This window comes from Somniosus microcephalus, chromosome 1 (genome assembly GCF_052327205.1).
Source record: "Somniosus microcephalus isolate GS21.2 chromosome 1, FLI_Smic_1.0, whole genome shotgun sequence".
Lineage (NCBI taxonomy): Eukaryota > Metazoa > Chordata > Chondrichthyes > Squaliformes > Somniosidae > Somniosus > Somniosus microcephalus.
In genome coordinates this window covers 426,773,654-426,913,040 of record NC_140987.1, presented here as the reverse complement: position 1 = coordinate 426,913,040, position 139,387 = coordinate 426,773,654, and the positions used below count along the sequence as shown (strand labels likewise).

Below are 139,387 nucleotides of genomic sequence, written 5' to 3'. Positions count from 1 at the left end.
TGGGAATTCTGCGGCGAGTTTCTCACCTCCTGACTCCCCAAAGCCTTTCCACCATCTACAAGGCACAAGTCAGGAGTGTGATGGAATACTCTCCACTTGCCTGGATGAGTGCAGCTCCAACAACACTCAAGAAGCTCGACACCATTCAGGATAAAGCAGCCCGCTTGATTGGCACTCCGTCCACCTTCAACATTCACTCCCTCCACCACCGGCGCACTATGGCTGCAGTGTGTACCATCTACAAGATGCACTGCAGCAACTCGCCAAAGCTCCTTCAACAGCACCTTCCAAACCCGCGACCTCTACCACTTAGAAGGATAAGGACAGCAGACGCATGGGAACATCACCACCTACAAGTTCCCCTCCAAGCCACACACCATCTTGACTTGGACCTGTATCGCCGTTCCTTCACTGTCGCTGGGCCAAAATCCTGGAACTCCCTTCCTAACAGCATTGTGGGTGTACCTACACCATATGGACTGCAGCGGTTCAAGAAGGCGGCTCACCACCATCTTCTCAAGGGCAATTAGGGATGGGCACTAAATGCAGGCCTAGCCAGCCAGCGACGCCCACATCCCATCAATGAATAAAAAAAAAGTCAATTCAGTCACAACAGAACAAAAGACTTGCATTTATTTCGCACCTTTAACACCCTCAGGATGTTATACAGCCAATGAAGTACTTTTGAAGTGCAGTCACTGTTGTAATTTAGGAAACACGGCAGCCAATTTCCATACAAACAACAGTGTGATAACGGCGAGATGATCTGTTTTTAGTATTGTTTGAGGGATAAATATTGGCCAGGACACCGGAAAGAACTCCCTTGCTCTTTGAAATAGTGCCATGGGATCTTTTACGTCCACCAGAGAGGGAAGATAGGACCGACAGAGCTGCAATACAACACCATAAAGCACTTCTACTTGCCAGAATCAAAGGTGAAGACAGACACAAAGATACATCAACTAAAACTATATTTAACAATGATGGTAAGACAATTAATACCATTGTAACAATAGCAAAATACTGTGGATGCTGGAAATCCGAAATAACAACAGAAAACGCTGGAAAAACTCAGCAGGCCAGGCAGCATCCGTGGAGAGAGAAACAGAGTTAACGTTTCAGGTCAATGACCTTTCGTCAGAACTGGAAAAAAGCAGGAAATGGAATAGATTTTAAAGCAAGTTTAGGGGCTGGGAAATGCTGCCTGGCCTGCTGAGTTTTTCCAGCGTTTTCTGTATATAGGATATCTGGAGATGTACGACTAAGTGACAGTCTAAATCATCATAGACAGAAAAATAATTTAAGCACGGGCTCGACGGGCCGAATGGCCTCCTTCTGCGCTATAACCATTCTATGATATAATATCTTGGCATTAGCTGGGTTTTTGCTTAAAACAGTTTACTTGAGGTACATTCTATGTCCAAGATTGCAGTATGACTTAGTAAGGCTAATCTTACCATTTGAATTTAACATACTACTGGTAAGTTTCCACTATCACAGCTGTTCCTCTGTGAGCTGAGCATATTTGGTGGAAGGTTGGTTTCTGTGATGTTGGACAGTGCTGCCTTCCTCTGGGATATTCAGGCTCTTATCTCTGGGGACGCCTGTGGCAAATTGCTGTCTGTGGCCATTGTCTTTTCTCTTTGGTCATCTGATCCTGACTTATCCAACCTTGCATATATGTTATTTCTCTGTTTTGTTATACTTTAGACTCTCTACTGAGAGATTTAAATTAAAAGCTGCACTTTGTAGTATTACGTCTGCTCAATTAAACACTTAACCTTCTAACGTCAATTCTTAATACTTTCATGGCTTTTGAAGATCTTCACAACTTCTTTTGATCATCTAACCTGTCTGAGAACACCTTCTCAGCTTTGGGTGGGCAAAGCATTACCTTAAGTACATAAGTTTATTGCCACAGAGATCCCACCTAATGCAGATAGAACCATTATTTACCAACCAAGATTATCAATGCAGTCAAGTAGATCATTTTCCAAAGTGTTATTCAATTGGACAGGCCTGTGTCCAAAATGATCATGGCCGGATTTGAATGAATCTGAAGAACAGACTTTTCATTAGATACTGCGCTCCTTTTCACTTCGCTAGTTTTGAAATCAGGTGAGGAAGGCAAGTTTCTGATATCGGGGCTGCTCAAGATTCTACTCAATAGTCGTATCTTTTCAAGGACCACAGCGCATTAAGTAGTCCATTGGTCTGCGACCTTGACAGGTCAAGTCCAGCACCAGCTTTTAGTTAGTTGAAAACCCCTGTTGTGCCAAAATGAGTGAATCCTTTGTCTGCTGGAGGATTTCCTGGCATTCAAGGAATAACCCGTTAGTTTTTCCACAGAATGCCTTTCATTTTTCTACAAATGAGTCCAAATTGCCCCTAGTTTTCCTACAAATTCTCCTAAATTTTGTGCGCATCCCTCACCTTGATGAGCAGATAAAAAATATAAAAACTGAAAATGCGAAACTCTATATGCAACAGAGTTCTTGCTTTTTGTTTAAAAATGCAAAAGCTGCGGAATAAAATATGTAGGAACACAACGCAAACAAGCCAAGGAATAGAAGTTTTTCATAGCTTGTGATTTATTGTATAACTGAAAAATCTGAAAGCACAAGGTAGGCTAATACAATTACATCATAAATAATAGATTACATATATTTGTATTACAATACAAAATTGACACCCCATCAGCCTCTCGCCATGCATGGAATTTCAACTGGCCGGTGTTACAGTTGGTCTCCCCACTAACTCCCACAGGATTATTTTTTTGCGTGTTCCTTGAACTTATGCAATAACTAATCTTACAACGGGATTCATTTTCCTGATGTTATCTCATTTGAAGGTGCTTCCACCTAATCCTATAATGTCCTTGCAGCTCTCTCTCTTAAACGAGTAGTTATCTACTGACACTTAATTGTAGTTACTCCTGGGAATGTAATTCCTTTGGGATTTTTTGGCTGTTGACAAATTCAGTGAAAATCCAATGTTGCCTGGAGGGTGTAAAGTTTACAAATGATTCACAGCAAATTATCTGCCCAATGTAAAGTACAAGGGTAGAAAAACATTACAAATAATATTTTTTTGTAATATCATAGCCTTAACAGAATGTTATTTTAAAAAGGGTAGTTCCAAAATAGTATAATGAAATTTCATCAATTATTACACTGAAGTATACAGTTTCACAACCCTGTAGGGTTAAATAGTTTTAAGCGTGTGGGAAAGATAAATACTTCTCAAAATCATACATGTGAGAAATTTAGTATGAATTTATACATCACACCTTTATCACCTTCAGATTATTATCTTCCAATTATGCCCATTCGTTTTCCTGTAATTTTGCACTGTGAGTAAGGAGGCAAATTTTCTGCTTATCAAGTTGTGGAATCTCAGTGCTGGGGGCATTTTGTTTTCTTATTGTACTGATGTGAAGGAATCTTTGGTTCGATACAGATCAGAGCTCTCTCGACTGTGCCCCAACACAGTGTCTTGATGCCAACTTCAGAACTGCACTAGTGTGAAACTTCTGCTTTAAACAGTAAGCTACTTTGGGACTCCTCTGACCAAGATCAGAGATTTAGGCCGGAATCTTACCGGTAGTGCAAGTTGGTAGTGATTGACAGCGGGGCGGAAGACCGCTCTGAATCCACCTCCTTGTTAATTTCCCAAGTGCCGGCTCTGCCTGCAGTTTGCAGACCCGACATTAAGTGGCGGGTCAGGCAATTGAGATACTTAAGAAGCTGCTTAAAGGTATTTAAGCAGCATTTTACCAGGTCCTAACGAGTTTTCCATGTTTTTTACAAGGTTCCCGACACTCGGAGATCACGTCAGCTAAATGTGTTAGGTTCTCAATGACTCTCCATTGCTGTGAATAGGTGACAGCTGCAAAAGTGGTATAAAAGCTACCATTTCACAGCTGTTCACTTTCCAATCTGAGAAGCTGGAGCCTTCAGGATTTGGAATATACTTTTCAGCTTTATGGAGGTTTGAAGTGTTTGGCACAAACTCTCTATCCAGTGTCACCTCCTTGGAGCAACCTCTCTCACCATTGACAGATCGCTTCTGTCATCTCAACTTCAGCTACCATCTATTACATCAGCCTCGGTACCCTCGAAAAAATCTCACCTTGGTCCTCAGAATCATATAAACATAGAAACATAGAAGATAGGAGCAGGAGTAGGCCATTCGGCCCCTCGAGCCCGCTCCACCATTTAATGAGATCATGGCTGATCATCCAAATTCAGTACCCTGTCCCTGCTTTCTCCCCATATCCCTTGATCCCTTTAGCCTCAAGAAATATATCCAACTCCTTCTTGAATATATTTAATGAATTGGCCTCAACTGCCCTGTGTGGCAGAGAATTCCACAGGTTCACCACGCTCTGGGTGAAGAAAATCCTCCCCATCTCAGTCCTAAATGGCTTACCCCTTGTCCTTAGACTGTGACCCCTGGTTCTGGACTCCCCCACCATCGGGAACATCCTTCCTGCATCTAGTCCTGTTAGAATTTTATAAGTTTCAATGAGATCCCCTCTCATTCTTCTAAACTCTAGCGAATATAAGCCTAATCAACCCAATCTCTCCTCATACGTCATTCCTGCCATAGAAACATAGAAGATAGGAGCAGGAGTAGGCCATTTGGCCCCTCGAGCCTGCTCCGCCATTCAGAGATCATGGCTGATCATCCAAATTCAGTACCCTGTTCCTGCCTTCTCTCCATATCCCTTGATCCCTTTAGCCTTAAGAAATATATCCAACTCCTTCTTGAATATATTTAATGAATTGGCCTCTACTGCCTTCTTTGGTAGAGAATTCCACAGGTTCACCACTCTCTGGGTGAAGAAATTCCTCCTCATCTCAGTCCTAAATGGCTTACCCCTTGTCCTTAGACTGTGACCCCTGGTTCTGGACTCCCTGACCATCGGGAACATCCTTCCAGCATCTAGTCTGTCTAGTCCTGTTAGAATTTTATAAGTTTCGATGAGATCCCCTCTCATTCTTCTAAACTCCCTGTACAACTGCAGCAAGACATCCCTGCTCCTGTACTCGAATCCTCTCGGTATGAAGACCAACATACCATTTGCCTTCTTAACCACCTGCTGCACCTGCATGCTTACCTTCAGCGACTGGTGCACAAAGACACCCAGGCCTCGTTGCACTTCCCCTTTTCCCAATCTATTGCCGTTTAGATAATAATCTGTCTTCCTGTTTTTGCCACTGAAGTGGATAACCTCGCATTTACCAACATTATACTGCATTTGCCATGCATCTGCCCAATCACCCAATCTGTCCAAATCATACTGGAGTTTCTCTGCAGCCTTCTCACAGCACACACGCCCACCCAGCTTTGTGTCATCGGCAAACTTGGAGATACTACATCTAGTTCCCTCGTCTAGATCATTTATATATATTGTGAATAGCTGGGGTCCTAGCACCGATCCCTGCGGTACCCCACTAGTCACTGCATGCCACTCGGAAAAAGACCCGTTTATTCCAACTCTTTGCTTCCTGTCTGCCAACCAGTTCTCTATCCAAGACAGTACCTTACCCCCAATCCCATGTGCTTTAACTTTGCACGCTAATCTCTTATGCGGGACCTTATCGAAAGCCTTCTGAAAGTCCAAATACACCACATCGACTGGTTCTCCCTTATCTATTCTACCAGTTACATCCTCAAAAATCCCACCACAATCAGCCCTAACACTAACATCAGCATCAGCACCTGAGCACATTGCTGCCCAGGAGGCCAGGGATGGCCTCACCATGGGCAGATTTACTTCACTTGATGCTGTACACCCTGGCTGCCACATGATGCACCAGATTGGCACCACCCCACACTAATACCATAAAGCATCCCTACAATGTCCAAGCCATTCCTTTCACACTCATCACCATTGCTGGAGGTACCGTTATGTCTCACCATTCACTGCAACTCACTAAGCCACTTCCAAAGGTGTACACAGACCTGTCCAAGAAGGCAAAGTGTTGAAAATAAAGAGCTCAATGTTTAACAACACATTAAAAGAAACTTTACATGAACATTGGTGATAACATCCAACTGCCTACCCTTGTGTGTTGTTAGTTGGTATGATTGGACAAGGATGAGTGTGAGGGGTGGCTAATTAGGTGGGGAAGTGATAATGTAGATAGAGAGGGATGGGTGAAACATAGAAACATAGAAGATAGGAGCAGGAGTAGGCCATTCGGCCCCTCGAGCCTGCTCCGCCATTCAATGAGATCATGGCTGATCGTCTAAATTCAGTACCCTGTTCCTGCATTCTCTCCATATCCCTTGATCCCTTTAGTCTTAAGAAATATATCCAACTCTTTCTTGAATATATTTAATGAATTGGCCTCCACTGCCTTCTGTGGTAGAGAATTCCACAGGTTCACCACTCTCTGGGTGAAGAAATTCCTCCTCATCTCCTCATCTCTGTCCTAAATGGCTTACCCTTTATCCTTAGACTGTGACCCCTGGTTCTGGACTCCCCGAGCATCGGGAACATCCTTCCAGCGTCTAGTCTGTCTAGTCCTGTTAGAATTTTATAAGTTTCGATGAGATCCCCTCTCAATCTTCTAAACTCCAGTGAGTATAAGCCCAATCGACCCAATCTCTCCTCATACGTCATTCCTGCCATCCCAGGTATCAGCCTGGTGAATCTTCGCTGCACTCCTTCCATGGCAAGAACATCCTTCCTCAGATAAGGCGACCAAAACTGCACACAATACTCCAGATGTGGTCTCACCAAGGCCCTGTACAGCTGCAGCAAGACATCCTTGTTCCTGTACTCAAACCCTCTCGCTACGAAGGCCAACATACCATTTGCCTTCTTAACCGCCTGCTGCACCTGCATGCTTACTTTCAGTGACTGGTGCACAAGGACGCCCAGGTCTCGTTGCACTTCCCCTTCTCCCAATCTATTGCCATTCAGAAAATAATCTGCCTTCTTGTTTTTGACACCAAAGTGGATAACCTCGCATTTATCCACGTTATATTGCATCTGCCATGCTTCTGCCCAATCACCCAACCTGTCCAGATCATATTGGAGTTTATTGGTATCCTCCTCACAACACACACGCCCACCCAGCTTTGTGTCATCTGCAAACCTGGAGATATTACATCTAGTGGGGGTGCACGGTAAGTTGGTGTGAGTAAGGATGTAGGGTAGGGAAAGGCAGAATGATGGGGATGTAATGAGTGGCACAGCAGGATGAGGCTGAGTGTGGCTTTGCAGTAACGTTTTGCGATCTACTGAGATCATTGAAAGGTTTGCGCCACTGCAGCCTGGTCCTCCTGACAACATCCCTGCTTGTGCCCTCCTGTGCAATGTGCAACCAGGCTGTGTTGGTCGCCTGGGGAGGTCTCTTCCACCCATTGGAAGGGAAGAGAATCTCCCTGCGTGATGTGACTCATGGGAGACATGCGAGAGCCTGGGTGCAGCCGTGCACCTTTGTGCAGTGCTTGTCAGTGTTTGCAGCACCTTAATGCTGCAGAACACTGACAGCACAACCGTCAAAATTAATGTGGACATGGCCCCTTTAAGGAAATCGGCTGATGACGAATCATCAGATGATGTCATCAGACCCGCTTCCTTTTCATTGGCCGGGAACCTCGCAGGGTGGGCTTAACAAGCCCAATCAGGGCAAAATCATGTCAGAGGCCCGGATCGACACAGCTGTGGGGTCAGGACGCGCCAAAAACATCGCTCGCCCCGAACCCGCTGGTAAAATCCAGCCCTTAGTGTCAAGTCATGGCCATCTTTGTTCTTTGGGTCCATGACCATTAGTAAAATGGATTGAAATTTGCCTGTCAACCTAATTTATTTAGGATCTTTGCAGCTTTCCAAGAGAGGACACTCTCATCTTGTAATTCTGGGGTAGATTAGGAACCAGGCTCCAGAGGTGAAAGGGCAGTGTTTTAACTCACTGTGCCAGTCTTCTTAACATTAATTAAAGAAACTTAATGTTATATGTCTATGCTTCCTAATCACAAACTATCTCTTCACACTTAGTCAACTCACAATGATGTAAAGAGTGCCATTTTATGAGGAACAGCAAGGAAAAAAAGGTACACACCACATTCAATTAAATTTAAGATGCGGCTAGAGATTTTTTTAAACTGAGAGGCGTGATAGACCAATTCATAGGGTACTTAAGAGTCAACCATGTTGGTGTGGTACTGGAGTCACATATAGGGCAGAATGGGTAAGGGTGGCAGCTTTCCTTCCATCAAGATTAGTGAACCAGTTGGGTTTTCATGACAATCCAACAGCTTCATGGTCACTTTTACTGATACCAGCTTTTTCATTTCCAGATTTTTAGAAATTGAATTCAAATTCTCAAACTGCCACAGTGGGATTTAAATTTACATTCACTGGATTATTAAATCCAGGCCTAATCCAGTATCAGAACCATTACACGATCATAAACAATTTATAGATTGCCTTTGGGTTTAGATGCTAATTTAATGAACGTACTCTGGTCTCATCTATAATTCACTCCGTTGTCCATTACTGTATAATAACACACAGCTACAGCAGTGAATACTGACTGTTTACAGGGGGTGGTCAGAGTGAACACTGTAATTGCTTCCTGCAATTTGAAATGAAGTTAAGCAGCCAGTGGAAAATAAGTAAATAAGTAATGTAGCATTACATGATCGGCTCATACAACATCCTCCTCCATGCATAAGGGGAATTGAAATCTACACTACACAACAAAACACAGGAAGAAACAATCACCATTTTCCTAAGCTATTGAAAATAGTTCCGATTTTATTTTGTACCTTTGTTAAACAGTCTAGATCTTTTATAAGCTCACAGTATAACGCTTTACCTGTATTTACAAATATATTACTGCAGTACTTCCAGATGGTTGTGTAAACTATATTTCAGAATAAATGTTGAAACCAGCAGATAACCAGACAGCTTTTGTCTTCGATTTGCACATGTGGCTGTGAGATAGAGCTTTGGGTCACGATATGGTGGAGTTCCAGGGTTGGGGAAGTTTGGCTGGGATGATGCTGGTCAGGAGGATTGAGGTTAAGGGTCACCTCGGTGTTGGACTGTGATGCGGGAAGGAGGAAGGAGTTTTTGCTGTGATAAAGGTAGAATTTCCATCTGTTGAGCTTGTCTATCTTGTACATTTGTCTTTTAAAAGTTGTGGTAACTCAATTCTAAGATCCCACAAGCTTTATTGAAAACTGAAATGATTGCTTACGAGATGATTTGTCTGCCTCAGGTACAGAAATCTTTGATCAAGAATTAGTTAAGATAGTTTTGATGGCTGGAATTCTACTGCTTGTGCACTCACCATCCCACAGTTTCTCCTCATTAATTTTAATGGGCAAGAACATCACAGGCTGGCAAATGCAGATGAACCCTGTTTGAATGCCATTTAAATCTGCAAACTTTCAGAAGCTCGATAAATTTTGACAAGCTCGACAAAGCTGTGCCAATGTATTATTACAAGGGTCGTTTGTCTAACTCCAGCTTAGTTCATGGGATACTGCATTTTAATCTCAGTGGAACTTCGGAGTCTGCATTATTGTCTGAACAATCTGGTTGAAATGCAGGAAGGTAGAAGTGACAATCCCATGCCGTCAACCCATTGTTTACCAGTATGTTGCAATTTTGAACATTCTGTTTCCTTTACCAGTATCAAAGACATTGCTTGTAACTTCAATGGAGAAAGTATCCTGAAAACGCAAAAATCCTCTATTACTCAGCAGTGTTGTTCTTCTTGCTGTTACCCATTCAGGGGGTGCTGAATTCTGTAAGCAAGCTGCGTATGTATTATGACCAAAGACTGCAGGAAACTTGGAGAACTAGAATTTTTTAACAGTCATTCTAGTTGTATGTATTGTAAGTTACCACTTGTTCTATATATTTTACATACATCTTTGCTTCTGTGAAACATTCAATTTGAAAATAAATCTGATCAGCACAAAGTGGTCCGGTAGTGTTGTCCACCTTCTGGATTGACAGGAGACATGGTGGGGGCATGCAATCTACTGCGTGGCCCCATACACTGGAATTCCCCACCGAAGCCTCTCTGCCCCTCCTCCTCCCCCTCCTCCTTTTAAGACTCTCCTTAAAACCAATCTCTTTGACAAACTTTTGGTCACCCCTCCTGGCATCTCCTTCTTTGGCTCGGCATCCGTTTATTTCTGATGATTACTCTGTGAAGGGCCCTGGGACATTTTTCTATTTTGAAGGTGTTATACAACTGCAAGTTGTTATTGTTTGAAGGGGAGCTAAGACAGTAGCACATGAGAAAGAAAGGTGGGACAGCTGGGCTGGCATTAAACGTGTTAATCACAGCCTCAAATTCTTCTGCGGAAATTATCAGCAATTATGTGGCAGGAACTCTTATTTTACAATATTAGGAATAAACAAACCTCACCACAAAGCATGTTTCTAGCCTGACTTTTCAAAATTCTTTATAATTATAGAGGCAAAAATATTATCGAAATGTTTTTGTTGATTCAGTTGCTGTTTGTCACCATAAAGAAGTCTTTTTCCCAACAAAGGAAATTAAATTGTATCACTATGGTGATAGTGAAAGCTGAAAGCTCCTAAACCAATATTCCTTTATGTCATGGTAATAAATACTGGTACTTTATACAAGACCTCTACTTGCTCCTCTTCCAGACACAAAGTCTCCTGTGTTACAACTAGTAAGTTTGATGTCCTTAATCCCCTTGATTTCTTAAGGGAGAAAAGTGGTGCTTTGATTTCCAATCACAGACATCTTAGGTTGGATTTAGGAGCTTTTAAAAATTCATTCTCAGGATGTGAGCACCACTGGAAAGGCTTTTATTGCCCATCCCTAGTTGCCCTGAGAAGGTGGTGGGCCTTCTTCTTGCACCACTGCATGCAGCATACATCTGAATGGTTTACTAGACCACATCAGAGTGGTACCTCATCTTCCGATTAGGCAGTCTGCAGCCTTCCGGACTCAATATCGAGTTCAACAATTTCAGATCATAAGCTCGGCCCCCATTTCATTTTCTCCTGTAATTGTTCCACTCCTTTCCCCCCCCCCCCCCTTTCCTTTTGTTTCTCTCTCACACCTGGCAGCTATCTTTTGCCCTGCCAGTACACTTTACACCTAATCCCAGCCTATTACTATCTCGTCTAGCTTCTAATCTCTTTTACTTCTTTTGTTTCTTTTATTCTTTTGTCCGATCGCAGCCCTGCCTCCGATCTAGTTTCTTTTCTTTCCAGTTTTGAAGAAGGGTCCAACCCGAAACGTCAACTCAAATTTCTCTCCACGGATGTTGCCTGACCTGCTGAGTTTTTCCAGCATTTTCTGTTGTTATTTCAGAGTGGACTGAATTGGACTGGAGTCACATATAGGCCAAACCTTCCATAAAGAAAATGATGAACTAGTTGGGTTTTTATAACAATCCGACAGTCACCTTTATTTCCAGATTTTTAAAACTGAATTCAAATTCCCAAACTGCAATGGTGGGATTTGAACTCACAGTTCTCTGGATTATTAGTCCAGGCTCTGGATTACTAATGCAAAAGCAAAATACTGCAGCTGCTGGAAATCTGAAACAAAAACCTTTCTGCGAAAGGTCATTGACCTGAAACGTTAACTCTGTTTCTCTCTCCACAGATGCTGCCTGGCCTGCTGAGTATTTCCAGCATTTTCTGTTTTGACCTCCAGTAACATAAATACTACGCTATCATACTGAAACTGGTGTGAGAATTTCCTAGAAGGGGTCTCACACTTCCCGCTTTTAGTGCCTTCAGGCATCTTCTGAGTCATATTGCGATGCTTGTGTTGATGTACATCCAAAACCACTTTGTATTGATGCAAAAGTGAGAATATAAATGCAGCCTTTAATATCCATCTTTACCTTACACAATGGAGTGCACAATTATTAGAGGAACATGACATAACCTTGCATAACCACCCTAACATTCTGGCTGCATGTTGGCAGTAGTTCAGCTCTCTCCTCCTAGCTATTTCTGTATAGAGACTTTCCAAATAACGAGTGAAGTTTCAAAAAGGTGCCAACACTCACACTATAACTGGGCTGAATGGAAAACAGAATCTCACTGTGAGCATTACCGTCAAAAACACAGAAAAAGCGTCTTTAGCAGCTTACGGAATTTTTATTTCTTCATGCAAGAAGTTTTACAATAAAAGGAAAAGAACCAGAGGGGAGATGAGGACAATTTATTCCCGCACCAAGTTGTTGTGATCTGGAATGCACTGCCTGAAACGGTGGTGGAAGCAGATTCAATAGTAACTTTCAAAAGTGAATTGGAAATATACTTGAAAAGGAAAAATTTGCAGGGCTATGGGGAAAGAGCAGGGGAGCGGGACTAATTGGATGGCACATTCAAAGAGCTGGCACAGGCATAATGGGCCTCCATCTGAGCTGTAAAATTCTATGAATAGATTCTGGACAAGTGGACTTCAGCAGAGACCTGTGACCTCCACGCACTGCTTTTCTCTGTTTACATTAGTTGGTGCTACTGCTCCTAATCAAGACATGCTGGAGGTCAGAGTCTTGGGAATCCCAGAGCTAAAAGGGAGGGTATTTGGCAAAACACAGGTCTCCAAAACCACCAGTTCTCTAAAACCACCAGGTCTCTAAAAGCAGGTCATTTACACTAGTGCGCTGTCAATGTCAGGGCTGCTGTGCAGCGACTGTTCAGCATTATTTCAATGCAAAGTTGCCCGAAAGAGAAAAATAGCCTAATAGTTTGGTTGGAACCCTTTCTCAGAACCATGAATTCAGATGCTAATAGATTTGATTAACAGTTTAGCTTTTACAGTCCTTCAGTTTTCTAGCATTCTTTTTACCGTTTATAGTTAGCGCTTTTTTTGGGGGGGGGGGGGGAGTTTTCTGCACAGAAGACCTTGATGATAAAAAGGAGCTCTTTAATAGGATTTCTTTGATAAATGCTGCTGTATAACCTGTCTTTACAGGTCTGCCATGTCACATTTGGACTGAGATCATTTTAAATATGACCCATTTGATATATATCACCCTCAAAAATAAACACAGCTGAGTGAGGAAGATTCCCTTTGTGCCTGTACAGAGTGTAGTAAAACTGTAAATGTGTTAATAAAGAATAGGTTAATGATTTTGCTTCATTTGGTGCATAAAGGAATTACTTATATGTTTAAATGAGATTGTGATTTTTCTGATTATTTTCAGCACAAATCCCTCTCTCAGCATTTTCCTGCTGTCCTGAGAAAGCCAAAATCTTTGGCTTGGCCTTTTTACGTTACAATCCTGGAAGTCAGGCTGCTAGTTGTGACATTAGACTATTGAATGTAAACACACCAGCTTCAAAAAGCCCTGAAATCTGATTTGTTTTTTGCGTCTTGACATACATCATTTCAAAGGGCTACTTAACATTACACAGCCGCTTCCACATGCTAAGCTTGATTAATTCAGAAGGAGCAAAAATAGACATCGCCTTCTGAACAGCTCCTGTAGAAATGTTTACATAGGATATATGCACAGAAACAGGCCATTCGGCCCAACCAGTCCATGCCGGTGTTTATGCTCCACTTCCTCCCGTCTTTCCTTATCTAATTCTATCAGCATAACCCTCTATTCCCTTTTCCCTCATATGCTTGTCCAGCCTCCCCTTAAATGCATCTATACTATTCGCTTCAACCACTCCCTGTGGTAGCGAGTTCCACATTCTCACCACTCTTTGGGTAAAGAAGTTTCTTCTGAATTCACTATTTGATTTTGGTGACTATCTTATATTGATGGCCTCTAGTTTTGCTCTTCCCCACAAGTAAAACATTCTCTCTGTATCAACTCTATCAAAACCTTTCATAATTTTAAAGACCTCTATTAAGTCACCCCTCGGCCTTCTTTTTTCAAGAGAAAAGAGACCCAGCCTGTTCATCCTTTCCTGATAGGTAGAGCCTCACACGCTGGATTAAATGAGAGGCACAGAATCACAAGCAGGAGTCACAATATTTTAAAACAATAATTTTCAAAACTATTTTTTACCTTCCTTCAAACATGTTTACTACAGTATTTTGGTGACTCATCTAGTATCCAACATTTGTTTTTTTCCTTTGCCTAGATTTGAACTGTTACAAATCGCCGCTTTCTCTTTCAAGCCACAAACGAAGACACGGCTTCTGATTGAAGCGTTTATATTAAATGTTCGTTCTCCAGGTTGACCCTCTCGCTTTCCTCGCTGTCCTTGTTGCCCGAGTTGGTGGGGTTGGTGTAAGGGCCTTCCTCCGACCTCGCCTTGCGAGAGCGGGTGTAAGCCAGAATCAAGCCTCCCGCTAGAAAGGCGTAAAAGGTCATGATGAGAAGGATGTAGAGGTAGGCGTCCTGGTTGGCGTCCTCGGTGGGAAGTCTCTTTGTGCAAGTGAGGTTTCCAAGATCTGTTGATGTTCTGTTCAACTGGATTAGAAGTCCTTGTAGGAGAGACACCAGCCGGTTATACTGCGAGCAGTTCATGCTCATAGCACTTTAACACAAGTGAATAGGGGGGGGGGGTCCAGATAAGAGGCAGAAAGACTTTATTCTCGCCGGCTCTTTGTTGTTTTTGCCATGGCGTCTACGGTAACTTTGCCCTGGTTGGAGGAGGTAACCTGTACGGATTCTCCAAGTTTACAGGATAGGGGTTCCTTAAAAAGTCCAAGAGCGTTGCATCTGGCTTAAAAACAAAGAATTGAGGTGGTGGCTGCTTCTGATAAACTTTCCTTTTGTGGCTCTGCTCAATGTCTGATCTCTGCGTGACTGGAACAAAATCAGAGGAACAGCGCCACTGCCGGTACGTTGCAGCCGGGAGTGTGATGTGTACCGCATCATATCCAGTAACCAAGAGATTCAACCCCGCTCCGCGCTGCATCTGTCCCAGACACTCAGCAAAACACTGGCCGTCTCCCTGACTAAATTCAAATGCTGTATCAGTCTTTAGAACCAGTTACCAGTCCCGAGCCAAGCAGCGCCTCTCTGGGGAGCTCTGCAGTGAATGTTGAAGGTTGTTGACATCAAGTTCAATGTTATCATAGCTCAGCAATTACCGGGCACCACTCTGAAACAGGCACACTTTAATCCCCACCTCATGAATTGCAATGCTCGTGCCACCTTCTTACTATACCAAACCACTCTAACATCCATATCCCTTGCCTAACAAATATTTATTGGCCTCAGTCTTGAAATTTTCAACGGACCCATCAACCACAGCCTTTTGGCTGAGAGTGCTCCAGATTTCCACCACCTTTTGTGTGGAAAAGGTGTTTCCTGCTTTCACTTCTGAATGGCCTAGCTTGTTCTGAGTTCCCCCACCACAGAACATAGTTTATCTCTATTAACCCTATTGAATATCATTATTATTTAAAACACCTCAATTTGATCACCACCCCCACCCCACCCGCTGTATAAAATCAAGGGAATACAAACCTAGTTTATGCAACCTGTCTTCATAATTTAACCCTTTAAGCCTTCTGGTGAATCTGCATGGTACCCCCTTCAAGGCCAATATATCTTTCCTGAGGTGCGGTGTTCAAAACTGAACGCAGTGCTCCAGATGGGGTCTGCCCAAGGCTCCATACAACTGAAACCTGACTTTCTCCCCTTTGTGTTACAGCCCCCTTGAGCTAAAGGGCAACATTCAATTGGCCTTTTTTGTACCTTTTGCACAAGCTTTTAGTGATCTGTGTACCTGGACACCCAAATCCCTGTGCTCCGCCACAGTTTCAAGTCTCTAATCATTAAGAAAATATTTTAATTTGTCACTCTTGGACCCAAAGTGGATGACCTCGCATTGAACTCCACCTGCCACAGTTCTGCTCACTCAACTAATCTGTCTATGTCCCACTGTAGTTTGCTGCTTCTATCTGCACAATTTACTGTGCCTCCTGGCTTTCTGTCATCTGCAAACTTAGATACACAACTCGCTATTCCTTCATCCAAGTCATTGATATAGATGGTGAAAAGCTGAGGCCCCTATACAGATCTCTGGGGAACACCACTTCTCAGATCCTACCAATCAGAGTATATTCCCTTCATCCCTACTCTCTGTCTCTTACATTCCAACCAATATGACAAGTTACCTCCAATTGATTGCACTTCCATCTTTTCTAATAATCTCTTGTGCAGAACCTTATCAAATGCCTTCTGGGTGTCCATATAGGCAACATCCATAGATACTCCGCTATTTAAGAGTGGTGCGAGAGGGAAACCAGGGAATTATAGACCAGTTAGCCTAACATCTGTTGTCGGGAAATTATTAGAGTCTGTAATTAAGGAAAGGGTGACTGAACACCTTGAAAATTTTCAGCTTATCAGTGAAAGCCAGCATGGATTTATAAAAGGTAGGTCCTGCCTGACAAACCTGATTTAATTTTTTGAAGAGGTGACTAAAGGGGAATGTCTATGGATGTTATTTATATGGACTTCCTTAAGGCATTTAATAAAGTTCCCTCATAGAAGCCTGTTAACTAAGGTAGAGGGAGTGGGCCTTTGGCGTAGCGGTAGCATCCCCGCCCCTGGGCCAGAAGGCGTAGGGTTTCGAACCCCGCTCCAGACAGTCCCGGCAAGTGGAGTCGGAGCTCCGGCTCTAAATTGCGGGTTGACATCCAGCGGGATACTTGCGTCCGTGGGTGTGGGTGGCCCCTCCCCCCCCTCATATGGGTTGTGGGAGCCCGTAAAACCCTCCCGCCATAGGACTAACCTCTAATGGGTGGTATGAAGATGGTTACAGTCACGGAAGGAGCGTTAATCGCGGCCAGAAATCCTTCCACCACTTCATACAGTTCTCCAAAGGGAACAGTGTGAAGACACGTACGATGACGACTAAGGTAGAAGCCCATGGAATTGAAAGCAAATTATTGACCTGGTTAGGAAATTGGCTGAAAGGCAGTAGGGATAATGGGCAGGTACTCTAATTGGCAGGATGTGACTAGTGGTGTCCCGCAGGGATCTATTTTGGGGCCTCAACTATTTACTGTATTTATTAACGACTTAGATGATGATATAGAAAGCCACATATCCAAATTTGCCGATGACACAAAGATAGACAGCATTGTAGGCAGTGTAGATGAAAGCATAAAATTACAAAGAGATATTGATAGATTAAATGAATGGGCAAAACTGTGGCAAATGGATTTCAATGTAGGCAAATGTGAGGTCATCCACTTTGGACCTAAAAAGGATAGAACATTGTACTTTCTAAATGGTGAAAAGCTAAAACCTATTCCCGCTGGTCAGGGTGTCTAGGGCTAGGGGGGCATAGTCTAAAAATTAGAGCCAGACCTTTCAGGAGTGAAATTTGGTCCAAAGAGACTTGGGTGGTCCAGGTACATAGGTCATTAAAATGTCATAAACAGGTAAAGAAAATAATCAAAAAGGCTAATGGAATGCTGGCCTTTATATCTGGGGGACTAGAGTACAAGGGGGTAGAAGTTAAGCTGCAGCTATACAAAACCCTGGTTAGACCACACCTGGAGCACTGTGAGCAGTTCTGGGCACCACACCTTAGGAAGGATATATTGGCCTTGGAGGGAGTGCAGTGTAGGTTTACCAGAATGATACCCGGACTCCAAGGGTTAAATTACGAGCAGCGATTACACAAACTAGGGTTGTATTCCCTGGAATTTAGAAAGTTAAGGGGTGATCTGATCGAAGTTTTCAAGGTATTAAGGGAACAGATAGGGTAGATAGAGAGAAACTATTTCCGCTGGTTGGGGATTCTAGAACTAGGGGCCATAGTCTAAAACTTAGAGTCAGGCCTTTCAGGAGTGAAATTAGGAAACACTTCTACACACAAAGAGTGGTAGAAGTTTGGAACTCTCTTCTGCAAATGGCAGTTGATGCTAGATCAATTATTAATTTTAAGTCGGAGATTGATAGCTTTTTGTTAACCAAAGGTATCGAGGGATATGGAGCAAAGGCGGGTATATGGAGTTAGGTCTCAGGTCAGCCATGATCTCATTGAATTGCGGAACAGGCTCGAGGGGCTCAATGTCCTACTCCTGGTCCTATGTTCCCCTATCCTCAATGTTAGTGACTTTGTCAGAAAATTCATCTAGATTCATCAGACTTGACCTACTCTTCACAAATCCATGCTGACTCTCTTTGATCAGCTCATACTTGTCCAAGTGCTCAGTCACTCTGTCCCTGATGATAGATTCCAGTAACTTCCCCACAACTGGCTTCTCCTCCTCCCCCCATAAAATAATGGAGTGACATTTGTAATTTTGCAATCCAAAGACAAATCCCGAATCTAGAGAGCTTTGAAAAGTTATGATCAACACATCTGCAATTTGCACACCCATTTCTTTTAATACCCTGGGGTGGAAACCAACAATAATCCGGGACAAAATTAATTGGCACTTGGAAAACTACAGGTTAATAAATGAAAGTCAGCACAGAATTGTTAAAGGCAAATGATGTTTTGACTAACTTGATCAAGTTCTTTGATGAAGTAACAGAGAGGGCTGATGAGAGTAGTGCGGTCTATGTTGTGTATATCGACTTTCAGATGGCGTTTGATAATGTACCACATAATAGACTTCTTAGCAAAATTGAAGCCCATTGGATTAATGGGGCAGTGGGTCCATGGATATGAAATTGGCTAAGGGACAGAAAGCATCGAGTTGTTTTTCAAACTGGAAGGAAATGTGCAGTGGTGTCGCCCAGGGGTCGGTGTTGGACTACTGCTCTTTTTGATATATATTAATGACCGGGACTTGGGTATACAGGGCATCATTTTAAAGTTTGCCGGGGACACGAAACTTGGAAATGTAGTAAACAATGAGGAGGATAGTAACATACCTCAGGAGGACATGGACAGATTGGTGAAATGGGCGGACACATGGCAGATGAAATTCAACACAGAGAAGAATCTTCTTTATCCAGAGTGGTGAGAATGTGGAACCCACTACCACAGGGAGCGGTTGGAGCGAAGAGTATAGATGCACTTAAGGGGCGGCTGGACAAGCATATGAGGGAGAAGGGAATAGAGGGCTATGCTGATAGAGTTCGATGAGGAAAGACGGGAGGAGGTTCGAGTGGAGGATAAACACCGGCATGGTCTGGTTGGGCTGAATGACCTGTTTCTGTGCTGTATATCCCATGTGATTCAGTTTGGTAGGAAGAACAAGGAGAGGCAATATAAATGAAATGGTACAATTTTAAAGGGGGTGATGGGGCAGAGACACCTGGGGGTATATTTACACAAGTCTTTGAAGGTAGCAGGACAAGTTGAGAAGGCTGTTAAAAAGGCACCCAGGATCCTTGGCTTTATAAATAGAGGGATAGAGTACAAAAGCAAGGAAGTTATGATAAAGCTTTATAAAACACTGGTTAGGCCCCAACTGAAATTGATGAACACAATGTTGATTCCGGAAGGCTGTAAAGTGTTTTACAGCCCTTTACAACCTCCCGGACTCAACATGGAGTTCAACGATTTCAGATTGTAACCACTGCTCCCATTGTTCAGAAGGCAGTTGCTGGTCAGCTATTGCCATTTACACCTCCTCTAGACCCATCTTTTGTTTCTTTCCTTGCCCCATTACCAGTCCCTTTTGCCTTGCACCATCATCCCTTTGCCATTTAACCACTCCTGCCTTCACAGACCATCCCTTTTCCCTCTCCCCAATTTTCCCTGCCTCTGCACTTGCTTAAAACCCATTACATCTCTTAACATTTTCCAGTTCTGATGAAAGATCATCGACCTGAAATGTTAACTCTGTTTCTCTCTCCCCAGATGCTGCCTGACCCGCTGAGTATCTCCAGCATTTTCTGTTTCTATTTCAGATTTCCAGTATCCACAGTATTTTGATTTTGCATACAATATTAAAATGTGTTATTGTGGGGGGGGGGTTCTGACGCAATTATCACTTTAATAGCATTCTATGTTAATTATAGTGGGAGTAGGAAGTCAAGAGTTTTTTGTCTATGTAGCTTGCACACATTTGCCTACGTGACTTTGTTGCTAGCAAGTTTAGCAATGTATTAATGATAGTGACGTATTTGATGATTTATGACAGTTATTCAGATAGCTTAGAAGTAGAAGGCGTTAGGATATACAAAACTGTTGTGTAGAAAACAATAGACGTGGCAGTAGGTTCTCAGGTAGGTAATGAACTGGCACCCGAGAGAGATCTGGCAAGGTTCTGCTTCCTTGAAATTGTTTAACAGGCATTCATATAGCGCCTTTCACGACCACCGGATGCCCCGAAGTGCTTTACAGCCAATGAAGTAGTTTTTGAAGTGTAGTCACTGTTGTAATGTGGGAAACGCGGCAGTCAATTTGCACACAGCAAGCTCCCACAAACATGTGATAATGACCAGATAATCTGTTTTTAGTGATGTTGGTTGAGGGATAAATATTGGCCAGGACACTGGGGATAACTCCCTTGCTCTTCTTCAAAATAGTGCCATGGGATCTTTTACGTGCACCCGAGAGAGCAGATGGGGCCTCGGTTTAACGTCTCATCCGAAAGACGGCACCTCCGACAGTGCAGCACTCCCTCAGCCCTGCACTGGAGTGTCAGCCTAGCTTTATGTGCTCAAGTGCCTGGAGTGGCATGATCAATGCAAGATCAGCTCCAAGAGATCTCAGAGTGCTTTGGCTTCAGATGAGCTGTAGTATAATGCAACTGGAGCAAAATAACAAACAATCTCTGGCAGTTTTAAAACTTAAAAAATAAAGTTTTACAAAGTGCTAGCAAAGAGCACACACAGAGGCCTATTTGCATGGTCAGAAACTGATGTGGAACCAGCGGTGATAAATCAGCACTGTCTGTTCCGGCGGTACAAATATCAAATTGGTCTCTGAAGTTTAACAGCACCGGAAGTGTTCCTTCCATAGAATAGAAAGTAAAATCAGGTCAGACTAAATATACCAACAGGGAAGCAAGAGTAGAGTGCAACCAGTGTTAGTGGTACAAGAAGGCAGGAACTAACAGAATACAATTTTCCCTCCCAAAAACAAAGTTTTATGATGTAGGTAATGTGATGGTGCAGGTTCTACAATCACCCTCAGCACCTTCGGAGCAGGGAGGGAAAAACCAACAGCCCATAATTTGCAGTCAGCGGCGAAGCAAAGGCGCTCGCTGCTGGCCCCGGAGAAAGCTGCCCACAGAGATCTCACGTGGCGAGAAGTATGCCTTTTTTGATGTTCATTGATTTCAGCGCTCTGTATTGGGAATTCCTAGTGCAATGTTGTAGTGAAGACACCAAGCTGTCTAAGCAGCCAATCACATTGCAGAATTGTCACAGACAGAAAACGAGAAGCTGCTTTTATCCAGACTTTTAAAAAATGTTAGAGAGCGAAATAAACATTGGGACTATCACATGGGGATAAGGTAGAAGCTGAAATATCATGAACAAACTTTTTAAAAAGTTTTTTTTTTTAATTGTAAGTTTTATCATAATGGAGAAATTTGACACTCCACAAATATTAGAATGTTTTTCAGGGCCAGAAAGTTTGCTTAACAATCAACACGCTGTTAAAACCCCAGTTACACCTATTTCAACAAGGCTCAACATTTAATGGGGTATTTAACAGCAGTATTACAACAGAAAAGCCCAAATTTGTGTCAGTTTCACTGATTACACCGATTGCTGGCTATGGGGGTTTGGAGCAGTGAATAACAGACTAACTTCAGGACATTCATGTTTATTTGCGCATGCGCTAAATCCTGAAGTTAGTTAGTTAGTTCGCTGTTATTACCCACCGCAAATTCTGGGCCAACATATCAGCCGGCACATAATTCCCTCCCGCCCTCCACACAGCTGAATAAGCCTCACTGTCTGGGCATACATGAGGGGTGAGCTTAAGAGGAGATATTGGAAGGCAACCAGGTCTGTGGAAGTGTACTCCAGGATACGTCAGTATCTTAAGAGCTGAGAAGAAACCTGGAAAGAAAAAAAAATCATGTTGACCCGGCAGATTCCTTTGTCGCTGTACTGGGTTTAAGTGCAAGCTTTGTTCAAAGTATTTAGGAAGAAAAATTGGATCGCGCCCGCTTTGGGGCAGTAACTTTACCAGGGCACTACTTTGAGCGCCCCCAAAAAAGTTAGCACCACCGCGCCCGAAATTGAATGGTAGAGCCATAAGCAGGAGGCGGGGTGCTACTGGAAGCGCTCCCCCTCCCTCTTGGGGCGCTCCTATTGAATATCGCGGCGAGGTGTGCAGCAGCACCACGGTACTACAGGCTTCCCTCCCCCGATTAAAGGGGAGGGTCCTGGCGCAGCATGCACCAAGGGGCCTTGCCGGTCCACTGGGGAGTGGGGTGCCGGCAAAAGATGGCCATTTCAAGAGAAGTGCCGGGCTGACTGATTGCGGCCGGCACCCCGCAGGAGGCGGCAGGTTCTGGCAGGCGGCCCGGCACCTGTCCTTTAATTTGTGCTGCCCTGGCCACAAACACGGCATCCTGACCGTCGGACATAACGTCCGGTGGTAGGTCGGGGGCGCGAGTCAAGTTTGCGGCCGGGGTGCTGCGCATGGCGATGATGTCATCGCCGGAGGCGCAGCATCGCGTGGCCACGACCGGCTACTGCCGCTGCAAACCTCCCGCTGAATTTCGCAGGTGGTGTTAGCGACGCCAGGAACTTTGCGCCCCATTAGTGCCCCGGCGCCAACGGGAGGCACGAAGCAACCAAATTTTTTCCCCTTAATTTTTAAAAATAGAATTATAAAGCACAAGACACAGCTGGTTCCAAGATCTTTCCCGATTGTAGATGTAGTAAAAGCCAATTGCTAATAGAACCATTGTGGGTTCAACAGATGCACGAGGTTATGCAGCCAAATCTTGTGTTTGCACAGTCGGTTCCAAGGCAGCTACATATAATTACGCCAGAGATTACACACACAATGACAGCAGTAGGAATAGAGATCTGTCAGTTGGCACCTCAGCCACAGTAGCAGCTATTTCAACAAAAAAACTCAATTTGTTTTTCTCACCCACTCTGCTTTTTGGGATTGTACGATATATGACTAAGCCTTGTGGATTGAGACCAACACCAGAGAGGCAGGGTTAGCAGATGGCTGAATGGTTCATAGTGCAAATACACACCAAAACTGGAAAGACAGGGTCAATAGAGTTAGCTGGCTTTAGATTCAACCAACAATTATGCAGACTGTGGAGTATTGGGACTACTGGAGAGATGCCAATATTAGGTAATTTTAAGGAATTAATCAACCATTTGGGCAATCATCAGCAGCACAAAGCAAAGGTGTTGTAACCCAACAAGTAAATGTATCTGGATTTAAAATACCAATGAGATGACAAAACAAAATGCCACAGCCTTTTTTATTTTAAACTCTTTTAAAATTAAGAGTAACATTTTATTATGATTTTATAGAATGACAGGAAAACACTACTGGGTGAGATTTTAATTATTTATTATCTTAGTTATAGGAAAGGTCTAAATAGATCAACCAAATTTTAGACACTTCCACCTCATTATATCCTAAACATCTACTATTGTAGATGCACAGCCTAGTTGTATTGCACATTAGAATAAAATCATACCAATGAATCACTAACTTCACTACAATGGTTGAAGGTGATTGTGTCTGAAAGATATATTTGGAGATATTTGCAAAAGCACAAACTCTACAATAACAACTTAACAGCAGTCAATATGGATTGAAAAGGTGGAAGATCCTGCCTGACTAACCATCTGAAGAGTAGAAAGTGTTGTGTCCGTGTATAATAAGACACAGACTGCAGGAGAATGGTACAAAAGGTGTTTACTCAACGTGGCTCACACGGGAACTGATCTGTACAGATTACTACTCAGTGCTATATACAGGTGTGGTCACTGCCGGTACTGCAGTATACATGAGCTGTAAAACATAGTTCCCCCCTTAAAGGTATATACACATTACAATTCCTCCCCTTTTAGATTAACAGTACCATAACACTTATTTAACAATTAAATATCAAACTAATTACAATTAACACTTTTAACATGCAACATCAGCTGAAAATAGTCTATTTATATATTCAGTCTTTGGGGAGGCTTCCTGATCCTTTCTGGATAGCGCCTTTCCTGAGTGTCTTGCTCTTGGTGCGGAGGCGATTCTGGCCCCCTGTCGTCGGTTGGTTCATCAGCTTCCGATGCTACTGTTTCTGGGGTAGATGCGACCTGTACGTCGGGTTCATCACCAGGTACGTATCGGCGAGGCATGGGGTTGACTTGTTCCTGTGACTCTAGGATCTGGTCAGCATGGCGTCTCACGATGCTCTCCCCAACATCCACTGTGTACATTAGTGAGCCCTGCCGTGTGCATATCGTTCCTGGCTGCCATTTTTCTGTTCGGTAGTCGCGGGCCAAGACTGGTTGCCCTACATTGAAGCTCCTTGTTGGCTTCTCATGGATGTGCTGGAATTGCTTACTCTCAACATCTCTTCGTACGTTTGGTCTGAGCAAATCCAGGCGAGATCTTAACCTTCGGTTAAAGAACATCATGGCTGGGGCCTGTTTGGTGACTGCATGTGTCGCATTCCGGTAGGCGAACAGGAAATTGTCCACCTTGTGCTGCAGCGGAATGTTGTCATTGTACATAGCCTTTATTGCCTTCTTAAAGGTTTGTACGAACCTCTCAGCCAATCCATTTGTGGCTGGATGATACGGGGCAGATGTGTAATGCCTTACCCCATTCTTTTTCAAGAACCTCCGGCACTCTTCGGACACAAACTGTGGTCCTTTGTCAGAGCAAATCTGTTCTGGCAAGCCATTCCTGGCAAAAATGGTCCGTAGGACTGCAATAGTTTTCTCCGTGGTGGTGGAGGACATTTTGATGAACTCAGGCCATTTCGAGTGCGCATCCACGGCTATTAAAAACATTGAGTCCATGAATGGACCAGCAAAATCAATATGCACCCGTTGCCATGGAGATGAGGGCCACTCCCATGGGTGTAGAGGGGCATGTGGTGGTGCATTTTGGACTTTCTGGCATCCTGAGCAGCTCTTGGTCAGGTCCTCGATTTGTTTATCGATTCCCGGCCACCACACATAAGCCCTGGCTAGGCTTTTCATTTTTACCCCTCCCAGATGACCCTCATGAAGCTCATTGAGCACTCTATCCCTTAACTTGGGTGGAATTACCACTCGGGATCCACACATCAAGGTCCCCCGGCACACTGACAGCTGTTCTCTCCTTGTCGAGAATGCTGGCAACAGTGAGTCGCCATGTGCTGGCCATCCCTTCACCGTCAAATCATATACCCGAGACAGTGTCGGGTCATTTCGGGTTTCCTTTTCGATACAAGCGTTAGTTACCGGTAGGTATTCAACTATAATCGAATGGAATATTACGACAGGATCCACTGCTGGTGCTTCCTCCGCAGTAGGCAGTGGCAGGCGTGATAGCCCATCAGCATTTCCATGCTGTTTTGTGCCCTTATATTCAATCTCATAGTGGTGCGCCCCTAGAAAAAGTGACCATCTTTGTAGTCGTTGCGCAGTCATCACCGGAACGCCCTTCTTCAGATTAAAAATGGAGACAAGAGGCTGGTGATCAGTCAGCAAGGTGAATTTCTGCCCGTGCAGATAGTGATTGAACTTTTTCACTCCCCACACTAGGCTGAGGGCCTCCCTGTCAATCTGGGCGTAGTTACGCTCGGCTGAGGTTAGTGATCGTGACGCAAAGGCTATTGGCCTCTCTGAGCCGTCCGAGAATTTGTGCGACAGCACCGCTCCAATGCCGTAGGGTGACGCATCACATGCCAACCGAATTGGTAATGCTGGGTTGTAATGGGCCAATACCTCTTTCGATGTGATTAGTGTTTTGCTCTTCTGGAAAGCTCGTCTACATTCGTCACGCCACTGCCATGGCACCCCAGTTTGCAGTAGAGTGTTCAGTGGGTGTAGTATTGTAGACAAATTTGGCAAGAACTTATGGTAGTAGTTTACCAGCCTGAGGAACGACCTCAGTTGTGACACATTTTCCTGTGCTGGAGCCTTGACTACTGCCTCAATCTTCTCTGGGGAATTATGTAACCCCTCTTTATCGATAACGTGGCCACAATACGAGATCTGTTTTCTAAAAAACTCGCATTTGGGGCGGTTAGCTCAGAGCCCATATTCCTGCAATCTAGTGAGCACCTGCTCCAGGTTGGCAAGGTGATCACTGTCATTTTCGCCAGTGACCAGGATGTCGTCCAAATAACACTGGGTCCCTGGGATCCCTTGCAGGACTTGTTCCATTGCCCTCTGCCAAATAGCCGGAGCTGATGCTACCCCGAATACCAGCCGGTTGTATTGGTAGAGACCTTTATGGGTGTTGATTGTGAGGTATTTTTTTGATGCTTCTTCTACCTCCATTTGCAGATACGCCTGGGCCAGATCAATCTTAGTGAAGCGTTTCCCTCCAGATAGCGAAGCGAAAATATCTTCAATCAGTGGAAGTGGATATTGTACGGTGTGAAGGATCAGGTTCACTGTTACCTTAAAGTCCCCACAGATGCGAACCTTCCTTGGTTCCCCAGGCGTGCTGCTCAACGACTATTTCATCACAGGGACGATGGGTGTAGCCCACTCGCTCCAGTCTACCTTGGACAGTACACCTGAACGTTCCAGACTCTCCAGCTCTGCTTCGACGGCTGGGCGGATCGCATAAGGTACCGGTCTGGCCTTAAAAAATTTTGGGCTTGCGTTTTCTTCAATTTTAATCATAGCTGTCATGCCTTTTAGTGTTCCGAGTCCTTGCTGGAACACTTCTTTCACGTCAGTTAGGATCTTTGACAGTCACCCAGGTGTGACGTCGTCATCCTTTTTGTCAGCCACAGTCAGTGCCTGTATGGAATGCCAATCCAGTTGTATTTTCCGGATCCATTCACGTCCCAGTAATGGTGGTCCTCCATCTTGCAATACATACAGGTCTAGTTTTGGTGTTTCCTTACCGTTATATATAACGGTCACCCTTATTTTTCCTTTGGGGTAGACTTTTTTGCCCCGTGTACGTCTTCAAAATAATTTTTGTGTCTCTCAAGGGTATGTGTGAGAATAGCCACTCGTAGTCCCGTCGGTTTATGAATGTTAGGGCTGATCCTGTGTCCAATTCCATCTTTACCTGGACTCCTGCTAACTTGAAAGTGACCCAAATGGTTCGGTGATCCTCCGTTGTGATCACATTATGTAGTTTCAGACAACTCAGTTCCCTGCTTTCGGAGTTATTATCACTCTTTTGTTCGTCTGAACTATTCTCCGTCATCTTATGTACCTTTTTGTACTTTCCTTTGGTAGGTTTCTTATTGCTGGTTTTCTTTCCCGACCTGCAGACTCGTGCTATGTGTCCTACTTTTCCACACTGTCTGCACACTTTGTCTTTGAACCAGCAATCATTCTGGTCATGTGTTGTTCTGCCGCAGCGATAGCACTTCTCTGTTCCATATGACATTTCGTTTGTGCCATATTCTTGCGGTCTCTGTTGTATCTCTGCAGCGCCCCGTGCTGCTGCTTCATATGATACCGCAATGCTGAAAGCCTTTTCCAGCGTAAGGTCCTTTTCAGATAAAAGCCGTTTCTGGGTTCCTTCACTTTGAAGCCCACACACAAACTTGTCCCTTAAGGTATCTGCCAGACCCGCTCCAAACTGGCAGTGTTTCGATAGTTTGCGCAGTTCTGTTAAATAATCAGCATTGTTTTCATCCTTATGCTGGTTCCGTTTGTGAAACTTGAATCTTTCTGCTATCAGCAGCGGTGTGGGGTTTAAATGTTCCTTTAGTATCGTTACTATGTCTTCAAAACTCTTTTCCATTGGCTTCGTTGGGGTTACTAGATTTCGTAATAAACCATACGTCTTTGCACCCATTAAATTTAACAATACTGACGCTTTCTTGTCATCTGACACCTCATTTGCCTTGCAGTATACCTCTATTTGTTCGACATATGTAGTCCAATCTTCGACTTCATTGTCAAATGCGGTGATACTGCCACTCTTCGGCATTTTGGGTGTGGTTTAAAATGGCATCTCCCAGTGGCTTAAAATGGCATCTCCCGCGCTTTCCTTCCTCCCCCGCTGCTGCCAACGCCGCTCCTGGCGGTCCTCGTGGCAATGGCGGCACCTCGTGGGTTTCTGCGCGTCTCTCTCCCCCTCTCTTCGACGCTGCTCGGCCCCTGAACACCGGCTGCGCCCTGTGCGCTCTGCCCTCTCTCTCCCCCATCAACGCTGCTCGGCCCTTTGCTGTGGTGCTCGGTCGGGCTCTAGCCCGCCGCTGTCCGGGAAGGGTCTGCGCACTACCTGTTGCCAGCCCGTTTCGCTGGACCACCTCGACTGGAAAGCCAAGCTTGGCTCTCGACAGCCTCCCCCGCAATTCTCGAGTCTCTGCTGGATGAGTGGGCGGTTGCCCGTGGTCGACGCCCGAGTCTCTGGCCTTGACCTCAAATCCACTGATCTCCAGGAACGAATCCCCGGGAGGTGATGCAGAGTTGCAGGTAGGTTCGAACTTGCCTTGTCGCCAACGTTGTGTCCGTGTATAATAAGACACAGACTGCAGGAGAACGGTACAACAGGTGTTTACTAAACGTGGCTCACACTGGAATTGATCTGTACAGATTACTACTCAGTGCTATATACAGGTGTGGTCACTGCCGGTACTGCAGTATACGTGAGCTGTAAAAGATAGTTCCCCCCTTAAAGGTATGTATACATTACAGAAAGCAGATATATCTTCGATGAGTTATGCTGGGGTAAGGGGGAAATGCTAAATTGAGTGCCCCAAAAATCAATGTTGGGATCGTTACGGTTTCTAATTTATAACAGTGATTTGGACTTAGAAACCCAATACAAATTGGTCAAATGTGTTGATACCAAACTAGGAGCAGTGGAATCAGAGAAGATAGTTCATAAATTACTGAAATGGCTGTACAAAATATGTAAGTGGGCAGATCAATGCCAGATGAAATTTAATGTCGATAAGTATAAAGTACTGCACATAGGATGAGAAAAATGGACAAATTGTATCAAAGTAGCCAAGGACAAAGATCAAAGACACCTAGGAGTTCAAGAAGAACAAACATTAAAAAGTTCCATCAATGTACAGCAGCAGTGTACAAACCCAGTAGAATGTTGAACTAGAGTGATTAGTACTTTTTTCCCCCCTTCCTTAAATTTATTTCCTCCTCTCCTGAAGATGCTGCTGACTTCTGCTGGGCCACAGTTCCATAGGTGCTCGGCGTCCTTCAGCAGCTTGCCAATCTTCATGTAATGAGCTTAGACAATGAGTGTTGGCAGCCTATTCAACGATGGTCATTGCCACAGCATTAGATATGGTAGGATACTGGACTAATAACCTAGAAATCACGAACTTAAATCCCACCATGGCAAGCTGTGAAAAATGAAATAATTAAATCTAAAATTTGTGGGCGAACACTAGAAAACCTGATCCTGAAGCCTGTCAGATTAGGAATATAGGAACAGGAGTAGGCCATTCAGCTCTTCGACGCTGTTCTGTCAATTAGATCATGGCTAGCAGAGCTGGGACTCAGCAGATAGAAGAATGGTTCATAGTGTACTGTATGTACCTTTAAGAGAGAACTACTTTTACAGCTCCTGTATACTGTAGTACCGGCAGTGACTGCACCTGTATATAAGCCTTGAGCATGCCTCTGTACCCCAGTCTTGAGACTACCCTACTCCAGTAAATACTGTTGATTGTTAAGTTACAGCATCCGTGTAGTTATTGAAAATCATACTCTCAGAATCACGGATCTAACAGTGGCGACGAGTGTCGATTCGAATCTACCTGCAACTCTGCATTTCCCTTCGAGGATTCGCTCCGGGAGGGCGGTGGAAGAAAGTCAAGGCCAGAAACACGGGCGTCGACCATGAGCAACCACCCAGCTGTCCGGCAGAGAGTGAACATCGCAGGGGAGGCTGTGGAGAGCTGGGCTTGGTTCCCCAGCCACGATGATCAGCAATAGACTGATGACAGGTACAGCGCAGACCCTTCATGGACAGCGGCGGCTGGAGCTGACCGACAGTGGAGAGAAAGCCGAGCAGCGTCGACGGGGTAAGACAGAGGGTGAAGCGCACAGGGCGCAGCCAGGGGTTGAAAACCGAGCGGCGTTGAGGAAAAACAAAACAGAGAGAGGGTAAAGCAACAGCCAGGGCTCAAGGGCTGAACAGTGTCCGTGGGGAGAAGGGAGAGCGCAGGAGACGCCATTGAGCTGCGGAGAAGAAGGAAGAGCATGGGAGATGCCATTTTTAGAAGCCGCAGCGGAGAAGAAGGGCGAGCGCGGGAAGGAAGGAAAGCGCGGGAGACACCATTTTGTGCCAGCGGAGAAGAAGGGGAAGCGCGAGAGATGCCATTTTTGACAGTTAAAATCACACCCAGGGATGCAGAAGAGTGGCAGTATCTCTACGTTCGACAATGAAGTCGAAGATTGGGCGACATATGTGGAACGTATTGAGGTGTACTGCAGGGCGAATGAAGTGCCAGATGCTAGGAAAGCACTGGTTTTGTTAAATCCCATGGGTGCAAAAACTTATGGGTTACTGCGAAACCTAATAACCCCAGAGAAGCCTATGAACAAGAATTTCAAAAGCATAGTAGAAATCCTACAGGACCACTTAAACCCCACACCGCTGCTGATAGCAGAACGATTTAAGTTCCATAAAAGGAACCAACACAAAGACGAAAGCAATGCTGAGTACCTAACGGAACTGCGCAAGCTATCGAAACACTGCCAGTTTGGAGCGGGACTAGCAGATACGTTAAGGGACAAGTTTGTGTGTGGGCTGCAAAGTGAAGGAACCCAGAAACGGCTTCTATCAGAAAAGGATCTTACGCTGGACAAGGCTTTCAGTATGGCAGTATCACACAAAGCAGCCGCAAGGGGCGCTGCAGAGGTACAACGGAGACCGCAAGAATATGGCACCAATGAAATGTCCTATGGAACAGGGAAGTGCTATCGCTGCGGCAGAGCAACACATGACCAGAAGGATTGTTGGTTCAAGGACCAAGTGTGCAGACAGTGTGGAAAAGCAGGACACATAGCAAGAGTCTGCAGGTCTGGGAAGAAAACCAACAGTAAGAAATCTCCACAGGAGAAGTACAAAAAGGTATACCAGGTGATGGACAGTAGTTCAGACGAACAGAAAAGTGACACAGACTCCAGAAGCAAGGAGCTGGGTTGTCTGAAACTACATAAGGTAACCAAAATGGAGGATCACCAGACTATCTGGGTTACACTCAAGATAGACGGAGTCCAAATGAAAATGGAATTGGACACAGGATCAGCCCTAACCGTCATAAACCAAAGGGACTACAAGCGGCTATTTTCACATATACCCTTGAAAGCTACAAGAGATTGTCTTGAAGACGTACACGGGGCAAAAAGTCTACCCCAAAGGAAAAATAAGGGTGAAAGTGAATATAAAGGCCAGGAAATACCTAAAATGGATATATATGTATTTCCAGATGGAGGACCACCACTGCTAGGACGTGAATGGGTCCGGAAGATACAATTAGATTGGCATTCCATACAGGCACTGAAGGTTGAGGCCAAAAAGGATGACGACGTCACACCTGGACAACTGTCAAAAATGCTAACTGATGCAAAAGAAGAGTTCCAGGAGGGACTCGGAACACTAAAAGGCATAACAGCAACGATTAAAATAGAGGAAAATGCAAGCCCAAAGTTTCTTAAGGCCAGACCAGTGACTTATGCGATCAGACCAGCTGTCGAAGCAGAGCTGGAAGGGTTGGAACGTTCAGGAGTACTGTCCAAAGTAGACTGGAGCGAGTGGGCTACACCCATCGTTCCTGTAATGAAGAGGGCGTTGAGTAATACACCTGGGGAACCAAAGAAGGTCCGCATCTGTGGGGATTTTAAGGTGACAGTGAACCCAGTCCTTCACACGGTACAATATCCGCTTCCACGAATTGAGGATATTTTCGCCTCGCTATCTGGAGGTAAACGCTTCACCAAAATTGATCTAGCCCAGGCGTACTTGCAAATGGAGGTAGAAGAAGCCTCGAAACAATACCTTACGATTAACACTCAAAAGGTCTTTATCAATACAACTGGCTGGTGTTTGGGGTAGCATCAGCTCCGGCTATTTGGCAAAGGGCGATGGATCAAGTCCTGCAAGGGATTCCAGGGACCCAGTGTTATTTGGATGACATCCTGGTCACGGGCGAAAATGACAGTGATCACCTCGCCAACTTGGAGAAGGTGCTCACCAGATTAAAGGAATATGGGCTCCGAGCTAATCGCCACAAGTGCGAGTTTTTCCAGAAGCAGATCTCGTATTGTGGCCACGTCATCGATGAAGAGGGGTTACATAAATCCCCATAAAAGATTGAGGCAGTAGTCAAGGCTCCAGCACCGGAAAATGTGTCACAACTGAGGTCGTTCCTCAGGCTGGTAAACTACTACCATAAGTTTTTACCAAATTTGTCCACGGTATTACACCCACTGAACACCCTACTGTAAACAGGGGTACCATGGAAGTGGAATGACGAACGTAGACGAGCTTTCCAGAAGTGTAAAGAATTGATCACATCAAAAGAGGTGTTGGCCCATTTCAACCCAGCACTACCAATTAGTTTGGCATGTGATGCATCACCCTATGGTATTAGTGCGGTGCTGTCGCACAAATTCCCAGACGGGTTGGAGAGGCCAGTAGCCTTTGCGTCTCGGTCACTAACCTCAGCCGAGCGCAACTACGCCCAGATTGACAGGGAGGCCCTCAGCTTAGTATGGGGAGTAAAAAAATTCAACCACTATCTGCATGGGCAGAAGTTCACCTTGCTGACTGACCACCAACCACTTGTCTCCATCTTTAATCATAAGAAGGGCGTTCCAGTAATGATGGCATAACGGTTACAAAGATGGTCCCTGTTTCTAGGGGCGAATCAATATGAAATAGAATATAAAGGCACGAAACAGCATGGAAATGCTGATGGGCTATCGCGCCTGCCACTGCCTACTGTGGAGGAAGCACCAGCAGTGGACCCTATCGAGATATTTTATTCGTCAATAATTGAACGATTGCCAGTAACGAACGCGGATATAGAGGAGACCCGCAATGATCCGACGCTGTCTCGGGTATATGATTTGACGGTGAGGGGATGGCCAACACATGGCGACTCACTGTTGCCAGCATTCTCATCCAGAAGAGAACAGCTGTCAGTATGCCAGGGGACAGTGATGTGTGGATCCAGAGTGGTGATTCCACCCAAGTTAAGGGAGCGAGTGCTAAATGAGCTACATGAAGGTCATCTGGGGGGGGGGGGGGGAGAGAAAGTGAAAATGAAAAGCCTTGCTAGGGCTTGTGTGGTGGCCGGGAATCGATCAACAAATCGAAGACCTAACCAAGAGCTGCTCAGGATGCCAGAAGGTCCAAAATGCACCACCACATGCCCTTCTACACCCATGGGAGTGGCCCTCCTCTCTATGGCAACGGGTGCATATTGATTTTGCTGGTCCATTCACGAACTCAATGTTCTTAATAGCAGTGGATGCTCATTCGAAGTGGCAAAAATGTCCTCAACCACTAGAGAAAACGATTGCAGTCCTACGGACCATATTTGCCAGAAACGGCTTGCCAGAGCAGATTTGCTCTAATAATGGACCACAGTTTGTGTCCGAAGAGTTTCGAAAATTTATATGAGAAGGAATGGGGTAAGGCATTACACATCCGCCCCGTATCATCCAGCCACAAATGGATTGGCTGAGAGGTTCGTACAAACCTTTAAGAAGGCGATAAAGGCCATGTGCGACGATGAAATTCCACTACAGCATAAGGTGGACAATTTCTTATTAGCCTACCGACACGCGACACATGCAGTTACCAACCAGACCTCAGCCATGATGTTCTTTAACCGAAGGTTGCGATCTCGTCTGGACTTGCTTAGACCAAATGTGCGAAGAAATGTTGAGGATAAACAATTCCAGCACATCAATGAGAAGCCGACAAGGAGCTTCAATGTAGGACAACCAGTCTTGGCCCGTGACTACCGAACAGAGAAATGGCAACCCGGAACGATATGCACACGGCAGGGGCCATTAATGTACACAGTGGATGTCGGGGAGAACATTGTGAGATGCCACGTTGATCAGATCTTAGCGTCACAGGAACGAGTCAACCCCATGTCTTGCGTACCTGGGGATGAACCCAACATACCGGTAGCATCTACCTCCGAACCAGTAGCAGTGGAACCCGATTAAAAGGGGCCAGAATCGCCTCCGCACCAAGAACAAGAACCTCAGGAAAGGCGCTATCCCGAAAGGATCAGAAAGCCGCCCCAAAGACTGAATCGATAAATGGACTATTGTTGTTTAATGTACATGTTAAAGTGTTAATTGTTATTTGAATATTATGGGTACTACTAATCTAAAAGGGGAGGAAGTGTAGTGTATGTACCTTTAAGAGAGAACTACTTTTACAGCTCCTGTATACTGTAGTACCGGCAGTGGCCACACCTGTATATAAGCCTTGAGCATGCCTCTGTACCCCAGTCTTGAGACTACCCTACTCCAGTAAATACCTGTTGATTGTTAAGTTACAGCATCCGTGTGGTTATTGAAAAACATCATACTCTCAGAATCACAGATCTAACAGTGTCTGCCTTTGCTTCATATCCATGGATACACTTGGCTAACAAAAATCTATTGACCTCGGTCTCTAGATAGAGTTCTAGACTTCCACTACCCTTTGTGTGAAAGTGATTTCACTCCTAAATGGCCCAGTTCTAACTTTAAGATTACGCCCTTGTTCTAGATTCCCTCACAACAGGAAATCGTTTCTCTGTATCTATCCTATCGTTTTATAAAAACACAACTGGTTTACGAATGTCCTTCATGGAAGGAACTGGCCACTTCTACCCAGTCTGGGTTACATGTGACTCCAGTCCCACATGATGGGGTTGATTTTGTGGTCGGCGGTTTACCTAAGGAGTACGCCACTAGCATCCGAATAGAATACGAACCTACCTGATGGGGATCATTCTTCGTGAACTTGCTCTCTGACGCTGCGTACTCGAGGGTAGCGTAAAGGCCCACGGATCCCAGGGGCGCAGTGTGCGGAAGCGTACCTGGGATCATGTAGGCCTGGTGCTCCAATCAACAAACAGAATTAGATTTGAGATCATTTCAGAATCGAACACCGTAAATCAGATTTAATTATAATTACTTTACGGGATTGGAATTTAATTACTAATTTAACTTCATTTCCACCAACTTCACTACATCTTAGTTCGATCAGTAAAAATTTAAATTTGCTGGTAATAATTAACAATTAAAACTCCAATCTTTGCAAAAACAAGAAAAACTCATTTGATACAGATGCAGCAGTATATAACAGAGGAGCAGATTATACTTTGTGTATGTTTAACTAACAAAGTTGAGTTATGAATGGGGTTGGCGATCTATGCATCAAGTCAAACACCTCAAACGGTACACTCGGATCGCACAAGATTAAACAGTCCGATTTCCTAGACAAAAATTATGTTAAAATATGCTAAACGATGCTTCGGATCTTTTGAGGTATCCCTTTACACTGATACAAACAGGCACAGGGTCAGTTTGCATCAGCCGTAAAATTTCCATACGTAATTGCTGGGCAGTTGGTGGGCAATTAGCCCAAATCTGCACCAGCAATTGAAATTTCCAAGGCAGTGCGGATTTAGCGCATGCACAAATCCTGGACTTGCGGTCCATTTCAAAGGCGGTATGATGTCGTACTTTCAGAGTATGTCATCATACCCACTGCAAATTCTGGCCCAGTGTGATTGACTCTTAATATCCCCAGAAGTTGTCCAGCAAGCCATTCAGTTGTTAAAGACACCTTCACGGACAACTTGGAATGGGCAATAAATGCAGCCGCACCAGTATTGCTCAATCCGAGAACAAAGAAAGACTCTATCCTATTCTAACCTGATGTTTGTGCATGTAACTTTTCTAGCAGGCGGCAACCAGAAGCGGAGCCTGTGGGTAATTTACCCCTTCCCTAGTCTGATGGTGCTTAAGCCAATTGAGAAGAGCTAACTCTATACAGAGGAGGCACCACACCTGGTATCTTCTGGTCTGTACTGTCAGTTACACACAATCTTTCCCAACATAGCCACTGCAGGGGGGGGGGGGGGGGAAGGGGTAAGAACCTCCATCAATGTAAGGGGCATCCTACAATGAGTACAGCAAATTAATACACAAATGAGTACTTTCAACAAGAACCTCTGAATAAAATGAAACAGCAACTACCAGTGATTGCGCTGAGAATCTGGTTTTATTTACACATATCCATGTGGATAAGGTTCACCCTTTAATTCCACAGGAACATTTTACATATTTGGCTGCCATAATGCAGGTTTAAAATAAGGAAAATGGCCATCAGCAACTGAAATACTTGAATGATAATCAACCTAGCTTTATATATCTGTAACAGATGTTTTTATACAACGACAATTCAATAGCCAAAGACATATTACAATAAGACAATCAATATTGAGCAACATGTCCAAAGACAACTGCAATTACTAGCAGAATTGTTTAAATGGTAATGAGAAATCATTTCAAATGGATAGAAAGATTCTGGCATAGCATTTTCCTTGATTGAATTACAGGTAGAACAAAGGCCATTTCTGAACCCTCAAATCTTTAGCAACAGAGATGAAATATTCTGCCTCTTCCCATTGATGGCATCTCATTGTAGGCACCAAGGTACCCACAATCAAAAAGAAATAGATCCCATCTGCAACAATGTCTTTCTGTAACATTTTCTTTTCCGAATAGATACTAGGGCACCACCCATGACTAAAAATATTTAAGCTTCATTTGCTTATTCCTCTCCAATCAGTTGTTTCATGCACAGAATTCCTCCAAGAAGCCCCTCGCTATCGCTCAACCACCTAGGTAAAGCTCGGGAACCTGAGCAGGAGGAAATCGCATGCGATCTCAGAGCAAGTTCGATGACATGCAGAGAGAGGAGAGATGCTATTTAAATAAATGGTCACCGTAAAAATCTATGTTGCCAAAGGAAAGTGAAGGATTGAAATTCCCTCTGAACACCGCCACCCCCCCCCCCCCACTGATGAATAAGAGTTTAATTTAAGGATTAGATGCAGAGCAGATATTTAAAGTACAGTTTATAATTTGAAGTGGCAATGCCCATTATTTCAAATCATTGGTGCGACAAATGGTACTCGCAGTCCAAAACATAGTTGCAATGTTCTTTAACACAACAGCGGATGGAACAATGGATTTTCATCCCCATCGGGTATTTAAAAATTGTCTACTGTAAAACACAGGGTTAAAACCAACTTCAGAAATAAAAGTTCTTTCTGGAAACCCAAGGACATTACAGTGACTTTCCAGTAGATGGCGTGCTAGATACCATCATATGGCTTTGTATCTTAATGCTAGAAGCATTACGAACAAGGTGGATGAATTAGTTGTGGAAATAGAGGTAAACAAGTATGATTTGATTGGGATTACAGAAACGTGGCTGCAGGGTGGGCAAGGCTGGGAACTTAACATCCAGGGATATACAATATTTAGGAAGGATCGGCAAAAAGGTAGGGGAGGTGGGGTAGCATTGCTGGTAAAGGAGGGGATTAATGCAATGGAAAGGAAGGATATTAACTCGGATGAAACGGAATCTGTATGGGTAGAAATGAGAAATAGCAAGGGGAGGAAAACGTTAGTGGGTGTGATATATAGGCCTCCAAATAGTAATATGGAGGTGAGGGAAGGCATAAAAAGGGAAATTAGAGAAGCGTGCGATAAGAGCACAGCTGTCATCATGGGTGACTTTAATTTACATATTGATTGGACTACCCAAATTAGTAAAAATTCTGAGGAGGAGGAATTCCTGGAATGTTTTCGGGACGGTTATCTGGACCAATATGTCGAGGAGCCGACTCGAGATCAGGCCATTTTAGACTGGGTATTGTGCAATGAGAAGGGACTTATCACCAATCTTCTTGTACGAGGCCCCTTGGGTCAGAGCGATCATAATATGATCGAGCTCTCAGTCGAGATGGAGTGAGGAAATTGAATCAGAGACTAAGGTCCAGAACTTAAATAAAGGGAATTACGAGGGTATGAGACGGGAATTGGGTAAGATTGATTGGGTGGTGTTTCTGGGGGGATTGACAGTGGATAGACAATGGCAAGCATTCAAAGATAGAATGGAAGAATTCCAGAACATGTTTATACCGGTTTGGCATAAAAATAAACCTAAAAAGGTGACTCAACCGTGGATAACGAGGGAAATTAGGGACAGCATAAAATCAAAAAAAAGGGCATATCAACTGGCAAAAAAAAGCACCAGACCGGAAGATTGGGGGCAGTACAGGATACAGCAGAAGAGGACAAAGGGATTAATCAGGAAGGGGAAAATAGAATACGAAAGTAAACTTGCAGCAAAAATAAAGACAGACTGCAAAAGCTTTTATCGGTATATCAGGAGGAAAAGACTGGTAAAATCCCAAGTCGGTCCCCTGCAGTCCGATTCGGGAGAATATATAATGGAGAATAAGGAAATGGCAGACCAATTAAACTGATACTTTGGTTCTGTATTCACAAAGGAGGACACAAATAACCTCCCAGGAATATCGGCAAACATAGGGACTAATGAGAGGGAGGAGCTGACAGAAATTAGTATCTCTAGGGATATGGTGTTGGGTAAGTTGAGGGGACTGAAGGCCGACAAATCCCCGGGGCCTGATAAACTACATCCTAGGGTACTTAAGGAGGTGGCCCTGGAGATAGCAGATGCTCTAAGGATCATCTTCCGGAACTCCATTGACTCGGGAACAGTACCCGTGGATTGGAGGGTAGCTAATGTTACCCCAATATTTAAAAAGGGGGGTAGAGAGAAAGCAGGGAATTATAGACCAGTAAGCCTTACATCGGTTGTGGGCAAAATGCTAGAGTCCATTATTAAGGATAAAATAGCGGAGCACTTGACAAATGGGGAAAGGATCGGACAGAGTCAACATGGATTTACAAAGGGTAAATCGTGTTTGACTAATCTGCTGGAATTTTTTGAGGAAGTAACTGGTAAAATAGATGGGGGAGAGCCAGTGGATGTGGTGTACCTTGACTTCCAGAAAGCCTTCGATAAGGTTCCACACAAAAGATTGTCATGCAAAATTAAGGCTCATGGGATTGGGGGCAAAGTATTAACGTGGATAGAGAACTGGCTGGCGGATAGAAAACAGAGAGTTGGAATAAACGGCTCGTTTTCGGAGTGGCAGGCAGTGACCAGCGGGGTGCCGCAAGGATCTGTCCTGGGACCCCAGCTGTTCACAATATATATAAATGATCTGGATCAGGGAATTGGATGCAATATTTCCAAATTCGCTGACGACACTAAACTAGGAGGAGGGGTGGGCTCTGATGAGGATGTCAGGAGGCTACAGTGCGATTTGGACAGGTTGGGGGAATGGGCGGATACGTGGCAGATGCACTATAATGTGGATAAATGCGAGGTTATCCACTTTGGGGGTAAAAACAGGAGGGTAGATTATCTAAATGGCAATAGATTGGGAGATGGGGAAGTGCAGAGGGACCTGGGTGTTCTTGTGCACCAGTCACTGAAGGAGAGCATGCAGGTGCAACAGGCGATTAAGAAGGCAAATGGTATGTTGGCCTTCATATCAAGGGGGTTCGAGTATAGGAATAGGGATACCTTACTACAGCTGTACAAGGTGCTGGTGAGACCGCATCTGGAGTATTGTGTACAGTTTTGGTCGCCCCATCTGCGGAAGGATGTTCTTGCCATGGAAAGAGTGCAACGGCGATTCACCAGGCTGATACCTGGAATGGCGGGAATGACCTACGAAGAGAGATTAAATAGTTTGGGCTTGTACTCACTGGAGTTTAGAAGATTGAGAGGGGATCTCATCGAAACATATAAAATTATGGCAGGCCTGGACAGGCTGAATTCAGAGAGAATGTTTCCAATGGCCGGGGAGCACAGAACCAGGGGCCACAGTCTAAAAATAGCGGGCAAATCATTTAAAACAGAGATGAGGAAGAATTTCTTCACTCAAAGAGTGGTGAGCCTGTGGAATTCCCTGCCACAGAGGGCTGTGAAGGCTAATTCAATAAATATTTTCAAGAGAGAATTGGATATATTTCTGAAGGCTAAGGGGATTAAGGGTTACGGAGAAAAGGCGGGGACGGGGTACTGAACTGGTAAGATCAGCTATGATCTCAGACGAGGATCAGCCATGATCTCATTGAATGGCGGAGCAGGCTCGAAGGGCCGAATGGCCTACTCCTGTTCCTATCTCTATGTTACTATGTTATATGGCTTCATGGATACCGTATCTCCTGGCCTGAAGAATATTACTTCTGCACATTCTTGGGATATTTGTCAATTTTCTTACCCTCCTCCCATTTCCTCTCCTGAAGGCACAGATGCAAGCTGGGGTATGGCGCCATAGGTGCTGGCAATGCTCTTAAGCACCCCCCCCCCCCCCCCAAAGCAGCCATTCGTGAGCCTTGATGGCGAGTAGCAGGAGTCAGTTCAACTGTTGTGAAGGGTATCACAGCCGAGTTTAAGTTTGATCCTGCCCTTGCCCAGCATCTCCGCACACACACTTTTCAGCAGGGATCACTGGATAGCAATCAAGAGCAGGAACCCCGGCTGATGATTTTTTTTTCTTTTTCGCTCTCCAACACAAATGCGGTCAATTGTATGGTTTGCCCATCACGCCAGGCAATGTCAGCACAGTTTAGGAAACAAACCTGGGAGGGCTCCTGATGTGTACAGCTCAGTGCCACACCTTTATCCATTAAACCTGATGTGTCTGTACTTCTTAAGAATGCGGTGAAACCCTGCATCAAGGTGCTTGGATAACATAACTGTCAGTTTGGAAATGCAACACAAATGACTGAATCCCACTGCTCTAACTTTAGGACTGAGCAGTTTAAAACTGGAAACCACAAAACATTCACTACAACATCACATTGAATTCTATGTTTACTCCTCCCAGTTACACACACAATAAATATATATAAGACTATTCACAGTAAATACAGGCGTTTACAGTCTTGCGTAAAAGTGATTCTCCACATAAGCATTTTTGCTATAAACTGTATGAATGTTTAGAATGTTGCTCTAAAGAACCAGCTTTCAGAAAGTCACAACCCCAAATATTTTTATATCTAGATATATAAAAAGACAGTAATTTAAAAATCATACAATTGTTTGTACTAGGCCTTGACCCGTTTCATTCCAAATCTGCAATTAAAAATGTACAATATTTAAATTTCACTCAACCTTTTACATCAGCTACCTGTTATCTTCTTAAGGGGGCAGGTTTCACTGATACACCAAACTGTATTAAAATAAGTTAAAGGAAAAGGCCTTTAATGGACACAGCCTGGGTGGAGTTTTAAAAAAAAAAACTCAATTAGGATTACAGTGGTTAAAATCTGATTTAAGTGCTCTTCACATCCATGACTTACTAATCAAACATTAACTGGATGCCGAATGCAGTGTTATTTTTCGGTATGAACTGCCTCTGGCACAGCCTCCTCAGTGAAAACCTGCAGCTGGTGAATGAGCTTTAATCGATACTGAAACAGCAAAAACTATATACTGTACAGGAATGATGACCACAAACTAACCCAGTCCAAAACTGGATAGTGTCAGGTGGCGTTTCAGAAAGGCTGTGCAAAACCAGAGAGGGCAGGTCATATACATGTGTAAAACATGCTTTTACATGCGCAAATGACGACTTAGAGGTAATAGGCCATTTGACATGCAAGTTTTCTCCCCCTTCCCCCCACACCCATGCGCGCATCATTTTTTTTTAAACAAACCAAACATTGGGAAACTAGTTGTTTTTCTGTCAGATTTTCACTTTAGAATTACCAGGTGGCCTCCCGAACCACCACAACACTCCCCGTTAATGATATGCTAACAGTGTAAGTTGGCTTGGAATGACGGAGGTGCGAGAATCTCCCTTACAGGCTTCCACATGGATAGGAACAGAATAGGCAAAATTCACAGTAGGGTAGGGAAGTAAATAGCTGCCAAAACATTTTAGACCCAAGGAGTGAAGATTTATTGTGACAACCAAAGTGTTCCCCCCATGGATATTATTACAAGTGGTTTGCTACAGCAAGGCTACCTGAAATGGACAATTAAATAGGTTAACTATCTTGGAGGTATTTCTCCTCTTCTTCTCAAGATGCTGACTCATACTTGGATAATGCTGCACAGGCGATAGTTGCTCTCCAGTATGTCTCTCAAGTGGTCTTTGTAAGCGAGAGTCTGGACAGGGTGTTCGCATCAGTGCACGTCAGTCATTACGGCCAAGTCAAGTTCTGTCCTCACTGAGCACCCACGCAAGTGCACTGTCTACAGGAGTCACTGCAATGTGACCAAAAGCAGAAACCCCAATTATTGTCCTTCCAAACCCAGAGGTGTTCTCCGTATCTGTGGCCCGCTAGCCACCAGCTCAGCCAAGTTCCGCTAACCCTCTTGTTTTCTAATAGGGTAATTAGCTGCAGAAAAGAGGATCACTGGGTGAGGAGTTGGTGCAAAGCTTATTTACAAAATGAATAATTGAGGGACTCAAGTGACACATTTGAACAAAGTGTGGGCTTTTGCCAATGCATTAAACCCAGAGATTGCAGTACAGGCTATAAACTCATTCCAACACAACACTTAGTGGCTTGATTACTTATGTCTTCAAGTAATTATGACCACCACAGGGTCTTCTGAAGACCAGAAGGATTGTTGTGCTACAAGAAGTTAAGTGGATACCACAGCATCTAGGACACAATGTCAAATGCATTCCTACAGGAGAAAGGCCAGTGAGTATTTTATTACTGCAGTATTGGCAAACTACACAGCCACTAGTTATCATGAGGACAATTAAAGTTGTCTACTTTTATATAATAACTTTCAGCAGGTTCATGTTTTAAAAAACAATATCCATCTGTGATCATGACATTTAAACAATGTTGACTGTGGTACAAATAGGAACAAATGTTCTATGCATTTAAGAACCAAAATATTTTCAGCAATTTTCTATACAAACATGAAATAGTTCTAGTGCAAACATCACATCAAAAACTGGTGCCATCTGATTGGGGATTTGAATGGATCAAGTGCATTGGAAACATCGTTTTTTCTTTGTTAAAGAATGTAGGAAAGAAAGCGGGTGGGTGGGGTTTTTTACACTTATTTACATCAACAACAAATTCAGTTCTTGCTCCCCAGCACTTCCTGTATAACCAGCCAGTGGTTCTCACACAAAGAAACACACAAAAACACAATGGTGAAAACACAGTCCAAAAACCAACATGCAAAAGGACAATGGTCATTAGCAGAAGGTGGGTACATGGTGCAACCTTCAAGAAAATGTCCAATTGCTTGTTTTCAGTTCAAGAGTGAATAGAATGGAGAATAACCATTAGGTAGAACATTGACCTTTTGGTTGCTTAATTTAATGTTTAAAATGAGTCACTCATTCACTGTCCTTTTAATTTACAGATGCACTACTTCTCTGCAGGCACCCGAAAAAATCATCCAGGGCTTTGAAGGGTCTACTTTCCTCCATACATCCTCTCAATGTCAGTGAGGTAGTGGTTCTTCAGTTCTTTCCGCTTCAGCTTGAAGGCGTCTGTTACCAAACCTGTCTCTGGAGTCCATGGCTCTGGGCTCAAACGCACCTTCACAGGGACTTCAAACTTCTCTAATTTACCTGTTACCAAAAAGTGTGTCAAATCAGTAACATCAATGTATGTGCTACTTATACTGTATAGCAAACTTATTATCTAAATGGAGAGAAACTGCAAAGTGCTACAGTACAAAGGGATCTGGGGGTCCTGGTGCATGAAACACAGAAGGTTAGTATGCAGGTACAGCAGGTGATCAGGAAGGCCAATGGAATCTTGGCTTTTATTGCAAGGGGGATGGAGTATAAAAACAGGGAAGTCTTGCTGCAGTTATACAGGGTACTGGTGAGGCCACACCTGGAATATTGCGTGCAGTTTTGGTTTCCATATTTAAGAAAAGATATACTTGCTCTCGAGGCGGTTCAGAGAAGGTTCACTCGGTTGATTCCAGAGATGAGGGGGTTGACTTATGAGGAAAGGTTGAGCCTCTACCCATTGGAGTTCAGAAGAATGAGAGGCGATCTTATTGAAACATATAAGATTGTGAGGGGGCTTGATCGGGTGGATGCGGTGAGGATGTTTCCACTGATGGGTGAGACTAGAACTAGGGGGCATAATCTTAGAATAAGGGACTGCCCTTTCAAAACTGAGATGAGGAGAAACTTCTTCACTCAGAGGGTAGTAAATCTATGGAATTTGCTACCCCAGAGAGCTGTGGAAGCTGCGGAAGCTGCGACATTAAATAGATTTAAAACGGAGATAGACTGTTTCCTAGCAGATAAGGGAATTGGGGGTTACGGGGAGCGGGCAGGGAAGTGGACGTGAGTCTAGGTTCGGATCAGCCATGATCCTATTGAATGGCGGAGCAGGCCCGAGGGGCCGTATGGCCTACTCCTGCTCCAACTTATGTTCTTATGTACCAGGTTTTTAATTATCTCTTCCCCCTTAGACTCTCTCTCCAACAAGCATATCTCAAACTTGCTCTCAATTACTTTCTACCCTAGAGGAAAGAGGCTGACCCACCCGTCCCACCCTTCTCTCACCCTTTTTGAAATGACTCATGAAAATCAGGAACATCGAATGTCATGTCTACACCCCTCCCCTTCCCTGCTTTAGCAGCTTCATAGCAAGGCACTGACACACCAACTTGCTGTGCCAAGAAGCCACCAAACATTGTGTTCTACATCTTAATTGAGACATTACGCACCCCAGTAGTTTGAAGAAAATGGTATTCAATTAAAGTTAGAACACGTCATTTGGACTGTCATATGCATTTTAAAAAGAGCAGTAACTGATGACCAAGATGTTGAACAAATTTTTCTCCTAGTTTTGCACAGTTGTCTATTTTCCAGCACTGATCATATGTTCCAATTAAAAGCAAATTGAAATACACATGTACATTGGACGTTCAAATCTGCTCCATTTTTAAGCAAGCTGATTGGTCAGCTGTACTCACTGGTCGCCGATTGGTCAGCTATACTCACTGGTCGCTGATGCTTCTTTGATCTCCCGCAGCACCTCGGCCTCCATCTTGGTATCGTTACAAATTTCCTCCCACGTTCCCTGAACTCGTTTCTGCTCCGCGAGGGCAGTCAGTTTCTTCTGATTGGGTACCACAAAACTAATCACATAAGATTGCTCACTGTGAAGGGAACATGAAAGTGGGTTTAGGTTCAACCACAAGGCGTGTGCTAGAAATCAGGATCTGATTCTTAATTTGGTTTCCTATTGCACACATTAACATTTTTTTTCCTTTACGCTTTCTGTAATTTCATCAGAGAGACTGACAAGCTTGCAAAATTTCTACCAACTGACAGAAATATAATTGTCTTGTAGCCTGTGATCATTCAAATTTGTAATACTTTTTTCCCCTTCCCGAACTGGTGACTGGAGCTCACCAGGCTTTAAATCATCCCTCAGTCGAGATGATAAATGGCCAGCAACCAGACTTCCTCCAATGCCACTCTAAAAATAGGCTACTAGAGTGCAAACATTCTCAATCTCCTGTGTTGAGCTATAGATCAATAAATAAGTCATGAGTGTGAGTGAATGGCACCTTATACTGGTACTCTACCCCTGTAAGGGCGCAGGGAGTTGATGATAAGACAGATGATGATGTGGGAACCTTTTAAATCCTAACTCAGAATGCATTTATATAGCTAGAAATGTGCAAAGTGTCCCAAAAAAAACTGTAAAGTGGTATTTGGGTTTAGTAACCACAACCTTTAAGAGACATGCCAAAAGCTGCAGAAATCCTGTTACATACTGGCATTTACTAGATCACTCATGTCCAGCTGACTCAATACAAGAAGAGTTAATGCCTCTTTTAAAGATTCTTGTTAATGAAAACATATACCAAAGGCAGACTAGTTGTGTACACAACTGTAAGCAAACTGTACAAGGCCAGCTTGCACTTTACCCATCTCTGGAACCTCCTCCAGCCCTCCGAGATCTCTGTGCTTTTCCAATTCTGGCCTCTTGTGCGTCCTCGATTTTAAACACTCCACCATTGGCGGCCGTGCCTTCAGCTGCCTAGGTCCTAAACTCTGGAATCCCCTCCCTAAGCCTCTCCGTCTCCTTAAAGATGGTCCTTAAAACCTACCTCTTTTTGGTCATCTGTGCTAATATTTCCTAATGTGGCTTCGTGTCAAATTTTGTTTGATAACACTCCTGTGATGCACCTTGGGACGTTTTACTATGTTAAAGGGGCTATATAAATGCAAGTTGTTGCTGTTGCTTCAATGGCCTTCCTGGCTAACTTACTTCAAATGTCTATTCCCTTGCATTAGGAACATAGGAACAGGAGTAGGCCATTAAGCCCCTTGAGCCTGTTCCGCCATTCAATGTGACCATGGCGGATCTGCCACCTAATTCCATATACAGTACTAACATGGGTTAACAGTACTAGTCAAATTTTCTATTTACTCAGTTTTAAAAATAATTGTGTACTTTAGCTTTTTAATCTTTGCCAACTTTAATCAAACCCCTTCATAATTTTGCTAACTTCTCTTGGCCACCAGTCTTGTTGCTCTCCCTCTCACCCCCAATCAGAACAATCTCAATTTCCTTAGCCTTTCTTCAATTTAAGAGTCGTGAGACTGGATATCATTTTTCCTGCCCAATTCTGCACCCCACCAAGGACAATATTATCCTTCCTGTGTTATGATGGCCAACACTGCACACAGCGCTCCAAATGAGGTCTAAACACTGCCATACAATAATATTATTTGCCTCTTCACTGCACTGAACCCGTAACTTCTTCCCTGGTCAGGATGGTGCATGACTGTTCCATTCAACACAAGTTCCTTACTCTCATTAAAATTATTTTATATTTATGCCCATTGATTACATTTGCCTTTGGCTGGCCCGGTTTCCTAAAAAAAAAATCCAAAATTTACTTAACACCTTTGGACACCGGACAAATGGAAAAACATTGTAACATTGCAGATTTTAGATCATAGTTACGGGATTGTGGTAGAAATTTGATCCTTACCTGTTTGCATATGCACAGATGTTATCAATGAGGGAACAACTCTTTAAGGCAGACTCAACCTTGCCCAAAGACACATATTCTCCAGCTTGTAGCTTAACTAAATCTTTCTTGCGATCTACAGAACAAACAGTTACATCGTCACAAAGTGAGTTCAAACTCATGAAAACCTACATAGGGAATGATGGATAAGTGATTAATACTGTAGCTCCAAACACTAAGCTAAAATGAAAAACACAGCCAAAAGGAGATTTCAAGGCAGTAATCACATCCAGGTGTTCAAATGAGATCAAACCACAAGAGCAAAACCCAGGCAGTGTATAACTAACAGAACCCTAGGGCAAGATTGCAGCCTTGAAAAAACTTTTCAAGTACCTCATGGTAAGGAGCCCACTGGCAGTCAAATTTGGCAGTCAAATGAAACTGGATAGTTCTTATACCATTAAGAGTAAAGTAATTTGAATAATGCGCTCTCGGTGTAAAGTATGCCAAAATCCAGCAAATCTTCCCACTGAAATCACGATTTTCTTCCCTTCAGCCAGCACCTTCAGGAGAACAGAAATGGGAGTGCCAATCCACCAGGGATTCAAAGTGACCACCTAGACAATGACCATTCTTCTTCAGCTAGTCTAGACAACAGTTGGCATGGTGTGCAACAGGGAGGGGCATCAGCACTAACCCAGCTTGTATATTCACCCAAAACCCCCAAAAACAAAAAATAAAAACCCAAAGCAATACAGCACGGGGTAGTGATCAGCAGCAGACACCCATGGCTGACCCCCTGGCCACAGGGGTCAATTGTAGCTGCTCATTGCCACCCTGGGAAAATCAGCTAACTCAGCAGAGCCCAGGGATGGATCCCAGGGCTGCCTTGGTCTGTATATACCAGTGTGTGACACTGAAACATTCAGTCCAGGGCTAGCAAGGGAACCACAAAAGCAACAGATATTTTGCGAAATTCAAAGTTAAAAAAGGTGTCCCGTACTCAGTCTTGGGGCTTCCTCTTCCCAAACTCAAACCCAGTTCTCCCATTCAGGTTATACCCTCCCGTTGTGAACTTACCAATTATCTGTAAGCAGCCATCTGGGTGGAATTCGCCAACATCTCCTGTGCAAAACCAACGCTGGCCATTGTTGTCCTCAAAAAAGTCATCATTTGAATGATTTGTTTTGAAGTATCCCATAGCCACATTTGGTCCACCAATCAGAATTTCTCCTCTTGGATTGGGCTGGTCACGAGTGGTATATCCACCTACAGTTTAACAATGAGGATCAGCAAGTACTCAACTCTTTCTGAACCTTTCAGAAGTTCATTGTGGATCATTCAAAAAACACCCAGGCTGTTCACTAATGTACATGTGCAATTCCTCATAATATAGTCTTACTCAGTGTTTCTATAAACTGCAGCTAAAAAACTAAAATGGCAAGTTAGCATCACAATCCATTTCATTATTTACTGTACATATATAAAAAATTCTTCTGATGACTCACTTGGAAAATGCACAGCAAACCGTAGTACTGACTGTACCGACCCAGAATGGCCCAGTTCATCCCTAGCCTGTGCCATGTTTGCTGATCTCAGCCTGGTGGTGGTAGGGGGTACAAGAGGCTTCATAGCCCCTGGCCATGACAAGGGAAAGGCAGGCAAAGTTCCTGCACCTGATCATTAACCAGTGACGCCAGCCAGAAACACAGGGGATCTTGTGAAGCGAGGCATCGGATTCCACTGCGATATCTTTTCTTGCCCCACTCCTACATGGTTGAATAATCATAGACTCATATAGCACGAGGAGACCACCATTCGGCCCATCGTGCCTGTGCTGGCTCTTGGAAAGTCCCAATTGGCCCCACTCCCTTGCTCTTTCCCCATAGCCCTGCTGTTACCGGCACTTGGGCAAGGTACTAGAGGCTGCCACTTCTCATGGCACCATACTCTGTACCTTCAGAAGAGGAGGGAACAACACTGGATTTATAAACATGATGATCGACTATGGAAGTCATCACCCACACAGAGCTTCTGTACGACTGTCACGATATCTTTCTATCATTCCCTTCACAAGTTCTGCATCTAATATGGAAAAATACACAGGCTAATGTCGATCAAGGGGCTTCAATTCTTGCCGCTAATGATAGTGCCAAGACATTTATGCTTATTCCAGATGAATTGCACAGTCGACCCACGATAAGTTCACAGGTAGATTTTGTATAAGCACCTTCTTCCCAGTCTCTCAGCTTGATTTCACAACAGATCAGTGGGGCTCCAACTTTGCCTGTGCTGTAGTCCAATACTAAAAATTACAAAAATACCATGGTTAGATTTTGGAATCCTTTCAGAAGTGCGAGCCACAAATTGAATAAATGGCGCCTGAAGCTACGTACATTTGCACCCAATCACAGAGTCAGTGGTGCTGATAAATTGTGCAATCTCTATGCATGCCTGTACACCACCAGGTTTCCAAGCTAAGGCCTGCATTATGCCCATGAATATCAGTTTCCTCTTTCCACTTGAATGGATTGGTATTTAACAATGCATTCCTCTTGTTAAAGCAGGTAAGAATTTCCTAACGATAATTAACAAGCACCGTCAATTCACTGGAAAGGTTGAAGCTTGTAGCAGCAGGATGATGGTTTAGTGCAATCTAGTTATTATGGCAATTGCGTTTAAACAATACATTTGTGTAAAAAGACTAATTTCTTTTTTAAAAAGACTTCAAAAAACAGTTACTGAAAAGACGCTGAAGCTCAGTTTAATAGCTTCATTTTCAGAAGTTCTCCTTGGCCCAACCATTCCATAGACGGAAGGCATGGAAAAGGGAAAGATGCTAAATACAACGGCAGCTCTTGGAAAAGTCAGTGGGAAATCCAAAGTACTTGGAACAAATCTGTGCTAACTGCATAATAATTATTGCTTGTGTGTGTTACCCATGGTAGAAAGTCTGAACACCAATACAAGTATTCAAACCCCTTCACCAAATACTCTATGGTGGGACCACTCGTCAGCATTGGCCAGCTCGACGTGAATTGATCAAAATGTTAGGCTGTCTTTCTTTCAGACGTCGACTGACCTGCTGGGCGTTTCCAGTGTTTTCATATCTGCTCTGTTTAAACACTGAAAAGCCGTGAGGTAGAAACTTAAGTTTCCAAATCATTATGGCATTTTGCTCAGCACATTTAAGTTTAACACAACCACTAGAAGAATGATAATTATTTAAAAGAAAAAGTTAGAAAAAATAGCTCTGATTAATCAGGCTAATAGCTTCAGCCAGTTCCCTCCAATTCCACTTTATTCCCTGAAGTATATTAAATCTCCCCAATTAGCTCCCTCGGGTCACTTCTCTTGCCCTCCTAGAAGCAGCTGCCACTCCTCACAGAGCATGATTTTCTTCGATAGCTCAAGCACTCACCTTCAGTGATTGATCCAGCCCCACATGTTTCAGTCAGGCCATAACCTTGACTTACTGGACAGCAGAAACACACATTCATAAACCTTTGCGTTTGTGAGGAAAGAGGTGCCCCTCCAGAAAGCATCATTCGAACGTTTCCTCCCAACAGGGATTTCACTTTTTTAAATAATATCCTATTATAAACACAAGAAAAACCCTTAAAAATTGGTGTCTCAAATGTTATTTAGTATTGCGATTCCAAATACCCAAAACTGTAGTACACAACACACACATCGACAGGCACGTATACTTTTTTCCCCCCCTAGCACATCTATAAAGTTTTATGAAGTACGGTTTCATGAAATACTTCTGGGGGAAAGAAATTGGTATTTTAGACAAAATGGTGACGTGTGTATTTGGAATAGGTAGCTGACAACACATTACAAAGCTCTCTTGGCCAGAGACCCACTTTGCACCCTCTGTAAACCTGAGCTCACCCAAAAGTCTGCTGCCTGTATCTTGACTCCTGAGTTCTGTTCACCCATCATCCCTGTGCTCGCTGATCTACAGTGGCTCCTGGTCCGGCAATGCCTCAATTTTAAAATAGTCATCCTGGTTTTCAAATCTCTCCATAGCCTCGCCCCTGCCCATCACTGTAACCTCCTCCAACACTGCAAACCTCCGAGATCTCTGCGCTCCTCCAATTCTGGCCTCTTGAGCATCCCCAATTTTCTTCGCTCCACCATTGGTGGCCATGCCTTCAGCTGCCTAGGAATTCCCTCCTGAAACCTCTCCGACTCTCTCTCCTCCTGTAAGACGCTCCTTAAAACCTACCTTTGACCACCTGCCCTAATTTCTCCTTATGCGGCTCGGTGTCAAGTTTTGTCTGATAACGCTCCTGTGAAGCGCCTTGGGACGTTTTACTACATTAAAGGCGCTATATAAATACAAGCTGTTGTTGTATAAATTAAAAACCTGACAATCAGAATACAGCGATTCCATTAAACTATAAACATATTTCCAAACAGCTCCTTATAATCTATCATCCACTTTTGTTAGTATAATTATATTAAAATACACAAGATGTAGATGACTGGAAAAGTGAGCAACATTTGCAGAATTAGATTCCCTCACGAAAATAGTTGACGGGTGCTATCGTATTCAAAAGCAGCCATGAAATGATACTGCATTCAGATTTATTACTGAAAAAGCACAAGTTTGTATACTCAGTAGAGAGCCCCATAGTGGGTTAGTACGCTCACCCACAACAGTCTGGGTATGAAAGTAGCAGAAATAACAGAAAATGCTGGAAAAACTCAGCAGGCCAGGCAACATCCGTGGAGAGAGAAATAGAGTCAACGTTTCAGGTCGAAACCCTTCGTCAAGACTGAAAAAACGCAGGAAATGAAACAGATTAAAAGGCCAGTTTGGGGGTTGGGAAATGGGGATGAGAGAACAAAAGAGAAGTGAAGAGACATTAAGAGGTATTCAAAACCAGACGAGATGGTGAGAGGACTAGTGGAGACAAAAGACGGCTCTAGATTAGGTGTGAAATGCGCTGGCAGAATGAGAGACAGCTGCCATGTGGGAGAGAAAAAAAGGGTGGGGGGGGGGAAGGGCCAAAACAAAGGTGTGGATAAAAAAAATGTAAAAATGTAATGGGGGCCGAGGTTATGATCTGAAATTGTTGGAACTCGATATTGAGTCCGGAAGGCTGTAAAGAGCTTAATCGGAAGATGAGGTGCTGTTCCTCGAGCTTACGCTGAGCTTCCATGGAACAATGCAAGAGCTCGAGTACGGTGAGGTCTGAGTGGGAATGGGGCGGTGAATTAAAATGACAGGCGACCGGAAGCTCGGGGTCACCCTTACGGACTGAACAGAGGTGTTCCGCAAAGCAGTCACCCAATCTGCGTTTGGTCTCCCCAATGTAGAGGAGACCACATCGTGAGCAGCGAATCGTGTGCATTCTGCCAGCGCATTTCACACCTAATCTAGAGCCATCTTTTGTCTCCACTAGTCCTCTCGCCATCTCGTCTGGTTTTGAATACCTCTTAATGTCTCTTCGCTTCTCTTTTGTTCTCTCAGCCCCATTTCCCAGCCCCCAAACTGGCCTTTTAATCTGTTTCATTTCCTGTGCTTTTTCAGTCCTGATGAAGGGTTCCGACCCGAAACGTTGACTCTATTTCTCTCTCTCCACGGATGTTGCCTGGCCTGCTGAGTTTTTCCAGCATTTTCTGTTGTTATTTCGGATTTCCAGCATCCACAGTATTTTGCTATCATATGAAAGTAGCAGTCTTGGAGTGGCACTGGAAGAGGCCTGGGAGCAGCATGCCCGGGGGTACATGGTTTGAAGATATCAAAATTTAAATTAATGTAAAAAAATGAAGAAAATAACAAAAGGTAAATTCCATTAGAAATAGGTACATTGTAAAGTGAAAAGCAGAGGGGTTCCAGTGAAAACTCAGAGAGGACAACTTAAGTTTGTGGCAGTCACCAGAGTAAAGCGCATTCAGACATTGAACAAAAATGAGGTCTGAAATGAGTTGGTCCTGTTTAAGGCTAGGCACTGCGCAAGTTAGGCCCTGGTCAGCTTCCCTAACTGATTGTATTCGTTTTACTTTGCCCAGGCTAGTGTTTCCACTTAACGGAAAAAATCACTTGCCAACAAAAGTCAAGCAGAAACAGAATGCGTCATTTGCTTGTGGGTAGAGATGGAACAGCATATTGTGTGTAGTGTGGCTGAACTTTCCTCACATGAACACAACTATAAACCCCTCTCCACATCTGGCACAGGATCATTAAAAATGGTAAGAGTAGTCAGGGCATGGAAGCCCTCCGTTTTCATCCCAGTCCCTCAGTCTCCCCATGCAGCAAGAGTGTGAACATCTCTAGGTCTCTGCCCAGGCTGGTGCGAGTCAATGGCCAGAAAGTTTGTCTAATGGAAAGCACCCGACCTCCAACAACGCCACATCAGAAACTTAGCACCAGTGGAACAGGGGTGATGGTGGGGTGCCAATGGGGACCAAAAGGGTGAAATCTATTTGCATCTCACCACCACAATGGCATCCAGCTCCAGTTTGGCATCAAACTTTAAAAAAAAAGGGCAAAGGAAGATGTTCTAGTTTTGGTGATATTTAGCCTACTCAAAGCAATGAATGGCGATGAAGTTTTCGCGAGATCCCACGGTGAATTGCCCTGTTTCCTTACATGTTACAGAGGGGTGCATCGTAACCTCGCTTGATCTGTTCCAATTTGTAATCATAACCTAGTTTGAACATAGTTCTCTGTATGTAGTTCATCTCCTGCACCTTGCTCATGACGTTCTTATAGATTCGGTCCATGATTTCCTAAAAGATAAAAGCAGACGGTTATCAAGGTGGTGAAACATCCAATGGCATAATGGTTTTCGCCTCCTCTTCCCCACACCCGTGGTCTGTAACTATAACATTGGATCAATTATTTCCATGTTCGGTCAGCAAACCTTCAATTAAGTTTCCTTTCCCTAACATGTTATGAATGAAATATGAAACCAAATGTGAAAATGAACAGTAATTAGAGATCGCCGATATTTTCTAGACCACCTATTGGATTACGATTCTGCACGCCAAACTGGTAAATCAGAGCCTACTTAAAGTAAACTAAAGCTTTTGAATCCACACATCCCTGTTCCCTCAAGCCCCGATTATTCTTTTTGTGCATAAATACAACTGGAGCTGGGTTTACTAAAAATTACAGTCCAGGTTGAAAGGGTTAAGGTACATGTAAAAATTTAGACTATTTACTCACCGGAACTGCTGCCATCAGTGTTGGCTTCAGGATGGAACAATCGCCTTTACTGCCCTTTTTGATTTTAGTTGACTGCGAAACAATAGAAAACAAAATTAAAACAATGGTGCACTGGCGACACACCCACTTGTTCAACACTACATTCAGCCAAAGCACAAACTGAAGCAGTCAGTAAATTAAATAAATGCAGTAACATACCAGCTCAGAAAGAGTGCAGAGCAAGTGTACGGGTACCCTTTAATGGGTATTGTGATCAGTGAAACAGAACCTCCCACTTTAAATAAAAGTCATTTACGCTGTTTGAATAGTATGCGATTCCATTTATTATGTGCAAGCAAAGTTGTTCATTCTCCCTTAACGCTGTTCAACGAGAAACGTATGAAGCGATCTGTAGCTTTATAAAACCGTTTTCTACCAGGAACTTTATGGTATAGTCTTACAAAAAAACCTCTTCTCCAGAGTGGTTGAGAAGCCCTTTAGAAAGTCCGAAACATTGCTCACCTGGTCAGACAGGGTTTGGGGGGACGAATAACCAACTCGACAGCCATAAGCAACACAGGAGATTTCTGCAGTGAGCTCCAGCACGTGAGCTAATGGCAGATATCCAATATACGTATCTTTGGGTCTAGAAAAACATATTAATTTGGCATATTTAGTAAACTCGACAAAGGATTGCTGCTGAAACATTCAATTTGTTCAGCATAAGAAATTAGTTTTAGCCCCAAGCAATTTTGGATTTATACAATGCAAGACTTAAGTAATAATTCATGAAATTTGTTGAAGCTTGGGGGCTTTAGGTCTCAAAATTTCTGAGAGCTTTTTTCTTTTCTTTTTAAAAAAAGGAACACATCTAAAAAACTTGAGGATAGCACTCCCTCAGTACAATAGCGTCAGCCTAGATTTTGTGCTCATGTCTCCGGAGTGGGACTTGAACCCACAACCTTCTGACTCAGAGGTGAGGGTGCTACCCATGAGCCACAGCTGACAACATAGATACAGTTACACAATGAGTTCCAGAAATAATCAGAGAGCATGTTTTTATATCTGAATGTTATGGACTTAAAAAAAAAAACCAACAGGTGTTTAGGTGATGTATTGAAGTGAATGGAAGGTCAAGTCTAGACTTTAAAGATTTATTTTTTGAAAAGGAACAAACCTGCATTCATTATCTGCAAAAATAAATGATACATTTCTCGAATTTTAAACTACACAAATTGGAAACAAGCACAGAAGACTGGTGTAGTGAGTCAGTGTTCAGCACAATGTTCCATGCAATAGCAGGACATTTGGTCACTCGTGATTTCAGCCAAACCCAAAGGAAAGGCACAGAATTGAAGCCAAACGCTTTGGCTTTTTCCTCCACCCCTGCCCCCTCGGCCATCCTGCCATTTGGGCGTAACACTTCCTCCCAAACAGGAAATTCCACATTCACGCTTCAAACCTGCCTGTCCCTTCGAATTACCAGCCACTGTGGAATAACTCTGGGCTTATGCAAGTTCTCTTTATTAAATTAAAAAAGGGAAAATTAAAAATTGCCTATTTTTTGACAGTGACATAGTTTACCCAGCGAGACTGATTGTTCTTGGCTCAACAATAAGCAGGGAGCCCCTGAAAATTTAGTAAAGCAGTATAAGCACGAAGATTACCACTCACCCCAGCTCAGGTATCCTCTGACACTGGCCCGTCATACCCGCTATTAAGTTACTGTGTATTATCATCACTCCCTTTGGACGACCTGTAGAACCACTCGTATACATCACCACTGCCAAGTCGGATGGAACAGGCCGGGATGGAGTTATGTTCACTGTGCAGGAGATACCATAATCAGTGCTACGCAACAGAATTATATCAATATAAAATATCCTCTACATGGTTACATTTCTCAGTTCTAAATGTGCACACGAGTCAGAGGATAGGCTGTTTAATGCTAGGTAGCATACAATTAACGGAATAATTGAAATCACATTTTTATTACAAAGTATTATGGGAGCACTAGAAATATATTGAGGATAAATTGTGATTTGGGCCAGATTTTCCATGGAGACTGTAAACCAGTGACCTTGTTTATTCTAGGTTTGTTTAGCCATGCACTGAATTCTGTGGCGTTTTGTTTTCATCCAGAGGAAGATTGCTGCAGGTTGGTGCGTAGAAGTATTGAGGTGTTGGTGGGAGAAAATATGGTTTTAGTAATGTTGGGAGGGTTGTCTAGGAGTGTGAAAGCAGTGGGAGGGGAATGGTGCAGGAAGCAGAGGGATGTGGAAGTATTAGAGGGAGGGTGTTTGGAGGTATAGGTAGGGGTTTTGCAGGCTCTGGGAATGGTGTTGAGAGTGTGAAGTGGTGGAAGGGTGGTCTTATGATGAGCCAGCACCAGGATAGTGGTCATGAGGTTGGGAGCATTGGCGTGAGTCGGTAGAGAGCACTGGGAACGGAGTTACAGGGCACCAAAAGGAGCTAAGTTCGGGGCCATGATCTGCAAACTTCATTTATTTCCATCCCTCCCCAGAAGGTTAAAAAGTTAAAAAAAAACCCTCCTGAGGAAGCTCCATTATTTACATATTACACAGATTTATACAGCACAGAAACAGGCCATTCGGCCCAACTGGTCTGTGCCGGTTCATGCTCCAGATGAGCCTCCTCCCACCCCCTCTTCATCTAACCCTATCAGCATCACCTTCTATTCCTTTCTCCCTCGTACACTTATCTTGCTTCCCCTTAAATGCATCTGTGCTACTTGCCTCAACCACTCCTTATGGTAGTGAACTCTACATTCCAACCACTCTCTGGGTAAAGCGGTTTCTCCTGAATTCCCTACTGGATTTATTAGTGACTATCTTATTTAAAGCTCAAACAACACGTATACTGTAATATAACGCAAGTGGCGTTTGTCAGAAGTGCATGCTACTTAAAACCTGTTCTTGGTCATGACCAGCAATGTGACGTTTGGCCTGCAGGAGCCAAACAGCAAGGCAGGCGAAAGTTGCAGCAGGGAGGATTGGTCGGTTCCCCACAAGCCGTGCACAGCAGGGAAGGTTGGTCGGTCCCCACAAGCCGTGCACAGCAGGGAGGGTTGGTCGGTTCCTCACAAGCCGTGCACAGCAGGGAGGGTTGGTTGGTCCCCACAAGCCGTGCACAGCAGGGAAGGTTGGTCGGTCCCCACAAGCCGTGCACAGCTGGGAGGGTTGGTTGGTTCCCCACAAGCCGTGCACAGCAGGGAGGGTTGGTTGGTCCCCACAAGCCGTGCACAGCAGGGAAGGTTGGTCGGTCCCCACAAGCCGTGCACAGCTGAGAAGGTTGGTTGGTTCCCCACAAGCCGTGCACAGCAGGGAGAGTTGGTCGGTTCCCCACAAGCCGTGCAAAGCAGGGAAGGGTGGTGGAAAGGGCCAGCTTGAAAATTGAGAAAGGCAAATGTCTTTGGGCAGTGGGAAAGGCAACAGGGAGGAGAGGGGGTGAGAAACTATTAGGAAACAGGTCTGATTTTAGTAGGCCTACCTTGAAGTTGGAGCTGGGAAGATGCAGAAGTATAATACATCTGCAAGTTTAAGCGTGCCAAGTCAATACGATGGAAATAGGTTACAGGAAGCAAGTGCAACACTTGTGAAGTGCATGTTTTATGCAAGACTTTTAATATGTAGATATATATATATTTAATATAAAAAATCCTTAAAACGGTTGCTCAACTTGATGCACTAAGGATAGGTTTGTTCAGCAGGGCGAGGGTTAAATTACAATTACAACCTCAATTTTCTCAAATGCAAACATCTTCAGAACACTTCCTGAAGTAGCTGGAATGGAGGAGAATTAGAGATTTTTCCACTTCCAATAGTAGGAGAGAGAGAGCAGCAATAGTTACTTTGAAAATTGCTACATGCAGCGATGGACAAGATAAATTCCCTTTCTACGTACGGTTCTCTGGTTTAGCTCCAAGCTCTTCCACAGAAAGCATACTGTGAATCCGAAGGACTTCTGGGTATCCTGAAGTATTGATGGTCTTCTTGTCAACATAGATGATATGTTTCAGCTTATGAATTTTTGGCAGCACACTCTGTCAAAAAAGAAGTGAATAAAAGGAGATTACTGATGCACAAACCATTACAGGATTCATAGGTTGCAGTTTTGTAGGTCCACACAGAACCACATACATTTACAGCATAGGAGGCCGCCATTTGGCCCATTGTGCTGTGCCAACTCTTTTGTTAGAGCGATCCAAAACTAATCCCACTGCCCTGTTCTCCACATAATAGCCTTGTATCTTTCTCTGACCAGAGCACATGGTTTTTGACCAAAATATAACTAGCAACAACTTGTAAGCTACTGCCAAGATGTTCATATCACTACTGCATCAATGTTGATTCAACTGAAAATGGAAACTATTTTATATAAACTTATTCTTAATTTTATCAACCAAATTCTGAACTCGGAGTTAGGATGCTTCATTAGCATCCTTAATAAAAACCAGAGAATGGAATATAGAACCGAGAATCAAAACAGGCAGGTTTCTATTCGCATTAAACACTTTTCTAATCGATGCTCTACTATGATAACATTCTGCACTTTTGCAGGCAGGTTTCTGCGTGTTCCTCACTCCAGCATCCAGACATAATTCCAAACTAAAAGGCTAGGACTTTTTTTTTTTTTTTTTTTTTTAAAAAGGCTATATGGGGAAAAAGCCATGAGGGAAACATTATGCAAGAATGACCCCCCCACCCCACAAAAAAAATTCAGAAGACTGCGGTGACTACACGATGAATTCCTAATTCGAAGTCCTTCATGACTCCTTTATGTAAAAGTTCTCATTAAGGTGCTGAATCTTTAAAGCTCACCTTCAACTTTGTGTCGAGGAGTTCCACACTAGTGATGAGATGAGTTACTTCAGATTCATTCAGCCCATAAGCTACAGCATCTTCTCCAAGAGTGGCGTAAATTGTTACAACTGGGGGGAGAAACAACAATGATCAAACTACACTTACACTGAAATATATGCAAATACACAGTACGTACACAGATCAAATTCAACATCCCAAAGTTTCACATTATACATAAAAAGGGCAAAATAGGTCACCTCCCAATGGTAGCTTTAAAAACAAAAATCAGTATGTTTTTGGTTGAGTTCTTTCAGTCCATTTTGGTGGATTATTTCAATGGGTCATAGGTTCAAGCTCCACTTCATGACGTGAGCCCATGATCTCGATTGATACTTTAGTGCAGTACCAAGTGTTGCATTGTTGGAGGTGCCGTCTTTGAGATGAGACATTAAGGCAAGGGCCTGTCTGCCTCTTCATGAGACGTAAAACGACCCAGTCTCACTATCTGAAGAGCAGCAGGTGGTCAGCATTTACTCTTCAATCAAAACAGATCAACTGGTCATTTACCTGGTGTACTGTTTGCGGGACCTAAATGTGTGCAAATTGGTGTTACGTACACTTCAAAAGTAATTCACTGTCTGAAGCGCTTATGGGACGCGAGAGGTGTGATATGAATGCAAGTTCCTTCTGTCAATACTCCTAACTTAGGAGTGCCGATGACATTCAGCAAAGTTGAGAGTGAAAGTGGTGGAGGAGAAATTGTAAAAGAAAATCACTTGCTCAGAAGGGTTACTTAGGAAGGGTGAATGAACTGAAATCAAAACACACGCTCAAACTATGAGGGGAATCGACAATAACTACTGACTGAGGTCAACTGAACCCTTGCATAGCGATGGGCTCCAACCTGTTCTCCAAGGTAATGGTCAGGATTCACTGTTTATTTCTGGTGATTTAATTAAAATTAGTCTGAACAGGCATGAAAAGGATATTAAAAATGAATTGCCACTCATTTCAATAGTAACCAAATTGTTGGATCTCATCATTACTACTAACTGATGCCAATGAATACGCAGAATTGTACTAATTGATGCCAATGAATACACAGAATTGTACAACAATGTGGAAAAGCGCTCAACATATTTTAAAACTGAGCAAAGTAGTGGCTGTAGTGCACCGGAAATTGACATTTTCTAACAATTGCTTTAGCCATTGCCCAAAGATGAGCATCTATGCCAAGTTATTGCACACGTCTCAATGCTATTGTATACACATGGACATTATGACCCAGCACTATTTTTCAGCAGAACTCTCCAATTCTATATAATCAAATGAAAATAGGACAGTGTGCAAAGTTCCAAAATATCTCAGATGTTCAGACATGCACCACCACCAAAATAGCACGGATCGTTAATACAGTGGAAGATCGGGATAAGCTACAGGGGGAGGTGGGCAGACAATTGGCAGATGCAGTTTAATATTGAGAGTATGAAGTCATGCACTTAGAAATGCAGAACAGGCAGAGGGATTATAGGATTAATGAGAAAATAGTGACAAGGGGGGGGCAGATCAGGAAAGAATCTAGGAATCCTGTTAGATAGATCCTCAAGACATGTCAATGCTTGGCGACTGTCAATGGATGTTATGTTGTATAAGAGGAGGAACAGATTGTACATCAAGTGAAGTAATTCTGTTCCAATGTAAAGCATTAGTTAGTCCACATCTGGAGTAATGTATGTAATGCAGGAAGGAGGCAGCGGAGTTGGAAAAAGAGGCAGAGAAGAGCTACTAAAATGGGCGAGAATAAAAAATGCAGATAGCCAAGCTAGATCCTGTCCTCATTGATGTCCGAGAAATTATAACAGCCCAACTATCATTCCAGTCAAGATCAGCCATCTCAACATAGACCACAAATCAAACTTATGCCAATGGGGGAGGTTAATTTTAACCCCATTAATGAGTTTATCTGGGCTACATCTTCGCAAGGTTACAACCCAAGCACTTCTGTTCACGCCTGCACCTTTTCTGCCAAAAGTGGGTAATATTGCCCTGCCCTTTACATCTCACCAGTACGAGCCATTTATTTTTGGGGGGTTGGGGAAGAGGAAAAGGGCCTGAAAACTTAAGTTCTAACTCATCGCCAGAAAAGTTTTTTTTTTTTTGTTTTTTTTTTTTTAAAACTTATTTATGGGTAACATATTTTTCTAGTCAAATTGTTGAACTAAATTACTCCTCTTTTTTCACTACTACCAGAATTTAAATACTTAATTAAGTTCTGGACTTGGGTAACAGAAGGTTAAATAAAGCAGAATCAGATTGAATCAGAGCTCTTGTGTAATCTAACTCCAGCCCAGGGTTTGTTTTTTTTAAATGACGTGTTTGTACCAACTTCACAGATGTTTGAGCCAAAAGTTACTCCATAAAAAAAAAATTCACATTGTGGAATGACGGTGCAGAAGATCTTTCAACATTCAGAACTTCAAATTGTTGACTGACACAGGCAAGCACATTCAAGCAGAGGAATGAAATGAACAGTCTGCATGCGTCATTATATGAGGGATGAGAAAGTCTAACATATAGATCACATTTCTTGTTAAAGAGTGATCAAAGTTAACAAACCCTAAAACATCAAATGCAAATCTGCAAAATGTTTTCCTGCTTTGCCAACTTTCTCCCCTCCCAAAGGCTTTAACTCCTTGTAGAGGTACAGTTCTATAGATGGTCTGTAGATGACACTTGCCCTCTAATACCGTGTACAAATGACCATTATTCATGCACAAGGATCGACAGGAAGTATCAGAAGGCTATTTGACTGCAGTGAGCTCAAGTTTCTCCTCATTTATCTTCCATTGCCATGGTGATTTTGAGGCGTGGTTGAGGGGATGGGGGTGGGGGGGGGGGGGGGTGAAGAGAGTGGGACATAGGGAGGGGAAAAGCAGTTGCTGGGAAGCAATTAGGATTTAGGGGATCGGAGGGTATTAAAACTGGCTCCAGCAGCCCTACTGCCACCCGAATACCTTAATTGACATCATTGTGGAAATGTTAACAGTTGTGCTCTTTGTAATGGAGGCAAAGGTGCAGGAATCATTGCTTCACATTCCATTGACATCTGATCCACTTGGTAAATGAGTGTGCACTTTCCCCACAAGGTTTGATTTACCCAATCGATTACTCAGCTCCCGAAGACGCACACAAACCACATGTTTATTTCTACAATTGAACATCATCTAGTCAGGAAATACAAGTGTTACTGAAAGACTTCTTTGGCAAGCATCAGTGCTGTCAAAGCTATTCTTTGGCTTCTACCCAAGTTAGAAGTTGCCAACAGAATCCACTGGAAAAAGAGTGTTTATGGAAAAAGTCTCCCAGTGCTTCTTTTGTTTTTAAATGATGTACTGTAATAACTATGTTTGCTCGGTTACTTGTCGTCTTGTTCAAACGACAAATGTTAATGACTGAAATATGTTACGGAGTCAATGTTTTTTGTATTCGTTCATGGGATGTGGGCGCCGCTGGCAAGGCCAGCATTTATTGCCCATCTCTAATTGCCCTTGAGAAGGTGGTGGTGAGCCGCCTTCTTGAACCACAGCAGTCCGTGTGGTGAAGGTACTCCCACAGTGCTGTTAGGGAGGGAGTTCCCGGATTTTGACCCAACGACGATGTACTTCCAAGTCAGGATGGTGAGTGAGTTGGAGGGGAACTTGGAGGTGGTGGTGTTCCCATGCACCTGCTGCCCTTGTCCTTCTAGGGGGTAGGGGTCGCGGGTCTGGGAGATGCTGCCGAAGAAGCGTTGGCAAGTGCAAGAAAGCTAATGCGGGGTGGCAGCACACTGCAAGCTCATGTCATGGAATGATCAGAAACAAACTGGGGCTCATGATCTCAGCAATTTACTCAGCAGTTACAGATTATTCTCCTCTCTGTTTCTCTTCAAACACAGTCATCGCATAACCAATAATTATCCCTCAACCGACATCCCTAAAAAAGATTATCTGGTCATCACATTGCTGTTTGAGGGCGCTTGCTGTGGGCAGATTAGCTGCCGCGTTTCCTACATTACAACAGTGACTACACTTCAAAAGTACTTGACCGGCTGTCAAGCGCTTTGGGATGTCCTGAGGTCATGAAAGATGCTATATAAATGCAAGTTCTTTCTTTATAATGCATTATGACAAGTTTGATAATGGACATTCAAGATCTCTTTCAAATCTTCATCCACTGTTGGCTCTTTCCCTCCATTTATTTTTGTATGTGTATTTAAGATTTCCCTTTTTGGGAGGTGAAGACTCTTCCAAATAGTTTCCCCCCCCTTGCCCCTACCCAAAAAGCTCAGCAATTTCCCCTCCAACGCCAACCTCGAACACAGGTCAGATCGCAAACGCAGCCCAGGGTGACAGGCCCTCCAGTTATTCCTACCGGTAAAGAAGCTCCCGTTTCTGTTCTGCATCCTTCCGCAGCTGCACAGTTGAGATAGAGAACCGTGTGTGGAAGATTGTAAGCACAAACCTGCACTCCAGCACTCTTGAATTGGGGTTCCCATGTACTGCGTCGCCTTTCCTTTCAAGTTCGACACTGAACTTTTTGTAACCTTTTAAACCCAATACTTGCCCTTTGCTTCAATTTGTGAAAATCTGATGTTAAACCAGATGGTTTCTTTTAAACAGACAGACTACTTGGACACTAGTAAAATCCTCTTCACAGGCACCCGACTCTGTTTGATTCCATTAAGCTACTTCTCTCTCACTTTGTAGGATAATCTGTAAACTACTTACGTGGGAAATTGTACTTGAAGCAGGCTTGTGCTGCAATCATCCACTCAGCCCTGGTTTCACAGAAGATGCCAATCATATGCTTTGCCTCCAGTCCCAAGGCAGTCAGGCCACTGCCAAAAAGGTTTACACGCTCACTGACCTCCTCGTAGTTTGTCCATTTATATTCCCCCAGGATTAGCTGCGGGCAAGTCAAAATACATTGGCTGTCAATCAAGCAAGAGCGTGCCGACAAACACACATCCTTATCATAGGTGTAGATATGAAAAGTGGACTCACTTTCAGAAATTATGTAATCCATATGAGCAACACTTGGCATTGTACCTCAGTTTCAAGTGAACAGCCAAGCTATCAGAAGGACTCTGGGTTTAAGCAACTGATGCAGTCATGCAGTGAAAGGTGGCTGCAATGATGGAAAAGCATTTTGTGCACACCCTAGGAATGCATGGAAGATCCTTATACTGAAACCTGTCCCTGACATGGTCACACCCGAATAGGCATCTGCAAGATCAATTGCATTACATGCTCTTCCTTTTCCTCTCCTTTGAATTAGACTGCCACAACATTCCCAAGGTGAAGTGGTGAGAACCGGGCAGAGACTCCGCAGTTTCCTTGGTGGAAGGGTTTTTTTTTGGGGGGGGGGGAAAGAGAAAGAGAGGAGCAGTAAAATGGGAAAATGATGCAACAGGGGATAAGAAATACTTTGCAACAGTGCATGAATGGCACTAATTAAAGTGATTCTTGGCTATTTTCTCCATCTTGGTGTTGAAAGGGAACCTCTATTTCCCTGGTCTCGGTGGAATCAGGGTGAACACAAGAGGCTGCAGAAACTTGAATGGGAGGGGAAAAATGTTCAGAGAAGAACCAACACTTTGACTTCAAGCCCTGAAGAGGAAGTTTGAGATCTTCTTGATGCCAGCCAGAGGCCCAATGTTTGACATGATCAACAGTGGCTCATGAACGGCCCATAATTAGGCTAACGGAAGGGCATACACTGTTTTCTTCCTTGGGGGGTGGGGGGGCAAGGGATAGTGGCTAAGTCTACCTTTTAACCATATAGGAATAGGGGATGAGAGTCAATGTGGATGAATCTTCAAATGTTTAGACAAAGGAGGTCTTGTGCTCTCTTTAACCTCCCCCCCACCCCGCTCCGATCATGAGGTTTGCTCGAGCAATATGTGGAGGATGGAAAAAAAGAATAAAATAGACCAAGACAAGTCGCATAGACACTTCGATCTGAACCTCCAGTTTGCCACACAAGTCTCATCTCAGACTGGCTATACACATACACAAAATGCTGTTACAGCAGAAACTTAAAACCTCCTCCCCTCCCGCCGTGGATATCTCGTATGTCATTTGTAACCAACAAGTAATCAGCAGCGCAATAAGTTGCTCACCTTTTTAAATACTTTTCCATTCGCCTGGACCTCGTTTTCTTCACTCAACATCTCTCGCGTGCCCAAACAATCCTTCTTCTGAAATTTCTTCATGGCTGCTTCAAAGAGTTTGTCCAGGGTGTCCAGCCCAGGGAAGTCCATTTTGGCGAGGCAGTCAAAGTGGTCAACGGAACGGAATGGGCTGCCTGGCTTATCGGACATGGGCTTTGCCTTTATTCGTTTCGCCATGGCTTTTTTCTTCTTTGCATCGGAGAGGAAATACCATGGGATAAAGGTGAGGGTTGTGTAAAGCCACATCAAAAGGTAGATAGGAAGCAAGAAAATGCAATGCACTTCTCGTTTAAGATGCATCGTGGATTCTTTTGCCCCTAGGTATAGAGAATCCCAGAGACCAGATACTTTCTGGGATCGGCTTGACGTCTCTCTCTCTCTCTCAACTGACTATGCTTTGGGGTCCTGGTGAGTTTGGCTCAGTTCCCAGAAGTTGGCGATAGAAGCGACAGTATGACTAAAGCAATGCTGGAGAGTGCCGAGATTGATAAAACGAGAGAGAAAAAGAAGCTACAGCAAAGGCCTACACCGTCGTTGTAAAAGCCAACAGTAGACACCGGGTCAGGTCACAGTAAACGGAGTGTAGGAGAGAGAAAAAAAGAAATTGGACAAGTTAGTACTGTGGTTAGCACACTAACTAACCTTAAAAGCAACACATTTAGCAGTGAAAAGATTAAAGTAATGCAATGCAGTGAATCTACCGGTTAAGAAACTAGTGTTTGCGTGGGTTTCCTCCGGGTGCTCCAGTTTCCTCCCACAGTCCAAAGATGTGCGGGTTAGGTTGATTGGCCATGATAAAAATTGGCCCTTAGTGTTAGGGGGGATTAAATACGTGGGGTTATGGGGATAGGGCTTGGGTGGGATGGCTGTCGGTGTAGGGACCGGGTGCTAAGGTTTGGATGATCAGCCATGATCTCGTTGAATGGCGGAGCAGGCTCGAGGGGCCGAATGGCCTGCTCCTGCTCCTATCTTCTATGTTTCTAGTGCCGATGGTACATGAGAAAATTCCATCATCACTCTGGTCAAGCAGAATGCAGCCGAAACAAGATGGTTATTTAATGCATGTTGGCTTGCAGCAGTATTTCAAAGGTCCCTTTAAAAACAGAATCAGAATGGGATGGCCTGCTTTGTTGGGCAGTGTCTTTTCTTTTAGCACATTTATTTGCACAAAATCAGTTTTGCAGCTTCACATCACGTACACTGCATACAAGGGAAAATAAAGTACAGGGATAAAAGTAATTGCTCATCATCCAGAATAACTTATTTTATTTGTTCGGAGTTTTCTTTCTTTAAAAAGGTGAGTTTAACGCTCTCACCATAGCCCCACGAGAATAACACAACTAGTGGTCAGTATGTTTGCAACAAGAGAATTGCATTCCTGGGATCCTGGAGTTTAGTGGCCAAAAAAGAAAAAGGGGGTGCGGGGACAGAAGAGAGGGAACAGAATAAACGCACAGTTATCCCCAGTGCGATACTCCTCCTCAGGTCTTACCCAACCTCATTTGGGTACAGAATAGGTACAGAATAGCAAAGCATAACCTCCTTAACATTGCATGCCATAATTTGATTATGGAAATAAAACTTTTACTCAATGTACCTGGAAAGTAAGCAATAATCCAGGCCAAAGCCAAGAGTCCACCACCCATTTACACAGCAGCTTTATCAAAAACATCCCCAAGGCGCTTCACAGAATAAGCGTACGAGAAAACCCAGAATCTCTACTGGTGTGTGTAGTGCAATTTGCTGCTTGAGCACGGCAACTTCTACACGTCTCAAAAGGCAGTGAAATTAGTGGTTTTGAGTGGGTCTGTGCGACAGCAAATCACTTCCCCCGACTGGTGGTCTGAAATAAAATAATAAATAATTTGTTTCTGCTACTTACATAGGATTACCTCGGATAAACGGCACAGAAATAGGCCATTCGGCCCAACCAGTCCATGCCGGTGTTTATGCTCCACCGGAGCCTCCTCTTGTCTTTTCTCATCTAACTCTGTCAGCATAACCCTCTATTCCCTTCTCCCTCATATGCTCATCTAGCCGTCCCTTAAATGCATCTATACTATTCACTTCAACCACTCCCTGTGGTAGCGAGTTCCTCATTCTCACCACTCTCTGGGTAAAGAAGTTTCTCCTGAATTCCCTATTTGATTTCTTGGTGACTATCTTATATTGATGGCCTCTAGTTTTGCTCTTCCCCACACACTTTCTGCATCCACTCTATCAAAACCCTTCATAATTTTAAAGACCTCTATTAGGTCACCCCTCAGCCTTCTCTACCAAACTGCATCTTCATTTTCAATTAAGTGCTTCTTTTGCAATATTTAAACATACAATAAATGCTTTTTGATGTAAACTTGCATGAGATCATCCATGTGCACCTCAGAAAATGGTAACAATCCCCCTTTAAATGAGAGATACTGGCGCACAAAACATTGGACGCAATTTCTATTTACCAGTTAAGACGGCTAATGACTGTACTTACAACAGGTCCAGTTTCAGTAAGACTTCAGGTTCTTTTGGAGTTCCTGTTCTTTTGGATTGAGTTCAACCTGCCAAAAACAGAAGCAAAAAACGAGAAGTTGATGTTAACGGGCACAGAAACTGTATTCACTATATACACTTTATTAAATACCATACATTTCCTCTGAATAACAGGTGTCAGCTTTGGCTCATTGGTGGCACTCTTGCCTCAGAGTTACAAGGTTGTGGGCTGAAGTCCCACTCCAGACACATGAGCACATAATCTAAGCTGACATTCAGTCCTACACGCCCTCAGTACGGCACCGGTTGGAGGTTGCCATCCATCAGGTGAGATGTTAAACCAAGGCCCTGTTTGCCCTCTCACGTGGCGGTAAGGGATCCCATGGCATGATTCGAAGAGCAGAGGAGCTCTCCCAGTGCCCTGGCTAACACTGATCCCTCAACCAACATCACCAGAAACAGGTCATGTAGTTCTTCATCTAGTTGGTGGGATCTTGCTATGCATAAATTGGTTGCCGCATTTCCTAACGTTACAACCACGACTACACTTCAAAATTACTTCATTAGCTCTGAAGCGCAATGAGGATTTGTTAGGCGCTATGTAAGTGCAACTTTCCTTTCAGCACTATTTGAACTGGCGCAGAGATAAACTTCGTACACCACTCGTACCTGTCTAGCTCATGTGTCCCAAACCAGGGCATGGGAGAGAGAAAAGATAGATAGTACACACCAGAAAAGTGGGAGAATATTCAGATTTCTCCAAAAGTGGTCAACAGTTCTGGCAAGGCATAGTGTTCATAAATTAAAATGTTGGAATTTTTTTTGGCGGGTAGGGCGGAATAACAGAGGGAAGAGCAGCCAGAATGTTGTCATGGGCAAGTGACGCAAGGCTTGCAAACAAAGGAAGACTTTAAAAAAAATAAAACAACTGCTCAGCAGAAACCAGTGACAGCAACTGGCTCTGTAGGTATTAATACATTGGGACAGATTGTCTCAATATAAAATGTGAAACAATTAAAAGACTTTATACAAGACCTGGGTGTCCTTGTGCACCAGTCGCTGAAGGTAAGCATGCAGGTGCAACAGGCGGTTAAGAAGGCAAATGGTATGTTGGCCTTCATAGCGAGGATTCGAGTACAGGAGCAAGGATGTCTTGCTGCAGTTGTACAGGGCCTTGGTGAGACCACACCTTGAGTACTGTGTGCAGTTTTGGTCACTTTATCTGAGGAAGGGTGTCCTTGCCATGGAGGGAGTGCAGCGAAGATTCACCAGACTGATGCCTGGGATGGCAGGAATGACGTATGAGGAGAGATTGGGCTTATATTCGCTGGAGTTTATAAGAATGAGGGGGGATCTCATTGAAACTTATAAAATTGTAACAGGACTAGACAGACTAGATGCAGGAAGGATGGTCCCAATGGCGTGGGAGTCCAGAACCAGGGGTCACAGTCTAAGGATAAGGGGTAAGCCATTTAGGACAGAGAGGAGGAGGAATTTCTTCACCCAGAGTGGCGAACCTGTGGAATTCTCTACCACAAAAGGCAGTTGAGGCCAATTCATTAAATATATTCAAGAAGGAGTTAGATATATTTCTCAAGACTAAAGTGATCAAGGGATATGGGGAGAAAGCAGGGACAGGGTACTGAATTTGGATGATCAGCCATGATCTCATTAAATGGTGGAGCAGGCTCGAGGGGCCGAATGGCCTACTCCTGCTCCTATCTTCTATGCACAAGTTCAAACTTACCATGAGTAGCGCCACGATACAGATCTGTGTTTACACACACTTCACAGCTGGCGAGGGCAATTTTAGGCTATTTTTCTGGTAGTCAATATTATGGTAGGGAATGACAATCAGGACACTTTTTGTCCAGTTACCGTTCACACTGAAGGATGGCTATCGGCTAGTAAGAGTACTTAAATAATGCCACTGCACAATAACCAGACATATAAATAGTAATTTTATCATCCTTTCACCCGTTAGGTCTCACCATGGCACAGATACATACCCAGTTTGCAGATCCCTCGTGTCACACCATTACTGCAACTAAATGTTTTTGCCCTTTGTGAAGCATCTTACTTCCAATCTCCTCGATAGCCCAGAGGATCAGGAGTGTGCCATGCAGGAAATTACTGGCACAAATATGTAACCCAAAGACTCCCCGGTTGTGGTGTGCGTCCACCCAATGATTTTATTAATATCTGAACACATTAATTGTGAATGTCACAGCAGACTAGTTTTCACTGCTATTCTTTAAAATCCACCAGTCAAATTTAACAATTAAAAAAAAAAAAAAAAAAAAATTGTTCCTGGGATGTGGGCGTCGCTGGCAAGGCCAGCATTGATTGCCCATCCCTAATTGCCCCTGGGAAGGTGGTGGTGAGCCGCCACCTTGAACCGCTGCAGTCGTGTGGTGAAGGTACTCCCAGTGCGGTTGCAACTTCCATCTTGGATAGAAGCCAAGTAACAGGATCCACTGGAGAAAAAGAGTGTTTATGGAAAAAAAGTCTCCCCGTGTTACTTTTTTTTTAAATGATGCAATATCTATGTTTGCTCAGTTACTTTTTTTTTTGTTCAAATGACAAATGTTAATGACTGGAATATGTTAGAGTCATAGATATTTTAAAATTAGTTCCTGGGATGTGGGCATCGCTGGCAAGGCCCACATCCCGGGAACCACATATTGCCCATCCCTAATTGCCCTCGAGAAGGTGGTGGTGAGCCGCCTTCTTGAAATGCTGCAGTCCGTGCGGTGAAGGTGCTCCCACAGTGCTGTTACGGAGGGAGTTCCAGGATTTTGACCCAGCGATGATGAAGGAACAGCGATATATTTCCAAGTCAGGATGGTGTGTAATTTGGAAGTGGTGGCGTTCCCATGCTCCTGCTGCCCGTCCTTCTAGGTGGTAGAGGTCGCGGGTTTGGGAGATGCTGTCGGAGAAGCCTTGGCAAGTTACTGCAGTGCATCTTGTAGATGGTACACACTGCAGCCACGGTACACCGGTGGTGGAGGGAGTGAATGTTTAAGGTGGTGGATGTGGTGCCAATCAAGCGGGCTGCGTTGTCCTGGATGGTGTCAAGCTTCGAGTGTTGTTGGAGCTGCACTCATCCAGGCAAGTGGAGAGTATTCCATCACACTCCTGACTTGTGCCTTGTAGATGGTGGAAAGGCTTTGGGGAGTCAGGAGACGAGACACTCGCCGCAGAATACCCAGCCTCTGACCTGCTCTTGTAGCCACAGTATTTATGCGACTGGTCCAGTTAAGTTTCTGGTCAATGGTGACCCCCAGGACATTGATGGTGGGGGATTCGGCGATGGTAATGCCGTTGAATATCAAGGGGAAGTGTAGACACTCTCTTGTTGAAAACGGTCATTGCCTGGCACTTGTGTGACGCAAATGTTACTTACCACTTATCAGTCTGAATGTCGTCCAGGTCTTGCTGCATACGAGCATAGAGTGCTTCATTATCGGAGGAGTTGTGAATGGTGCTGAACACTGTGCAGTCATCAGTGAACATTCCCACTTCTGAGCTTATGTTGGAGGGAAGGTCATTGATGAAGCAGCTAAAGATGGTTGAGCCTAGGACACTGCCCCGAGGGACTCCTGCAGCGATGTCCTGGGGCTGAGATGATTGGCCTCCAACAACCACAACTATCTTCCCTTGTGCTACATATGACTCCAGCCAGTGGAGAGTGTCCATCCTCCCCACCCCCACCATGATTCCCAATGACTTGAATTTTACTTGGGTTCCTTGATGTCACACTTGGTCAGATGCTGCCTTGATGTCAAGGGCAGTCATTCTCAACTCACCTCTGAAATTCCGCTCTTTTGTCCATGTTTGGACCAAGGCTGTAATGAGGTCTGGAGCCGAGTAGGCATCGGTGAGCAGGTTATTGGTGAGTAAGTGCCGCTTGATAGCACTGTCGATGACACTTTCCATCACTTTGCTAATGATTGAGAGTAGACTGATGGGGTGGTAATTGGCCAGATTAGATTTGGCCTGCTTTTTGTGGACAGGACATACTTGGGCAATTTTCCACATTGTCAGGTAGATACCAGTTGTAGCTGTACTGGAACAGCTTGGTTAGAGGCACGGCTAGTTCTGGAGCACAAGTCTTCAGCACGATAGCCGGGATGTTGTCAGGGCCCATAGCCTTTGCTGTATCCAGTGCGCTCAGCCGTTTCTTGATATCACGTGGAGTGAATCGAATTGGCTGAAGAGTGACTTCTGAGATGGTGGGGACCTCAGGAGGAGGCCAATAAGGATCATCCGCTCTGCACTTCTAGCTGAAGATGGTTGGAAACGCTTCAGCCTTGTCTTCTGCACTCATGTGCTGGGCTTCGCCATCATTGAGGATGGGGATATTCATGGAGCCTCCTCCTCCTGCTAGCTGTTTAATGGTCCACCACCATTCACGACTGGATGTGGCAGGACTGCAGAGCTTTGATCTGAGCCGTTGATTGTGGGATTACTTAGCCCTGCCTATAGCATGCTGCTTTCGCTGTTTAGCATGCATGTAGTCCTGTGTTGCAGCTTCCCCAGGTTGGCACCGCATTTTTTGGTACGCCTGTTGCTGCTCCTGGCATGCTCTTCTGCACTCCTCACTTGAAGCAGAGTTGGTCTCCTGGCTTGATGGCAATGGTAGAGTGAGGGATATGCCGGGCCATGAAGTTACAGATTGTGGTGGAATACAATTCTGCTGCTGATGGCCCACAGTGCTTCATGGATGTCCAGTTTTGAGCTGCTAGATCTATTCTGAATCTATCCCATTTAGCACGGTGGTAGTGCCAAACACGATGGAGGGTGTTCTCCGTAAAGACGGGACTTCCTCTCCGTAAGGACTGTGGTGGTCACTGCTACCAATACTGTCATGGGCATTTTAAAGACACAAATGAATAAAGAGCCAACTTCCTGCTTCTGCAATGTTTAATTCTGCATTCTGCAAGAGTATTTAATAATGTACCACAAATTCAAATACCCAGTTACTGTGTTTGAAGACAAATATTGGTAAAGCGCAAATATGAGGGGGCGAGAAGGTAAACAAAAGAGAGTCAGCCGAGGTCACTGAGCTAATAAAACAGGCTACCAAATGCTGGCTTGGTGCTCGATTGCTATCTGCTAACCTAAAGCATCAGATAACAGAGCTGAAAAAGATGACATGCATTAATTTGAAAACGTAGAGCTGGACTTCATTTTCGTGTGAGTGGCTGAAGCAGGAATAGTTTGATTTAACATTTTCATTACACGGCGAGATAATCCCTAATTCAAGGGCAATTACGGATGGGCAATAAACGCTGGCCTCGTCAGCGACGCCCACATCCCATGAACGAATGAAAATAAAAAGTTCAGTTGGCAAGCACGTGATGAGAGTGATTAAGCTGAGCCAGAGGATAAACAAGAAAGCCGTAAGTACTCCTTCCAAGCCCCGGTGTTGCAATTGTATTCATTGCAAAAGCCTACCGGAGCTCCAGCTGGATTATACAACATTGAAAGCTCCAATGCATGGTGGCGAATCATGGAGTGTGCCACAGGGCATCAGAAAGCAAGTCTGCTGTCACAACCCCCCACCCCCACAAACAGCTCTCCGTTATGGTTCAGGCTTTCTCCCAACGCCAGCGTGTTTACAGCAAAAGACAGCTTTCAAAAGCAGACAGAGTCTCCTATGAACTGAAATCTGCACCTTTGTGCATGCTGTGAGTGGGATAGAATGTTACAGGGCCTTTTAACAACAGTAAACTGCACCCGAGAGCGCATGGGACACTCGCCACATTCTCCGGTCTACTCCTAAAAGGTGGCAAGTACCACTCAGTTGGACCAATGCATCCAGGTTAAAGCTATTAGATTTATTTACCGAGACACACACAAACAGGAAGACGTAGCAAGTTATTGATGGCATAAATACTTAGAGAACAAATCGAATCAGCCCACAACGGAGTACGGTTTTCATCAAGGTCCAACGGAGCCTTTCTGTACACTGGAGAGATGGAGAATATCAAGTAATGTTCTACCCTCACATCTAATTTCTTGTCGATAAGATCGCATCCTTTTTGGTTTTCTTAGAAGTAGAATTTTTTTTTAATTATCAGTAAATCCAATTTTTTTTCTGCTAAGTTACAAATGACCTCAACTTGTCTCGATGCAATTGGAAAGTTTCAAAGATTTGAAGAGCTGGCTGGAACACTGACATACCTGTATCTTGATTTGCATGGCGCATGTGCTATCTATCTATAGAAATCCAGGCAATTACAACAATTTCCTTTTCTCGTCGGTATGCAATGCTGGGTATTAGTAGAATGTTAAGCATGTTAGAGTTTGATAGCTGCACTGCCCATTAACAGGTGCATTAATGTAGTGAGGAATCATGTAGATTATGTCACGATCCAGTCACCATGTGCTTCAATTTAAATAGCTACCTTTTTGGTACTTTTGGCCTCCACAGCTAAACCTTTTTAAAAAAAAAAACATCGCCACTTTTCTATACAGAAACATCAATGGACAGCAAGTCACAGGCTGTGATCTGTACTGCTCGCGTGCACCAGGAGTGCAGAAGCAGAGTTTTTACCCTAGCATCTATAAATAGGGACAAGTTACCAGACAAAATACCAGCAACTAGTCTTAAGTATGTCTAATTTACAAGATACAGGGGCAGGACTGCACAAATCAGCTGCTTTAAACGATATTCAAATGAGGACAAATTTGATTTAGGTTTGGTTGCACCTTCAAAGGAAGTGAGTTAGATCTGGTTGGGAGCTGGATTGGAGGTCATAGGGATAGGTACAGCCCAAGATACTTACAGATGAAGGTCATTTGGTCCATTTTAATTCATCCACCCAGAACCCCATAGTAACCTTCCCTCCCCTCCACATGAAGAACCACCTCCTTATACCAGTCCTATCATTACCATTTACTCGTTTGAATCCATTTCTCTTTCTTCCACAGTTTACTGCTTTTCAGATCAACTCTTTCCCTACTGTCTTATAAAAAGTGACCTCTCAGATGCCTCATTTGCAGGTTCAAAAGCCCAAAAGTCTTCTCCAGTCTTTCCTCATAACCCAGACCCCTGACACTTGGGGCAAGGGGGGGGGAAATCAGCCAAAAAGAAACACTTGCATTTATATAGCGCCTTTCACGACCTCGGAACGTCCCAAAGCGCTCAACAGCCAATGAAATACTTTAGAAGTGCATTCACTGTTATAATGTAGGAAACGGTCTGGGTCACCGTTCCGTGTCTCCAGTGCTTGGAATGTCTTCCTTGCAACCTGGTGACCAGAACTGGACACATGCTCGAGCAGTGGTCTGACCAGAGCACGGCACAGTTTGATCACTTAGTTCAACATTCTATTAGTTTCATTGATTTCTGCTCGGCACTGGTTGGACATGTTGAATCTACCAAGACTCCCAAGTTTCACCCTTAGCGATTTCAACACCATTCATGAGGCACGCATGTCGTCCATTTTCCTTTCCTATTGTTTGAGCCACCCATATTCTGTAATTTATAGGCTGTCTACTTCAATTCCACTGTTTCTCCTAGGTTGGTTATCATCTACAAATTTGGACAATTTGCAAGGAGTTTCTGAATCCAGGTCATTGATATCAATTAGAAATAAGATCCCTCAATCAGCAAAAAAAAGAATTCTTAATCTGTTGTTGGTAGTGTTGGATGAGGGAGGAATGTTGACAAGAACTCCCTGCTCTCTCTCAAATAGTGTCATGGTATCTTTTATATCCACTTGAACGGTCAGGATGGGCCTCTAACGTCTCATCCAAAAGATGGCACCAACAATGTAGCACTCCTTCAGTGCTGTACTGAAGTGTCAATCTAGGATTACAAACTCAAGCTCTGGTGTGTGGGGCTTGATCACACAACATACTGACTTACGAGGCGAGAGTGCTGCCAACTGAGGCAAGCTGACATTTAGCGGCCATGTAGTTGATAGTATTCCATTGACATTGTTCGATTTGTTGAAGAAAATCAAATTATTTTGCTGGCTACTGGATGGAGACAAAAAAGAGAGTTATGTTGGTTACACTGGATGGTAAAGGTTCCATGTGATTCCAATCTAAAGGCTGGGATTCATTTCTGTGCGGACCAGCAAATAGATGTAAAGCCAGACACAAGAGGATTAATGTGGATCAGTAAGCGTTTCATTGACCATCATCAAAAAAACGTTCCTAATTAAATCAATATGTTGGATAAACGCTCACAACGGAGTCTTCATTTGGCATTCAGACACTTCAGTCCCGAAACAGAAGTCAGAGTGCCTTCCGTTCAAACCTGAGCGGAGTTTACATTTAATTGAGGTAAGCTGCAAGTTTGCATCGAAAGCAGTTTTGAATCTGAAGAATTTGCGGAGCTCGGGGAGGATTCGAAAGGATTACAGGGAGGAGCAATAATCAAGCAGCTGAGGATCCAATCTATCTGCATATGCAGGTTCCAGTCATGTTTTCACATCAGCTACCTGCAAAATTACTGACTGGGAAGCTTCAGCTCAATGCCTAAACAGCTGAATATCTGGGAGAAGGGGAGCCGAGCATGGCGGCCAGAGGCCGGACTGGAAGCACGAGAAGCAGGCCCGGGCCGTCGGTCCATGGAGCCGGTGACGGTGAGGCCGCAGCGACCGGAGGATGTGTTCGGCGAGTCGGGCAGAGGCAGCACAGCGCATCCACGACGACTCGCAGTCCGACTGGGAGGAGGGGAGCCGGGAATGGTGGCCAGAGGGTGAGCGGGAGAAGCAGGCCACCACACATGGAGCCGAGCCGGCAACAGTGAGGAGGAGGCCGCGGTGACGAGGAGGACGGAGTGGCTGAGGGACATCGTGCTCCCACTGCCACTGGATGCCAAAGAATTGACTTTCTGAACACGGCGCTGTAAAAATAGCTGACGTGTCCCCACGGGGAGTAAGCATTCCATTGTACTAGTACATATGGCAAATAAAATTGAATTGAATTGAAATAGCATTCAGCTTCCCATACACTGTTTTGAAGCATCATTCCCCTTCAAAGTATTTTAAAGAATCAATATCAAGCAGATTCTTTGCTAACTTAATCACTACTTTGCCAAGTAGTGACTGTTAATCTACTTGAAGGGAAAAAAACTTACGGGGCTTTGAGGACAGAGTTGGGGAGTGGGACTAATTGGACAGCTCTTTCTAAGGGCCGAATGGCCTCCTTCTCTGCTGTATCATTCCATGATTCTAAGTTGTGACGAATGCTACACACAGAACAGACCCCAGTGAAAGTTAGGAGCGTGGAGCCCTGATGCTGATGGATACTGGGTAGCACGGGATGTTAATAGCCTTTTCTATGTAGCCATCCATCCAGAGTTTCGCTCTCATTTCATTACCCCTTTTAAACCTTATGTGGCAGCAGTGTTGGGACTCGGACATTAGAGACCTGCAATCTCGGAGCACGGTTCCCTTTTACTGCATCGGTTTGCCACCAGACCAAGTTAGAGGCAGAGAGAGAGAGGCAGAGAGAGAGAGAGAGAGAGGCAGAGAGAGAGAGAGGCAGAGAGAGAGAGAGAGAGAGAGGCAGAGAGAGAGAGAGAGAGGCAGAGAGAGAGAGAGAGAGGCAGAGAGAGAGAGAGGCAGAGAGAGAGAGGCAGAGAGAGAGGTGTTTTCCATTCCTCCAACCTCCATTCTTGGGATCCACAAGGGGAGTCCGGTCCGAGGCGAAGTCAAAGGGAGGGAGTTTGCCTAGTTTATCATCTTTGACATAGGTGGCTAGAGTACCACATACCTGCTGTTGATGGCACACTACCTGTAGAAAAGTGTCTATGAAAAGCTATTGTTGAGCTCCTATCTGCTGACTAATAGCAAATGCCAATTTAGATTATAGTCAGAGTGCAACTCAAAGACACTGCAATGCTGTTCTAGAAACGGTTGTGTTCTGAACAAGAAGCATGGTCAGCAATGAACCTACATTTTCTCCAATTGTTTGTAACCATTGGAAACAGTGCTTGGCGAAAGGCCAATTTATGTTATATATTTATATTATATTAAAATGCTGATGTTACACAGATTTTGGCGAATTTCATTTAAAACCCTTACAACAGATCCAAGTTAAGAGCTTGTGTAGTCATTTACTGGATATGCTTCATAATATAAAATAGCTCCCAATTTAGTACGAGATTAGGTGACCGCTTTACGGAACACCTCCGTTCAGTCCGTAAGGGTGACCCCGAGCTTCCAGTCGCCTGTCACTTTGATTCTCCGCTCCACTCCCACTCTGACCTCTCCGTCCTCGGCCTCTTGCACTATTCCAATGAAGCTCGAGGAGCAGCACCTTATCTTTCGATTAGACACTTTACATATCAACTCAATATAGAATTCAACAATTTCAGACCATAACCTCTGCCCCAATCTTTTTTTCCTCTCTCACGTGACAGCTGTCGATCAGTCTGCCATCGCCATTTACACTTCATCCATGTTTGAAGGTCGAGAGCTGGAGAGACAGTTTGAAAGACGAGAGCTGGAGCGGAACCCGGTTACCAGGACGCCAAGTTGGACAGCCAGGGGTAATGTGCAGGCCAGGTGTGTGGAAGAAACCGAGGGGAAACATCAAGAAAAACTGAGAGGAAACATCGAGAAAGACCAAGATGGAAACATCAAGAAAGACTGAGGGGGCACTTTATTTATTTAATTTGATTAATTAATTATTAATTAATTTAATTTATTTAATTATAAGTTGCGAGTTCCTCACGATGCTCTCCCAGTGTGGCCACCCTGTAACCAGAGATTATTCTAGAAGCCTGGGTAGAAATATCAATGTAATTACTGTAGAAATTACTTTTTTTTTACATTATTGCTTGTTCATTTTATGTGCTGTCTTTTTTATGTCTTTTATTTATTTTATGTCTGCTTTATTTATATTTATTAAAGTATGTATGCGTGTATATGTCGGTATGTGTTTTTTTGTGATGGCGCCGATGAAGATGGCTGCCGTCCTTGCGAGCTCCGTGCGTACCAGGCAGCTAAGTGTTCTTGCTGCTTGGTGCTCTCGGCTCATCAAGAAAAAAGCATTTCACTGACTAGATTACACTTCTTGTATTTAGTTATGTGACCAATAAAATTGAAATTGAAATTGGAATTGAATCTAGTCATCTTTTGTTTAACTTGTCCCATTACCATCTCCTTTTGCCTCGCACCATCATCCCTTTTGTCTTTTAATCTCTCCTACCTTCCATCCTATCACAGACCTTCCCTTTTGTTCTTTCCTCCCCTCCCCCCTTTCCCTGCCCCTACACTTGCTTAAAAACCTGTTCCATCTCTAACTTTTTCCAGTTCTGACGAAGGGTCATCGACCTGAAACGTTAACTCTGTTTCTCTCTCCACAGATGCTGTCTGACCTGCTGAGTATTTCCAGCATTTTCTGTTTTTATTTCAGATTTCCAGCATCCGCAGTATTTTGCTTTTGTATTAGTACGAAATGGAGTTTTTAAAACTCAAAAGTCTGGAAGTCTGTGAAAGCCTATCATAAGGCCCATTTGTAGGGACAGTGTAGATAGAGCTTTACATTGCAATAACCCACAGCTTCACTTGACCTGTCCTGGCACAGTGCAAACAAATTCTACTTTCCAGCAGAGACTTCAGGAAGTAGGCAAAACACAATTTTAAAAACTTGGAATCGGATACAAGCAAGAAAGCTGGTCCATAGGCAATTATAAAACATGCTTCGAGTTAGGAGGAGGAAAAGAGAGAAAGAAGAACCTTGCATAATTATCTTTCACACTTTAAAAAAAGATTTAAATTTTTTTTTTTAAATCTGTATATTTGTAAAAATATATGCAGGTCCCATGCAGCTGGTGAGCTGGCTTTTAAATAGAAAAATTGTGCACGCACGGAATTTTGAATGGCCTGCGCAGCCTGTTAAACAGGCCGTGTGGGCCAACAAATAAAGAGAACACAATGGCTGGCATATAAACAGAATTATATTAACAATTTTATACAATTTATGTAATGACAGTTTGAAAAATCATTTGCCAACGAGAGAAAATCAAAGCATTTGCTGTGTATTTTCCAAAGAACTGGCTCAACTAATTTCTGTCCCATTCCTAAGGCAGGATTTAATTATCTGTGGAAAAATTGCTGAGTTTTCAAACACTGTTCTGAAGCAGTGGTCCCCTCAAAACTGTTCTCTTTCTTGTTAAAAAAACTAGCAGGTTCTCAAAGTAGCAACAAATTTTCGTGACTCGTTTTTCTTGTCAAAAACAGAACAAACCTCAATCTCTTGAATTAAAAAAAAGACCAATGATGATAGCGTTACTTTTTTGATCCAAAGAGCGCGTCCTCCCCAACTTTTCTCTTCAAAGGAATGGGGGACTTGGATTGCCATCTTTAATATTAATAAAACAGCTGCATTTTCACTGGCTATGCTGTATGAGAGTGCACAAGGAATTCATACTTGCGAGACAGAAATTTAACAGAGCGCAAAGTCTTCCAGGGATGGCAGTAACACAAAGGTGTGGAAATATGGCCGGTTTGACTCAATAGCTTACTTACTCACCTAATTTCCCTCAGACAGACAGATGCAAAATCCCATCCGTAGATCCAAATTCAACTCCGATTAGAAGCACCTGTCCTGCAAGCAAAGACAAATAAAGGTTTGTTAATAAACGCCCAAATTTATTCAGTTTAACAGTCAGACCGTTAACCATCACATGCTTATCAAGATCTTAAAAAGCACACACACAAGATTGAGAGGGGGAGCTAAACATAATGTACATTTAATTGATTTGAACCAACTTGCATCAGCACAAAATACGCACGATTTATTGCGCCATTTGCAGATTTCTGTTTTGCCTTTTTCAAAAATGAGGCTTCAATCAGCTAGGTCAGACAGACCATTAACAACAGTGGAGATAGGAGGCTTTTTGCAAGAAAAAAAAGTAGGTCAACCACTAAAACATGGAAGTAAACAATCTTAATTCTGTTTCGACGTTTCATGCAGGAATACCCCTATTAGAGAAAAATCAGAGTTCTAGGTGAAAATCATCAGACTAAATTTCTGAAAAGACTTGCATTGTTATAGCGCCTTTCACGACCACCAGCCGCCCCAAAGCGCTTTACAGCCAATGAAGTACTTTTTGAAGTGTCGTCACTGTTGTAATGTAGGACATGCGGCAGTCAATCTTTAAAAAGATATATAATTCCCGGGATGTGGGCGTCGCCGACAAGGCCAGCATTTATTGCCCATCCCAACTTGCCCTCGAGGTGGCGGTGGTGAGCCGCCTTCTTGAACCGCCTTCTTGAACCGCTGCAGTCCGCGTGGTGAAGGTACTCCCAACAGTGCTGTTAGGGAGGGAGTTCCAGGACTTTGACCCAGCGACGATGAAGGAACAGCGACATATTTCCAAGTGAGGATGGTGTGCACCTTGGGGGGGGAAATCATGAAATCTTACAGCACAGAAGGGGGCGATTCGGCCTGTTGGCTCTTTGAAAGAGCTGTCCAATTTAGACCCACACCTCAGTTTTTTACCCCATAATAACACTGCAAATTAGTCCTCTTCAAGTACATGTCCAATTGTCTGTTGTAAGTTCCTATGGAATCGGATTCCACCACCCTTTCAGGTAGTGCAGTCCAGATCATACCAACCCTCTGAAAATATCTCTCATTTCTCCTCTGATTCTTTTGCCAATTATTTTAAATCTATGACCTCTGGTTACCGACCCACTTGCCAGAGGAAAGTGTTTCTCCTTATCGACTCCATCAAAACCCCTCAATTGTGAATGCCTCTATTACGTCTGCCCTTAACCTTCGCTGCCCGGAGAACAATCCCAGCTTCTCCAATCTCGCCACATAACTGAAGTCCCCAATCCCTGGTAAACCTCCTCTGTACCCTCTCCAAGGCCGTGACATCCTTCCTAAAGTGTGGTGCCCAGAATTGTACACAATACTCCAGCGGAGGTCTAACCAGCGATTTGTAAAGTTTTAGCATGATTTCCTGGTTTTTGTATTCCATGCCGCCATTTACGAAGCCAAGTATCCCATAAGCATCCTTAACCACATCAACAACTTGCCCTGCAACCTGCAAAGATTTGTGAATATGCACCCCCAGGTCCCCCTGTTCTTACAGCCCCCTCAAAATTGTCCCATTTAGATTATACTGCCTCTCCATGTTGTTTCACCCAAAGTGCATCACTAACTATCCTTTTACTTTTTGGGAACTTGGAGGTGGTGTCGTTTCCATGTGCCTGCTGCCCTTGTCGTTTTAAGTGGTGGAGCTCATGCGTTTGGGAGGTGCTGTCGAAGAAGCCTTGGCGAGTTGCTGCAGTGCATCTTGTAGATGGTACACACTGCAGCCACAGCGCGCCGGTGGTGGAGGGAGTGAGTGTTGAAGGTGGTGGAGCAGCTTCTGATCAAGTCCTGCTTTGTCCTGGCTTGTGTCGAGCCTTGAGCACTGTTGCAGCTGCACCCACCCGGGCAACTGGGGAGTATTCCACCACACTCCTGACTTGTGCTTGTAGGTGCGGTGAAGAGGCTTTGGGGAGTCAGGAGGCGAGACACTCTGACACAGAATACCCAGCCTCTGACCTGCTCTAGTAGCCCTGGTATTTATGTGGCTGGTCCAGTTAAGTTTCTGGTCAATGGTGACCCTCAGGATATTGATGGCGGGGGATTACACAATGGTAATGCCACTGAATGTCAAGCAGAGGTGGTTAAGACCTTGTTGAAGACCGTCATTGTCTGGTATTTATGTGGTTTGAATGTTATTCGCCTCTTATCAGCCCAAGCCTGGTTCCATTTGTGGTAGGACACACCTATGGGTTCGTGCATTAAAAACAATATCCTGAAAATTGTGTTTCTGCAAACTCTGAAAGACAAACTTGAACTTAAAATGTCTCCAGGCTCCCTCTCCCAGCCCCAGGGCATTGAGCACACAAAAATCCAATCTTCTACAGACAGGAAACTCTCTTAACCAGAAATCTCTCTTAACCGGCAAAATTCAGGAGTAGGTTCAGGTAAGTTTTACTTCATATTAGTGGACGTGTAACCGGGGTTCCTGGATTTGTGGCCGTGTACGGGGCTCTCGTACCTTGGTAAGTATACCTCTCTGTAATCCGGACTTTTTGATCAACCGGCACCACACCGGTCCTGGATGAAAATAAGTTTCCTGTACATAAAAAAGGCAGCTCCTGAACAGCGAGTTAAATCCCATGCATTGCGAGCCACAAATCTCAGGCAGCCGAAACCCCAGTTTCCAAATAGCTTCAGCTAAAAGGCCAGGATGTGCAAGTGAAGGTTATCCTCCATTAGTTAGTAAAACCTCAAGTTATATTTTCCACACTGGATTTGAATTTTGACTGCACCAGAATGTTCAGGATTTCAGGCGCCACTTGCCAATAAATGCATTCAATCTTCAGCCGGTTGAACGCGCCCAGTCCTGCCCTCTTAACTTTACTTTGAAGAATCCAGGTACTCTGGAGGCAGCTGCAAGCCTGCAGTTGCAATCAAGAGGCCTAAATGAGAACAGACCACAAGAATGCACTTCGAGTGGTTTAGGAAATCAGAACTTTATAGGAATGATGAATCACAGATCATCCCACTCACATGAAGGTTATGCCTCAATTAAACAAAAAAGCAACTGAATCCCAGTTGCAGCAGGCAGACACGGTTCTGACTTCTGAAGAGAATCAGGGCAATCAGATAAAGATCGAGTATGACGCAAGAACCATGCGATTAGGACAAGTACAAAAGGAAACAAACCGTAAGGTCAAGGAAATCAGATTGTGGCGAGCACACACAGCACCGGAGTGAATGTTGTGTGGCTGGGAGCAGGAAGTTACAAAGGAGCATAGACAGACTATGAGTGGGCAAAACTGTGACAGATGGGAGTTCAATGTGGGGAAGGAAGGGTTAGGTCATCCATGTCAGATCGGAGAAAGACAAATCGGAATGTTTTCTTAATGGCAAGAGACTAGGAGCTGTGGAGGTGCAACGGGATTTGTGTCAGTGTACACAAATCACTATAATCTAGTGCACAGGTACAAAAAGGAATCAAAAAGGCTAATGGAATGTTGGCCTTTATCTCCGGGAGGTTAGAATACATAAAAGGTGATGCTTCAGTTGTACAGAGGCTTGATCAGAGCCCATCTGGAGCACTGCATTCAGTTTTGTGCAGTGAACCTCAGGAAAGATATATTGGCCTTGCAACGGGTACAGCACGGATCCACCAGAGCTTAAAGGGTCAAATTATGAAGACGAGTTTCATAAACTTGCCTTATGTTCCCTGGAGATTGGACGGTTGAGGGGTGACCATAGAATAATACAGCGCAGAAGGAAGCCATTCGACCCATCGTGCCTGGTAGAGTTATCCAATTAAACCCACTTCCCTGCTCTTTCCACACAGCTCTCATTTTTTTCCTTCATGTATTTATCAAATTGAGGTATTTAAAACAATTAAGGGATTGGACTGGATAGGGTAGATACAGAGAAACTATTTCATCTGGTGGGGGGGTGGGAGTCCAGAACAAGGGGGCATAATCTTAACATTAGAGTTAGGCCATTTAGGAGGGAAATCAGGAAGCACTTTTTCTACACAAAGGATAACAGAATGCTGGAACTAATTCTCTCTCCCAAAAGGCTGTGGATGCCGGGTTAATTGAAATGTTCAAGACCAAGACTGATAGGGTTTTGTTGGACAAGGGCATCAAGAGATACGGAAATAATGAAGTTGAGGTACAGATCAGCCAAAATCGAATTGAATGGTGGAACAGGCCCGGGGGGGGGGGGGGGGGGAGCTGAATGTCTTCCTCCTGTTCCTAAATGTCAATGTATTACTTGTAATAGAAACCAGACGAGGAATTTCTCAACAGTTAACTTCAGAATGACTACTGTTGAAAAGGTATCAGACAGTTAATCCACCAGTATGATGGTCATGAATAAAACAGGCAGCATAGAAAAGAGAACATATCCCCACATGACAAAACATTCTCAAGAAAGATTAGTGCGTGACCTCATCGCTGTAACCCAATCCCTGGAATCAGGTGTGTGTAATAAGCCACTTTACTCTCGCAGTTTAGGATATCAGCTGAATTGTAATCGCTCCCGAATATCCATGACTCTCCGTACTTTCCATGACCACTACCCAGTGACTCCACTGGAAGGCGGACTAGTCCCACCTTCACCAGGGAACACCACATTTAGGCTGATACACGAAGAAAGCTGCCAATCGCTGACCTTCCCTGTCCTGAACGGCACACAGTGAACGCACAGTTCGACTATAGGTGTGAAGCTAACTTCATATTTCACCCAGGCTGAACAAAAACCACAGGCTCAACACAGTTAAAAGTGCTTACATGTTCAGCAGCATCTTTGTACGGATAGATTGCTGGACATTGTTAACAAATGCCCTGCCAAAAGGATCTCGGGCTGAGCTGTGCTCAGATTGTTGCTGGTATCCAATATGATATTTATAGAATTACTATGGTTCGAAAATCCAGGTTATGTAAAGAAGTCAAAAATCTATCAAGACACATCAAGCTGCAATTATTCAGGAAGATTGTGTTATTTTAACAGAAGAATAATAAGCACACCTTCTAAAAAAATATAGCGCCTTACGTTTTATTTGGCACAGGATTATGCTTCGCCTTGAAGTACTTCACGTTTAAAATGTATTTAGCATTCTTTTTCTAACAAGTCACACAGAAAAGTAAAATGATTAACCTTACCAGCAGGATACAAGTATTATACACCCACTAACTCCTTAGCTTAACAGCTAATGCTTTTGGCCAGCTGCGAGGGTCTGGAGTGCAGCGTGGAGACAGAGAGCAGAACTTTTTATAAGCGATGCACTCAATGAACCCCCTAGAGTGAACTCACTACCCTCATTGAGCACTGGTTGAAAGGGAAGAAAGTTTAGACAGGATGTGATTCAGAACGTTGATTGGAATATGGCGTCACTGGAGACTTTTCCCCTGAAACACAAGTTCAACGTAGGCAGATATATTACGTCAGACTTTGTGAATGGCAACAAGCCAGCAGTTAGGTCAGTTTAATTTTACACATGCGTGTTTTATACACAATCGCAGCAAAAAACAAATCAGCATGACTTTGAGCTGGCAAAGAGTTTAAAGGGCCTTTTTAAGTGTCAGCCTTGGCTCAGTGATAGCACGCTCACCTGAGTCAGAAGGTTGTGGGTTTAAGGTCCCACTCCAGAGATTTGAGCACATAAATCTAGGCTGACACTCCAGTGCAGTGCTGAGGGAGTGCTGCACTGTTGGAGGTGCCAGCTTTCAGATGAGACGTTAAACCGAGGCCCCGTTTTCCCTCTCAGGTGGACCCAAGAGATCCTATGGCACAATTTTGAAGAGCAGGGGTGTACTCCCTGGTGTCCTGGCCAATATTTATCCCCGACTATCACTAAAACAGATTATCTGGTCGTTATCTCACTGCTGTTTGTGGGAGCTTGCTGTGCGTAAATTGGCTGCCGGGCTTCTACATTACAACAGTGACTACACTTCAAAAGTACTTTGTTGGCCGTGAAGAGCTTTGGGGCGTCCGGTGGTCGTGAAATAAAACTTATTTAATCTAAGGGAGCCAAGAAAAGTTACCACTAGAGAGCAGGGCCACACCACGGAATGGGAACTGGTTATTTAAATAAAGGTCATTTGAGGCACTGGGCTCAACACAGCGAGTTGGTTTGTACTTCAACCAGCAAGTCATGGAGGGCAGCAGGATATGGATTTGGCCATAATTCCCAGTGAGTTCCTGATCTTGGCTGGGCTGTAGGCACCATTTTATTTAGACCAGGGACTTCATTGCAGCACCTTTCGCACGTATAGTAACCGGCTCGAAAGCAGAATCATCACGGGATGGATTTTAACCCTACCCGCAGCAACCAGGCGGGAAAGCAGTTAAACTTCACCGGCTGACCTAACAGCCGGCACCCCGCCCCGGATCCTGCCATTTCCAATCTGGACCATCGCCTCTGGACAGGCGGCTACAGCGGCCTACCCAAAGCCAGTGAGGTCCTTCTTCAAACGTGCAGATTGGAGCCCGATGATGTAATCGGGCCTCGACTTCAGTTTTAACTCCAGCCCGAGCCTGCTGAGCCTTTCCCTTCAGGTGAAAGGCCTGTCCGAAGAGGCTCAGGAGCAGAAAAGGTCAGTCAAGGCAAGGTTTTTTTAAAACATTTCCTTTTATGGGGCTGGACGGAACGCGGGTTCCGGGTGGGAGGTTGGCCGGCAGCCTGTTAATGAGGCCTGGCGATTCAAATTGACATGGCCTCGTTCTGCCATGGGTTGGCAGAACGTTAACCGGCCAGCACGGAATCCCACGGAGTTAAAATCCGCCCCCAGGTCCTTATCAGCTCAACCAGCTGGTCAGGTTGTGGCGCTCATAGGCGGAGAGGAGGAAGGGAGAAAGCTAACCAGGAAGGAGTAAAATAAGTTTTAAAAAAAACTAGATTGCAGTGAAACAAACCATACAGACTCAACTCAAAAGGAGGCAGATTCAGAAAAATGGCAAGAGGGGAATGGAAGACATATGAACATAGACAGACAGCTAAAGACCATCTGGTCCATTGAGCCTGTCCCACACAATTGTGATACCTTGTGTATCACAGCATATACACTCCACCCCACCCGACAACCGCAATGGAACTTGTTCTTGCCCACAGTAGCAATGAGCATGGTGATTAAACAACTCTCTACAATGACTTCGTTTTTGAAGTCTTTATTTCCTCCACAGTCTTGCTCAAGGCAAGCAATGTTAATGTGATCAAAACTGAATATTTTCCACTTTTCTCCACCTACCATCACAGTGTAATGAAGCAGCACTCCCAAACACGACAGCGTATAGGACATGAACACAATGGATTGAGGTACACTGATGGACCGAGGTGGAGGATGTGGGTCTGAGGAGGTTGTGGCAGGCCAACAGCAGGCAATGCCCCGTGCAACTAATAAAGCCACTCTACGATACGTAGCTGAGCAGAACAGTGAAACCAAAATTAATATCGGCAAGTTTAAAGTAATACGTACAGGAGCCAAAAATGGGCAACACAAGCACTCTTTGAATGGTGTAAAAATAGCCAAGAATGAAATTGAAAGACTTGGGGATTCAGTAAACTTATTGCTCACGTGTTCACTGTGCTGCAATCAGCAAAGCAGAGTGCAGCACGACAATCGCTAAAAAAGTAGAGCAAGAGGAAGTAATGTTCAAACCGTATAATGCTCTGGTTAGATCCCTTCTTGATTACTGTGTTCAGTCATGGTTCTTGGCACAAGAGGAATGTTAAAGCCCCGGCGAGGGCAGTTGTGAGGAAAGAGGAAGCAAATCTGGACTGTTCCGACTTGAACAGGCGACAACCGATCTTTGACGTACATAAAAAGTAGATTTTATAGCAAAGATAGAGTCGGAACACTGATTAAAACTAAACCGTGAGGTTAGGACAAGGGCCACAGGTTGAAACTAGTAAAAATGCATATCTAGGATTGACGGTAGGAATTTCATCCTAGTGATTAACACGTGGAGTGAACATTTAGGCAGAGTCATGCAGAAGCAAACCATGGAATCGTTTTATCAGCTAGCGCTTTTGATGGGGGGGGGGGAAAAGAGGGGGGGGGCAAGGAGACCACAGGGTTTGACGTTGAGCTGAGATTGGCCACATTGACTTCATCACCGGTTATCTATCTTGTGGTCGTGTTGTTGCTTTTGATGCTGTGGAATCGGTTACATTAGCAATAACCTGCTAACTGACGCCCAGTTTGGGTTCCGCCAGGGCCACTCAGCTCCTGACCTCATTACAGCCTCGGTCCAAACATGGATAAAAGAGCTGAACTCAAGAGGGGAGGTGAGAGTGACTGCCCTTGACACCAAGGCAGCATTTGATCGAGTGTGGCATCAAGGAGCCCTAGCAAAACTGAAGTCAATGGGAATCAAGGGGAAAACTCTCCATTGGTTGGAATCATACCTAGCACAAAGGAAGTTGGCTGTGGTTGTTGGAGGTCATTCATCTCAATCACATGACATCACTGCAGGAGTTCCTCAGGGCAATGTCCTAGGCCCAACCATCTTCAGCTGTTTCATCAATGACCTTCCCTCCATCATAAGGTCAGAAGTGGGGATGTTCGCTGATGATTGCACACTGTTCAGCACCATTCGAGACTCGTCAGATACTGACGCAGTCCGTGTCCATATGCAGCAAGACCTGGACAACATTCAGACTTGGGCTGACAAGTGGCAAGTAACATTCACACCACACAAGTGCCAGGCAATGACCATCTCCAACAAGCGAGACTCTAACCATCTCCCCTTGACATTCAATGGCATTACCATCGCTGAATCCCCCACTATCAACGTCCTGGGGGGTTACCATTGATCAGAAACTGAACTGGACCAGCCATATAAATACTGTGGCTACAAGAGCAGGCCAGAGGCTGGGAATTCTGCGGCGAGTGTCTCACCTCCTGACTCCCCAAAGCCTTTCCACCATCTACAAGGTACAAGTCAGGAGTGTGATGGAATACTCTCCACTTGCCTGGATGAGTGCAGCTCCAACAACACTCAAGAAGCTCGACACCATTCAGGATAAAGCAGCCCGCTTGATTGGCACTCCATCCACCACCTTCAACATTCACTCCCTCCACCACCGGCGCACCGTGGCTGCAGTGTGTACCATCTACAAGATGCACTGCAGCAACTCGCCAAAGCTCCTTCATCAGCACCTTCCAAACCCCCGACCTCTACCACTTAGAAGGACAAGGGCAGCAGACGCATGGGAACATCACCACCTACAAGTTCCCCTCCAAGCCACACACCATCCTGACTTGGACCTGTATTGCCGTTCCTTCACTGTCACTGGGCCAAAATCCTGGAACTCCCTTCCTAACAGCATTGTGGGTGTACCTACACCATATGGACTGCAGCGGTTCAAGGCGGCGGTTCACCACCATCTTCTCAAGGGCAATTAGGGATGGGCACTAAATGCAGGCCTAGCCAGCGACACTCACATCCCATCAATGAATTAAAAAAAAAATTTACTTCATGGCTGGATTCTACAGCAATGAAGAAACAACTGGAAATAGTTATTGAAAAATCCTGATTAAAATTGATTTTCTGGCCATGGATTTTCCTCACGGTTGTGAGGGTTTGTACAGGTCCACAATGTGAAAGGGCACTACTGGCCAGTCGAGCAGGCCCAACATTCAATCTACCTCTTCTGCCTATGGAAAAAGCATCTTTCAAAGTGGTTCTTAGATCCTCCCGTCTGGAAGCTATTTAAAAATTCACACGACAATAATTGAAGAGGAGCAGGGAATTTTCCTGGAATCCTGGCCAACATTCTTCCCTCAATCATGACTACAAAAATCAGGCAGTCATTCATCTGATTTGGTGTTTGTGACACTCTGGCTGCCATACTTTGCTTCTACAACAGTGACTCTGCTTCAAAAGCAATTCATTGGTCGTCAAGGTGCGGGGGCCAAAGTGGTTGAAAGCACGGCCGACAATGGTGGGATGAAGCGGAAGCATGGGGCTGGAGTCAGAGAAATGGAAAGTTCAGGTTGCTGGGGGGGGGGGGGTTTGGTTGTAGGGCTGGAGGATGTTAGAGATAGGGAAGGATAAGGCCACAAAGGGGCCAGCAAGGACAGGGTAACAGGTGAACAGGGCTTGGTGCAGGATAGGACAAGGACAGTTTTGGATCAGCTCAAGTTTAATAACGAGTGGTGGATGTGAGGGCGATCAGGAGAGTATCAGAACAGTCAAGTCTGGAGGTGACAAAGGCACAGATGAAGACCGTAGCAGCAAATGGGCAGAGGTAGGCAGGCGAGGTGGAAATAGGCGGTCTTTGTGATGGAGAAGACATGGGCTCGGAACCTCAGCTCTGGATTGATTCGAATATTGAGGTTGCAAAGTCTGGTTCAGCCCGAGACAGTGAAAGAAAGAAAGGCTTGCATTTATATAGCGCCTTTCACGGCCAACCGGACGTCTCAAAGCGCTTTACAGCCAATGAAGTACTTTTGGAGCGTAGTCATTGTTGTAATGTGAGAAACGCGGCAGCCAATTTGCGCACAGCAAGCTCCCACAAACAGCAACGTGATAATGACCAGATAATGTTTTTATTATGTTGATTGAGGGATAAATTGAATGCAAACCAAGGTATTCACAATAGAGGAATCTCTTGCAGCTCAGCTCCCCATTAGAGGTGGCCCTCAGCAGCCTTGCTGTGTACTGTGCCTCTGGGCCTACATTTACAGTCCACTCAACTTTGAAATGTGCCGATTCTCAGATAGCAACTCTCTTTCTTGCTCTCCAACGAGGCAATACTATTAAGAAGCATTGATCAAGTAAAAGGTCACCAATAAATCCATCCGGTTGTCTCAAGCAGCGTGCAGAGTACTGGCACTGCACTGCTCTCAACATCCTGGGTGAAGAGCGGAACGAGGCGAAGAATAAAAGACCAAGATAGATTCTTCTTTAAAAAATAGACCCATGTCTCGTCATTTCCATATCCAGTATGTTGCTGCAGTAAGGAGAGTGGCCCTGGAGCACACCACTGCTTAAGATCGTGGCCTTAAACAAAAGTAACTAGCTCTGGGCTAGTACAGCTGCACTTAAGATGATAACATGGAGATTTATTTTTGTCCGATCCAAGTACTGGGTAGCAACTAGCACAAGATATAACTTTAACCTATTTGGATTTTCTCTTAGCAAAGCCGTTTCTGCGTTCTCTCAATTAGTGGTTTGTTTCGGTATTTTTCCTCCTTAAACTAGAAGTGAAAAATGACACATCGAATAGTACAGCACAGAAGGAGGCCATTCAGCCCATCGAGTCTGTGCCGGTTCTTTCGAAGAGCAATCCAGTTAGTCCCACTCCCCCGCTCTTTCCCCATAACCCTGCACATTTTTTTCCTCCTTCAAATATTTATCCAATTCCCTTTTGAAGGCTACTATTGAATCTGCATCCACCGCCCCGGAATCTGCATCCACCGCCCCGGAATCTGCATCCACCGCCCCGGAATCTGCATCCACCGCCCCGGAATCTGCATCCACCGCCCCGGAATCTGCATCCACCGCCCCGGAATCTGCATCCACCGCCCCGGAATCTGCATCCACCGCCACTGAATCTGCATCCACCGCCACTGAATCTGCATCCACTCCATCAGGCAGTGAATTCCAAATCCTAACCACTCGTTGTGTAAAAAGGTTTTCCTCACATCGCCTCTGGTTCTTTCACCAATCACCTTAAACCTGTGCCCTCTGGTTATCGACCCTTCAGCCATTGGAAACAGTTTCGCTTTATTTACTCTATCTAAACCGTTAATGATTTTAAGCATCTCCTGTACATTGTACGGCCGATTAAAATGATCTGTTTCAGGGATTTCTCGACCTGTGCCATGCAAGATTTCTGAACTTTTACCTCAACTGACTTGGCCAGGCTAGTTCGGAACCGACAGCAGGGCAGTGAATTCACTCGGCCCCATCGTCAGCTGACGGGACGTGAGTTTTGTAGCAGTGATGACCCTGCAGCAATGTAAATTAGACCCAGTGCATGTTTGGGCCAGGGCCAGACAACTAATGAGAGCCACTTCAAAAGAGATTTACTGTGAATGACTAATCCGGCATCCATGTACACAGACACAAGTGCAAAATTGGGCAGTTTAAAGCTATCTTGTGTAGGTGGAACGTTTACGATACAATATAATTGCATGGGATACGCACAGAAAGGGGGAGAAAGCTGTCTCGGCCCTAAGCGCTGGAATTCCCTCCCTAAACCTTCTAAGGATAAGGGGTAAGCCATTTAGGACAGAGATGAGGAGGAATTGCTTCACCCAGAGAGTGGTGAACCTGTGGAATTCTCTACCACAGAAGGCAGTAGAGGCCAATTCATTAAATATATTCAAGAAGGAGTTGGATATATTTCTTAAGACTAAAGGGATCAAGGGATATGGGGAGAAAGCAGGGACAGGGTACCGAGTTTGGATGATCAGCCATGATCTCATTACAGGAAACTTTGGTTTATCCGGAGGTGTATGTCTGGAATACTCGAGCTAACGGCAAAAATCAGGGGCCGTTTTCTGCAAGTTTTTTTAGATCTTGTTTTTTTCCCCCCAGTCAGCCACTGCAAGGTCTGTAGCTATAGCAACAGCTTCAGCTACAGACGCTTGCAGCTGCCTCTTTAGAAGCTGTTGCTAAGCAACAGTGTTTGTTGTCAGATACAGAGATGAAAACCTCCGTATGCTTCAACATTAACTTTGTGTGTCCAGCAGTTTTGATAGATCGGCAACACGCCGGTCCCGTCGGTGCTGGATATCACAAAGTTTCTTGTAAATGGCGGAGCAGGCTCAAGGGGCCGAATGGCCTACTCCTGCTCCTATCTTCGATGTTTCTATGTAAACCTCTCCGCCTCTCTGTCCTCCCTTAAGACACTCCTCAAAACCTACCTCTTTGACCAAGCTTTTGGTCATCTGCCTTAATATCTCCTTATGTGGCTCAGTGTCAAATTTTATTTGATAACGCTCCTGTGAGGCATCTTGGGATGTTGTAATACGTTAAAGGCGCTACATAAATGCAAGTTGTTGTTGTTGTTGCGGGGCAATACTGGCCAAACTCTCCAGTGTAGATTCAGACCCATTACACTGTACGTATCTGCTGTGAATCATTAATTCATCTCCCCGACTTTCCCATCCCGGCTCTCCCCAGTGTAAATACACTCTGGATTCAAATTTTAAAGAAAACTGGTAGTTCAATGTTTCCTTGCTCCTAAAAATGTAATCTAATCCCTCGAGTTTCAAACCATGTCGTCACTTGGAAGAACATAGTGTGAACCAAGTTAATGAACTGTGCCGTGGAGCGACATTCCCTCCACAATTGCCTCCCCCCACACAGATTTAATTTAAAATACTTGTTAAGGTCGGCCAGTAAGAAACTATCCCGGTTCCTCACTAACTTTATGCAGGCTGAGTCAGCTATAGCGGCAGAACATTCAGTGAGTCAACTGGAAATGTTCCGTTTCTCCCCCACCCCCCCGCCCCCCCCAAGAGCTCATCAACTTCAGAAACGTTACTAGAAGGGGATGTATGCAGATTCAAAACCACTCAGCCAGATTGCTCACTTCAAATTATGGTCAAACGTCTCATTTCAATACTTCCTCTGTGGCAATGTAGCGAGACTAACTTTAGAACACCGTTGAAACTGCAGTGTTGAAAATATAAAATTCTAACAGAAGATTGGACGTTCAGACACAAAAAATAGATTATTGCAACAATTAAAAAAAAAATTAAGTTGATTAAACTTAGGAATTTTCTTTTTTCCAAAGATAAATTGATTAGAAATGAGAAAACTAAACCATTGACCGCACCCCATTATACAACAGTGGGCTCAGGGCAAAGAGCTGGACTCGGAGTCAGTGTTGGGAGTTAGGATAAGTTACTTAGGGGAAACGATGTAGATCATGGGCCTCGCAACAGATTAGAGACATTTTAAAAAAGAAATACTTTTAATTTTTAACATTCTGAAATATCTCTAATCTGTTGAGAGGCCCATGATCTACAAAGTTTTGATTGCACACCCATGTCTATATGCCTGCAGTAGTACTGTAAATTTAAGAAAAGTAGGGGGAAAAGATTGGAGGGGAGAGAAGGGTTTAAGAATATAAAACCATTGAATAATGTGTGAATGCTGTCACATTCCAAACTTGCATGAAATCAGGGAATGGTTCCAGCACAGAAGGAGGCCATTCGGCCCCTCAAGCCCCTGCTGGCTCTCTGCAAGAGCACTTCAGCTAGTCCCACGCCCCCGTCCTTTCCCCATAGCCCTGCAAATTTTTTTCCTTCAAAATGTACAGGAAACTTTCGATTTACCGGCACCTAAATAACCGGAAATCTCGGTTAACCGGCAAAATTCAGGAGTAGGTTCAGGTAACTTTTGTTACTTGCCTTCCTCCATTTGTTGCTGTGTAATTGGGTGTGGCTGCAGCTGTTGCTAAGCTACAGAGACGCTTGCAACTTGTGGCCATTGTTCTGAAGCTGTTGCTAAGCAACAGGGTTTGTTGCTTCTTTTACTATAGCGTTCGGTTATCCGGAATTTTTGATGAACCGGCACCATGTCGGTCCCGTCGGTGCCGGATAAAAAAAAGTTTCCTGTATTTTGTTTTTTTTTTGTTGCAACGCCACACTTTATTCATCAATACCAATACCATGACCCTCGGCTGTAAACCCTACTTGAAAATGAATTCAGTTAAGAAGAACAGGATCTTGCTGCAGCTCTACAATCGTGACCATCTCTCGGAGCAGAGGGAACATTTCTCGTTAAAACTGCTTGTGGACGAGTTTATGGAAGGGTACAAAGAGACGGAACTACTTCGTTTACAGTAAGTAACTAAACAAGGCCTCATCGTTGGAATAAAGACAAATTCTTCAGGAGGCGCTTACCAAGGGTCACTTCTGAATTTTTCTGGTTGTATTTATGACTCGCATTTATATAGCGCCTTTAAATGTAGAAAAAGGCCCCACTTTGCTTCACAGAAACACAATCAGACAAAAACTGAGCTCCAACCCAAAGAGAGAGTGATTAGGAGGGATGACAAAAGCTTGGTCGAAGGGGTGGGGATTAAGGAGGGTCTTAAAAGGAGAAGAGGATTCTACACAACTTTAAGTCACGGAGTACAATGTGTCTTCAGGTCAAACTTGGATAGATCAAGAGGTATTATGAAAGACAAGCTTGCACAATATTTTATTAACTTCCCTCAATTCAGCCATCAATCCGATTTTGTGAAGAGGACAGCATTGGACTGGTGTCTCCCTCCTTATACAACTGTCAAGCTGAGAACAGTCCCTCGAGAAGAGCTATACTTCAGAGTATTGTACACACTCGAAGGGCAGGATTTTCACTGGGCCGTGGAGGCAGGAGGGGGGTTAAAATCTCAAAATCGGGGGGCACGAACCCATCCCGCCCCCAACCCGCCTCCATGCCAGTTTCAAAGGAGGCGGATATCCGACCTGTGCTGGGAGCCGCCTCCCCGAGGCGGGAAGGGGATTAGTGCCAATTAACAGGTAGTTAACGGGCAGTTTTTAGCCTAATCCCTATTTTTATTACTGAAGTGTGGGATTCCCAATGGCTCCAAACCACGCCAAGTTAGCAAGGCGGGCCGTCGGGCTGAAGGGCTTGGAGGGTTCGAGATGTCCGTTGTTCAGGTGAGTGATGGGTGCATGAGTTCAGAGGTAAGTGTGTTTGGTGTGTGTAAAGTGTTTAAAGAAGTTTTACTTCCCTTTACAGCCTTCCTTCCTTCAGGTCTCGGGAGTCCCTCATCTCACCGGCACAGAAAGCAGAATGGCCGCGAGCTGTCAAAAGTTGCAGCATTCAGCTTTCTGTTCTGGAGAGATCTCTAAATCAGCCTGAGAGGAAGGAATTAACCTGGAGTGCAGATTGTCAGTGTTTGACAGCTTCAAACAGCTGTCAAACGCTGATATTTCATCTGTCAAAAGCTCTTGACAGATGAAATGTCAATCTGTGACGTCACCTGTTGCCGGGTGGCCCTTAATTGGCCTGCTGAGCCCGCTGGGCGGGCTCAACAAGGTCAATCAAGTGAAAATCGCGTGGGGTGGCCACAACTCGATGGAGGCGGGACTCAACCCCGAAAGTTGTAGTCCCGCCTCCTACACACCTCCAGTATCAAAATCCAGCCTTAAATGTCATTAGAACCCTAGTTATGGCCCAGGTATTGCACAATTTAGAAAGCGGTTTGAATGTAAAAGATATCCATGGTTATAACGGGATATACTTTTGCAGTTCACATAGAACTCTATTTCAACAAAGTCTTCAGAATGGCTTTAAAACTTGTACCCTCCCAAGATATAATTATTTCCAAAGTATAATTAACTTTCAGTGTCAATTGTCATACAATGTTGAGACATGGGAAGGAAGGAGTTAAGTTGAAAACCAGCAGAAAGGACAGTTGGGACGTACGATTAAATTAGAAGACACAGGCCCTGATCACCTCAGCAATTGATTAGCAGCTTGAAAACTCATTTACGACAGGCCGAAACTGGGAGTGGTTGAGACTACTGAGGGTGGTGCACCATATAAGGAAATGCTAAAACTTCAAACCAATTAGAGTTCAGGGAAATTTGAATGTATAAAAGGGATGATTCGATGAAATCTATGGTACTGTCTGAAGAGCTCGTGCCGAAGCTTGACTACAACATTACAACAGTGACTACATTTCAAAAAGTAATTCATTGGTTGTAAAGCACTCTGGGACGTCCGGAGGTCGTGAAAGACGCTATATAAATGCAGGTCTTTCTTTTTTATCCTGCTTATCACACTAACATTGACATAAAGGCAAGACGAGAAACAAAGGCCGAGTCTGCCTATCCTTTTACCCGACGGATTTAACTTCATACGACACCAGATTTTGTTTTAAAAATTGTAACACGTTTGCTCTGTTGGGAGAGTGCGCGCTTGTAAATTTAGGTTGCGTCCATATGCAACACAAGTGGGTGGGATCAGATTTCTGATTGGTCCCCTTGGAGGATAAGACACACCAATCAGTTTGTCAGGAATGTGTAATTTGATCCTGCTGGCAATAGAGGAATTCAAGGTCTCTGCAATGTGCATTTTGATCCAGTTATTGCCAGACAGGCTACAGAGTTCTTCGTGCTAACACTACTGCTTTCAGAGAACACACGGCGCTCGTCCGAGTCCAGAGAACGCACGGCGCTCGCCTCCCCGAGTCCAGAGAACGCACGGCGCTCGCCTCCCCGAGTCCAGAGAACGCACGGCGCTCCCGTACCAGAGTCCAGGGAACGCACGGCGCTCCCGTACCAGAGTCCAGAGAACGCACGGCGCTCGCGTACCAGAGTCCAGAGAACGCACGGCGCTCGCCTCCCCGAGTCCAGAGAACGCACGGCGCGCGCCTCCCCGAGTCCAGAGAACGCACGGCGCTCGCCTCCCCCGAGTCCAGAGAACGCATGGCGCTCGTCCCAGAGTCCAGGGAACGCACGGCGCTCCCGTACCAGAGTCCAGAGAACGCACGGCGCTCCCGTACCCGAGTCCAGAGAACGCACGGCTCTCCTGTACCAGAGTCCAGAGAACGCACGGCTCTCCTGTACCAGAGTCCAGAGAACGCACGGCGCTCACCTCCCCGAGTCCAGAGAACGCACTGCTCTCCCGTACCAGAGTCCAGAGAACGCACGGCGCTCGCCTCCCCGAGTCCAGAGAACGCACGGCGCTCGCCTCCCCGAGTCCAGAGAACGCACGGCGCTCGCCTCCCCGAGTCCAGAGAACGCACGGCGCTCGCCTCCCCGAGTCCAGAGAACGCACGGCGCTCGCCTCCCCCGAGTCCAGAGAACGCATGGCGCTCGTCCCAGAGTCCAGGGAACGCACGGCGCTCCCGTACCAGAGTCCAGAGAACGCACGGCGCTCCCGTACCCGAGTCCAGAGAACGCACGGCTCTCCTGTACCAGAGTCCAGAGAACGCACGGCTCTCCTGTACCAGAGTCCAGAGAACGCACAGCGCTCACCTCCCCGAGTCCAGAGAACGCACTGCTCTCCCGTACCAGAGTCCAGAGAACGCACGGCGCTCGTCTCCCCGAGTCTGGAGAACGCACGGCGCTCCCGTACCAGAGTCCAGAGGTGGCACGACTCTCCCGTACCAGAGTCCAGAGAAGGCACGACTCTCCCGTACCAGAGTCCAGAGAAGGCACGGCTCTCCCGTACCAGAGTCCAGAGAAGGCACGGCGCTCCCGTACCAGAGTCCAGAGAACGCACGGCGCTCATCTCCCCGAGTCTGGAGAACGCACGGCGCTCGTCCCAGAGTCCAGAGAACGCACGGCGCTCGCGTCCCCGAGTCCACAGAACGCACGGCGCTCGTCCCAGAGTCCAGAGAACGCACGGCGCTCGCGTCCCTGAGTCCAGAGAACGCACGACGCTCCCGTACCAGAGTCCAGAGAACGCACAGCGCTCACACTGAAAACGGCTGGCAACAGGGAGGAAACGTGGTTCAGGCCGCAGGCTTGAACTAGGCGCATGCATCGGGTGCACATGTGCGGCTCCTGTAAGGGGGGGGGCCCGAGACAGTATTTAGGCTCAGCCCCCAGACACCATGCCAGTAGTCACAGCGTAGTTTTAAATAACTTCCATATAAAAAGACATAATATTCACCAGTTCAGCAAGCAAACAGCAGTTTATTAGTAGTTCACAGGTCAAATCTCCCAACGAGAAAAGACTTCCCTGGATTATCCTGGTCAGTACTCAAACATAAATAGCTCTGAATTAAGACTTCCATTTTCTAATATAAACTTCCTGAATCAAGTGAACAGTATGTAAACGAAGACTTTTTCGTGCAACACCCATGTGATTATAAGCTAGCCAACGTGCAGACAGAATCTCCATTTTATGACTTTATGACAGCGTGCACCTCACATTAAAACAAGGTGGAATATACTGATAATGCATTTAAAAAGGGAACAAGTAACATTTCCCCTTTACTTGTAGGCCTGGATTCCTTGTAGAACCCAACTGATTACAGTCCAACAGCATAAACTGTGGTCAGCTAGACCCAATGTTTCTCACGACAAGTCTTTTGCTAAAGTGGAAATTTAACCGAAGCCCAAAACCACCAAGTGTAAATTAGTACAATGTGACATCTTATCTGGCGCACCAAGAGGTTAGTCACCATGCCCAAAATAACCCTACCACCAATTCAGTCTTGAAGAAAGTTGAATGGATTTCAATTAACAATCTCTTTTGAGCTTTAAATTGTATTAAGTGCTTGGGGAAGAGGGGAAAAGGAAGGCCCATTTCCGCAACGTTGACCTAGAATAGTAAAAAGAAATGTGATCCAATGAAAAAGGTTGTGCATTCCACCCCGCCCCCAAGTCTGTGCACAGTGGCATGCTCTCGGACTTGATCAGTGACCACATTGCCATTTATTTCTCCATGGCCAACACAATAAACAATCACAGCAACTTCCTACATCATCAATTCCAATGTTCAACAGAGCCAACTCCAACATTTTTGCCTGCCGTGCCTTAGACCAGCCGAGCCGTAGCTCGTTTTGGGAGTCAAGTGTTCTCCATTTCCCATGATCATGGAGCTCCGCACTCCTGTTTTATACTCCAGCTCTATTCTTTCACTAAAATTAGGAAAATACAGGAAACTTTCGATTTACCGGCACCTAAATAACCAGAAATCTCAGTTAACCGGCAAAATTCAGGAGCAGGTTCATGTAAGTTTTATTACTTGCCTTCCTCCATCTGTTGCTGTGCAAGGGTGTGGCTGCAGCTGTTGCTAAGCTACAGAGACGCTTGCAACTTGTGCCCATTGTTCTGAAGCTGGGTTTGTTGCTTTATACGGAGCTCTTAGCTCCGTATCTTTTACTATAGCGTTTGGTTATCCAGAATTTTTGATGAACCGGCACCACGTCGGTCCCGACCGTGCCGGATAAAAGAAAGTTTCCTGTACAGCTCCTGGTTACACTGGTACAGCCTCTAGAAGGGACCACAAGCCACACTACACAAGATGAAATGTTACTGTGCAATTGATAAAGGAGGCTTTAATTATCCACTTCGGTAGGTAAAACAGAAAGGCAGAGTATTATTTAAATGGTGATAGATTGGGAAATGTTGATGTACAGAGGGACCCGGGTGTCCTTGTACACCAGTCATTGAAAACAAACATACAGGTGCAGCAAGCAGTTAGGAAGGCAAATGGTATGCTGGCCTTCATTGCAAGAGGATTCGAGTACAGGAGCAAGGATGTCTTGCTACAGTTATACAGGGCTTTGGTGAGACCACACCTGGAGTACTGTGTGCAGTTTTGGTCTCCTTACCTAAGAAAGGATATACTTGCCATAGAGGGAGTGCAGCGAAGGTTCACCAGACTGATTCCTGGGATGGCAGGACTGTCGTATGAGGAGAGATTGGCTCGACCAGGCCTGTATTCACTAGAGTTCAGAAGAATTAAAGGGGATCTCATTGAAACGTATAAAATTCTGACAGGGCTAGACACACTGGATGCAGGGAGGATGTTTCCCCTGGCTTTGGGGGGGGGGGGGGGGGGCGCGCTAGAACAAGGGGTCACAGTCTCAGGATAGGACATTTAGGACTGAGATGGAGGAGAAATTTCTTCACTCAGAGGGTGGTGAACCTGTGGAATTCTCTACCACAAAAGGCTGTGGAGGCAAAGTCACTGAATATATTTAAGAAGGAGATAGATGATAGATTTCTAGACACAAAAGGCATCAAGGGGTATGGGGAGAGAGCGGGAATATGGTATTGAGATAGAGGATCAGCCATAATCATATTGAATGGTGGAGCAGGCTCGAAGGGCCGAATGGCCGACTCCTGCTCCTATTTTTCTATGTTTCTAATTGGCAAAAAATACAAGCGTAGCCCGAAATCAGATCAGACCAAGTGTGTTAGATTAGGTTGGGACAACTCCAATGGAGAATAGGCCAAGACTCTCTATAATCCACCCCAGCCACAGTTTGTTCGCCCCCCTGCCATCTGGGAGACGCACCTGAACGACCAGATTTAGGAACAGCTTCTTTCCCAGGGCTGTCATCCTATTGAACTCTACAAATAAACTCTAAAGCTTGCACATCTGCCAATGCACTTTATTATGTTTATGTTTATGTTACAAGTCAAATGAATGTTAAATGTCTTAATCAAAATGTACACTCAGGAGCCGCAAGCTTACATTTCGTTGTACTGCACTTGTGCACTAACAATGACAATAAAGTTGATTATTATTATTACATTGTCCAGGGGTCCAAATTATTCTTTCCGTTTGACATGCTTGCTCCGTTGTATTACAGGAAACTTTTTTTTAATCCGGGACCGACATGGTGCCGGTTCATCAAAAATTCCAGATAACCGAGAGCTATAGTAAAAGATACGGAGCTGAGAGCTCCATATAAAGCAACAAACCCTGTTGCTTAGCAACAGGTGCAGAACAATGGCCACAAGTTCCAAGCGTCTCTGTAGCTTAGCAACAGCTGCAGCCACACCCAATTGCACAGCAACAGATCAAGGAAGGCAAGTAATATGAAGTAAAACTTACCGGAACCTACTCCTGAATTTTGCCGGTTAACCGAGATTTCCAGTTATTTAGGTGCCGGTAAATCAAAAGTTTCCTGTAACTTGGTCTACCACTCTGCTGGTAATCGCTAGGAATTAAAACATGTTGAATTCTGGTTTGCCAAGACTTCGCCGAGCTCCAGATCAATGTCACTTAACACAAACGTACATTTGGAGGATGGATAAGTTGTTGATCTCAAGCTCAAAGCTTTTCCGGTATACCATCAACACTAACAAGCTTTGTCAATGACTAGCAATTCTTCCATGACACTGCCCACAGATAGTCCAGGACATGGAACACAGTTTGTCGTGTACTGCAGCCCCGAACACATTCCACCAATCTAGCACATATACTGAAGCCGAGCATCTCATGACTCAGTTTAAAGATCACTCAAATTTATTGATACTGAAAGATATTATGCATTAGTGCCTACATTACAAAACATTGTACACAAGTTTGTTCTCTCCCCAAAGATTCTCATCCCTAGTTAGTTACATATTTTTTGAACTCTGGTGGATTTGCTGTATTTGTTCTCTATTCTTCCCCCTTCTGTCACCAAAATAACATTCTCTCTCCCACCTCACTTCTTTAGTTTATAAAAGATTTATACCTCCCATAATGGATTAGTAGTTTTTTCCAAAACTGTCAGTGTAGCACTACCCAGGGAGGACTCACACCACCCTCCTCCCCCCACCAGTGTAGCATTCCCCAGGGACTCCCCCTCCCCAATCAGTGTAGCATTCCCCAGGGACCCCCCCCCTCCCCTCCCTAGTCAGTGTAGCATTACCCAGGGACTCCCCCCATCATTGAGACTCCAATAACCAGCAATGGAACAGAGCCACAATGTCAATGATCAGTATTGAACAGTCTCAGTAGCATCCAATGCACAAACATCAGTCCTCCTCAACAATAAAAAAAACTCATCCCAAACACCATGAGCTCGGAATTCTTCTTCAATGAACGCAACATCGCCTATCTTCGCCTTTGCCTCACCTCATCCGCACCTTTGTTACCTCTAGACTTGACTATTCCAACGCACTCCTGGCTGGCCTCCCACATTCTATCCTACGTAAACTAGGTCATCCAAGACTCGGCTGCCCGTGTCCTAACTCTCACCAAGTCCCGTTCACCCATAACCCCTGCGCTCGCTGACCTACATTGGCTCCCGGTTAAGCAGCGCCTCGATTTCAAAATTCTCATCTTTATTTTCAAATTCCTCCATGGCCTCACCCCTCCCTATCTCTGTAATCTCCTTCAGCCCCACAACGCGCCCCCCCCCCCACCCAAGATATCTGCGCTCCTCTAAGTCTGCCCCCTTGAGCATCCCCGATTATAAATCGCTCAACCTTTGGTGGTCGTGCCTTCTATTGCCTAAGCCCCAAGCTCTGGAATTCCCTGCCTAAACTCTCCGCCTCACTACCTCTCTTGCCTCCCTTAAGACGCTCCTGCAAACCTACCTCTTTGACCAAGCTTTTGGTCACCTGCCCTAATTTATCCTTGTGGCTCGGTGTCATACTTTTCGTCTTAAAATACTCCTGTGAAGCGCCTTGGGACGTTTTACTACGTTAAAAAGGTGCTATATAAATACAAGTTGTTAAAACTGTACAAAAAACCAAAAAATCATGTTTCTTCTCTCCAGCTCTCTTCCCCTAGGCACTCACTGTAAATTTTCTTCCTGGCTATCACAGTTCACCACATTGTTGCTTCACAGGAGCAAGATGAAAACTACAACTCCCATCGTGCATCCCACAGACTTTGCCAGAACTCCCTGCTCCTTCTCTAGCAGGTTGTGCCTGATGTGGTTGTGGCGCACTCTGGACATTGTAGTTCAACAGGAGCAGAGCGGCAAACCGGCTGCCAGAATGCTTCGCTCAGGCAGAAATCACCAGCACCCAATGCAAAATTTGGGAATGTGAAATGACCAATCTTATTTTATTAATTATTTTTCTTTCCACAACTGTGACAATTTTGAACTTGTCTTTTTATCGATAAGCAGGATACACTGAAGAGATAATCACAGCGCCGTCTAACCGAAGAGTTGTAGACTCCCATTAATCTACTTTGGAACTGCAAAACCTCCCTCAAAGTCTGCTTGTGAATTGGGTCATTACCCTGCAGCAGTGACATCTATAATTTCACACTTTTCAAGCAAAGTTTGCATCAGCAACTTTTTAACGTCATTAGGAAGATTCTTGCTTTGGCACAGTGAGCGTGTAAAAAACCCTGCAATTCAATCTTTGGGGGGGGGGGGGGGCAGGGGAGGAGAATATTCAGAAGATATCTGAAAACCAGTTCTCTGACTTTCTTCCTGTGATTTATGTAGTATTGTAATCTGAACCCGGAGCCCATAGAATAGTTTTAGCATCACCCACAGTCTGCACGATGCGATTGGTTGATTAAAGCACACGTCCTGCTGTTTAACATTGGGGTGGTGTGAAGAGGGAGAAAGGACGCCACGGGGGAGTAAAAGCATCCCGCACTTCATTCTACACTTACTACAGAACCCTGAACTGACACAGGCAGCTGGCCTGCAGAGGTCACAGCATCCAACTCAAGGATACGTGGCATGAAGTGTCTTTTCACAGGGCAAGCTGTGGAAGCGAAGAGGAATCTAAGATAGCAAATTTCTTTTTTAATGAAATCTTGTCGAGGTTATGAACGAGATTCCAAGGTGACAATTCAAAAGGCTCAAGCTAAGAATAAAAAAACCCAACTCGGGCACTTTCCATGTACGTCAGATTACACCGCTAAATTGTGATCAGTGTTTGCACTCGAGGGGTTTGCATTTATTTCGTTCTCGGTCCTTAAATATGCTTCAATGCATTCAGCAAACGTGACAGCCCAGGCCCGTCATCCCTTTATAATTCAGGACACCTGGAGTGACAGCGCTGCTGCTACAGCGATACTTCATAGGTCAACATTGACAGTAATTTTTAAATATTTGCATTTATATTTTAAATATATAAACATACAGACGCACACACACACAGGGTCCCTGGCAGAAATGTATAGCATGCAGCGAAAGAGATATTCTGGCATGGAATATGGCAGGAGATGGGGATTTAAATGTACAACGTTGTTTCTGGATGAACAAACTAAGATGAGCTGAATGGCTTTCCTCATCCGGAATTATCTTGTGATATCGTCGAAGAACATCTTTCATGACTTATTAAAATACTGGGCTATGACAGCAGTCGTTCATTGCTCAGCTAACGGCAGTGAATAGAGAGTTTTATTTTTCTTCATGAATCTGCCTAATGCTGGTCGACAGCCGATTCCTGCTCAATATCTGATTTCCCTGCTTGGAGATAAGGCTGCTTCCTCCCCCCCCCCGTCTCCTCTGCTCCCTCCCCCCAGCGACCGAGTGCTGCCTGCCCAGCCAATCGGCAGGCAGCTTACCGCTCACCCCACTCTGTACGACACACATCATCCCACCCAGTGCCGGCAGGTGCAGATCGCAGACACCACTCTTCCCACTTGCTAACTGCGTCAAGCAGTCAGTGAGCATGCAAATTCAATTCGCTGCAGTAGCAACACGCAACTCCGTGCTCTTTACATATTTTAAGTGATCAAATATGCCGTTGGAAAATAACTTTTGCCGTAGTACATTTAAACCCTTCCCTCTCCGCGTCCTCCGCTGCCAAGACAATCCTTGTGCTACATATCTAACCAAGACACTAGATTGAACCAATATTCAAAAATCCCATAAATTGTAATCGATTTAAAACAATATGAAACGCAAGTTTTATTTTTAAATCTCCCTGCGGGCTAAACATAGTTCAAGAAAACTTGTTTGTGGCTTGGAACTGTGGCCTTTAAACGTCTCCAAAGAAAGAGTTCGGGGTTTTGCAAAAAGCAAGTTCTGCTCCAAGAATAGCTGACTTTATATAACCCCTTTTGAAAGCAGACATGCTTTTCCAAGCTGGAAATTACACACAGCTTTTCTATCTCTTGACAAGTTAAAAAGCAGACCTGCCAAACCTATTGAGGAAAATTAAAGATGCACACAACCCGTTGGCTCGAACACAAGCAGCTCACAATCTTCCTACAAGTTTGCTCTCAAACTGCAATATGGGAATTAATCGAATTGCATCCGATGCTGCAGCAGTATTCCTCGGTTTGACTGTTTCAGCTCATTCTGCTTTGTCAATCAGCATCAGCCTTGTGCTTTTCACTGACCACAGTCACAATCTCAAAACCTATGCCAATATTCCATATCCACATTAAAACTGATGGCGTGGAGAGCGGTGTACATTTTCAGGGTAAAGATGACATTCGCAAACCGCTCAAAGACATCATCACCCCATCTTCATCAACACACACTCCCTTCCAAATTATTCCAACTCAACAACTTTTTTTGGGGGGCATTAGCATCTCAACACAGTACAGTACTTTGAGTTTGTCAAGAAAGCCTAGGAAGCAGAAAATGCAAACTGTGCAAAGCCAATACCCTATCCTAGATACACATCATTTTACAAAGGGGAGGGGGAGGATAATGTAAACACGCAAAAGAGACATTGTGTAAAAAAAACTGACTTGAGTTGCCAACTTCTCTTCTGAATATACCACCTGTAAAATCCCGTGCAGTCTGCACATCACACCTTTTATAACCCGAACACCTGTAGGTACGAATTTCACTAGCCGATATTAAAAACTGCATCTATAACTTACACATGTATGACCAAAGTAATTAAAAGTGCAGCCTTGTCATAATATTCCTCGCACACCTTGTCCGGCAAGGAGCCCTCCCACTTCAACCCTGACAGCAACAATTTCATCAAAATCTAAAAGGAACGCTCAACAAATCATTCTACCACATCACACTCCACTGGCCACTCAAAATCTCAGGCAAATACTGCATACATTTCTCAATAAATTACTCACTTTACCACATGTGTCTCATAGCGGATACAAGACACAAACTGGCAGCTCTCCCTGTCTGAATCATCAGTGCAGTGAATGACCGATGATAACCCTCCCACCCCCTGCTACTGCCTGGAGAGATAGGCAGTAAGAATGTCAGGCAGATGCCTCCTTCAGACCATCAACTGATGGGCAAGGATTAAGAAAGCAAGCAGCACACCCACTCGGGCATCATTCTTCATATATCACGGATATGATTTCCCGTGCATTGCAAAGGTCTAGATTAATGGTATACATGCAACAAGGGTTGGCTGGCAGTGAGCTACAAAGGAGCAATTCTATCGGATGGTTTAACAGCTTAATTACAAAGTAAGCAAACCACAAGCCAACTGCAGAAATATCAGCATCCCTTTCTTTGCCTGCCCCCTTATTTACTGTTAGCCACTTAATATTCCTGGCATTACCATTTTTAGGGAAGTTTCCCCTCCCCCCCCCCCACACACTTTTAGCAGAAAGGTCTATAGGGACGTAGGAACAATTGGTTACACTGCAGCATTACCAGTAAGTAAGCTATTCACTATATGTATCGACAAACAATTAACAACTCTTGGTCTATTCTATTTTAAGCTTCACATTAAACACTTCAGAAAAATATTCGAGAGAAAGAGCAAAGAAATGGAACTGAAGAAGGATCTTCCAAAATGGAGCATGCACTAGTACAGGAACAATGGGCCAAATGGCCACCTCCTGTACTGAAATCTCAGATTGTGGTTTGCAGGTCAACTGGTACAACTTTTGCAATATGAATATCCAGCTACCATACTAGAAATATTTTTCGACCTTATATCCCATAAAATCAATCTATGGAGGCAGCTCTTCCCCACTCCCCCGTCAAGTTTCTCCCTTTACCGCTCTGCTCTCCGTAGCAACTCAGAGGAGGCAGCAGCCCTCCATTACCTCATCCAAGTGACCATGCTTCAGGCGGAATGCAGAGTACCATTAGGCTATTCGATTGTGGAAAGCAGCACAGCTAATCCTGCCCTCACCTGCACCTTGACAGTTGAAAGCACAATTTCTCACCTCCCTCTCGGGTCTCGGGCCATCGAGTCCAAATGTTGCACCTCCGCTGGCTACCTCAGCAGAGACTCGGAATAAGAATTGTACCACACCCTGCAGCAGGACATTTGCCCAACAACTGAGTGCTCATTTTACCAACAATAGTTACACAAAAGGTAACGTAATTTGATAACTGCAGGTAAACAAGCAGCACAATGAGTGATCAAGTACCGGGTCCAGAATGAGGACATATGCCGGGAGCAGTATTCAATGCCTGCACATTTTTAAAACTACAAGCAGTTCAAATTAAACAGCAGCCACAGTTACTTCGCCTCTGAAAGGGAGCTGAACAAGTTGACTGCTGTCAATTCAAATCAGCTGAAGCCGCTACCAAACGTATAAGACGGGGTTGATTGGGGAGGTGAAGGAGATAGAATTGGCCACGCAAATACTAAACTGAAGTTAATATGCTATTCACTAAGTTGCAAGACTGAACAAACATACATAGGATAAACAGCACAGAAACAGGCCATTCGGCCCAACCAGTCCAGGCTCCACTCGAGCCTCCTCCCTAACTCGATCAGCCTAACTCATCGGGTTAGCATGGAGAGAGGATTGGTTAACAGACAGAAAACCGAGAGTAGGGATAAACGAGTCAGTTGGCAGGCTGTAACTACTGGGGTGCCGCAAGGATCAGTGCTTAGGCTGAACAAGACTTAATCTTGTGTATCTGGTGTATTAGGTAAATTAGAAAGATGACCAACATTTCGGGAAATGTTAAACTCTCTAACTTCACCAGCTGACAATGGATTTCAAAAATGCTGCATCACCTCCTGTTGAAGTGGGCGGTGAACAGCTCCAAGTACCACACAGATGAGCGACAGTTTGGCCAACTACTCCGATATAAAACTAATACGATTCAAGCAATAACGTGAACAGACTTAATTTTCCTGCTGAAAAGGAATGTCTTAAGTCCATGAAACGTGTGCACCATATCATACAGTTTCCATATGCCAAAAATGTTCTAAGTAAGTGATTCATCTGCACACATTTCCATGTTTTAAATGGGGGGGGGGGGGGGAATTCAAAACAGGAAATAAAATTGCAGTTTTTCCTTCTTCACCCCACCAGATCCACAAGAACAAGGATGTTTTTTTCTACCAAATTCCAAAGTGTAAAATGGCCTGCAAGTTACACGTATCAAATTACATCACAGGCTAGTCAAATAATTGGGACATTCGATATCCACGAGTTCAGCACAATAAAGCAAATGCTCTTTTCACACATATCTTGGGCCACGAATGAAAAAAAGCACCAAGGCGCCACGGATGGGCGGGCAGGCGGGGGTGGGGAAATACCAGGTCATGATTTCGAAGCACTGAGTGATGCGAATCTAAGAGAGTTTGGGGTTATTCAGCAGATTAGCAACTTGCATCTATATAGCATCTTTACTGGGCAACGACACTGAAAGTAAGGATGCACAACACCAGCCGAAAACGAGGGGACTAGTCAAACTCTGTGGTGGAGTCTACAGCCTAGAGAAACGTGCGAGGCAGTGCAAAACCCGGGAAAGGACATCTGTTCTACGGCCCTGTTGTCACAGTAACAGCATCATCTAATGCACTCACTGCATTCAAATCCCACTGGGGCCACACTTTCACTAAACCTTCCTTCCATTGTAAAAGTCAAATGTTACTGAAAGACATTATTCAGGAATTAATTGGGTCAGCCCTGCCACAGAGACACTTTTCTAACTGAATCAAGCTGCTTAAAACCACTTGCTAATTATTACAAACAGTAACTTTCCCCACATGAGAGAATGTCTCTAAGTCTGCCTCATGACAACTCATACAAGATGGCTGATGTGGCCAAGCGAGAGCAGACTTTTCATCCCCAACAATGCCAACTCATGCCGGGTATGGTTCCAAAGGAGTCACTGCCAGCTCACTGGTACCTCTCCTTCATGGGAGCCTAGATTATTTACTATATAGAGAGCAAAGGTGAATCCAAGGACTCCCACACTCTCAGCAGAGGGTCACTGGATAGCCATCAGGAGTGGGGCCTTCTGGTTCATTTTCCTTTTCTTCCTCTACCTTGCCCAAGGGAGGCAAGATCAATTGTAGCACCTCAAACCCTGCTCCAAGCGAGATCAACTACTTCAGCACAGACGGGGAATGGAACCTAGGACCTGTCCTTGTGTCTGTCTGAGTAGTACACCAGGTCGTGCCTCTACCCATTAGGCCATTGGGGGGGGGGGGGGGGGGAAGCGATTCATTATTTGCTTAACTGTGGGTTAATCCAGACTTTATGAAATGAGCCGCACCACTTTTTGGGAATAGCTTCCAAAATAGGTTCAAGGTTCCAGTTCTCGGAACAACGGATAAGTTTCCAGGACCGTCTGGACATAACGTCAGCCTTCTAGCCTCAACCAGGCAATTTTTAAACAAAGAAAGGGTTGTTTACATTTTTTTTTTTTTTTTTTTGGAGAGAAGACAGAACTGAATGTTTTTTATATAATGCACGCTGCTGCATAAACTCGTTAGGCAGACTTATCCTGAAGGGGATTTTTCTTTGGGGGAGGGAAGAGGCGCAAATCCTCACCACCACAAGCATTCTTTTCCCACTCTTGCCTACGTGTCCATGGTTCTCCACCCCAGTCATGGGGCAGGGGGTTTCCCAATGCTGCTCTGAAGCTGGAGGTCCAAGAGACAGAGGAACAGCCCAGAGCCACACCCTCGCTGAAACTGTCCCTCGCCAGGTGGCGGGAAGCACAGCATGTAGAAGCTCCAACACCATGTTTCTCTTGGGCGTATTCATTCAAAAACTACAGTAACCTCCGCTGATTAACAAAATGAGTAACCTAACTGAACAGAAAACACAAAGCAAAACAAGATAGAGGCAGCGTGAACGCAACACATCCGGGCTTGCTGCAGGAAGTACACGCGAGCAACTGGAACATCGTCAGCGTTCCACCAAGCCCGTTAATCCCACCGTCGGTTGCTCGCAGTTAAAAATATGGTCTTAACAGAGTCCTGTATAAATTATCTCAAAGCCTTCTCCAAACTGGTGTCAGCCGTGGCTCAGCTGGCAGCACGCTCACCTCGGAGTCGGAAGGTTGTGGGTTCAAGTCCCACTCCAGAGAATTGAGCACAAAAATCTAGGCTGACGCTCCATGCAGTGCTGCACTGATGGGGGTGCAGCCTTTTGGATGAGGCAATAAACCAAGAGCTCCGTCTGCTCGCTCAGGTGGACATAAAAGATCCCACAGCACTATAAATCTAAAGAAGAGCAGGGGAGCTATCCCCGGTGTCCTGGCCAATATTTATCCATCAACGAACATCAATAACCAGGTTATCTGGTCGTCACATCGCTATTTGTGGGAGCTTGCTGTGCGCAAATTGGCTGCCGCATTTCCTACATTTGAAGTGTAGTCACTGTTGTAAAGTACTTAATTGGCTGTAAAGCACTTTGGGACATCTCAAGGTGGTGAAAGGCGCTATATAAATGCAAGTCTTCCTTTTTTTTCTAAACTTGTGGTTGTTTTATTAACGAAAACCACCAACAACTTGTATTTATATAGCGCCTTTAACATAGTAAAATGTCCCACGGTGCTTCACAGGAGTATTAGAAGACAAAAAATTTGACACCGAGCCACATAAGGAGAAATGAGGGCAGATGACCAAAAGCTTGGTCAAAGAGGTAGGTTTTAAGGAGCGTCTTAAAAGGAGGAGAGGTGGAGAGGTTTAGGCAGGGAATTCCAGAGCTTAGGGCCGAGGCAACAGAAGGCACAGCCACCGATGGTTGAGCGATTATAATCAGGGATGCTCTAGAGGGCAGAATTAGAGGAGCGCAGATATCTTTGGTGGGGGGGGGGGTGGAGGTTGTGGGGCTGAAGGAGATTAGAGAGATAGGGAGGGGCGAAGCCATGGAGGGATTTGAAAACAAGGATGAGAATTTTGAGATCGAGGCGCTGCTTAACTGGGAGCCAATGTCGGTCAGCGAGCACAGGGGTGATGGGTGAACAGGATTTGGTGCGAGTTAGGACACGGGCAGCTGAATTTTGGATGACCTCAAGTTTATGTAGGGTAGAATGTGGGAGGCTAGCCAGGAGTGCATGGGAATAGTCCAGTCTAGAGTTAACAAAGGCATGGATGAGGGTTTCAGCAGCGGATGAGCTGAGGCAAGGACAGAGACGGGTGATGTTACGGAGCTGGAAATAGGCGGTCTTAGTTACGCCGCAGATATGTGGTCGGAAGCTCATTTTAGGGTCAAATATGACGCCAAGGTTGTGAACAGTGTGGTTGAGCCTCAGACAGATGTTAGGGAGAGGGATGGAGTCAGTGGCTCGGGAATGGAGTTTGTGGCGGGGACTGAAAACAATGGCTTCGGTCTTCCCAATATTTAATTGGAGAAAATTTCTGCTCATCCAGAACTGGATGTCTGACAATTTAGAGACCGCGGAGGGGTCGAGAGAAGTGGTGGCAAGGTAGAGCTGGGTGTCGTCAGCGTACATGGGGAAACTGACGCTGTGTTTTCGGATGATGTCGCCAAGGGGCAGCATGTAGATGAGAAATAGGAGGGGACCAAGGATAGATCCTTGGGGGACACAAGAGGTAACGATGTGAGAGCAGGAAGAGAAGCCATTGCAGGTGAACCAGAAGAAAAAGATGAAGCATCAGTGATGTACTTCCAAGTCAGGATGGTGTGTGACTTGGAGGTGGTGGTGTTCCCATGTGCTTGCTGCCCTTGTCCTTCAAGGTGAAAGAGTTCACGGGTTTGGGAGGTGCTGCCGAAGAAGCCTTGGCGAGTTGCTGCAGTGCATCTTGTAGATGGTACACACTGCAGCCATGGTACGCCGGTGGTGGAGGGAGTGAATGTTTAAGATGGTGGATGGAGTGCCAATCAAGCGGGCTGCTTTGTCCTGAATAGTGTCGAGCTTCTGGGGTGTTGTTGGGGCTGCACTCATCCAGGCAAGAGGAGAGTATTCCATCACACTCCTTACGCTTGTAGATGGTGGAAAGGCTTTGGGGAGTCAGAAGGCGAGACACTCACCGCAGAATACCCAGCCTCTGACCTGCTCTTGTTGCCACAGTATTTACGTGGCTGGTCCAGTTAAGCTTCTGGTCAAGGTGACCCCCAGGATGTTGATGGTGGGGGATTCAACGATGGTAATGCCATTGAATGTCAAGGGGCGGCGGTTACGACTCTCGCTTGTTGGAGATAGTCATTGCCTGGCACTTCCAACATCACAGCATGCCCTTACTAGCCATCAAAGTCGTTTTCACTTCACCACACTGTACAGATTGTCACACAATGATAGAATTGTTTAGCTCAGAATGGGTGAATGTATTTTGCAATAATTCACCATGGCGATTTAAAAAAACAGGATCTTCAAGTAGCTACGATCTGAAGTACAAAATAGTTGGGCAGGCACGCTACATCAATGCAACCAAGCAGGGTGGCTGCCCAGAAATATGACAAGAATTCCCTTTGGCGCAACACATTTAAAATGCTAATTAATGCTATTTGTCAGACGAAACTATAATGTCAGACTGTGAAAACAGGTATGCAATGATGCTACCATATGGGTAGATGCTGAGAAGATGTTTCCCATGACTGGGAAGTCTAGTACTAGGAATCAGTATCTCAGGATAAGGGGGTCGGCCATTTAGGACTGAGATGAGGAGAAATTTCTTCACATCTTTGGAATTCTCTACCCCAGAGGGCTGGGATGCTCAGTCATTGAGTATATTCAAGACTGAGATCGATAGGTTTTGGGACACTAAGGGAATCAAGGGATAGGGCAGGAAAGTGGAGTTGAGGTAGAAGATCAGCCAGGATCTGATTGAACGGCGGAGCAGGCTCCAGGGGCTGTATGGCCTACTCCTGCTCCTAATTCTTATGTTATGAGGAGGAAATTGGCAGTCAGAAGTCAGTTAGTCAAAGTGTGATCCTCTGGCATGTTGTTTGCTTGCCCATTCTAAAAGTAGCTCCGTGGGATAAATATCCCAGTTCTGGCCACCAGTCGTTAGTTCTGGCAGAAACACACCCGACTCCGAGAATGCCCATGGCTCGTATTCTACTTGTAACACCACAGCCCAAAAGGTTACAGGCGGCTTACCAGGATACCAAAGAGAAAGTCGATTCTTCCAATGGCACTCTACATTCCAAGCAGCTGAAAACGCACAGCTTTCTGAAAGAGGAATATTGACTCCTCGTGGGCTGAATCCGGTTCTTGTATTCTGTCTGTTAAAGTGGCCCGGTTGTGCAATCGTTTTCCCTTCATCAAGAAGCCAATAGATGTGATGGACATCCAACGTGCTCCAGTAAACAATTCACTATTGGGGTTAATCGTTAGACCTGGGTTGAGCAAACTCAAATATGCCAGAGAATAACATTGCAGGTTTCAGTTCAGAGAGTGTGTCTGCTCGTGGAAATTACCATCTAGCAATTTACACAACTTGCGTGTGGTACGGAAATCGCCAGATCCGGACACAAATCATTTGCAGCTTCCTTAGAGATTGCAGATTTAGGAAGGGGAGGATTTTCAAAAAGGCAAATATTTAAAAAAAAAGGGGGAATGTAACAACAGCAAAGTGCAGATTCACGTTAAAAGAAGATGCAATGACATGGTCAGTAATGCAGTATGTAATCATAGTACCAATTAAGTCCTGTGCTACAGTTAAAAAATCTCATTAAAATAGTTTGTGCTGCAACAAATCCAGTCCCTTCAGGGTGAACTTTTGCCTACTACAGCCAACGTAGCAATATCCAGCTAAAACGTTGGAAGCAATTTGATCCAAGAAGCAGTAAAGAGCCCCGCCTCCCAGATCCTTACTCCCCATTTATTCTAGGTCTTCACATTTTATTTGGGTACCTGTTTGAAGTAGACTAAGTAACGCTTTCTCATGCTTTTAAATTAAATTTCTGGCGCATAAACTAAAGCAAGACAAATTGGGCTCATTCAATACGTCATTAACATTGTTGTTCAAAGCATGGAGTTCACACCCATTCAACAAGTTTGCTTAGGTATAAATATATAAATGATTATTGGATGCAAATTTTCAGAAGCGGTCACTAGGTATAAATTGATGACACACAGGCAGGCACACACCTCACTTATCCTAGACCTTTTCAATGATTGTGCCTTGAATTCTGCAACACTGAAGCATAAATTTACAAAATAGATTTTGCCTTGAAAGCCAACTCTAACCTCCAGAGTGACAGACCGACAGATTAGAGCTTCAGCTAGCCTTGAACAGCTGGACTTAAGTTTCAGTATCAGTTGTCCTCGATACTGTAGCACGTGCCAAAAATTTAGAAAGCGCTAACACTGACTAAATCATCCGAAATTTATTGGTTTGCAGTGGGCTATATTGTGAAAGACAAAAATATATGAACATTTAGATTTACTGCAAGGAGCTCAGAGTTGTTCCGGTAACGCGAGGTGCCACAGAGCCAGTCCTGCCCTCTCTGGCTATGCAAAGCTTTCACACACTGGTGAAGGATATGCATAAAGCTCTGAAACCAGATAATGCTCATTTGAAGAGTCTAGATTTCTGCTTGTTCGCAAGAACTTGCATGGATGTAACTATTACAACAAATAAAAACTCCTCTATTAAAAGGCAGCAGAGTGGATCCAGGAGGAGTCTGCTGCTTCATAGTTCGGATGGTATAGTTTCACAACGCGTGTCCCCTCACATTACAGATTGTCTATAGTCTGCTTGGGGAGGAGTCCCAAGTCAGATGGAGGAACATAAGAAATAGGAGCAGGAATAGGCCACTTGGCCTCTCGAGCCTGCTCCGCCATTCAGGAAGATCATGGCTGATCTTGGGCTCAAAGCCACTTCCCTGCCCGCTCCCCATAAATCTTCACTCCCTTATCTTGCAAAAATCTGTATCTCCAGCTTAAAATGTATTTAATGACCCAGCCTCCATGGCTCTCTGGGGCAGAGAATTCCACAGATCTACGACCCTCGGAAGAAATTCCTCCTCATCTCAGTTCGAAAAGAGCGACCCTTTATTCTGAAACTACGCCCCCGAGTTCTAGATTCCCCCACGAGGGGAAACATCCTCTCTGCATCTACCCTGTCAAGCCCCCTCAGTATCATATGTTTCAATAAGATCACCTCTTGTTCTTCTAAATTCCAATGAGTATAGGCCCAACCTGCTCAGCCTTTCCTCATAAGTCAAACCCCTTCATCTCTGGGAGGGGGGGGGGGGGGATGAAAGTTAAAATGTCTTCAAGAACAATGTTAATAGTAACAGAACTAGTCAATTTGTACCAATCGAAAAACTCACAAAATGGTGCATGATGTGCATGGCAAGAGAAGGAAAGGGGGAAGAATCCGAAAGAATAAACACTCCCACATCACAGAACCTCACAGGGCCCTTGAATACATTCATCGGTTATAAACAAATTCATGCTGTAGCACACAATATCGAAGTACTGTATCAAATTACCAATGTTTGTGGGCCGTTTGTATACACACATTGCAGGAGCCTCATTTACTTAAGAGGCATTGGCCCAGAACTTCGGGTCTCCACGGGTGAGTACGCACAGGGTACTCACCCGTAGGCCCAATGGAAGTGCCGGTTTCGTGCATGCGCGGGAAACCAGAATTCCGTTCCCCTGAAAGAAGGGGTTCAGAAGTCGAATGCATGCGCAGGAGAGGCAGCGCGTGCGCATCGAACTTACGTTTTTTTTGCAGGTTTTCCCGGGAAGGTAAGTCTCCAGGATTTAGACATGTAAAAAGCAGTCGCAAGGCCTGCTTTTCACAAGGTAAGTGGTGAATTAATTAAAATTAAAACATTTTTTCCACAGGTTTATTATTTTTAAATACTTTAAAGAAAGGTAAGTTTATTTTTAGCCCCGTAAGAAAATGTAATTAATTTTTTCAAAAATTTTAATTGTTTAAAATAGTTATAGTTATTTTAAAAATGTGATTTTTTTTTTATTTTTTTTTTTATTTGAAGATTTAGTGATGTTTTGGGGCTTATAGTATTTATAGGTTTGACAGCTCTTCCTGTCAAACTTATGAATGAAGAATTCCCTGCTACCATTGGCTCTCCATGGCCCACGTGATCCCAGGGGACATATCGAACTAACTGCGCCCCCGGGATACGCAAGCACTGCGCGCCGGCAGTTGGAGCAGGCCCAGGATTGGAATCCCACGCGGGCCCACAGCTCAACGGCCGGCGCGCTAGGTAAGTGCAGGTCGGAGGCTTACACCCGCGGGAAGCCTCCGACCCGAAATTCTGGGCCATTAATCTTCGATACATTTGCCTAACATGTCACAATTATGAGTGATGGTGAGTGAGTCACCTCAAGTCATATTGCTCAAAAGGTTTACTCAACCATTGCTATTCTCTGGTACTGATGGATGGTTTTAACACATTAGCAGCAAATCCAGTTCAAGCAAATGCATAACCGGGTGAAGCAAGGTTCAACCGATTCAAAACAAATCAAGAGCTGACGAATCAAATAAGGTACGAGGTTAGACAATATGCAAGAATTTTTTTTTTTTTTTTTAATTCATTGATGGGATGTGGGCGTCGCTGGCTAGGCCTGCATTTAGTGCCCATCCCTAATCGCCCTTGAGAAGATGGTGGTGAGCCGCCTTCTTGAACCGCTGCAGTCCATATGGTGTAGGTACACCCACAATGCTGTTAGGAAGGGAGTTCCAGGATTTTGGCCCAGCGACAGTGAAGGAACGGCGATACAGGTCCAAGTCAGGATGGTGTGTGGCTTGGAGGGGAACTTGTAGGTGGTGATGTTCCCATGCGTCTGCTGCCCTTGTCCTTCTAAGTGGTAGAGGTCGCGGGTTTGGAAGGTGCTGTTGAAGGAGCTTTGGCGAGTTGCTGCAGTGCATCTTGCAGATGGTACACACTGCAGCCACAGTGCGTCAGTGGTGGAGGGAGTGAATGTTGAAGGTGGTGGATGGAGTGCCAATCAAGCGGGCTGCTTTATCCTGAATGGTGTCGAGCTGCACTCATCCAGGCAAGTGGAGAGTATTCCATCACACTCCTGACTTGTGCCTTGTAGATGGTGGAAAGGCTTTGGGGAGTCAGGAGGTGAGACACTCGTCACAGAATTCCCAGCCTCTGGCCTGCCCTTGTAGCCACAGTATTTATATGGCTGGTCCAGTTCAGTTTCTGATCAATGGTAACCCCCAGGATGTTGATAGTGGGGGATTCAGTGATGGTAATGCCATTGAATGTCAAGGGGAGATGCCTGTCACCACACCAACATTAAACTGGTGCCGGATAGTCAGAAAGCTAACCGAGGGGCAGAAAGTCCATTTACTGTAAGCAAACAACTGGTCAAAGAGTAAATGAACAACAGCGCCGTAAAATAAGATTGAATTTTTCACAGGACCACCATCACAAAATATGAGAAACAAGTCCAACTGTGAATAAGACACTCAGAAATGCAACACTCCAAAGAGCCAGCACATCAGGCTTTGGTCCTGAAATGGCTGTTCATTCTGTTTAAACGGCTCTTGAATTAAAGTGACAAACACCTTTACAAGCCTGACAGAGTCACAAAATCTTTGCTGCACCATTTACTTCAAGCTTTGTGGTAATGTACAAATGATGAACACTGTAACTGTACAAGGGCAACTGTAAGGTACCAATGGCTTACAAACTAATTACAACCTCAACTCTTGCACAGTGAACATTACTGACATGAAAAACTCGAGCACCAAGAGCTGCATTGCTGACAACCAAAATGGCAGGAGAATCCATTCGTGGCAACTTGAAGCAGAGCTATGTGGAAACGAGACAAACATGACAAGACCCAGATTATGATGTCTGTGATAAAAGAACCGCGTGTTCTGAGGATAGGGTTTTACTGAGCACTCTTCATAATCCTCCTGATTCCTCAGTGGGGAAAGACCCCACCCGTCGTCAGCCATGCGGATCAGGAAAGTCCTAGGTTGAAGTTAGCTCCGTTAGGGGGCCTACAAATTGCCTCTGCACTCCTGGGATTGGGAACGACTTCCATTTGTACAACGCCTTTAAATGTAGAAAAACATCCCAAGCTGTTTAACAGAGGCGTAGCAAAGAAATGGACACTGAACCGAAGAAGGATATTAGAAGGGGTGACCAAAATCTTGTTCAAAGGATTGCAAGGAGGGTCTGAAAGGATAAATGCGAGGCAGAGAGATTTAAGCAGGGCGTTCCAAAGTGTGATGCCGAGACAGCTGATGACACAATGACCAACGGTGGAGGGGATGGCAGAAAGGGAAATTGCACCAGTACCCAGAGGCAGAGGAATGGAGAAGCTGGGTTGGAGAAGGTTAGCGATCAGGAGGGGCATGGCCTCAAAAGGTTTTATACACTAAAGATGAGATTTTGAAATCTGAGGTTTTTGAGAAACAGAAGGCACTGTAGGTCAGCGAGGACAGGGTGATGAAGGAGTAGCACTTGGTGCAGGACAGGATACGGGCAGAGTTTTGGATGAGCTGAAGGTTACAGAGGGTGGAGAATGGGACGCCAGCCAGAGGAGCACCGGAAAAGTTGAATCTGGAGGCACAGACGAAGGTTTCATCAGCACATGGGCTGAAGTATTACACACAATGTACAGCACAGAAACAGGCCATGCAGCCCAACTGGTCTGTGCTGGTGTTTCTGCTCCACCAGAGCCTCCTCCCACCATCTCAGTCTAACCTTCTATTCCTTTCTCCCTCGTGCATCCCCTTAAATGCATCTATACTATTCACCTCAACCACTCCCTGTGGTAGTGAGTTCCACATTCTCACCACTCTCTGGGTAAAGAAGTTTCTCCTGAATTCCCGACTGGATTTATTGGTAACTATCTTACATTCCCGCCCCCTAGTTCTGGTCTCCACTACAAGTACAGGCAGAGCTGGGCAATCTTATGAAGGTGGAAATAGGCAGCCGTCATGATGGAAAAGATACAAAGAAAAGAAAGACTTGCATTTATATAGCGCCTTTTACAACCACCGGACTTCTCAAAGCGCTTTACAGCCAATGAAGTACTATTTGAAGTGTAGTCACAGCTGTAATGTAGGAAACACAGCAGCCAATTTGCACACAGCAAGATCCCACAACAGCAATGTGATAATGACCAGATAATCTGTTTTTTTATGTCGATTAGGGATAAATATTGGCCAGAACACCGGGGATATCTCCCCTGCTCTTCTTCGAAATAGTGCCATGGGATCCTTTACCTCCACCCGAGAGCGCAAACGGGGCCTTGGTTTAACATCTCCTCCGAAAGACAGCACCTCCGACAGTGCAGCACTCCCTCAGCACTGTACTAGAGTGTCAGCCTAGCTTTATGTGCTCAAGTACCTGGAATGGGACTTGAACCCACAACCTTTTGACTTAGAGGCAAGTGCGCTACCCAGAGCCACAGCTGAGACAGGGTCAGAACCTCAGCTGTAGGTTGGAATAATCTGGTTCAGCCTGAGACAGTGGCCAGGGAGGGGGGTGGGATCAATGGCTGGCAAGGGTACGGCGTTGGTGGCAGGAGCGGCAGACAATGGAGTCAGTCTTTCCAATCTTTAATGAAGAAAATTGCAGCTGCCTCAAGACGTGATGTCAAATCAGCAGTCTGACAACACAGAGGCAGTGGAGAGGGCGAGTGAGGTAGAGCTTGATGTTACTGATGTACAAGTGGATGTTGACCCCATGTCTGTGAATGATGTCGCCAATGGACAGCATGTAGATAAGGAAGATCCCTCGGGAACTAATTGTGCAGTCCTGAGAAGAGGAGCTACTGTAAAGATACCCTGGCTATGAACGAGGGCAACCCAACTGAGTTGAAGAAGAAAGGCGATGCTATGGAGGATGATGGAGTGCTCAACGATGTCAAAGGCTGCAGGTAGTTTCACATGGGATAATGCACCACAGACACAGAGCATGTCAGTTGTCTATAGATTAGGCCCATTTCGGCACATGGCAGGGCAGAATGCTGATTGGGCAGATTCAAATGGAGTTGCGGGAAGAGGGGCATGGACTTTGGAGGGAAGAGACGTTGGAGATGGGGTGGCAGTTTGCAAGGACAGAGGTGTCAAGGGTGCGCTTTTTTGAAGGGGTGAGGTGAAGACAGCGGTTTTGAAAGGGAGGGCATAGCACCTGAGGAGAGGCAACCATTTACATTGTCAGCTAGCATGGAGGCCAGGCAGGGAAGTTGGGTGATCAACACTTTACTAGGAATGGGGGTCTAGGAAGCAGGAAGTGGGTCTCGTAGACAAGATGATCTCCGAGAGGGCATGAGGGGAGAGAGAGAAACCAGAGAACGCACGGAGTCAAGACTAGGGCAGGAAGGTAGATTTGACTTGCTGGGCAGTGGGGGGTTAGGGCTAGCAGAGGCAGCTAAACAGATGGTCTCAACAAGGAAGAAGTTCATGAGCTCCTCACACATGCTGGAGAGAAGGGAGTGGTTGGTTGTAAGGAACAGAAGGTGGGGGGTTTCTTTGCTCTCCAGGAGGAGCCCTGGAGTAGTGGGTGGCTTTGACGGAGAACAGCGAGATTGCGCTGGATGTGGTTCAGCCAGACCTAGTAGTGGACCGTTAAATCAGTTGCGTGCTAGATATCCTCAAGTTTGTGCTGCTTGGGACTTGAGACACCAAAGATGGGGGCCATACTCGGAGGAATGATGAGGGCGAGATAGAGTACAGGTTTCACTGGGGTCCAGGACATGAAAGGTGATGGTGAGGAAGTGACTGAGGAGAGAGCTGCAGAAGTATTGTGGAAGGCCAAAAGGCGAGGCAATTGGGACTTGGAAAACATTCCTGATTATTGTTGGAAAGGATGTGTGTGAATGTTGGGCGAGGGCAACACTGCACTCAGCGGTGATGTCCCCCAGACTTAAATTACCCGCCAAGCCGCAGTGTTGGCTTACACCCAAAAATGGGATTTGGATGAAGTAGCAGAGAATGGGCAGCACCTGTGGAACCACAGCCCTCAACCGAGTCAGCACCTTCAGTAAAACTGCTTGGAGTAGAAAGTTGTAGTTGAATCTTGAAGCCTAGATGAAGACCCACAAACTCGAGCTGCACACTTGCTGATTACTCAGTCACCCTTTGACAAAATTGCATATTGTTCAGATCACAGCTGTTCATTTTCAGGAAGAATGCCCGGGACAGATGATCAGGAAGACTTGTTGCAGGTCCCATATTGCTGAATAGAGCTAATCGAGCTGGCTGAGCCTTCTAATATTACACTTGGCACCTCAAGATGTCCACAAAGACCCAAACCCGAGCCAAATAATAAACTACCAACTCTAGAGGGGAATTCTCCCCGGTGTCCTGGGGCCAATATTTATCCCTCAAACCAACATAACAAAAACAGATTATCTGGTCAATCATCACATTGCTGTTTGTGGGACTTTGCTGTGCGCAAATTGGCTGCCGCGTTTCCCACATTACAACAGTGACTATGCTTCAAAAGTACTGCATTGGCTGTAAAGCGCTTTGAGACGTCCGGTGCTCGTGAAAGGCGCTATAGAAATGCAAGTCTTTCTTTTCATAGGTTGATTTTAAGGCCATCAGCTCAGCCATTGACCTTTTGCTCTCAGTTTATATTATTGGAGAAACATATAACACACAAAGAATACCTAGAAATTACAACACAGAAACAGGCCATTCAGCCCAACGTTAGCATTTACCCTCCACACCAGCAAATACTTCGAACATTTACCCAGCCTATTCCTCCTATATCCTTTCAATCCCTTTTCCTTCATCCACCTACCCAATCTAATCTTGACTGTCGGCATTGCTTCTGCTTCAACCACGGAGCATGGAAGTGAATTCCACAGCCTCACAACTCTGTGCAAAGAAGATTTTCTATTCTAAATCTCATTTAATCTTGAGTCCCTTGTTCTTTCCCCCCTCAACGACTGGAAGCAGTCTTCTATCTACTGTCCCCGCCTTTCATAACTTTAAACACTTCTATCATAATCGCCCTATAATCTGCATTCTTCTAATGAAAAAAGACCAAGTTTTTCTTCATACCTGGCAATATTCTAAGTTGTGGAATTCATCCCACGCCTTTCTCCTCCTTTAAGACGCTCCTTAAAACCTACCTCTGCCTTCCTGTGCCAACGTCGTCTTCTTTGGCTGGGTGTCAATGTTTGTCTGATTCCTGTGAAGCGCCTTGGGGCGTTTTACTACACAAATGCAAGTTGTTAATGTGGCGAATTTTCATTGCACTCTCTCGAAACTGTGTCTCTAGCTAGTGAGTCGGTAACCAGAAGTCACAGATTTAAAATAACCGACAAAAAAACTAGAGGGGAAATTAGGAGAATGTTTTGCTTCCCCCACCCCTCGGGTTGTTAAGATCTGGAATGCATCACCTGTAAGAGTGGCGGAAGCAGATTCCACAGGAATGTTCAAGCAATTGGACATGTACTCGATCAGTGAGAATGGCGATTAAAAACTCTACCTACCCAAAATGCAAATTAAAAAGTGCAAAGGACATCTTCAAACTATGTCCAGCAGCTCGAATGTTGTTATTTCAGTCCAGTTTCCAATCCATAAATCCACACTAATTTGGACGAAGGACTAATTTTCAGTTATTGGGGGGAAAAAGCTGGGGTGTGGGACTAACTGGACAGCTCTTGCAAAGAGCCGGCACAGGCACGACGGGCTGAATGGCCTCCTCCTGTACCGTAAGATTCTATGATACTAAAGGCTAATATCAGTCTTATTTGAAGTTTTATATCGGATCATCACTATCGCCTGCCTAAAACTAATGAATTCTAGATTTTTACAGCCTTATCAACCTGATTAGAAGCAACAATCATACACACATCCAATATTCCCAATGCTGCTCTGACTGACCACCATAGACAGAAGAATATATACGAATAGGCCAAAATAAAAGGGTAAATTTAAAGTGCAGAGGATTTTTTTTTGGGGTGGGGGGGGGGGGCGGTGGTGAAGAGGAGAGGCGGAAAAGGGAAAATGTAATTTAACCTTTTCAATTTAAAATGGCTTTTGAAACCCCAACTACAAAAACTACAAGGGAGAGGAAACTACAAAAACTACAAGGGAGAGGAAACAATGAACACTTCTCAAAAATGTCAAATAATGTGCTCATCAGCCAATGATGACTCAATGGGAGTCTTCAACAGGAACCATCATCCTGTTTCTATGCTCACGAGCACGTAGCACTGGGAGTAATAGTGAGATCACTATCCTTGGGGTCCTGTTTTTCCTAGCTCCTGAAACTCTGCCTGAAGGACCTCAACATTTTTTCGACCTAGGTCATTGGTTCCAATATGGACCACGACTTCTGGCTGTTCCCCTTCTCCTCACAGAATATCCTGCATCCGCTCTGTGGTACCCTTTACCCTGGCACCAGGGAGACAACATACCAGGAGATCATGATGAGGATAGTTATAGGCTCCAGGATGACAGACAGGGATGGTAAAATGGGCAGAAGCTGAAATATGTAAAGTCATTAGAAAGGGTAGAGAGGAGGTTTACCAAGATGTTACCAGGGATGAGAGACTTCAGTTACGAGGTGAGGTTCGACAAGGTCAGGACTGTTCTCCTTGGAACAGAGAAGGTTAAGAGGTGACCTAATCGAGGTTTTCAAGATGAGAGGTTTGGATAGAGTAAACAGGGAAAAAAAATTCCCTCTGGCAATGGGTCAATAACTAGACGCCTGGAAAAAGATCTAGAGGGGAGATGAGGAGAAATTTTTTCCACTCAGTTGTCAGGATCGGGAACGCTCTACCTGAAAAGGTGATGAAAGTTGATTCCATCAATAAATTTAAAAGGGAGTTGGACAGGTACTTGAGGATGACGAACTTACAGGGTTACAGACAGAAAGCCAGGGATGTGGGACTAAGTAAGACTGCTCTTACAAAGAGCCAGCACAGGCATGACGGGCCAAATGGCCGCCTTCTGCGTTGTAAGTTTCTCTGATTCTTTTATGAGGAACAGAATAAGTCAAAGCTCGCCACGTAAAATGCTAGATTTAAAGCCTTAAATAGCTTCGCCCAGTAATATGCATACAGGTTATAACTAAACTGCACAGTCAGTATGTTGCCCGCTTGTGTGCAGCTCTGGCACAGTATGGGCAGAATGTGTACCCAGCTCTGGCACAGAAAGACTTGCATTTATGTTGCGCCTTTCACTACCTCAGCACATCTCAAAGCACTTTACAGCCAATGAAGTATTTTTGAAGTGGAGTCACTGCTGTAATGTGGGAAACACGGCAGCCAATTTGCCCACAGCAAGCTCCCACAAACAACAATGTGAAAATACCCAGATAATATGTTTTTTCGTGATGTTGGTTGAGAGAGACATATTGGCCAGGACACTGGGGGATAACTCACCGGCTCTTCTTCGAAATAGTGCCGCGGGATCTTATATGTAAAGCTGAGAGAGCGCACAGACAGGGCCCTCGGTTCAACATCTCATCCGAAAGATGGGCACCTCCGACAGTACAGCACTCCCTCAGCGCCGCGTCAGCCTGGATTTCTGTGCTGGGGTCCCTGGAGTGGGGACTATGAACCCACAACCTTCTGACTCAAGGGGCGAGAATGTGCTACCCACTGAGTCACAGCTGACCCAGCATGGGCGGAATGCATCAGTTGGCCCAGTGCAGAAGAACGTGGCCCCGAGTTTGCTCCTCCCGCAGCCGGGAGGGTTTGTTGGGCGCCTGGTGCCGGCTGACCAGAGATTACCCAATCAGTCATCAGTAGCACAGCGAGCAAGTCCTTCAGGATCAAGCTCAGCTAATGCAGATCTGGCCTGAGATGACGTGCACGTATGCGCAATGATATCCCACGTCACATTTCTTTCTAAACTTGACCAGTTTTATATATTCTTTAATGTATATTTTTTTTAATAAATAAAATTCGCACATTTTCTGCTCTAACAGACCCTGAGCCTCCATAGGCGACACCCGGATATCTCCTCACAACCTTCAGTGAGGTGAAATACATGACAAAAATTTCCACTATTTAATAAATTTTAAAAAACTAAAGGCGCGGTTAATGAACTTGGCCGGCGAGGATGTGAGAATGCTGTTTGCGCGCCTTACCTGGAGCCGCTGCCCTCCCTCCACACGCTGCCGCCAGAGTGAAGCAGCAGCGACAGAGAGTCAACGACCGCCAGTAACCTCTAACCCCTCCCCCCCTCCCCGCGAGAGGGGAAACCCCGGAAACACGGGCTCACGTCATCTGATTCGATTCTCCCCCGCCAATAGCAGGGCAGCTCGCGTTAGCCCCGCCCTGGCCACGTCGGAACTGCAGTTCCTGGTCTTGTGGGCAATGCAGATCCTTCAAGTTACACGCACAGGGAGGAGAGACGAACCAGTCGTTCAATTTGACCTGCAAATGTCTTTTTTTTTGGATGAAGCTCACTGTTTAAAAAAAAAGCATACCCCCCCACCCCTGTCTTTAAACGGGCTTTGCAATACTCAATGTGAATCTCCCCAGTATGTGCCATCTACATCCCAAACACTTGTTATGTTTTTTACTGGGTTGTTTAACCTACAGCTAAATAAATATTTTTCCCCACATACATTATATTAGCCATGGTATTTGTACAGAGAGCTTTGCTTCTGTCAACATCTCTGGTAACTCAGCAGCTGTCATTTAATGACTGTATAATCAGAGGGACAGCCTTGTATACAGACGTACGATAGCAAAATACTGCGGATGCTGCAAATCCGAAATAACAACAGAAAATGCTGGAAAAACTCAGCAGGCCAGGCAACATTCGTTGAGAGAGAAATAGAGTCAACGTTTCAGGTCGAAACCCTTCGTCAAGACTGAAAAAGCATATCATGGGCAATTCCGGGATTTTGAGAAGAGGGAGCTGTAAAGTCCGCGCCTCAATAATACACGGACTTCGGGAGAACAGTTTAACAGGTACTTTACTGAACAAGAGGCAGCTTGAAACTGAAACTACAGAAGCCTGCTAGGGCCTTTTATACAGGGGTGGTCACTGCCGGTACTGCAGTCTAAGACCAGTTATTCCCTTAAAGGTACATACACAACAATTCCTCCCCTTTTAGATAAACAGTACATAACATTCATTTAACAACTAAATAATAACTAATTACAATTACAATTTCCTCAGTAATATATACATCAACTGAAATAGTCATTTATAAGTTCAGTCTTTGAGGAGGCTTCCTGATCCGGACTGGATAGCGCCTTTCTCGAGTATCCTGTTCTGGCGGTGGAGTCAATTCTGGCTCATTGTCATTGGTTGGTTCGTCAGCTTCCAATACCCCTGCTTCTGAGGTAGACGCAATCTGTACTTCGGGCTCATTACCAGGTGCACATGCTTGTGTACAGGTTTGGCTTGTTCCTGTGACTCTAGAATCTGGTCAGCATGGCGTCCCACGATGCTCTCTCCAACGTCCACTGTGTACATTAGTGGTCCCTGCTGTGTGCACATCGTGCCTGGCTGCCATTTTTCTGTTCAGTAGTCGCGGGCCAAGACTGGTTGCCCTATCTTGAAGCTGCTGGTTGGCTTCTCATTTATGTGCTGGAACTGCTTATCCTCAACATCTCGTCTTATGTTTGGTTTGAGCAAATCCAAGCGACATCTTAGTCTCCGGTTGAAAAACAGTACGGCTGGAGTTTTGTTGGTTACTGCATGTGTCGCATTCCGGTAAGCAAACAGAAAGTTATCCACCTTGTGTTGCAGTGGTATGTCGTCATTATACATTGCCTTTATGGCCTTTTTAAAGGTCTGAACAAACCTCTCAGCCAATCCATTTGTGGCTGGATGATATGGGGCAGGTGTGTAATGTTTCACCCCATTATTCTTCAGGAACCTCCGGAAATCCTCAGACACAAACTATGGGCCATTGTCGGAACAGATCTGTTCTGGCAACCCATTCCTGGCAAAGATGGTCCTTAGGACTGCAATAGTTTTCTCCGTGGTGGTGGAGGACATTTTAATGACCTCTGGCCATTTCAAATGGGCGTCCACAGCGATTAGAAACATTGAGTCCATAAATGGACCAGCGAAATCAATGTGTACCCGTTGCCATGGAGATGAGGGCCACTCCCATGGATGTAGCGGGGCCTGTGGTGGAGCGTTTTGGACCTTCTGGCATCCTGTGCATCTCTTGGTTATATCCTCGATTTCTTTATCGATTCCCGGCCACCACACAAACGCCCTGGCTAGGCTCTTCATTTTTACCCCTCCCAGATGACCCTCGTGAAGCTCATTGAGTACTCTATCTCTCAACTTGGGTGGAATTACCACTCGGGATCCACACATCAAGGTTCCCCGGCACACTGACAGCTGTTCCCTCCTTGGCGAGAATGCTGGCAACAGTGAGTTGCCATATGCTGGCCATCCCTTCACCGTCAAATCATAGACCTGAGAGAGTGTCGGGTCATTTAGGGTTTCCTTCTCAATACTTGCATTTGTAACAGGCAAACATTCAACTATGGTCGCATGGAATATCTCCACCGGGTCCACTGCAGGTGCTTCTTCCGCCGTAGGCAACGGTAGGCACGACAGCCCATCAGCGTTTCCATGTTGTTTCGTACCTTTGTACTCTATGTCATACTGATGTGCCCCTAGAAAAAGTGACCATCTTTGCAGCTGTTGCGCCGTCATCACCGGAACGCCCTTCTTTGGGTTAAAAATTGAGACCAGGGGTTGATGATCAGTCAGTAGAGTGAATTTCTGCCCGTGCAGATAGTGATTGAACTTCTTCACCCCCCACACCAGGCTGAGGGCCTCCCTGTCAATCTGGGCGTAGTTACGCTCGGCTGAGGTTAGCGAGCGCAATGCAAAGGCTATTGGCCTCTCTGAACCGTCACGGAATTTGTGTGACAGCACCGCTCCAATGCCGTAAGGTGATGCATCACATGCCAACCGAATCGGTAGTGTTGGGTTGTAGTGGGCCAATACTTCTTTTGAAGTGATTTGGCATGTACATTCCTGAAAGGCACGCTTACACTCATCACTCCATTTCCATGTTACACCAGTTTGAAGGAGGGCGTTCAGTGGGTGCAGAATTGTAGATAAATTCGGCAAGAACTTATGGTAGAAGTTCACCAACCCGAGGAACGACCTCAGTTGCGACACATTTTCTGGTGCTGGAGCCTTGACTACAGCCTCAATCTTGTCCGGCGACTTATGCAACCCTTCCTCATCAATCATGTGGCCACAATACGAGATTTGTCGCCTGAAGAACTCGCATTTGGGACGGTTGGCTCGTAGCCCATATTCCTGCAATCTCGTGAGCACCTGTTCCAGGTTGGCATGGTGTTCATTGTCATTTTCGCCCGTAACCAGGATGTCGTCCAAATAACACTGGGTCCCCGGGATCCCTTGCAGGACTTGTTCCATTGCCCTCTGCCACATAGCCGGGGCCGATGCTACCCCAAATACCAGTCGATTTTACTGGTAAAGGCCTTTGTGAGTGTTTATCGTGAGGTATTTCCTAGATGCTTCTTCCACCTCCATTTGTAGATACGCTTGAGCCAGGTCAATCTTTGTAAAACGTTTCCCTCCAGATAGTGAGGCGAAAATATCTTCTATCCGTGGAAGCGGATACTGTACTGTGTGCAGGACTGGGTTCACAGTCACCTTGAAGTCCACACAGATGCGAACCTTCCTTGGCTCCCCAGGCGTGCTGCTCAATGCTTTCTTCATTACAGGAACGATGGGTGTGGCCCACTCGCTCCAGTCCACCTTAGACAGCACCCCCGAACGCTCCAGACTCTCCAGTTCAGCTTCCACAGCTGGGCGTATCGCGTATGGCACCGGTCTGGCCTTGAAACATTTTGGGGTTGCGTTATCCTCGATCTTTATGGTTGCCTTTACTCCTTTTAGAGTCCCAAGTCCTTGTTGGAACACCTCTTCCGCGTCAGATAGAATTTGTGACAGACGTCCAGGTGCGACGTCATCATCTTTTTTGTCAGTCACAGTTAGTGCCAAAATGGAATGCCAATCCAATTGTAGTCTTCGGATCCATTCACGTCCCAATAATGGTGGTCCTCCATCTCGTAGTATATACATGTATAGTTTCTGTGTTTCCTTTCCGTTATATTCAACTGGCACCCTTATTTTTCCTCTGGGGTAGACCTTTTGCCCCGTGTATGTCTTCAATACAATGGACGTGTCCTTTAAGGGTATGTGTGAGAATATCCGCTCATAGTCTCGTCGATTCATGACAGTTAGGGCTGATCCTGTGTCCAATTCCATCTTCACTGGGGACCCTGCTATCATGAGGGTGACCCAGATGGTTCGGTGATCTTCTTTTGCGATCACGTTGTGTAACTTTAAACAACTTAGTCGCCTGCTCCCGGAGTCCTTATCACTCTCCTGATCTTCTGAACTACTATCTGTCAGTTTCTTTACTTTCCTGTACTGTTCCTTAGTAGTTCTTGTCGTGTTGGTCTTCTTTCCCGACCTGCAGACTCTTGCTATATGTCCCATTTTCCCGCATTGCCTGCATATTTTGTCTTTAAACCAGCAGTCCTTCTGCTCATGGGTTGTTCTGCCGCAGCGATAGCACTTTTCGGCTCCATACGCCATTTTGTTAGCGCTGTATTCTTGTGGTTTGTGTTGTATTTCCGCAGCTCCCCGCGCTGCTGCTTCGTAGGATACTGCCACGCTGAAAGCCTGTTCTAGCGTCAGGTCCTTTTTTGAAAGTAGTCATTTCTGGATTCCTTCACTCTGGAGCCCGCAGACAAACTTATCCCGTAAGGTGTCTGCCAGTCCTGCTCCGAACTGGCAGTGCTTCGATAACTTCCGTAGTTCCGTAAGATAGTCAGCATTGCTCTCATCTTTGTGCTGGTTTCTTTTATGGAACTTGAATCTTTCTGCTATCAGCAGTGGTGTAGGGCTTAGGTGTTCCTGTAAGATATGAACAATCTCCTCAAAACTTTTCTCCATTGGTTTAGCTGGGGTAATTAAATTCCGCAATAGGCCGTACGTACTCGCACCCATCAGATTTAATAATACCGACTCCCTCTTTCCATCAGCCACCTCATTTGCCTTGCAGTACACTTCAATTCTTTCCACATACGTGGTCCAGTCTTCTACCTCGTTGTCGAAAGCAGTGATACTGCCACTTTTCGGCATCTTGGGCGATTTAAAATGGCACCTCCCGCGCTTTTGCTTCTTCCCCAATGGAATAAAATGGCGCCTCCCGCGCTTTTGCGTCTTCCCCAACGGGATAAAATGGCGCCTCCCACGCTTTTGCTTCTTCCCCTTACTGCCACGCTGCTCCTAGCGTTCTACGGGGTAATGGCGGCGACCCGCAGCTTCGGCGCGTCTCGCTTTCCTTCCCCCCCCGTTTAGTTTCTCTCCGCTGTCCTGTTCTCGAGCACCGATCGCACCCTGTGCACTCCACCCTCTCTCTCTTGTTTTCTTTTCCCGGCGACGCTGCGCGGCCCGATTTGTAGAGCCGCTCGATCGAGCTTGAGCCCGCCGCAGTCCGGAAGGGTCAGCGCGCTACCTGCTACCAGCACGATTCGCTGGAACCACAGTCTCTCCCACAATTCTCCGAACACCGATGGATTCTTTGGGCGGTTGCCCTCGGTCGACGCCCGTTGCTCAGACTACAACCTTCCAGGACCTTCCTTTCAGGCGAGATCCCCGTGAGATGATGCCATACTGCAGGTGAGTTCGAACTTACTCGTCGCCACTGTAAAGTCCGCGCCTCAATAATACACGGACTTCGGGAGAACAGTTTAACAGGTACTTTACTGAACAAGAGGCAGCTTGAAACTGAAACTACAGAAGCCTGCTAGGGCCTTTTATACAGGGGTGGTCACTGCCGGTACTGCAGTCTAAGACCAGTTATTCCCTTAAAGGTACATACACAACAGGAGCAATGGACACAACCCATTTCAAATAGATTCTCTCGAGGGAGTAACATTACTATAGTGGGACATCTTTTGTTATGTTCAAGCCTGTGGCGTACCGACCACAGAAAGGACACAATCCGCTTTTCGGTCCGTAGACTATAAATCAGGCGTCATGCCTTTAAGAAGGATCACACCTTTAAGAAACTCGATCTGCAACATAGTTAAGCCCAGAGCGGGGGAGGAGCAGTCGAAGCTGTGGACTGATGAAAGGCAGTCGGACTTGGTGTAGGCTCTGACGCCATTTTGTGTTCAACATGCAGTCTCAAGAATTAAACCTTTTCTGTTGAATCTCTCCGAGTTCAGTATTTTTTGCTAGGAGTACGTAGACTCCTACATTGGTGACCCTGACGCTCAGGACGACTCCTAAGCGTAACCATGGCTGACACAAATGCAGTTTCTGTGAAGCTGCCGGAGTTCTGGGAGAACCTAGCCACTGCCTGGTTCCTTCAAGCCGAATCGCAATTCCGACTCCGCGGCATCACCGCCGACGCAACGATGTACGACTACCTCCTCGCCTCCCTGGGCAGCTCCACAATCACGAAAGTCTGGGCAACACTACAAAACCCTTCGGAGGAAGGCAAGTACGCACATCTCAAGGCCGCGCTCCTTAAAAAATTCACAGCCTCCCAATTTTTGCGCAACTTCCACCTCCTCGACCTCCCGGGCCTCGGTGACTCCACGCCGTCAGACTTGCTCTCACACATGCTTGCTCTGACCGACGAGGAACCGCCCGGCTCCCTCTTCCGCACGCTCTTTATCCGCCAACTACCTCCCAGCATCCGCCCGGCGATCGTGGCGTCCAGCCTCACGGACCTCGAGGTCCTGGCCGACGAAGCCAATAAGCTCCTGTCCGCCGGCTCCAACCACGCCGTCACCCCCGACCTGGCCTCCGCAGCGTCAGCGAACGCTCCACCCTCTATCGCGCGGCCACACAGCTCGGCCACGAGGCCCCCCAGGCCCCCACATCCCCCAAGCCCTCCGACCCAGGGCTACTGCTACTTCCATACCCGGTTCGGTGCACGGGCACGCCGCTGCAGCCATCCCTGCATGTTTCCAACCGCCCCCACACCGGCCTACACGATGGCCGTGGGGCAAGCAGGCGCGCTGCTGTACATTACGAACAGCGCCTCCGGACACCATTTCCTATGCGACACGGGCGTGCAGCGCAGTATCGTCCCCGCGTCCGCCCTCGAGATCCAGTGAGGCGGCCACAGCCCTGCACCGTCACCATCGACCTCGCAGGCCGCCGCTACCACTGGGAGTTTATCACCGCCAAGGTGCTCTCCCCGCTCCTCGGTGCGGATTTCCTGTGCACCCACGGCCTGTTGGTCGACATGCCTCGGCGCCGCCTCGTGGACATGAACACCATGTCACCTATCCCGGGCGCCATGGCCCCCCCGCCCAACCCGCCGAAATGGCGTGGCAGTGCCGCGCCCGCTCAACGGACGACTACTCAGCACTCCTGGCTGAGTTCCCAGCCCTCACCAACCCGACCTTCTCCGCGAAAGTTGCTAAGCATGGGGTAGAACACTTCATCCCCACCACAGGCCCACCGGTGTATGCCCACGCCCGCAGGCTGGACCCGGCCAAGCTGGAGATCGCGCGGGCCGAGTTCGCCACAATGGAAAAGCTCAGCATCATCCGCCGCTCCAACAGCCCCTGGGCCTCCCCACTCCACATCGTCACCAAACCCGACGGGGGATGGTGCCCCTGCGGGGACTACCGGCGCCTAAACGATGCCACCACGCCGGATCGGTACGCCATACCGCACATTCAAGACTTCTCGGCTAGACTGGCCGGCCGCTCAGTCTTCTCCAAAGTCGACCTGGTGCGCGGTTACCATCAGGTGCCAGTCCACCCCACGGACGTTCCCAAGACGGCCATAATCACCCCTTTTGGACTATACGAGTTCCTCCGAATGCCCTTCGGCCTCAAAAACGCGGCCCAGGCCTTCCAGCGGCTCATGGACTCGGTCCTCCGGGACCTGAAGTTCCTCTTTGTCTACCTGGATGACATCCTGGTAGCTAGTTCCTCCAAGCAGGAACACATCGAGCACCTCCGCACCCTGTTCCAGCGGCTCAGTGAGCACGGGCTCATCATCAGCCCAGCCAAGTGCCAATTCGGCCTCAGCAGGATCGAATTCCTCGGCCACCACATCACGCAGGACGGAGCCATTCCCCTGCCCGCCAAGGTGCAAGCCGTCCAGCAGTTCCCCCGGCCTACCACCATCAAAGGCCTCCAGGAGTTCTTGGGGATGATCAACTTTTATAATCGCTTCATTCCCGGAGCGGCCTCCCTCATGCGGCCCCTATACGAAGCCCTCCGGGGTAAGAAAGACAGAATGGCGATCGAGTGGTCGGCGGACATGTTGACCGCTTTCGACTCGACCAAAAAGGCGCTCGCCGACACCACCGTGCTCGCTCACCCACAGCCCAACACCAGGGTGGTCCTCACCACGGACGCCTCCGACCACGCGGTCGGCGCCGTGTACGAACAGTGGGTCAACGGGGCCTGGCAACCGCTGGCCTTTTTCAGCCGCCAACTGCGCCCCCCGGAGGCCAAATACAGCGCCTTTGACCGCGAGCTCCTCGCACTGTACCTGGCAGTCCGCCATTTTAGATTTCTTCTGGAGGGCCGCCCCTTCACCGTGTTTGTTGACCACAAACCCCTGACATTCGCGATGGCGAAATCTGCGGACCCGTGGTCAGCCAGGCAACAACGCCAGCTCGCCGTGCTGTCCGAATTCACCACGGACATCCAGCACATCTCCGGTCGAGACAACGTGGTGGCCGACTGCCTATCCCGCCCCACCGTCCACGGCGCCCACCTGGCAGTGGACTATGCTCAACTGGCAGCGGAGCAACGCACCGACCCCGAACTGCTCTCCGCGCCCACTACCCTCCCAGGGCTGCGACTGACCGACGTCGCCTGCGGCCCGTCCGCCGTCACAGTCAAATGCGACACCTCCTTGGCGCAACCCCGCCCCGTAGTCCCGGCGTCCTGGCGAAAACGGGTGTTCGACATCGTCCACGGCCTCTCACACCCCGGCACCCACGCATCCATTAGACTGGTGGCCAACCGATTTGTCTGGCGTGGCCTGCGCAAAGATGTACGCATCTGGTCCAGATCCTGCATAGCTTGCCAGCGTGCCAAAATCCACCAGCACGTCAAAGCCCCACTCGAGGAGTTCACCGTGCCAGAAAGAAGGTTTGACCACGTCCACATCGACCTCGTCGGCCCCCTGCCGCCATCACAAGGTCACACGCACCTGCTGACAATCGTGGACCGTACCACCCGCTGGCCCGAGGCCATTCCACTGACATCCACCACCACCGCCGACATCGCGAGGGCGTTCATCGGTACCTGGGTCGCTCGGTTCGGCGTCCCCTCCGACATAACGTCGGATAGAGGCCCACAGTTCACCTCTGATCTGTGGGCTGCCATCGCCTGAAACCTCGGGGTGGCCGTTCACCGCACCACGGCTTACCACCCCCAAGCCAACGGACTGTGCGAGCGATTCCACAGGTCCATGAAGGCGTCCCTCCGCGCCAGCCTCGAGGACGAGGCTTGGGTCGACCGCCTCCTGTGGGTGCTACTTGGCCTACGCTCCACGGTCAAGGAAGACCTGCAAGCCTCGGCGGCGGAACTCGTGTACAGCCAGCCGCTGCGCGTACCCGGAGAGTTCCTGCCCACCGCCACGACCCCCTGGTCGGCTGACCAGCAACGCCGCACTTTCGGCAACCGAGCACAACAGTTCGCTCCAGTACCCACCGGCCGGCACGGCGAACCAGCAACCCGCGTACCACCTAGCCTGCACATGGCCAAATTTGTTTTCGTGCGCCATGACGCCCACTGAGGACCTCTACTGCCCCCATACGACGGACCCTACAAGGTACTCCAGACGGGGAACAAGTTCTTCCTCCTCGAAGTGGGCGGCAGAACTGACAAGGTGTCGGTCGACCGGCTCAAGCTGGCGCACCTAGAGCCCAACGAACCCGTTCAAGTGGGCCAACCCCCACCGCGGGGCAGACCGCCTAAGAGCCCGACGCGTCCGACCGCCCCGCTCCCGACACCAACTGCCAAGAGCCGTTCCGGCCGTGCCATCAAGCCGCCACGCCGGTTCGTACACTCCCTACTAGCGGATTCTGGGGGGAGCTGTGTGGCGTACCGACCACAGAAAGGACACAATCCGCTTTTCGGTCCGTAGACTATAAATCAGGCGTCATGCCTTTAAGAAGGATCACACCTTTAAGAAACTCGATCTGCAACATAGTTAAGCCCAGAGTGGGGGAGGAGCAGTCGAAGCTGTGGACTGATGAAAGGCAGTCAGACTTGGTGTAGGCTCTGACGCCATTTTGTGTTCAACATGCAGTCTCAAGAATTAAACCTTTTCTGTTGAACCTCTCCGAGTTCAGTATTTTTTGCTAGGAGTACATAGACTCCTACAAGCCACTATATAAATTGTTCTTATTCCCTCTACACCACCTCGCCAAGGTTGCATCGATGTTTTTAACTCACTTCAAATAATAGAGCCCAAAATTCCAGTGGGACCAAAGTGGGCGATCACCTGTGGGATAGGGGTTTGCAATTTGGGGCAGGCCTGGATCTGATGGGTTTCTGCCCCATTTAACAACTGGGAAATTCAGGTGTGTGGGAGGGGAGGGTTAGTGGGTGAGCTATCTGCCTCTGCCCTATGTCGAGAGATGTGACTGGAGCATTCTGGGTTATCTTGAGAATTGCACCTATTCTTCTCTTAGGCAGTCCCTCGGAACCAAGGACATCTTGCTTCCACACTGAAAATGAGTTCTCAGGTGACTGATGAGTCCAATGCGGGACCTCCAGTCTCTCACTGTTGGGGTTGTCCGTGAGGGTCCCGATGTTCCAGGTCCCGAACTTCATTTTAAAGGGTGGAAGATGCCTGTGCGTGAATTCTTTTAACGTGGGGTGGCCGTTGCACACCAGCTACCACACGGGCTTGACAGAGCAAGGTCTTGGTCCAATGGCAAGGGGATCCAAGAAGATTGGAGACCAGGCTCTGCTACATCAGCCTAGCACACACACAGTTCAATACCACAATTGTGAGAGGTATCTTGTGAACATTATATATAAAATTGCATAGAGACTTTTAACAATCAGTTACGTGAATGATGTATCAGTTACGTGAATGATGTACCATCTTATAATATGCACAGGGCAGGCAATTCTCTATAACAGTTATATCAAACAATTCAAATGACCTATTAAGCCACCTGCAGCCCCAGTGGAATCCATGCCTACTGAGAGCAGATGTGGATCGACCTTTCAAAGGCCCCAAAATGTTTGCTGGCATAGAAAGCCAATCCCAGAGGAGATCTATTACTTTAAGATTTATGGCCCAGTTTCGCTTTGGGGAAGATTGAAAAAAAAAATTAAAACAAAAAGAGCACGCCAGGAGCAGCACCAGGCGTAGCTAAAAATGAGGTGCCAACCTGGGGAAGCTGCAACACAGGACTACATGCATGCTAAACAGCAAAAGCAGCATACTATAGACAGAGCTAAGTGATCCCACAATCAACAGATCAGATCAAAGCTCTGCAGTCCAGCCACATCCTGTCGTGAATGGTAGTGGACAATTAAACAACTAACGGGAGGAGGAGGCTGCATGAATATCCCCATTCTCAATGATGGCGGAGCCCAGCACGTGAGTGTAAAAGACAAGGCTGAAACGTTTGCAACCATCTTCAGCCAGAAGTGCCGAGTGGATGATCCATATCGACCTACTCCTGACATCCCCACAATCGTAGAAGCCAGTCTTCAGCCAATTCGATTCACTCTATGTGATATCAAGAAACGGCTGAGTGCACTGGATACAGCAAAGGCTATGGGCCCCAACAACATCCTGGCTGTCGTGCTGAAGATTTGCGCTCCAGAACTAGCCACGCCTCTATCCAAGCTGTTCCAGTACAGCTACAACACTGGCATCTACCCGAAAATGTGGAAAACTGCCCAGGTATGTCCTGTCCACAAAAAGCAGGACAAATCCAATCCGGCCAATTACCGCCCCATCAGTCTACTCTCAATCATCAGCAAAGTGATAGAAGGTGTCATCGACAGTGCTATCAAGCGACACTTACTCACCAATAACCTGCTCACCGATGCTCAGTTTGGGTTCCGCCTCGACCACTTGGCTCCAGACCTCATTACAGCCTTGGTCCGAACATGGACAAAAGAGCTGAATTCCAGAGGTGAGGTGAGAGTGACTGCCCTTGAAATCAAGGCAGCATTTAACCGAGTGTGGCATCAAGGAGCCCTAGTAAAATTGAAGTCAATGGGAATCAGGGGGTAAACTCTCCACTGGCTGGAGTCATACCTAGCACAAAGGAAGATGGTTGTGGTTGTTGGAGGTCAATCATCTCAGCCCCAGGACATCGCTACAGGAGTTCCTCAGGGCAGTGTCCTAGGCCCAATCATCCTCAGCTACTTCATCAATGACCTTCCCTCCATCATGAAGTCAGAAGTGGGGATGTTCACTGATGATTGCACAGTGTTCAGTTTCATTCGCAACTCCCCAGATAATGAAACAGTCCATGCCTGCATGCAACACGACCTGAACGACATTCAGGCTTGGGCTAATAAGTGGCAGGTAACATTCGTGCCACAGAAGTGCCAGGCAATGACTATCTCCAACAAGTGAGAGTCTAACCACCTCCCCTTGACATTCAATGGCATTACCATTACCGAATTCCCCACCATCAACATCCTGGGGGGTCACCATTGACCAGAAACTTAACTAGACCGGCCACATAAATACTGTGGCTACAAGAGCAAGTCAGAGGCTGGGTATTCTGTGGTGAGTGTCTCACCTCCTGACTCCCCAAAGCCTTTCCACCATCTAAAAGGCACAAGTCAGCAGTGTGATGGAATACTCTCCACTTGCATGGATGAGTGCAGCTCCAACAACACTGAAGAGGCTTGACATTATCCAAGACAAAGCAGCCTGCTTGGTTGGCACCCATCCACCACCTTAAACATTTACTCCCTCCACTACTGGCGCACAGTGGCTGCAGTATGTACCATCTACAAGATGCACTGCAGCAACTCTCCAAGGCTTCTTCGACAGCACCTCCCAAACCCGTGACCTCTACCACCTAGAAGGACAAGGGCAGCAGGCGCATGGGAACACCATCCCCTCCAAGTTACACACCATCCTGACTTGGAAATATATCGCCGTTCCTTCATTGTCGCTGGGTCAAAATCCTGGAACTCCCTCCCTAACAGCACTGTGAGAGTCACCACACCACACGGACTGCAGCGGTTCAAGAAGGCAGCTCACCACCACTTCTCAAGGGCAATTAGGGATGGGCAATAAATGCTGGCCTTGCCAACGATGCCCACATCCCATGAACAAATAAACAAAAATTACTTTTCTGGGAATTGTCTCACACTGCCCTATATCTACTTATAACTCAGGGGCGTAACAATAATGTCCTCTTGTGACCTGAACTGGATATTTGTGTCTTTTGCAAGTGTATTTGTTCAATCTTGCCAAAGGCAGACCAAACACTCACTTGATGCAAATCTTTAAACTGCTTTATTTTACAATGAATGAACATACAGAGCAACAGTCCTGGTCAGATTCACGTAGTTTAATCAGTACAATTTACTTTGGTGTAATAATGCAAAATAAAGAACATCTCATGCTTCCCCACATCAGTGGGTTATCTTACTTGAATTAAAAGAGATATCTTCTACCAACCTCGAGCATTTCCAAGCTCTTTGCCTCAGCAAAGGCTCTCACAACTTTTTGTGTTTGACTACTAACATGTGGGTCTTTGTTCATCTCCTTTCTATTCCCATAGGAAGTTGGGACTTGGTATCTGACCCCTTCCCCTGTCTGGGGTTT

The 139,387-nt window shown here is 45.5% G+C and overlaps 1 protein-coding gene across 3 annotated transcripts; it reads right to left on the bottom strand.

The window, feature by feature from the left end:
• Positions 1-42,746: 42,746 nt before the first annotated feature.
• Positions 42,747-125,781, bottom strand: acsl4a (acyl-CoA synthetase long chain family member 4a). 3 transcript variants are annotated; one of them, XM_086000174.1, is made up of 17 exons: positions 125,694-125,781; positions 80,226-80,300; positions 67,723-67,789; positions 65,190-65,763; positions 63,796-63,973; positions 59,048-59,157; positions 58,131-58,269; positions 55,881-56,031; positions 54,729-54,852; positions 54,228-54,299; positions 53,649-53,788; positions 50,463-50,635; positions 49,272-49,346; positions 48,122-48,310; positions 47,063-47,177; positions 45,054-45,211; positions 42,747-43,655 (listed from the first exon to the last, which is right to left on the bottom strand). In XM_086000174.1, the coding sequence occupies exons 4-17, from the start codon at positions 65,538-65,540 to the stop codon at positions 43,498-43,500; spliced, it is 2,133 nt and encodes a 710-aa protein (XP_085856300.1). In that variant the 5' UTR covers positions 65,541-65,763; positions 67,723-67,789; positions 80,226-80,300; positions 125,694-125,781; the 3' UTR covers positions 42,747-43,497. The 3 variants fall into 3 exon arrangements, with proteins under 3 accessions (XP_085856300.1, XP_085856320.1, XP_085856309.1); XM_086000194.1 differs by having other exon boundaries at positions 65,190-65,429; XM_086000183.1 differs by lacking the exon at positions 125,694-125,781 and adding an exon at positions 85,391-85,576.
• Between the last annotated feature and the right edge of the window lie 13,606 nt (positions 125,782-139,387).

Coding starts and splice junctions, on each gene's coding strand:
- acsl4a (XM_086000174.1), bottom strand. CDS start 65,540: ATGCATCTTAAACGAGAAGTGCATTGCATTTTCTTGCTTCCTATCTAC. Junction 50,636..53,648: donor GATGCACCCCTCTGTAACAT/GTAAGGAAACAG, acceptor TGTTTATAATAG/GATATTATTTAAAAAAGTGA. Junction 45,212..47,062: donor ATCTGTGCATATGCAAACAG/GTAAGGATCAAA, acceptor TTCCCTTCACAG/TGAGCAATCTTATGTGATTA.